Source organism: Embiotoca jacksoni, unplaced genomic scaffold, assembly GCF_022577435.1.
Source record: "Embiotoca jacksoni isolate LCO1_2020_lvr unplaced genomic scaffold, fEmbJac1.0.p SCAF_22, whole genome shotgun sequence".
NCBI lineage: Eukaryota > Metazoa > Chordata > Actinopteri > Embiotocidae > Embiotoca > Embiotoca jacksoni.
The window spans coordinates 1,516,141-1,660,319 of NW_027185363.1; the positions used below are offsets into that span (position 1 = coordinate 1,516,141).

General features: G+C 41.7%; 7 protein-coding genes and 1 pseudogene across 11 annotated transcripts; 1 reads left to right on the forward strand and 7 right to left on the reverse strand.

Moving 5' to 3' along the window:
• Positions 1-5,337: 5,337 nt before the first annotated feature.
• LOC138202829 (RNA-binding protein MEX3B) lies at positions 5,338-10,614 on the reverse strand. Its single transcript, XM_069157117.1, has 4 exons — positions 9,817-10,614; positions 8,533-9,138; positions 6,739-6,980; positions 5,338-6,626 (listed from the first exon to the last, which is right to left on the reverse strand). Exons 2-4 carry the CDS (start codon positions 9,074-9,076, stop codon positions 5,382-5,384), a joined length of 2,031 nt encoding a protein of 676 aa, XP_069013218.1. The 5' UTR covers positions 9,077-9,138; positions 9,817-10,614; the 3' UTR covers positions 5,338-5,381.
• Positions 10,615-12,437: 1,823 nt separating this feature from the next.
• On the reverse strand, positions 12,438-19,991 carry mbd3a (methyl-CpG binding domain protein 3a). 2 transcript variants are annotated; one of them, XM_069157119.1, is made up of 8 exons: positions 19,903-19,991; positions 18,155-18,420; positions 16,652-16,811; positions 14,846-14,983; positions 14,391-14,481; positions 14,113-14,290; positions 13,136-13,291; positions 12,438-13,006 (listed from the first exon to the last, which is right to left on the reverse strand). In XM_069157119.1, exons 2-7 carry the CDS (start codon positions 18,166-18,168, stop codon positions 13,141-13,143), a joined length of 732 nt encoding a protein of 243 aa, XP_069013220.1. In that variant the 5' UTR covers positions 18,169-18,420; positions 19,903-19,991; the 3' UTR covers positions 12,438-13,006; positions 13,136-13,140. The 2 variants fall into 2 exon arrangements, with proteins under 2 accessions (XP_069013220.1, XP_069013219.1); XM_069157118.1 differs by lacking the exons at positions 18,155-18,420; positions 19,903-19,991 and adding an exon at positions 17,541-17,947.
• Positions 19,992-20,022: 31 nt separating this feature from the next.
• On the reverse strand, positions 20,023-23,153 carry uqcr11 (ubiquinol-cytochrome c reductase, complex III subunit XI). Its single transcript, XM_069157120.1, has 3 exons — positions 23,033-23,153; positions 22,078-22,208; positions 20,023-20,381 (listed from the first exon to the last, which is right to left on the reverse strand). The coding sequence occupies exons 1-2, from the start codon at positions 23,080-23,082 to the stop codon at positions 22,088-22,090; spliced, it is 171 nt and encodes a 56-aa protein (XP_069013221.1). The 5' UTR covers positions 23,083-23,153; the 3' UTR covers positions 20,023-20,381; positions 22,078-22,087.
• A 1,363-nt stretch (positions 23,154-24,516) lies between these two features.
• Positions 24,517-52,882, reverse strand: tcf3a (transcription factor 3a). Of its 3 annotated transcripts, none has more exons than XM_069157122.1 (20): positions 52,319-52,882; positions 48,727-48,823; positions 48,241-48,313; positions 41,151-41,224; positions 39,943-40,030; positions 39,224-39,264; positions 38,878-39,013; positions 38,389-38,438; positions 36,920-37,019; positions 36,385-36,521; positions 36,112-36,262; positions 34,351-34,409; positions 34,117-34,195; positions 31,564-31,640; positions 31,283-31,456; positions 31,017-31,128; positions 30,755-30,887; positions 27,800-28,041; positions 27,205-27,351; positions 24,517-27,089 (listed from the first exon to the last, which is right to left on the reverse strand). In XM_069157122.1, the coding sequence occupies exons 2-19, from the start codon at positions 48,778-48,780 to the stop codon at positions 27,212-27,214; spliced, it is 1,920 nt and encodes a 639-aa protein (XP_069013223.1). In that variant the 5' UTR covers positions 48,781-48,823; positions 52,319-52,882; the 3' UTR covers positions 24,517-27,089; positions 27,205-27,211. The 3 variants fall into 3 exon arrangements, with proteins under 3 accessions (XP_069013223.1, XP_069013225.1, XP_069013224.1); XM_069157124.1 differs by having other exon boundaries at positions 39,955-40,030; positions 52,319-52,881; XM_069157123.1 differs by lacking the exon at positions 27,800-28,041 and adding an exon at positions 29,472-29,710 and having other exon boundaries at positions 52,319-52,875.
• Positions 52,883-56,424: 3,542 nt separating this feature from the next.
• On the reverse strand, positions 56,425-62,430 carry map2k2b (mitogen-activated protein kinase kinase 2b). The gene is made up of 11 exons (XM_069157126.1): positions 61,483-62,430; positions 61,167-61,377; positions 60,859-61,005; positions 59,981-60,058; positions 59,617-59,668; positions 59,243-59,367; positions 58,622-58,835; positions 58,329-58,381; positions 58,174-58,235; positions 58,016-58,061; positions 56,425-57,749 (listed from the first exon to the last, which is right to left on the reverse strand). Exons 1-11 carry the CDS (start codon positions 61,569-61,571, stop codon positions 57,639-57,641), a joined length of 1,188 nt encoding a protein of 395 aa, XP_069013227.1. The 5' UTR covers positions 61,572-62,430; the 3' UTR covers positions 56,425-57,638.
• A 1,740-nt stretch (positions 62,431-64,170) lies between these two features.
• On the reverse strand, positions 64,171-68,176 carry LOC138203233 (organic cation/carnitine transporter 2-like; annotated as a pseudogene).
• An 11,224-nt stretch (positions 68,177-79,400) lies between these two features.
• onecut3b (one cut homeobox 3b) lies at positions 79,401-89,756 on the forward strand. Its single transcript, XM_069158016.1, has 2 exons — positions 79,401-80,481; positions 89,398-89,756. The coding sequence occupies exons 1-2, from the start codon at positions 79,401-79,403 to the stop codon at positions 89,754-89,756; spliced, it is 1,440 nt and encodes a 479-aa protein (XP_069014117.1).
• A 6,974-nt stretch (positions 89,757-96,730) lies between these two features.
• On the reverse strand, positions 96,731-133,340 carry LOC138202835 (leucine-rich repeat and immunoglobulin-like domain-containing nogo receptor-interacting protein 3). 2 transcript variants are annotated; one of them, XM_069157128.1, is made up of 5 exons: positions 132,788-133,340; positions 132,600-132,637; positions 106,531-107,140; positions 104,663-105,406; positions 96,731-104,466 (listed from the first exon to the last, which is right to left on the reverse strand). In XM_069157128.1, exons 3-5 carry the CDS (start codon positions 107,083-107,085, stop codon positions 103,897-103,899), a joined length of 1,869 nt encoding a protein of 622 aa, XP_069013229.1. In that variant the 5' UTR covers positions 107,086-107,140; positions 132,600-132,637; positions 132,788-133,340; the 3' UTR covers positions 96,731-103,896. The 2 variants fall into 2 exon arrangements, with proteins under 2 accessions (XP_069013229.1, XP_069013228.1); XM_069157127.1 differs by lacking the exon at positions 132,600-132,637.
• Positions 133,341-144,179: the final 10,839 nt, after the last annotated feature.

The window sequence follows — 144,179 nt, forward strand, 5'->3', positions numbered from 1 at the left end:
TGGCACCAACCTTCAGCTGGAACAACTGGCTTCCGCCTCAGTGAGCACTCCAAGTCTGTTCTCTGTGACCTCTGACCTCTCTGTTGAAGGAAGTGGGGGGGGGGGGGGATCACACAGGACCACATTACACAAGCTGAACCAGATGTTGCGGCTTTTTGTTCCACAGTTGAGTTTTAACGTGATTTAGATGACGACACAAGTTCGCTCTGCTCGGTGAACACTATTGTTGGAGGGATCCTCGTTTCGCAATGACGGAAAGTAACCCAAGTTTTTTTGTTTTTTTTTAATGCTGGCTATATTTTCAACAATGTCTTACTCTAAGACATTACATTACATCCGCCTGACTGTGCAAAGCCTCCCTTTTCTGCTCTTGGCAAATTTGGTACCCTCGTCCCTCCAGTGTCGTCCCGTCTTGTGCAGCAATTACTAACACCAGTAGACTATCAGCAACCACAATACAGGCATTACACTTGTACTAGATCGTATGCAATAAAAGTCGAGAATAATGACCATTTAGAAAACGTAATCCAGATTTGTAATTCTGATTAAATTTGTGAATACAATTATTGAAGCTGAGCAATTCCAATTCGAAGGACTCGACTCCAGTTTCTAGTAAAAAAAAAAAAAAAAAAAAAAAAAGAAATCATGCTTTTGGCTACTTGCCTGGTTTGCTGTGTCGGCATTTCTATTTAAAGGACCTGAATACTTCCACCGCAGCACTTTTGATCTTGTTTGTAACAGATGTATATTTTCATAAATGTTTTTATTAGCCGATAAATCATTTGGTCCTTTTACATAATGTTTCCAAAAACCCACATTAACGCCTCCGAATAGCTTTTACAAATTAAACCTAAAAATCCCCAAAAACCTCCAAATATCTACTTTACTGGGATGTCAAACAGAAAATGTTAATATTTGAGAAGGTGGAACATTTAAAACTGTACTAGTTTTGCTTGACAAATAATAATCCAAATACGTTAATTCTCTTCGCGTCAATCAGTTTCAGCTCCAGTAATAAAATGTCAGAATCTTGATCTCTCTCGATCCATACCGACGACCTCAATTTATTTAGTCAATAAGCCAGAGACATTTAATTTACAAAGTTGATCTTTGATTGACAACCTAAAGCATTTCTTCTACATCTCTTAAAAAAAAAAAAAAAAAAAAATCCATTTAAATAGTAGATGCGGGCTCCTCGCAAAGTTTGATCAATTCCACGACTGAATAGCTTCGTCTTTGGATCTCAGATTTAAAAAAAAAAAACCCAAACAAACATGCCTGAACTGCAGACTGCACATCCCGCCGTGGTTCACGGTTTGGTTTGCAAGTGCGTCTCTTCTGCCCTCATGTGGTGGAAGACGCAGCTGCTCCAGTCTGCTGCACGTTTCCACCAATGAACCACACAAGACGCCGCTTCTTATTTTACAGTAAAAAAATGAAACCAAAAAACAAGACTTTATTAAAGAAGCATAAAAAATAAAACTCTTGATACATTTCTCATAACCGTCAAGTCAGCTCAAATTATACGATTATACAATTCTTCCGGCTCACGGTTAAAAGGTCCATAAACTTTCAAATAAAATATATTTCAATTTTAAAATTTCTTCAATAATTTTCTCATTTTGTTATAAATTGCCTATATGTAGTACACAGGAAATAAGGAAAATAAAAAATGGAAAATAAAAATAAATTTGAAGTAATAAAAAGGGTCACATTATTGTCTGGGATATTTAGGTAAGCAAATAAAATTGTAAAAAATAAAACGTGTAAAAAGTTTTTTTTTTTTTTTTTTTTTTTTTTTATCTTAAAAATTATTAGCTAATGCCGGGTGGCTCGAAGACATGCAGATGGTTAACTTACAAATAATGATACATGTTCTTTAGAAACTACACTTATCTTCAATTAAGTCATTTTGCTTTTGAAAACAAGATCCCAATGATTGTATCCAGGGTATATACACACACAGGTTAGGCCTGAAACCTAGTTTGCTGACATTTTACATTTTGGTTCTGCATACAAAGATAATTAAAGCAAAAATAGGAGAGCAGAGGCTTGAGGGGAGTCCTTCACCCCTTACTGGCGTGGCTCTCTTCGCATCCCCCCCTCGAATCACGAGAGGAGAAAAAAAAAAAAAAAAAAAAAAAAAAAAAAAAAAGGTCAGAGGTCACTGGCTAGCATGCCTCGGGAAACCCTGTTTTCAAACCTTTAGGAAGGAAATGGGGGAGGGGAGACTAACACAAAAAAAAAAATCAGCAGTCCATCTGAAAAAAAATTGGTACCTTTTAAACAATTAAACTACTGTACATGAACCCTAACACCTCTCAATGGCCAGAGACATCCCGGCGCGACACCGGGATTTACATTACACCCATCTGGCAAATACAAAACATTGATTTTCTTTTAACACGTCGGGACTCGGGACAGTTTAAAGAAGGGCTTTAAGATTGGGCCTCGGCGGACCCGCACGGCCGTCGGCGCAGACGTGTTCGTTCGGACACATTTGAAGCGCTGCGACGGTTCAAGCGGTGCGCGAGAAGAAGCGCCGGGACGACGCCGGCGGGACGACGGCAATAACAACGAGGTTGCCGGGTCTGCAGTGCACTGGAGAAGTTAAGTCTGAGAACTAAATGCCCCCTCCCCCCCTCCACCTCCACCTCCCTATTAACTGCTGTTCATCTTTGTGTGTGAGAGACGGGAGTTGCAACCAAAGCACCGCGGGCTAGTCTTCACAAAGACTACCAGTTCAGCTCCTGGGCAGGTTGTTGTTGTTGTTTTCTTGTCCCCTCTACAAGTGTGGACGCACGAGTCGGCGCGCTGCTGCGCTCAACCAGGACAGCCGCCTTTAAATCGGACGCCTCGGTGGGGAGCTGCTGCCCTCGAAAGCAGCAAACAAAACAGTCCAAAAAAAAAACGGCAAATGAGTCGAACGTCGCACTGGCTGGAGCACCAGAGCACAGCAGCAACCGCCCGGCCGTTCACCCCCCCCCCCCCCCACCCCCGCCCCCGCCCCTTGGTATTAAAAGCCCGCGACCCGTCCTGATCCGCGACCCGCGGCGCCCTACGCACCGACAGGATCGTGTGTGATGACCGCAGGGACCGGTAGAAAAAAAAAAAAAAAGAAGCAAAACATTCTGCAGCTGCTGGGATTTGAACACAAAGCGTGTCTGGAAGCCCTGGATGACCGAAGCTACTAGCTGCCGTAAAGGATAAGTTGATTCTTCCTACTGTGAGAGCCGGAAAATGAGATCCATCGTGTGTCTGTGCGGTCGGAGGAAGCCCTTGAGAATTAGGTGCGGTCGTTGGTTGTTGTTTTTTTGTGTGTTTGTTTTTGTTTTAAATCCGGTTGTCATGGCTTTGTCTCATTCAATGAGCTGATTCTACGCGTGTTCAAAAAAAAAAAAAAAAAAAAAAAAGGGGCCGCGAACGGCAACCGTCACGCCGACCGGCGCCCGAATCGTACGTACGGTGTTAACAAACACCCGAGAGGCAGTTTACTGCAAACTCACGCCGGACGACGACAAAAGACGCGAAACTGGATGTTACCGCCTCATTGGAGTTACTCGATGTTATGAAACACGGGACGAGTCTCAAACAGCCCCCCCCCCCCCCGCCACGGTGCACTACGTTTGGCCAGGAGTGCGGCGCTGTGCGGGAACAACAGTGTGTCATCCGAGAGCGCCATACAGCTTCGCTGTGAGTAAGGGGCGGAAGACCGAAACCTAAAACAGTAAGAGCCGTTTATGTGTTGTTGTTGTTTTTTTTTAGAGGGGCTGGAGAGGGAGTGGGGGAGGGGGGGGGGGGGGGTTTACAGTGCATGAAAAAAACAAAACAAAAAAATTGAATCGAGCCCCTTGTTATTGTTTCATGTGGGAGGAGCAGCCGTCTCTCCTTGTTGGACAACATTCTCGTGTGACATCAGAAAAGCCCTGTCTTATTCCTGGAGTTCAAAACGTGTCCGTTAGCCACACAACTGACAGTCAAGAGTCAAACAAAAAAAACAAAACAAAAAAAAAACAAAAAACTGGTAGAAAACACGAAGTACGCGGATCGTGGCATAACGGACACGGGACACCTAGTGTGGAGGGATCAGAGGGAGCTGGAGGAGGCGGGGCACATACCACACCTTCTCACGGTGAGGACACACGGGACGATGTGAAGAACAGGATGAGTGGGCATTATTCTCACACACAGGGGGGAGAGAGAGGGAGAGAGAGAGAGAGGGAGAGAGAGAGAGAGAGAGGGAGAGAGAGAGGGAGAGAGAGAGAGGGAGAGGGAGAGAGAGAGGGAGAGGGAGAGAGAGAGGGAGAGGGAGAGAGAGATGTAAAGGGGATTGTCAGGCAGCCTAAACACAAGAGTCCTGACCTCTGACACGTTCCTTCAGTATCACTGATGGTACGTTTCTCACTTATTAAAAAAAAAAAAAAAGGATAATTAATGTGAATCGATGCAACAGCCGCCTTTGAAATGTGGCGCAGAACTGAGTCGTCTGTCAATGGCATTCAGTTGGCTTGCTTACTGAAGGCTACATTTTGTGTGGCATCGATAGACAGGAAGTCATCCTTAAAGGAGGTCCCTCGGGTGTGTTGTTCTGCTAAGTGCCGAACAACATGTGGACCTTTGAATAAAAAAAAATAAAAAAAAAAAATTAAATTAAATTTAAAAAAAAATAAAAATAAAAAATACGTTCCAAAGCTTGCAGGAAAAGAGAAACCGTGTCGCAGACGACAGCGTGAGTGAGAGGCGGAGGAGGAGGAGAAAGCGATTTGTTGGAACAGGTTGCGTCCTGTCGGGAACATTAAAATTAGAGGAGTAGAAAAGTGCAGGCCTCGTTGACAGCTTCATCGAAAAATATCTGTTAAGTACAAAAGTGTCAAAAGGAAAGGCTGTGAGACAGAGAGAGAGAGACAGAGAGAGAGAGACAGAGAGAGACAGAGAGAGAGAGAGAGAGAGAGAAGGCAGAAATCTGAAGAAGCCAGAATGAAAGAAATGTGGAGACGACCGGCAGCCAGCTGTGCCAGCTGCTCCGGGTCAAAATGAAGGCCTGAAGAGAGATAAGACACTAGTTTCCTTCCATAAGTTCACCACCGAGAGACTGTCTGAGCCCCAACTGTCTGCAGACCAGCTTCAAATTAACTTCACTCTGAAAATAAGTCATTGTCATTATTATTATTATTATTATTATTATTCGTCAGCAATAAATCAACATCCTTGTAGTATCATCATCTCTATTAATGCATTTATTATGGTCCATCATGTGTGTGTGAAGGTTATTAGTGTGAATCCTTCCATTGTCTCTGCACAGCTGGTGCCCTTCCTGCCCCCCCTCCCTCCCCCCCTCCCATCCCATACTCTCCCCCTCCCGTCCCTCCTTGTCGAGGGCATTAGGAGAAGATGCGGATGCACTGTGTGGTGGGAGTGTGGCAGACGGGGCACTCCGGCTCAGCCGACTGGCAGATTTGCCCGGCGCACTCCATGCAGAACAGGTTGTGGCCACAAGGCACCAGGGCCGCTGTCACCTCGCTCTCGAAACACACAAAGCAGTCCCTGTTGACGCCGGGGCTGACGCCGACCAGACCTGCGACCACGGGGCCGGAGCTGCCTTTCAGCCGGCTCAGCATCCCGGAGCTGAGGCCGCCCACGCCGCCGCCGCCGCCGCCCTCGGAGTCAGTGGGCGAGCCGCCGGGCAGGGAGGAGGCCGAGCAGGAGGAGTAGCCGGTCGACGAGCCGCCGGAGCTCGAGCTGGACGCTCCGGAGAAGGAGCCGCCGGCGCTGCCCGACTGCAGCCAGGAGAGAGTGCTGAGGGGGTCGCTCTGGGCACGGCGGGCCAGCGGGTGATCCAGAGGGCCCACGCCGGTGTCCTGAGGCAGAGTTGGAGACAATCGTGGAGTGATGGCGCCGCCGCTGAGGCCGCTGCTGTTGCGGCGTAGAGGCTGCTGCTGCTGCTGGGAGGAGGAGGAGGAGGAGCCAGATGCCTTATTGCCTGTTCCACCGTTGACAAAAGGTGCCCAGATGTTGGAAGCACTGAACTCGAAGCCCAGTTCATCTGAGGATGGCAGTCCGGGGGTGGAGTCGCCCCCAAAAGTGAATCCCCCTCCAGCACTGCTGGAGCCTGTGCTAAACGGGCTAGTGGGGCTGCCCCCCTCGTTGGCCTTTCGGGCGGAGCTGAAGTTGTCTGCGCTGCTCATCCCGCCATTGTGCGTGTGATAGGCGACTGAGGAGGACACCTTCCGGCTGGAGGAGTGGTGCATGGCCATGGGAATGGGAGGAGGGGGCGGGGAGGGCGGAGGAGGAGGGGGGGCTGAATGGTGGCCCGTAGCCCGAGACCAAAGAGATGCCCCCAGCCCTCCGCTCAAGGAGGCGAGGCCTTCTAGACTGACATCAGTGCCGTTGGTGTGGAAGTCATTGTCTCCCTGCAGGTCTACAAAGGTTCCAGTTCGCAGGGTGATGTGGGTCTCAATCTCCTCTCTCGCTCGGTCCACGTTCTCCGGCATCCCAGTCACCTCAAACACCGGGTCTTTCTCTCGACTGGGCGTCACGATGTAGGTGTGGGTCTGCTGCTGGATGCGCTTGATTGTTGCTCCCTTCGGTCCAACAACTAAGCCGACTACTCTGTAGGGAACTCGCACCTGGGTCAATGACAAGACAAGATACTTTACTGTAAAGAGACAATAACAGTGAAACGCAAACGGCCAAAAAGTCCTTCGCTTCCGGGGAGAATGCGACAATAACACACCGTACCTGTATGGTGGTCTGTCCGGGTAGGTGTGGCGGTCCGGGCAGAGATCCTCCTCCCCCGGGCCCTCCAGCTTTGCAGCGGGACGCCCGGATCATAGAGAAATGCTCGGCCGCAGATACGATTTCCCGCTTGGCCATCTCCACGTCCTCCCTGCGTCCCGTCACAATGAACACGGGCTCCTCGCCTCGGACTGGAGTCTTTATGTAAGTGTTTGTTTTGGCACGCAAGGCCTTAATCTTACAACCTGGAAAGATCCAAAAGCACACAAACGTCAGTTTTACACACCTAGAAAACAGCCACACATGCAAGTGTAACTATTGTTATATGCACAGACAAGTAATGTCTGACGCAATAATCCCGCAATACACTTGATTTTTAGATTTACGGGCAGTTTGTTGCGTTTCTAACACTGCTCTCATTGATATTAATGGTTTCGCCAAAATATTAGAAACAACAGTCGAACAGCACCACAAACTGCAGCCTGCATGGTTAACTATAAACAAACTCTTTACAACCACCATGGAGGTGGGATTTGTTGCAGAACACTAGTTGTGCCTAAATAAATGCCAACTTAAACATACAAACAAGCAGGCATTTTTAAAATATGCCTAATGATTTATAATGCTTGGTTCGATCACATTAAGCTGACCGAATCTGCAAAAACACTCCGGGAGGTCAGCAGCACACGTTGTTTACTAATGGCTTGTATTTTTTTATTAAATTATTTTTAGTCAATCGCAACTGCTAATTCTGTCAAAACAGCAGATCGGTGGAAGGGCTGGCAGCAGGGATACGGGACGTTCATGAAACCCATGTGGGCCCAAACATGAGATGAATGGCTGCTGCACTGCTGGTGTCATCTCATGTTGCTCCAGCAGCATCCACACTGTGCTCTTGTCTCTTTAAATGCGGACGCGTCACTCCCGGCGACCAATAGGACGCGCGGAGCGTGATGTCATTCTGGGAAGCAGAAAGCATGGCTTTTTCAAACAAAGAGAACAATGCCATAACGCCACCGCGACTGCCGACGGGAAGAACAAACCTACAACGGGAGTCCGTCTCAAGTGTGGGACACGTGCTGATTTATATTAAAAAATAATAATAATAATATTTTTTTTTTTAAAAACAACGAGAAAGAAAAATGACTGTGCGTGAAGCGGAGCGGCTCGTCAGCGAGCAGCGGCATCGGCAGACGGAGCTGGGTGCAGGGCGTAACACCGCCCAGTCCCCTGTTTGTGCGCCTGCTTCAGCCTAAAAATCGTCGTATTGGCGCCAATAATAAACGCTCGCAAACACGTATACGAGTTAAACGTGGGGATTCGTGTGCTCCGAGGGTCTGCGGTGTGTAAAATCAGCACATTTGGCCGTATTTCCTTTGTCTGCTGCGGGCTCCTAGACATGTCCAGACTCCCGACAATCTGCCGCTTTGTCTGACCCTGTCCCACCCCTCCCCCTTCCTCCTACTCATAACCCCCTCCGCCCCCCCACCAATTCACTCTCTGTCAAGGCATTGTCTAAATACTGATAAAACAGCCACGTAAATAATACCACGCGTGTCATTATAAACGTTGGGGGGGAAGGGGGGGGGGGGGGGTAATCCGCATTATGCTGCTATTTAAAAAAAAAAAAAAAAAAAAGAGCCAAACAAGCGAGCAGAGCAGCTCACAGGTAAAAGTTCAGAGACCCTCCTCTCACCAGGCAGTCACCCAAACAAAGAGCCTGCGGGGCTGCACGCTGCCTCCCAACACAAGCTCCCCGCAAACATAAACACACAATTAAACACCGCGCTCTCTTACCTTGTCTGCCCACTATCTCGGCCACATGTTCAGAGCTGGGGACAGGCACGCATTCAGTCATGTTGACACTTCTTTTCCTGCTGCAGAGGACGGAGCTTTGTTCCCCGTGAAGCATGGAGTGCGAACCGGCCATGTGGTACCCGCCCGAGCCGTAGTACTCCGGGGACGGAGAGCAGGACGTCGGCGAGTCCCGGGACCCGCTGGGATGCTCCAGCATCTGTAGATCCACGTAGCCCCCTCCGCCCACGCCGTTGCAGCAGCTCTCGGTGCCCGGACCCTGGGTCCCATCCAGGGTGTCGACCAGACCGCCGCCGCCGCCGCCTCCGTGACCGCCGCCGCCGCCGCCTCCGTTACCGCCGCCCCCACAGTCCACCTTCTCCAGGGCCATGAGTGACAGCTGGTCCAGGGCGAAGCGGAGCGCCTCTTGGTGGTCCTCCTCCCGGGTCTCCTGGTCTGTCTCTCGGGGCAGACCGACCCCGTTGTGCTGGCTGCTGATCACCACGTCGTGGTCCATAATCTCGGGGTGGAATAAAGGGCTAGGCATAGTCTCTCCGTGGATCTCACATCAGACCACGGATGCCTGTTTGTTTGGAGGGAGCTCACCCTCTAACACACACAACAACAACAACAACAACAAAAAAACACACAAAAAAAAAAAAAAAAAAAAAAAAGGGGGAAAACAACACAAAATCAGGTGTTTGTTTTTCATGAAAACACACAAAAGCAGCGTGGAGAGGAGCTCCTGATCACTCATCGATACCAGCATGCATTAATAGTCCCGAGTTGAGCGCCTCGCTTTGTCTGTTGTTGCTCCTCGTCTGACAACTGAAAGCATCCACAGGGTTGTTCAGGATAAATAAAGCATGTCCGCCTGAACACCGCTGGATTAAAAAAAAAAAAAAAGTACTTTCCCATGAAGACACCAACCTTTGCGGTAATAACGTCAGCCCCCCCCCCCCAAAAAAATAATAAAAAAAATAAATAAAAAATCCCGGGTGAAATGATCGAATTAAAAAAAAAAAAAACAGCAGATAAAAAATTAGAGAATAAAAAAAAAAAAAAAAAAAAATGTTGTTAGCTTTCAAGCGGCGGGCTAACACCGCTAGCTCCAGAGAGTCGGCTCTCAGTCACGTTGTCGACCCCCTTTGTTTGGGAGCACCGCGGCTAGCTGCTAGCTGCTAGCTCTGTTCTGACAGTCGAACTTGTGCTCAACATTCAAAGGCTGCCGTGTTGTTTTTTAAAAAAAACACCACGAAACGAGTGCGGAAAACCGCGTTAACTTACTTTTCCTCAGGCTTTGTCGACGAGGTCCTGTCTTCGCTTTTGTCGCCCGGTTCTTGAAGGGGTGGGAGGGGGGGTGGGAAGAGCCGCCAGGAGCAAGGAGGAGGGAGGAGGAGGAGGAGGGAGGGAGGAGGAGATCGGCGGTGCCTTGTGTGTGTGCCGTGCGGCGCTAGGAGCTAGCGGGTCGGCTAACTAGCGAGCTAAATGGGGGGGCGTAGGAGAGGAGGAGGAGGAAAAAAAAAAAAAAAAAAAAAAAAAACGGTTTTAAAAAAAACGAAAAGAGGGCTTTGTTGTCGCTTCTCTTTCTGGAGAGTCAAAGCATGTCCACAGGAAGGGTCCCCCCCCTCCTCGGTGTCTTCGCTCTGTCGTATCGGTCAGGGGAGTCCGCGGCTGAAACCCAACGTTGAGCGGCTCCCTTCGGTTCAAAAACACACACACGGCTTCTTCTTCTTCTTCTTCTTCTTCTTCTTCTTCTTCTTCTTCTTCTTCGGCTGTGAGCTGCTGCCTGACCCCGGTCGGTCCGCCGCCTTTGTCTCGCCAGGCGCACGCCGCTCCGTCTCCCGCACACGGCGCTGACGTCACCCGCGACACAACAATGGGTTCAAAGGCCACATGCAGCAGCGATGGGGGAGAGAGAGAGAGAGAGAGAGAGAGAGAGCATCAACACACAGTCACCGATGCCGCTACCGTCTCAGCCATTGTGTCTGCCGGTCTGTAAAGGGCGCTGCATTTCTTTGATGCAGTTTTTTTTTTTTTGCATCCTGACTATTAATGCACTGATGCATGTTCAAAAAAAAAAAAAAAAAAAAAAAAATGTGGTCATGGCTGGGCGTGTTCATCATGGCTACCAATGAGGTGTAGGGGGGGGGGTGGTCCATCAACAGCACTGAAGGATGCTCACGCTCTCTCTGTCTGTGTGGCTGCATTTGTTTGTTTTCTAGGTTAATAAAAATGAACACTAAAAGAAGTCAGATTGGGTGCAGCGAGAGGTCTTTTTCAAAAAAAAAAAATGATATACTTTAAAATAGTCAAGATATCTCCTTATATCGTATGATAGAAATCATTTAAAGAAGAGGTTTATATTTTTTCATATTTATCTCAAAACAATGCTTCTGATATGGGCGATATGGAAAAACATCAAACATCATGGTATTTTTGACCAAATATCTCTATAAATACTGCGATGATAATGTAAAGAAGACTATTGGTCCTTTTTACAAAATATTTACATAATTCGATTTATTTATTTTTTAATAATCATCAGTAGTGTGGATGCAATTACTAAGTGCTAAAGGCAAATAAAAGAACAGCTAGACCAACCTAGTAAGTTCAGAAAATGACATCGGTTTACTGAAATACAGCATTTAAGACCAGGAAAAATAGCAATAATGTCATAAGATAATATTAACGACATCCAAAATATAAGATATCTAGTCTCATATTATTATACAATAAAATATAAAATATTCATTGGCAAGTATTTTAAATGCCTGTAAATGTTCCTTATATCCACACCGGCCGTGAATAAATCCCTCCCTAAAATGATTCATTGTCGTGCCAAATTCCTCCTTTGTTTCCTCAGACAGTGCATCCTGGCAGATTTTCAGTGGAGGGACCATGATTGTTGGACAAAGTCTCATATGAGCTTCAGCTGAAGGAGGATTATGTATTTTGACTTCCTTATTCTAACCAGAAAGAGGTCATCACAGCTAATGTGTGGACAACAGCAACAATCACAGACTATTAACTCTTTCAGTGTACACAGTTGAAACTAGAATTACTGCCTTGTTGTTGTCTTCCTCCACCAACGAGTCACATTGCAGTTCACATCCATGTCTGTTCCTGACTTATATGTAGTGAAGACTGAAGAAGTTTGTCCAATAAATCTGATAGAAAAGAGAATAGATAAGAGTCATGACAGCAGACAATGACTCAAATATGGATGTCGCTGCAAAGAAGCAACACATTCTAAAACATGGATGTTTCTCACACACATTCAAGAGCACAGATCTTTACAATCCCGACAGTTTGAAGGTGGACACCCAAGATCAGTTTCCCCAAGTCAGCATTTGACCACGTGAAATGTGGTCACACTCTCACCTTCCGTTCCCGAGTTATGGTGTTGAACAAATGTCCAGAAAACAGTTTTTCGCAGGACATTATGCCAAATCAGTCACAGTGAAGTTGACCTTTGAACTTTTGGATATAAAATGTCATCGGTCATTTTATCCTTTTAGAAATCTGTGTGAGTATTTTTTCACGAGGTCACGGGCACCTTTACTATCCTTGTGTCCAAGTGAACGTTTGTGCCACATGTAATGAAATTCCCTCAAGGCGTTCCTGAGATAAAGTTCACAAACAGGCCGGATGGACAACGCAAAAACAGTAAAAGATTAATCCTTTCAGAAAAAAAAAAAGACCTTCACTTCACTAGTAATCATATAAGAGCTTCATTTATTTGTCAGTGGCCATGAACAAAAATCTTGCAATGAGGTCCAGTACATCAGTGTTTGTTTTTGTATTTTCTGAGGGTACGCACCTTTTCCGTTACTGTCCAAACCTAAATGTAGTCGGCAAATCAATACTGACGTGTCTTTTGTCAACACAAATACCATGACGTCCACTTGAAAAACATGTAAACCGAGTTTATTGAGAATAAAAAATACAACTATGAACCGTAAAACCTTTAATTGTGGAGTTATTCACAGCCACAGGAGAGCTGTGTGCATTTTCCTATGCTCCCAGACATTACACACACTACCTACAGTGTCAGTGAAATATAAAGCAGTATGTAGAACAGTTAATAACAAACACTCGAAAATAAACATTGTAACACACACACACACACACACACACGTCATTCACATACATATGGTTTGAGTTTTTCGACACTGAGCTTAAACAGCTGTTCACTAAATGTAACACTGCAGTGTACAGAGCACCGTCTGCAGCTGCCGTACGTTAGTAGAGGTAAAACTGAAACTCAAAGCACCCTTTCAGGATTACACTGTTGCATGTACAAAAAAAAAAAAAAAAAAAAAAAAATGAAGACAACAGTCTTTGTTTATGTTAACAAAATCTGCAGAATGTCTGCATTTAAAGTCTGTTTCCATTTAAGTGTATACAAATCTTCATAGAGCCATTTCTTTGAATATTGAAAAGACTTTACCAGCAAACTTCATGTCAAACAAGCCTGTGGGAGAGAAGAGAAAGAGACACGTTACTTCTTCAGGAAAGTACTGCAGTTTATAATGGTATAAGAAATCAAAGTCTTGCAATAGAAATTGGGCGATACTAGAATCATGACTGTGTTTCGGTGTACCTTGGCTATAATTCCTCCTTGTCCTCCTGCTCAACCTTCCCCTCTACTTTGTCGGCAGCAGCGTCTGCAGCGGTGTCGTCTATATGAGCCAGCATATCAGCCATCAGGGCTTCCTCGAGCCGCCTCCTCACATTCTGCACCAGGTCCTCCTGCTTCCTGGGGAGCAACGACACAGACAAATGCTTAAACTAATGGTGTGACGACTTTCATGGCTCAAAAGTTCAAAATGATTTAGTTTCATCATCCTCACACAGAGAAATTGATAGAACATGAAATCACAGATCTTCTAATGGCCAGAGCACCAAGTGACGATCAGTCCAGTGAATCCTGTGTGCTTCCAACTTACATTGCAGACACAGATTTCACAATTAACACACGTGATGCCGGAGTCCATCAATGCCTTTTTGTGAAATGGTTGTTGAGCACAATGGATTTAGTGCATTTTTATGATATATATACAAAAGGGCAACAAAAATGTTGTAAGACTGTTCCTGTTGCGCTAACGGGGGAGCATCACCGTGAGGTGCACGGAGCCGGGGGAAGCTATAACTTCCTGAGTAAGTACAACCCCGTTATCAAAAAAAGTTGGGACGCTGTGTAAAATGTAAATAAAAAACCGAATGCAATCATTTTCAAATCACATAACCCATATTTAATTGCAAATACAACATATCAAATGTTGAAACTGAGAAATGTTATTGTTTTGTGAAAAATGTATGCTCATTTTTAATTTGATGCCAGCAACACCTCTCAAAAAAGTTGGGACAGGGTTATGTCGCTTGATGAACATCGCCACCTTAGCAACATGCGTTTTTGTGACCACTGGTCCGGACGCATCGGCGATTTCACCATGGACATGAGCAGAGAGCAAAATATTGGCTTTAAAACGAAGCCACCAGCAATGTGTTCATGCTATTGGCAATATCCTACAGTGAGGAAACCATTGCCGTGTCGGGTGTGATGTGTGAACATCTTACCGGATGTCATCATCAGTCACCACGAAGGCTTTGCAGAGCGGCTGTGCCGTGTTGAGCCAGACTCCAGGGTTCTTCTCCACGGCGGCAGTGAGCTGTCCAGTGATGGGGGCGGGGCTGGTGTGCAGGGCGCTGGCGATGGCAGAGAGCAGCGTTTTGTCTGAACACGCAGGCCCGACACCTGCCGAGAGAAAAAAAACGGATCGGCACGGGTCAACCTCGTGGGAAACGACGACTTAAAACCTTTGCACGGCGGGCGTGCTTTTTAAGGTTACACTCACCCTGTAGGCCTTTGGGAAGATCCATCGTCTTCACCAGCTCCTCTGCAATATCAAACGCATTCAAGCCGCTCAACTTCCTCTCCCAGAACAGCTAACGATTGAAGCAAAACAAAGAAGAGGAAGATATTTGTTAAGTTTTTGGGCACAATTTCTCCAAACTGAACATTGCGATATACAGTACACTGTGTGTGTGTGTGTGTGCGTGTGTGTGTGTGTGTGTGTGTGCGTGCGTGCGTGCGTGAGTGAGTGAGTGAGTGAGTCTGTCTGTCTGTCTGTCTGTCTGTCTGTCTGTCTGTGAACCGAGTAAATTAACATGACTGCCGAACACGAGGTTTGATGTTGATCAGTTGGGTGGAAATTATTTAAAAGATAAATACTTCACCGATGAAGCTAAAAAAAAAAAAAAAGAAAAAAGAAGAGACAAACTAAAATGTCTTCTCTGCCCTCTGACTTACTTGTTTTGGTTGGTCCACGGCCTTCTGAGGGTCTGTCTTCACTTTGTTGTTGGGATGATTTGTTATCTTGGTCACTGGCTGTTTGAAGATGGATGCTGTCTGTCGAACTGGTAGTGTGGTGTTTAAATCAGGCTTGGCCTTTAGGAGACAACATCGTGAGAAATGGGACAAAATCAGAACCAGCTTTCACCCGTTTTCTACCGTAAAACTTCCTAGAATGAGACATTTGTGAGAAGTCACTGTACAGGGCTACACAGAAGTTGTACTATTGCTTGATGATTGATCGCGTTTAAAAGTACAGAACAGGAGCTACTGTTGCATCCGTTGTTTAATGCTCTGGAGAGTGAGGGGAACTACATCAAATAATGAATGGGAAGATTATGATGATCCAATAATAGTTATGAAGATAAAATATCTCCTTAAGTGTAACAGCAGAGAGAAAGGGCTGTAATGATGTCGATTCTACAAAGCACTGATTAACACTTGTCATACAGTCAACGGTCAACCATAACAATATGTCTGTGGGGGAGGTTTACCATTGAGGGAGGCAGCAATACAGTCGATATTAAACTCTCAAGTATCTTCGGGGTTCAAAATATTACTCCCTATCTGCTAAAGAGTAAATTACATTTAGTGTCCAAATCCTAACTAGAACGTGTTGTTTACACAACAAATGCTGCCACGGCGATTCATCAGTCGCACTGTAAATCCACTATTAAAACATTGTCCTGATAGTTTAACTACTTTTCGCCAAAAGGCACTTGGGAGACTCAGACTATGTGAAACAAGGCTGCACAGCGCGACGAGACATAACTTTGCTTTTGGCTAAATTAATTACACAAATTGCTGCAGTTTTGGTTCCACATAGCAGTTTGGATGAGTCCTTAAATGGCAAAGTCTAATCAGAACGTGATTAATTCTGAACTTTTGGCAGATTAGTTTATCTGACCGTGAGAAGATTTAGAGAGAAGACACCTTTCCAAATTCACAGCGCCGATGGGACGCCTGTCGAAAAGACTCGAGACCGAAATCAGTTTTTAATTTAACATTAAAGACTCTCGCTCTATCGAGCACTGTCGAAAAGCAGTGTTTCCCAATGCTTTCCACAGCAGCGCAGCGCTGCATCTGGATGACGAACACGCAACATAACAATCACACTAGACCGTGGACGCTTTCTCCACTTGGAGCAGCTGACTGGAGCCGGTGGTGAAAGATGACGTTTTACTCGAGTCAACGACAGCTACAATACTGAAGGTGTGATAAAAACCTTTGTCAGAAAAAAAAAAAAGCCGGTAAGTATTTGATCAAACTGCCGATTAAAAAAAGCATAACCTTGTAGAAGCTTCAGCTTTGTCCGCAGTGTCCCATCCACTGCCGATTTGTTTCACTCGGTGAGCTGGTGCAACATAATCCAATTGTGAATTGTTATGAACAAGCTTAAAAAAAAATTTTTTTTTAAAAAAGGCGGTAGTCCGTCTTGTCTGAGTTTACCATGCATCTTGAAATTTGGCAGATCCTCGCAAACTTCGCTGCTGTTGTGTTTCTATGCGTTTTTACTACAAAATCGTTTTTTTTACTCTGAAAATAATCATTTAAAGATAATAGTCCAACTTTATACAAAAATGAATCGTTTTTAGTCAAATAACTTCGTATTGTCTCAGGGGACTTTCTGGTATCAAAAGCTGGTGGTCAAAGTGGTTTTACATTACTCCCACTGCTTGCGTGTGCAAAGAACAGGTTTTAGGAGATATTTTTTTTTACCTTTAAGCAAAACTGCGGTTGTTCATACTTCACAAACTCTCTCACCCTTATATGGTGGTTGGTGTCGTAGAGATGCTTGTGCCTGCTGCGCTGCACTTTGGTCAGCAGTGACCGTCCAGCCCGGGAGTCCCTGCCGACAATCCCATCTGCGTGAGCGTTGCTACGGAATATCTGGGGCTTGTTGAGAATACTCTTGATGGGGAGACTAGAGCGGGAAAACAGAAAAACAATGAACACCACAATATCCTTTCCAACAGCCGAGACGTTAAAGCACTTGCAGACACACACACACACACGGCTTCTTTAGATGTTCTTCATTTGAACTTTTCCAACCCAAAACGAACCAAGAGCAAAAGAGTACAAAAGTAAATGCATTCATATCATTTTATAAACACAGGTTCACAGGTATTCTTCTGGATAAACTTTCTAACGGGAGGCTGGTCTATGTTTCAGGGTGGGAGTTTTCCGATTCATCGAACTGCCTATGAGTCTTATTTAAAACGAGGATGTCCTGCCCCAGCAGGTGTAATGACAAGAAGACGGGAGATGTTAACCAAACACATCTGTACACACAACCTTGAAAAGGCTCTGCTGCAGTAAAACAGCTGTGAGGGATATTTGTGTTATTTGTGTAGGATGAGCTTTATGGTTGATTTTCGGGCTGCAACTAATATCTATTAATCTCTTGATTATTTTTTTTTGGGGGGGGGGGGTTAATCGATTCGTTTTTTTAATCTGTTAAATGTAAGAAAACGGTGACAATTGTTGATCATCGTTTTCCAAAGCCTAAATTGCAGCGTTGAATGTCTCGTCTCGTCCCGACCGACAGTCAACAAAACAATATGCAGCGTAACATCACGGAGGACGGAAAAGAAAGAAGAAAATACCCACATTTAACTCCAAAAAAAAAAAACAAAGATGCACGCGTCATCACCTGAATAGCTGGCATTTCATTTTCTGTCAAATCAATCGGGAGGATTAATCGACTAATCGGTAAAGCCCGTCTAATTTACCAGGGAGCTTTTTTTTTTTTTTTTTTTGCAAACTGTTCAACAAGACCTGGCCGCTCTGCACCAGAAACACTTGGAAGGAAGTCGCCGGCGGATAAATGAGCCGCGCCAGCAAGACTTTGCACGCCCGGTGGTCGACGTTGAAGTTGCGAGCAGCTCGCCTCGCCGCGCCGTGCCTCGGTGCGCCGCCGCCGGCCTGGCCCTGCGCACCGCAACTCAAGCGTGTGTAAACAATGAAACTTAGCGAGCTAATCAAGCTAGCAGCGTCCGGGACGTCAACGTCCCACCGACGAGCGTGTAAAAACTACAAGTGTTCACGGCGCGAGTGTCCAAACGTGGTCGACTCAAAGGGCTCGTAAAGGATTTACGTTTTCGCTGGAGTAGCAGCAGTGTAAATGGAAAAAGGAAGGAAGAAAAAAAAAAAAAAAAAAAAAATCAAGACGTGTTCATTTTGAGTGTTTTCTGAACTGCACATATGCATGCGCGCATTTCCTCAACATTACAACAACTACTTCGACCGCACGTGTAAAAGTCTCACCTTTTTCTTTCCATGGTCCCGGTTGTCTCGAGTCGCTTCGCCCGTCAATCTGGCTTTTTAAAGACAAGAAAGCCAGCTACCTGATTGTTGTTGCAGTCATGAATTTACAGAGTCGGGTTAGCTGTCGATGTTTCGCTGTCTGTCTCACGTCAAGGACCTTTACAACTTTGCGGATCGCTCCGCCGGCCGAGGAACATAATGAGCTCCGCGCATCCGTCCGCCGCACCTCTGGAAACTAGTGCGAAGCTGCCGCTGCGTGCGCGTGTCTGTGTGGGGAAAGTACGGAGCCAAAAATCGGGGGGGGGGGGGGGGACAACGTTTTGTTCATTGGAAAAAGAAAAGTACTTGATTTCAAGATTAGATTTTTAACTTTTGAAAACATACACCACAAGTGTAAGAAACGTTTTTTTTTTTTCCAACTTTAATATAATTTTAATTCAATTCAAAAATTATTTTGAATAAATAATTTATTTTAAATTTTCCATTTCTTGTATATTATGACATTTGAGCTCATATTTTTTTCAGTTGCAGATTTGATGTTTTCAAATGATTTTAGTTTCAGACTTTTTGCCCCAATTCGGCTCCATAGAAAAGAAGCTAAAGTAATGTCTGTTTACATTTCAGAAAAATATTTTTTTTACATGCTGCCTATAAACTCTCGTAAAAACAAGTATGGTAATCACAGCATACAAGTGGAGCAGTACGAGTGTATTACAGGAGCTTGTGCCACATGAACCGACATTAAAATGTTGCTTTAAGTTTAGTAGATAAGCAATTTAGTAGATCCTCAAAGCCCCTTTCTGCATAATAAATACTTCTCTGATAATCATACATTTTGCAGCTGATATTCACGGACTTTTTTTATATAATGTTGTTTCAGGACTGTTTCGATTAATTGAGTCGCTTTACATAAGTGCATTATTGTTTTTACTTAAAGCGATTTTCCTATAGCTGCACTAAGTATGAGGTTTGTGTTAATCCTACTTCATGGCAACATTTAGTTTATATATTAAGATGAAATATACAATCCAAATAAGAAGCCCCCATGATCTAAAACAAAAACTCAGGGTTGTAACAATAATCTCTCCCAAACTACCAGGCTATTATCTTAATACCAACAATAACTGAGTTTAGATCATTTTTTATTATTCTGTAATAAGGCACTGCTGGTGTGGCGTGTGCGTGGTGTCTTGTATTTCATCTCGGCATCGATATTAACAGGTTAAATGGCGACTATGAAAGGGAAACTCAATGACTGACAGCAGCAGCATCTGGAGACATGCCGCTGGGGTGGAGACACAAACACACATGCAAGTGAGCCACAACTGTGCACGCCACGCAGTCTGTGTCCAAGGCCTAACACAAGACTAAAACTGCCTCTTTGTTCGATTGTGGTACATTTCAACAAATCAGATGTAAAAAAAATAATAATTTTAAGCCACGAAGGCAGTTTGGGGTCCGATTCACAGCCGGGGAATAATCTTGAACCGGGAAACCGTCCAGGAAATCTGTTTCCAGATTGGCTGGTCTAGACGTGAGACCTGCTGATGTTGGGGGGTGAAAATATTGTGACCAATCAAAAAACTTTGAGACTCTGATTTAAAAAAAGAAAAAGAACTTCAGCATGGAGTCAAAATCTGACCTGCGGAGGAGGCAACACTTGAAAGATTCAATGCAGTCGGCCATTGTTATTGTGCTTGAAGTGTTGCCATAAACGCATAAACACAGACATATGGCGATGTACTGACGTGATTCTTCTGACCGAGGAAAAGCAAACTGGTTCTCAGCAACAGGAACCAGACCTTGGTTTGAGCTGAAAGACAATATTTAAACCACTGCAAGAAAAATAATTGCACACAACCATAACACAGGATAAATCACACATACTTTACTTCTCTTCAAAACAGAACCAAGAATCAAATTTGACCCACAGAACACAGATGATTCAAATAAATACACGTCCTCAAACCGAGAAGGAAAAGGAAACATTGGATCATCTGTTTTCTTTTTCATCCATTCCGGTTTTCACTGTCGGATGAACGTTGAAATGTCAAACTCCAGTGCATTTCAGTGGATGTTAGTGGTGAACAGTTCAATGTTGACTGAGCTGCTGGATTAGGATGATGGGCTCCTGTGGCATGACATACAGTTGGACCACAGCGCGAGGATACCGGCCGCAGCAGTTCATGTCCATTATGCAGGTCTTCGTGTACAAAACAGCAGCGACCTGACAGGGGAAAGAAAAAGTTGTCATGTTGTACAGAAAGATCAAGATCAGAGCTGGATGGTTAGTGTATTCAGTGGTGGCATGTTCAGAAGAATTAAACATTTCACTTACTCTTTTGGGGTCTAAAAGCGCACAGAAAAATTAAATCAACATCCAACACTGTTCATGGCCTTGCTCAAATATATGTGGATTATACAAAAGTCTAAACATTTGATATTTCCAGTGGTTAAATTATTCAGACCGCCTCATTACAAGCTGCTACATGTGGTTTTAAAACACGCTATGCTTCTTCATTCTGGTCTCCTGACACATCTAATATCTCCGGCTTACTGTCCCTGGATTTCCTTGTCCCTGCTAATTGGAAGTGTTCCCCGAGTGTGTCGCCACCAAAGACACAGTATTAGTCAGGTGATGAGATAAACTCGACATTCAGGCAAACATACTTTATTTCGCTGTCAGACCAGAGAATCTTCCGATCATCACCATTTTAAAGTGACTGAGCATAATGAGCTCCTTCAGATGTTCAGTACTGTTTTCAATGCCCAGATCAATCAGTGTTTGCACACCACTGGGTAAAAACCTAATGTGAATGAGCGGGAATGATCTACTCAACAACACTGTGTCCAAAGGTCTTTGTACATTTAGTTACCATCTTGGTATCATTACAACAAGCAAATACGGGAAAACAAAACTTGCAACAAACCTACACATGACCCACTTACAGTTCAAATGTGAGGAAAAAAAAAAAACTTCAACATACAGCGTTTGTTAAAATAGAAAAGCTTGATGTTGCACAACAAACTATACTGCCCATGTTCATTGAATTAAAGGAATGTGTCACAATGCTAAAATGTCTGTTTGATAGTTGTTTTTTTTTTAATATGAATGTAGTTTTCTATTAGATGAACGGTTATGCTACACTGACATACTTGTTAGTAGGTTTCTAATTCTGAAACGGGCCGAAGCTTCACCCACTGGTGCCCGTCGACTCTAAGAGGAGGTCTGCGCCCGTTTCCAATATTTAGACAGCCTGTGTGAGAGTGCTGCTCTTTGGTGTAATTTTGCAGTGTTGCCATGCTGGTAAGCAATAAAAAAAAAAAAAAACGACCTATGCCCAAGAAATATTGAATCTATGGTGACAGCGTGAACAGCAAAACCAACAACTGGTCTACACATCCATTTGCAGGTAGAAAGCCGTGTGCCTTTTTAAAAATCACATCAGCCCTGTGAATGTGTCAGAGGGGACATGTCAGGAATAATCAATGAATTAGAAAGCTTGATTTAACCAACCCGGAGTATGAGAGCAAAGGGTTGCCCTGACATATGGTCCTGCATCAACAATGTCATAAACATCTCTGAAACACTCTGTGATCAGCAGGTTGTGTGTCTGTACTTACAGATATACATGAGTACAAAGCATCTTACGTTAAGAAACCACAGCATACCAGAAATGCGAGTCAATTCAAATAACTTGAAGGCCAATGTAGATGTAAAGACGGGAGCCGAGTCGTCCCATATTACATTTGTACAACAGATTGTTGTCTCAAGCTTGTTTCTGGTCTCTCACTTAAAAAAACAACAACAACAACAACAACAAAAAAGACACTAAAATAAGCCGAAACAAGAAAAACGTGTTCATGCCGTGCGCAGCTGTACGGTTATGGTGTTGCGTGGCTTTGCCTTTCATCCGACTAACCTGACTGCGATTATTCGTCCTTCTTGAATTTGCCGTTGATGTAGGGAACATAATCCAAAATCACTCTCCAGTCTGTGACGTAGACCAGAGCTACGCCTCCCGTTGTGCCCCATATGGCCATGGTGGGGATCCTGTGGAGCGAAGAAAACAGTCAAGATCTGTCCATTTGTCTTTCATTTATTGTCTGGATGAATCTGGCCCGAGACATTTACAACCTAAATCAAGCAACTGTACGATAACTCAAAGCTGACCAGGGGAGATGTTTTCTTGCTGTTCTGTCAGCAGGATATTTACTAGTTTAAATAATCAAGCAGCTAACTTTAAGTACCTGTGGACCAGTGCAAGAGAGAAGTGCTAAACCAACTTCAGTTATGCATGGGAAATATTAGCACTGTAAAACTGTGATTGTGGAGGTTTTTTTTTTTTGGTATCTTGTGTGAAACCATGAAGGTTTTTTTTTTTTTTTTTGCAGATTCGTTTTACAACTTCCAAACGTGAAGGGTCGTTTTGTCGTTTTCCATTCATCATCAGTTAAAATGGTCAAACCTTTCATTGACATTACAGCTCTTGTTGCCTGAATTACAGCTGGAATAATGATTCTTCACGTCTTATCGATCGTGAAGACAAAATCCTGTCAGTGAGACGAGTTACTCAGCTGGTTGTTTTACATCTATTCAAACTGTGATTTCAGTAGGAAATTCACAGTTTTGCTTCGAGACCAGGAGGAAAATAAGAGTTACTAAAGGGAAGGATTAACACACACACACTTTAGTACATAAAAACCGTCTTCAGTCCAGAGTTCATCTGACAGGCAGCATGTCCCCACAGCAATGACCTCGGCTCGGCTAACAGCTAACGTGAGCTAAGGACACATCACTGATCTTTCAACCAAAAAGTCTGATTTCTTTCCATTTTCAACCAAAAAATACGACACAGAAAAAAAAAAACGTCTTACCATGATTTTGCAATAGCCACATACTTCTGACCGATCACTTTGCTGATCATTTTGGTGAAGATGTGTCCTCCTGACGTCTCTTTTAAAGACAGAACAACTTCCGAGTTTCGTTTGCGGACTACACCTATTGCGCATGTGCACAGAGTACTTCCGGTTACTCTAAAAATATGAACCCATCACAACAATAAAAAAAAATAAAAAATTGAAACAAAGATCAGGGAGGGACTCGCAGCATTATTGCAGGAGGAGGTGTTGGAGCTTCTTTTTTTTTTTTTTTTTTCCCCAAAAAAGAAAACGGTGCCAGGAAGCCATTTCAAAAATGATGCACGAGTCGCATAAATGATTGATGTTGATGAGTTTAAGCATTTAAACAAACAAGAAAACAGAAAACCAACTGTTGGTTTAAATCCTTGCACTATTGTTTAGTTAGTTTTAATTTAATTATTCTATTCAATTTTATTGTATATACTGTGCATTTTTATATTTAATATTTTTACTGTTGTTTTATTGCTTTCCTGTACCTATAATGCTGCTGTAGCGAAAAAAAATTTTTTCCCGTTGTGGGTTTAATAAAGTAACTATCTATCTATCTAATTTAAATGTCAAAGATACATTTTTACAAGGTTTTTCATCCAGCGCTTACTGCCATTATAGGAACCATGCCAATCTTTTTTATTGACGGGTCTTTATTTAAATTGCACATACCAATTTGTGCACAGCAAATTGGAGGCCAGACATTATTCATTTGTTCCTGGGAGTTGTTTTAACAAAAGTGTTTTTTTTTAAGTGCTACCTTATGGACATAAGGAGGCGACAATGCGGCTTACGTCTGCCCCCTAGTGGACTAATCAAGCTGTAGTTAATATACTGCTGGCCTGTCTTTGAAATCACCTCTTCGTGCTTGATCTGTGCAAGTTGTGTGAGCTCAAAAATATGAAGTTCCCTCAACTCAAACATTGTCTCCCAGTCGTCACTGTATGCATGTTTGAGCTTCGCTGTTCAGAACGACTCATGCGCAGCAATTTGATGCTAAAATTAAGTTTTACTAATTATTTTTGCTGAAATTGAGACGTTTCTGACTACACATAAAATCTGAAGCAGGATTTTCTTGACTTCACAACTTGATTTAAAGCCCTCCCTGGTTCAATAAAAAAAAAAAAACGTAAGTCTACACAATGCTGCGTGGAAACTAAAAGCCTGCATTGCACAAACACTGAGAATGTCAAGAGACTTCTTATATCCAGTAAAGTTTTGAAATTTAAAACAGTTGCATATTCTTAGATCCTTTATTTTAAAGGAGGGAGGTGGTGTTGATTTTAAGAGTTTCTAAGAATGTAATTAATTTATTTTACTCGGAACCCATATCATACACATTATTATTCAGAATATGTTAGCACATCTTCGAGCATGGCTGCAGGACAGATCAAGTGGATCCTGATTTATCCTGTAAAAATTTAAAAAAAAAAATAATTATGGTTTAAAAAAAGACAATAAAAAGGCTAGTTTTGTTATTAAAAATGGCACATTTATTGCTACATTACTGTTATATACACAACAGTTCTCAATATCTACTTTATATATAAAAAATAGGAAACTGGAGGCACTTTGAGGACATAGCCTACATAGATGTTGTCCCCAAACATGTAGCAGGTCGTCTGTTGTGGAGGACAGAAAGGGCCAGTTAAACAAGATCAGGTGCATGTTTTGATACTAGGTTACTGCAGACATATCATGAAGGTACAAGTCTTCAGTAGAGATTTTTCAGATCACAAAGAGACCATATTTTTTCTGGGGAAAAGTGAGAGTAACTGACAAAGAAAACTATATTAGGGGCTTGTCCATGGGGCAAATGACAAATACTGTTACATATCAGTATCAGCTTACAAAGACAAAGCTGATAAGGACATATCATACAGCTGTACATACATATCAATGCACATGCCAGTCTAGGACAAAATTATATTTAACAAACATAAAAGATGAAAAATTTTAAGTACAGTTTTCAGCATCAAAGTTGTAGACCAGGTTATTAGTCAACTTACATCTCATGACACACACACACACACACTGAAGCGGCCGGCGTAACACAGTGTAATTCTTCATTTAGATGTTCTGAGATGCTGACAGATGTCACTGAAATATACATGGTTTTATACATCTGTATAATAATAATAATAAAAAAAAAAAAGGTACAACCTATAAACCCATGAATGCAACATCGTCCACCATGTAGCAGAGAAGTATTCAGGCACTGGTGAGTAACCATTATCAAAATTCCCAAAGTCAGGAAAATGACCAAAGCCACCCTTATTGATTTGTTTGATGCTTCATATCATAATGAAACAGCGAGTTGTGTTGCAGATTGTGCAGACCGCCCCTTCTGCTCCTTCCTCAAACTAATCAACAAGCCCATCGGGGAGCTGGACACCAGGGAAGGAGAGGTGGGGGGGGGGTGCTCTAAAGAAAAAAGATTTAATTTTAAGATGAACGGTCACAAACACCAGAACAATGCAATCACAAGTGGCCTGACAGGTTTGAGTTGGATTAAAAAAAAAAAAAGAAGACCAATATCACAACATATGATGTTACAGCCAGTTAATTTTGTCATTTCTAACATTTTGAAGCACCTGGCACCAAATAAAACACCTCACTTTGTTCCTGGAATCTAAATTGTGTCGTCTTACACTGTAAACAAAAAGAAAAAAGCATTCCAAATGATAAAAACGAAACTCTTACAACTATGTTACAAAGTACAAAATAAAATAATAAGAATAAAAAAAAAATAAACCAATGATTAATCAATTCTACAAAAGGAAGATCCTTATAACGGGCGCCGCAGTTGTTCAAAAGGGGTGGGGGAGTGGGGAGGGGAAGGGAGGGGGGGGGGGGTAATCAATAAAAACACCAAACGTTCAACACAGAGCAACCAAAACAAGTCAGTCAATGGCAACAGAGCACAATTCTCTAAGGTAGCAGTAACACTCATGATCCCTTTCAATACTCAGTTAATTCTGTCTTCTAGCGAAATGAGATTGACCACAAAACAAATTGTTTTGAGACTTACGATTAGTAAGTTCACCTTGCTGTAACAGCATCTTTATGCATGACTCGATGTGGGCAGGCTGACGCTCAGCGACTGACTTCAACAATGGTGAAGGACGCTCGAGTCCAACGGCAGCCTCACAGAGGGAGGGTTGGGATGTCGGTGTGCACATTTGATTCAACATCACACTTGTGTTTGTGTCCGTGTTGGGTCTCTCTCCGGCAGTCTTTCCATTCCACTTGCATGGCAGTGACAACAACAGATGTACAGGACTGGGAAGAGGTACGACTCTGGGATCCACGATTCAAATGAAGCTAAATTAAACCACTGCGTGTGTGTGAGTCAGTGACTGTGGCATCAATTCAGCCGTTACAATAAATTTAAGAAATACAGCCTGAATTACCAGCATATCAAAAAAAAAAAAGAAAGAAAAAGAGTCAGCTCTCTGCTTGTTCAGTCAGTGGCTGGATGTCTTCGAGCCTACCTCTGTAATTCAGTCACCACAAGAGAGGATGATCATGATTCTCATCTGACCAAACACTATTCAGGCATGATTAAAACATGGATTTGTTCACTAAAGATTTAAATCCTCCCTCTTTGCTTGTGAAAAACGTAAGACCTCCTTATCTGATGGGAATGCCAATTATTATCCAACGATACAAATACGAACTTTGCTCACACGAGCAGTTGATCCAAAAGTGTTATTTGATCCAAACAAGTTTTGCTCCCAACATGTAAAGCAATTTTACCAAAGTCTTACAAAAACATGATCGTAAGAGTCTCCAAACCAGCGTCCTCAGTTCAAGGTACTGTCACGTCAAGATCAATGAAACTTCTCTTTTTGTATCAGTGTGCTTGTTATACTTGTATCCATCGTCAGGAATGTGGCCACCTGCTTTGTCAGTAATGAGGTGTGTGCGTGTGTGTTTTCCAAAAGTTGATGAACACACACTGAGATGCATGACAATGATAGATTAAGGCCACGTGTTCGAAGGGCTGTACAATCAACAGGAACTGGAGGAGAAAGGAGAAAAATAATAAACATTTTCCAACAAAATATGATTCAAATGTTGATCGTTTAAATCCTCCAGCAATCCCAAATACCCCTGCAGAGATTCTGTACACTGACCTGAGAATTACATATGGCCCACAGGGTTGTGTCCATCACCTCCGAGACCAGGGTGACCCCCACCGAGCTGCATCTGGGGGTCCACGCCGGACACTTTCTCCTCCTCTCTCCTCTTGAGGCAGGCAGCCTTTGGGTTCAAATTACGCTCTTCGAAAAAGAAATGACACACGCATTCATTAAAAACGCCAACAAGCAAAAACTTTTCCGGCTTTTAGACCTAAAGAAATCCTTATCCCGAGTTATGAACATATACGATGTTGAAAAGAGGAACGGAACGGAACGGAACGGAACAGAACAAAACAAACAAACAAACTAACAAACAAACGGGGAAAAGCAAGACAGGAGAATGAAAAGCAGGGTGAGAACTGCAGGTGTTTGGCAGAGAAGCAGGGATGCACTTCCTCAAATGTTCCCCCCTTCTTCTCCTTTCTTTACTCTTACAGGCAAAAGAGCCAAAATGGATGCAACACAGTCAAATCGGAGAAAAAAAAACGTAAAGAAGAGATTTTCCTGTGGTGAGATACTTAATTCGAGCTGTGGTAAGAGATGGCTGGTTGTCTATGTGGGTCGCACCGTCTTGAATTGGCTGACCTACCTCGCACCTCCTTCTCCAGGCCCTGTATGATCTGGACTGCCTGCTGCAGGATGATCAGCTTGGTCTGGGCCTTGTCGCTCTGCAGGTGGACCTGACACATCCTGCCCAGCTCTCTGAAGGCCTCGTTTATGTCGCGAACGCGCACTCTCTCCCTAGCGTTGTTCGCTTGACGGCGCTCACGCTCCCTCTGCTCCTTCTCCTCGGCAGTCAGGTTCTCGTCGGTCACCGAGACAAGGCTGCAGCTAGGAGGAGAGGCGGGGGTTGGAGGGGCTGGTTAACAAACCCAAATCACAACCCTCACTGAACCTAAGATCACTAAAAATGCAGTTTAAACCTATCATGTGCATTTAAACGAGCATTTGTCCCTTTAGGTGTCCTTGTTCTACTTTAGGGAAATATTTGATCTTCTATTTTATCATAACTTCAAGCTCTTTGCCTGACGAGAGACCAGTGGAATTGCTACTGAAGATCTCAGTGAAGCGGGGCTGTGTCGCAGGAGAGTGAGCGCACGAGTGGAAATTTAAAATTGTAAATAAGTTACTGTAATATGGACGTATTCGCGTTCAGTCAAATTTGAAATGATGCGAATTGAGGAAGCTCGACGTTGAGGGATTTCAAGCCAAGACTCGATCAAGATACGAGAGTTGACGCGAGCTAAAAAGTTTGTCATTAAGTCTAACTTTCCAACAAAACTTTTTATTTGGTCATTTGGGTCCAGGATGGAAGTTGAAGGGATAATGATGACTGTCCAGCAGAATGAGAGAAGTTATGACAAGTGAGACAGAAAGGGAGAGAGAGGAAGCAACACCCTCTGCCAAATGCGGTACATAGAAAGAGGCACAGAGAAAAAGCTAACGGGAAAGAGTGAAGGCATCATGTTAAATACATCAGCAGTACGAGATGTATTTATCTGAATGTGAGGAAGAGGAGGTCGCTGTTGCCATCTGTAAAAGGAAAATGAAAGAGGACAGTGGAGTGAACGGCAAAATGGAAAGGTTCTCTTGAATACAGGGCAGCGAAATTAAAGGGTTGATGATTGAAAGGCTGGAACATGCAGCACAAAGACACCACAACAAAGGAGAAGACAGCCCTGCTTTCATGCTATAAAGATACTATGAGCACAAGGTTATGAAACAGACTTCAAAATGCTGAAATAATTTATCGGAAATCAAAATGACTTCGTAGTTACATAATAGCATAATGAGGCAACGGTGAAAAAAAGCAAATGAGTAAACAAAAAGGTGTTAATCCAGTTCAAAGGTGAGGCAGACAGACATGTAAGCATTTTCACAGTGGAAACAGGCATCCAGCTGTCAGCGAGGCAACACATAGTGCATTAGAACAAACAGCAGTCCTGTATGTGTTGCCAGAGAACGAAAACGTTTCAAGATGAACTGGACAATGGGCATGTCTTAAAAACAGTCACACAGCTTTTCCTAATCCCATGTCCTTACTTTTTTTTGCACTCATATTATGCAGTTGTACTTTTCTTTAACTCTGTTGGTAGCGTAAAACAAACTACAACAATTAATTAACCAAGTGATCCAGATGGATTTATTATCAGAATAGCAGGACATGACAGAGGCAGGAGAGTGAAGCTGTGTGGAAGTTTTTTTTTTGTTGTAACGAGGCCCTTCCCCTCCACTTCCTTCCTCCCTGGACACCCACTGACCTCTGACTTGCTGCTCCAGGTTGAGTATAACGTTTACGGCCTGTTGCAGTACGATCAATTTGGTTTGTTGTTTCTCATTGCTCATATGGAGCTGACACATGCGGCCCAGCTCCTTAAAAGCCTCATTGATGTCCCGCACACGAAGCCGCTCGCGGGTGTTGTTTGCCATCCTCCGCACTTTCTCCCGCTCAGCCTTAATCTCCACTGGTAGATCTTCATCGTCATCCTCATCATCCAGACTAGTGATGAGGAAGGAAGGAAACAAAAGTATGGGTACAATTCACTTGTTGCACTAGTTAATAGTCAATATTCCAGAGCAATTTTGAGCGAATTACAAACACTGCTGCAAACTACTTTTTTAACCAAACGGTGTCAGAAACGATCAGGGAACCGACACAGGAACCAACAGCAGCTGAAAGTGTCTCCTGTTACTGATGACCCCCGGTGATTAGGTACATTAACGTGATTAGGGATTAAAAAGTAAAAGCTTTCCATGAGATGTAGTTGTTTTTTTTTGAACGGCAGCATAGTCCAAATGTGTAATTAAAATGGTTTAAGGTGATATGGTTACTTTGTTATGTCACTTCTTCATCTTTTACTTTCATTAGGTAAATGACAGCTACAATCAACGATCAGTTGTTTAACAATCCAATAAAAGGAGATTTAGAAATTCAGCAAATGCACTTATTGGTTTTCTGTTCATGCAGAGAGCGTGTGTGAGGGAAGTATTTCAAACATTTAATCAGGTTTTTCAAATATTTGATAAGAAAATGAGGCAATACTCATGGACTGTAATGGACGATATCTCAAATCTGCTGGTTCAGTATATATCTAAATAATTATAAAATCACAAAAGTGTCATGTTAATAAAATAAGATTCAAATGAAATAACAATTGCTGCATTTATTGTGAAAATGTTTTCACTTAAATTTACTTTAAGTTTTAGAAATATGACTCAAAAGTTAAAGCCAAATACATTCCTTATCAAACAAAACTTTGAGGCACAAATGACTGAAGTTTAACGGACATTGTTGGAGCTATGACAACAATTGGTTTGTAAATAAACATCTGAAGCAGTTTTTAGATTTATTCCTGATCAGCGACATCTATTATGTTTAAAGACAGAGAGAATGTACTGACTGCATTCAGGACCTGCAAAGAGATGACGGATCCTCTGGAGGAAAAACTGACTAACTACTTCCTGACAACTATGACAGTCAAGAATTACATGCAATCAAATCTCATGCATTAATAAATGAAAGGTTGAAAAGAATTTTGGACACCTTGTGTGAAGGCTGGCCTTCATGTCTTTTTTCTCATCCTCTGACTTGTCTGTGAGGGAGCAGTTCTCGTCGTCCTCCTTCTCCTCTCGTTTGATTGGAGCACCACTGGAACGACTGACGTTACCAGGACGGCCTACACACAGAGTTCAGACACAAACCTTCTGAGAACTGACATTTTATAAATCACAAAAAGAACCTGAAAGTATTACCAGACAGTCAAGTATTGTCATTCTTTTTGACAGAATAAATAAACAAGTCAAACCTGTAAAACCTTCAGGCTGAGAGCCTGCTTGGCCAGATGCAGGGCCGTGGTGACCATGCAAAAGTCCTCCACTAGAGGGCAGACCAACAGAGTCCTCGTGGTGACTGGACACCTTTGAGATAACAATTTATCTCAGTACAGACAAAACAGCAGCAAAATGGGTATACCACTGACTCTCACTGTTTACTTTTACTTGAATTTAAAACATCAAGCTTCCTTCTGTCATTTCTGCGTAACTTTTCTATTCCACTATTCATAATTCTCACCAGCCCTGGCAGGCGACTGGCCAGTCCAAGAGCTGCACTGCTGAAGGCGGCTGGTAACCCTAAGCCAGACGAGAGCAGACTGTGCATTTCAGCGAGTCCCGGACCCCCCTGGCCGCTGGCGTGGCGCTGAAGAACATTGATGGCTTCGTCCAGACGGTCCTCCATTTTACTCGGCTACAGGGAATGAAGAAGAACGGCATGCAAGACGAGGTGATGTATAAATGTTTGTAGCACCATGACCTCCAACATAAAAGCAGAAAAGGAGCGAGAAACTGACTCACCATAGACTGAATGCCTCCCTGAAAGTTAGGTGAAGGTGTGGCCTGGCCAGAGGACCGAGTCCATTGGGATGCAGAGCCTTGAGAAAAACAACATCACAGGATTTATTCAGAAAAATCTGCCCTAAAATTTGCAGTACTTCATAACATGTAGGTGAAACCAAAAACATAAACAAAAGTAAAAACAGCTGGTGAGGTTTGAGAAAAAGTGATAGTTTAATTTCCTACATCATAGTAAGAGAGGACATGGTAACAAGACACAAGGTGGTCATCCTGCATTAGTAAGGTCTCCAAGACAGACATTTTTCAACAAACAGATTTTGCCAGATGTGATGTCCAAGCTCTTCGGCAGAAGCAAAAACAAACGGGCAACGCTTAGGACTGGTCACGCCATAGTCAGCAATGGAAACGGTGCAGCAGACAAAAGGCTCATCAAGCTGAATTCCTTTGGAAATGAAAAGATATGCAGCACAGCCATCAGCTCAGAACTGGCAGAAAGCAGTGGGACCTCTGGTACACCCACCCACAGTCTGGAGATGTCTGGTCTGAAGTGGTCTTTACAGAAGACAGAAATCCAAAAAAAAACATTTCCCAGATCTGGAAACAATGCCAAGCGAACAGCAGGTGTTCTGGACGGATAAGTCAAAAATTGAAATATTTAGCTCTAACAGAAGGCAGTTTGTTTGCCAAAGGGCTGACGAGTGATAGAAGGATAAGTGTCTGCAGGCGGAAGTGAAGCATGGAGGACGTTCCTTGCAGGTTTAGGCTGCATTTCTGTAAATAGAGCTCTGGATTTGGTCTGAGTTTTCCCAGATTCTTTGTACAGCATGAAAATGACTCGACATGAGAGTCATAAAGAACTATCTTCAGTGACAAGAAGAACATGGAGATGGTGAGGCCTGATCTCAACATCATAGAGACGGTCTGGGATTACATGAAGAGAAAGAGTAACTATAGCGAGTTCTCCAAGATGCTTCAACAACCTACCCTTCAATCACAGGAATAAACTGTGGAAGGAACTGCTTAGTGGTCATGAATGAATATACCATTTTGGTTTAGTTTTCTTTTTAAATGTGTACAACACTTTGTATTATGTAAATGTTTGCGCAATATTATATATTAGAATATAATACTATATGAAATAGGTTTTGATTGATTTGACATTTTTAACATGTGGAACTAATGTAATGTGATGTGGACCAATGCCAAAGATGTAGACAGGGCAGCCATGAAACTGTATGTCCAAAGTATGAATCTACATCCTCACCAAGTTATTACTTTAGGCTGCAGAAGTATTTGATGTATGAAATGTGTAATGAGCTCACACATGGACTCCATGCAGAGATAAATAGGGAAGTGACCCCACCCTCTTTTTATTTTTACTGTATTTTCCCTTCCTCTCTCATAAGTTATATTTGGCTGGTGCGTGTTCCCGTGTGTGCCTAAGTGAAGTTTAAGCAGTGGATGTACTTGTATCACTATATTTACATTATGTCCAGAGAAAAGTATCACTGTTAAAATATTTTCAAAACAGCTGGAAGGTTTTAAGAAAGTGAAACAAATTTCTATAAAAACGTGGCTAGAAAACCCATTCAAGAACTCTTTAAATAACCTTAACCCCAATAGGTGAGAAATGTCTGACAACTGACTTACTGCCAATTCAGATGACCTAAATGTCAAGATAGACTTGCATGTTAAACTTATCTCCTTCCCATGTTTGTACAGTACCAGCACAATAAAAAGATTCTAACTCATTGACAGAGGTAAAAAAAAAAAAAAAAAAAAAAAAACACAAAAAAACCCACAAAAAAACCCCCCATCTTTCTATCATAGAAACCTTTTTTCTATGATTGATGAAGTGAGATTACACCTGCCACGGTTTCTAACTGAAGTAGGTATTTGAGCTTATTCCACATTAACTTAAATGCAACACAGTGTTTGGTTACAGAAATAACGTATTAAATAATATACTTAACTGATAACATTTATGCAGTTCATGATGGAATTTACTGTAACGGAAAAACTGTATCTACCCGTGTCCCTATACAAACCTAACCATACCTGTGTTCTCATCACTATATCTAACAAGCACATCTTTGTTCCTCTTACATGTGTGGACGCTGACTGTATCCTCCTCAGCCTGTTATCGGACCAGCTCAAGGCCGGCCTGAGCAAGGTGCTGTCTCCTCCCTAGCTCTATAATAACAAGACACACACTGCACTCTGTCAGACTCCCACAGATTCTCTGCACTCTGTATTGTCTGAACCGTTCTGCAGAAAGCTGTGACTAAATAACGCAAGACTCGTCATTTCCAGATTTCCACCACATTACAAGAGATTTAAGATCTAGTTTTACTTCCGCTTTTAACCCAATAGATGGAGCTACATTGTCACTCCAAACCATTCAGGCTTATTCGGAATAACCACAATACAATTTTAAGAGAGTTCATCATCTCCTTACAGGAACATGCAGGACCCTGGGTTGAACAAAGATAAGTACACAACAACCAGCTGACCTGGAGACCTCAGGGAAAATTACTAAATTTACTCACTCACCTGATACAGCCTGAGGAGAGCCAGAGGGAGTAGACGGGGACGGAGGGAAAGCGTTACAGGTTGGGTCTGAGGGATAGATCTGGACACAGAATTTTTGTTTTTTAATATAATGAAATGCAACCTATTCACTTACATTTATTATGCTACAAAAAGAATATCATATACAAAATTGACAGCCTTGTGTAAAAGAGTTAAAAGAATATTTGCCCTGAAATATGTTTTATCACTACTTACCGATGCCAGGGCTTTTCCAATCTCATCACCTGAACTTCCAGGGTTCAAGCTCCGATTGGCTTGACGAATGGAACACAAACAATTTCAGTTTGAATTACAGTTCAATAACAGCTCAGCTAGGCGACAATATTGCAATGAAAAATAAGCACCACATTTGACATAGGACCTGTTTCCCTTTGGCTGTTTCAATCCAGACATATACGATCAAGTGGCCAGTAAAAGTCCAAGTGGAAACACAAGCAAGAAGCATTGAGTCCTGATCTGCTCAGACCACATTCGGAGGTGGCCGGCACGCATTTGTTAATGGAAACACAATCCATCCTGAGGACGCATTGTAAGACCGCCTACTCAGCTGACATACTCTTAATATATCAATAGAAATAAAAGCAGCTCCACTTTCCTGTGTTGGTATCTGACCCAGTGCTCCGCTGTGTTACTGTAATGGTAATTCTCCATAGCATTATCCGTGTGATACATATATTCCCCAGATGATGTCATATACTCTTTATGTGACACAAATGTTTTCTTTGTTCTCTATTGCATATGGTTTGACACACAGTGACCTCGACCCTGATACCGAATGTTCTCTCAGACGGTAGGGAGTACAACCGAAATGACACAGGAGGATTCTTCCCATGCAGGGGAGTCCTCAGAGATAGCAGAACTTCCCTCATAAAAAGCTCTTGTTGTCTGTACTCGGAGTCTCACTCTCATGCTCACTACCTGCAGACTGCTCATGTATTCTGCATGACCGTGATACCTCTTTGCAAAGATTAAAAGACGACAAAGGCATTTGGCGTCAGAACCTTTATTTCATTTTCTCACTAAGAATTAGATAAAGAGAAAATCCACGACAGTTACCGTCACGTCACAGCAGGTTCGTTAGTTTTGGATTTTTTTTCTTCTCCATTCAGTCTTTCACCTGATCTGATCTCTGCCTGCTTCTCTTATTTTTATTTAATGTCCTGTGTTATTCTGCTGAGCAGCTGAATTGTAGCCGACTGCCAGCAGGAGAAATTTACTGCAAACCTACGTCATGAAGCAGCTGATTAGTGAATTAAAACAAACATGACGCGTGTTTCTCCAAAACCTCCTCTGGGTTTATAATTTTTTCTTTTAGTTAATATCGTGTTATTTCCGACACACATCATCCATAGCAGTGGGAGAGACGGAGCGGAGAAACGGTGTGGATCAATAATTAATTGATAATTAATTAATCTAAGGAGCAGAACGTTTCAGGCTGTGAATACTTACAAACTTCAGTGTTCAGACATTTACAAATGTGAAATATGTCACAGTCCTATATTTGTAACAGACAGCGCATTAAATGGCCTACCTGTAGTTTAAATTCCTCTTCTCATGTATCTGTTTGTCTTGTAGTTTATCTCCTGTAATTTCCGACCCACATCAGACCCACAGCTGTTGAGGCCCCGCCCCCTTTGATCCACAGCAGCAGAGATGCGTTGGAACAATGAATTAATCTGACCTGAATCATTGGGGATCTGATGTGCGGTTTCCTGTTCTTGTGGTTATTTACTTGTATGTTTTTGTGACGTAGCCTACGCGGTCATTTGCATAAATAGCGGTGGAAGTGAGATCCGGCCTCAAGTTGTCACTCAGGACGCATGTTGATGCAAGGTGGAAACACTCGGCCTAAAGCTGGCCACTATTTGATCCGCTCACGGCCAGGCCAGATGTTGGCATTGAAATAGCCAAATGGAAACAGGGCCAAAGACAAGAACACACATTAAAAGGATTTACCCATAATGGTTTCTGTGCCAGTGATGGGGGGGGTGTGGCTGGGGACTCCAAAGCTGCTGGAGCCAGAGTGGAAGCCAGCAGGATGAGCCCCGTTCACTTCACTGCCATGCAGGGGGTAGTTTTGGGGAGAGAGAGGCAGTGGCATCCGTTTCTGATAGGCAAAAATATCATCGATTTGAAAAGACACCCAGACAGAAGCCCTCCATTAACATTAGTCAAACATTGTTGTTGTTGATATCACCAGCAAATCTTAAGTGTCAGGGCAGAACTCACCAGTCTGTCTTGGGGGTTGATGGCAGTGAAGGGACCATGCTGGCTCAGATGGGGGGAGTTGCCTAGCGTGGCAGAATAACCAGGCTGAACCATCGACCCGGCAGAGCCCCATGGATCGGAGGGCGGGTGGAGGCCTTCTGTCAGGGGGCATCCAGCGGAGGAGGGGGGAGCAAGAAGGGCGAGGGATAACCAGCCACAGGAGATGAAAAGACAATGAAGGCCACATATGAGACATGTCACATTACTGTGATGTCTTCATTCAACCGTGATGCACCATTCAACACCCAGCCACCACTGGGTGTTCACTATCATACAACTACAGCATCTATGCTTCATCTGGACTTCCACAAGAAATAACAGACAACTAATCTCCCAGCTGTGCAGTATGTAAAGGAACTTTCCAGGAAATTACCGTTTCTACAGGCGTGTGATTTACTCTTAAATAGACATAGATTAAACAAAAGTCAGAGTGAACTTTTCAGCCTAACACAATGAGCAAGAGGAGAGTTTGAAGGAAAATCTCGTTTCAGCCGACCTTGCATGTAGAATGGTGGTGGGTACACGTTTCCTGGTTTGGATGCTGGGTAGCAAGCATTGTCCCGGTTAAAGTCCTCTCCTGAGGTTGATGCATAAACCTGCACAAAAAAAAGGAGCGAAGCTTCCACTCAGTGCTTTAAAACGTACTCTGCCAAAACTCCATAACTGTATACTAGCTTCACAGTGTATCTTCCTTGCTGCACGGATGATACACAGTATCTTTACATGGCATTTGTCTTTTAAGATGCTCAAAGAAAGTTTTTCCTTTAAACATAGCGCCTGGACATGACTGTACAAAGTTTTAAAAAACACCAAACAAAAAAAACAAAAAAATATATGCAATAAATACCTGATTAAACACAGCTCATAATAGTATGGTTCCATTCCAGGTTAGAATTTCTTCTACCATCAGGTTTTACTACTTAATTCAATAAACAGACGACAGCGATATTTCTGCAGGCTTCAGTACAGAGCAGTATGCAGTGTCAGTGCTTAAGCTGGGCCCTATCTACCATTATACAGAGTTTTTTTTTTTTTATATTTAACTTGTTAAAAATAACATGCTGAGAAGGGTTTACACAAACACATAAGTCCATCTTTTTAACAGAGTAAGATGAGACCACATAATGGAAGCTGTGGTTGGATTTGGTGCAAGTTATAATGAGTATAAAGGAGCCAATGCTCTGAACCACCACATCTTTCTCAATGAAGACTATTCTAGATGAAAATCAAGTATCAAACTGTGTCAGAAAAACTCAAATCCAAATGGACTGAAGTTTTCTTCTGTAATTTGATTAAACAGAGAAAAAGGAGAGGAAAGAGAAGGGAGAGGAGAAGAGGGAACGGAGAGATGCACTCCTAATTACTGAACCATCTGCCGAATCCTGGATGGCAGCCAACTCCACTGGCAGCTGGGATAGAGGGATGGGGGAGGGAGCGGGAGAAAGGGGAGGGCTGTGGTGGTGAAGGTGGGGGGGGGGGGGGGGGGGAGGCGCTGTTGGGTGGGGTGGTGGGGGGTAGGGAAAATGAGGAAATAGGGTGCCCAGAGAGCGAGAGTGGGAGGGAAAAAAACCGAGGAGGAGCAAGAACCATCAAACCCCAGTATGAATTCTCTTCAGTGATCTAACTAGTATACTTGGCAGAGGGAAAGAAATGTGGCCATAAAGTAAAGGGCCCACAAATACAACACACTATAAATACATACTGCAAATGAGTGACTGGGTGAATGAGTGGCTTATTCCCTCTGTTCCTTTTTTTACTTTGGTGGTGCAGATGCACAGCTGTAAGAGCTGGAAGTCCTGGACTGCAGCTATTACACTGCTCGGCAAGCCAAGAAAAAGAGAGGCTTCAGATGCCAAATGGAATGTGAAAAGGGGCGTACAACACGAAAACATGGGCTCCCATGGAATGAATGCAGGGGCTGAGATATAAAGCACGACCGGAGCGTTTCTGGATGTTAGTACTCACAGAGGATGGCAGGCCAGGGGGCACCTTCCTGATCTTTTTGGGCTGTGATTCTGCAGGGAGCGAGACAGAGGAAAATCATATAGGCCTGCTTACACGGAAAAAAAAAAAAAAAAAAATACTTATTGCAAAAGTGACTAAACAATCAGCAATGAAGGTGTTCGCTTATACAGCCTCCTTTCTTCAGAAGACCTGCTGAACCAATCTATCCATCTGTCTTTGTAACTACTCATTAATGCCTAATCAAAAGCTAATCAGGCTGATGTTATTCAATTACTTTACACACTGAGGACTCTGTGATTTCACTTTCGGAGTAAGAAGAAGTGAGATTTTTCAGACACTTTTTAAAACCTCAGCAGGAGGAGTAACGATACATGCACACACCTAAATATAACCTAGAAGAAACAAAGCTTTTTCTAAAATAAAATCTGTGACGACATTTACCTTAAGAGTGTTCAACGCTGTACCTGAAACAATCCTCTGCAATCTTACCTATAGGGTCCTGTGAGGGTCTCCTGCGAGGGTTGCTCCCCTCATAGGAGGAATAAAACTGGGAGTTGGACTTGATGGCAGACGGTGAGAGGGCATCAGGTCTGGGCATGGGTATCTCACTGGGCATAAAGCCCGGCTAAAAAAGGGTAAAAAAAAAGAAAAGAAGAAAAAAGCACAAGCTAATGTAGCAAAGGACTTAAAGGAAATTAAGTAATATAAGGGTTGTTTGATTTTTTTTTTTTTTTTTTTAAAGGGGGGGGGGGGGGGGGCACAATTTCTGAAAAGAAGCATGACAAGAAAGGAGATGACACTGCAGCAGAACACTTGATTTTTGAGATAAATTTACCTGTGTTCCAAATGACGAGTAAGGTCCTCGTTCTGCCTTCCCTGTTATGAGAAAGGAATATAAAATCAGGTTATGATTGTGAAAATTGGGCTTTTATGACAATATTAAATCACAATCTGGCCATTCCCCCCTTCCTCCATTTGAGTACCTCCCATCTGCTTTGTGAGGGGAGATGATGATGTGTGGAATTTATGGCCGTGGACAGCAAAAATACAACAAATTGGCCCATTATGAATGGTTCAGAGGGAATTGTGCCCAACCTCTGACCCTTCCCCTGACAGTTAAACAGAGGAGAGCTATGGGCCACTGTAGTCCCAAGGGGAAGCCTTGTTTGTGCATGGGTGCCCTTTAGCCCCCCCCCCCCCCCCCCCACCATCACCCCCCCCCCCTCCTCCTCCTCCTCCCACGCTGAACACACAAACTGCAACACACAAACAAACCCCTCCTCCACATCCTCCCTGATTACCCTGCTCCGTTCATCCATAAATATGGTTTGCCCTAAACTGGTACATTAGTGTCTAACCTGTGAAAGGCTGCCATCTGAAACAAACAACTCATTGTTGTGATTCAGTCACACTGTCCATTGATACGTGTTCGAGTCAGCGTGTTTGCCCATCATTAGGTCACATCATTAGGAACACTGGCCCCAAAATTTCCCTGATTCTCTTTGGCTTATAAAAAAAGACGATGTGAAAGTTGTGGTTTCTCTGCTTCAACACCTTGATTCTTACCAACAACCCCTGATCCAAATATGGGGGCAGAGGCCATGCCCTCTTGTTCCCCGTAAATGCCTTCTTCTCCATAACCCTGAGAGACAGAAAGAAAAGGCATTAAATATATATATATATATATATATATATATATATATATATATATAAAAAACTAACAAATAGAAACACCAACGCCACTATATAAGAAAATAAACTCTGGTGTGTTCATGCGAGTCGGTCAATGTGAAGGGCTCCGAGGCCTTGTGTTACACCTGGTTTTAAGTCTGACACGCTCTCTTTTGGGGGGGAAAAAAAAAAAACGGCAGCTACAGACTTAATCTAGTATCACTACTGGCTTAATATAGAAATCTATAAATCATATATACAAATATTTATCACACTGCATTTGGTTCTAATGGTAAATAAGTGTAAAAGTATGTGTGAAAATTACATTTAAAGTACGATATGCTCGTCAGAGTGGCCCATTGATTCGTTTCCATCAACTGTTTTTATGAGCATTCTCAATTTGCCGGAAATATGACACAAAAGGCAACTAAGTGCAATGGAAGTAGATAGTAAAGCATGTGATTTTGTTGTCACTTAATCATTTGCTCCACCGATAAAAAAAAAAAAGAAGAAATGGTGGCATTTTAATATTTCCATCAAATTTTCCACTTGTTTTATGATGTCTGAGATTTTACTGGTGCCCTTTTGTTATCTCATTGTGGCCTCTTCTTCTGCAGTAGCTTACTGGCACATGACCCACCAACTCTTTATATTAATTTGCACAACTCTTACTATTTGCATCCACAGTAGTGGATGAGAATGTGTGGCAATTCAACTTTTATTTTGAATATTTCCTGAAAATTTGGTGGAAATTGGTCCTTCATTTCAGTAGAAAGTTAGCCAATGAATTGCCAAATCTCAACGTTAGCTTAGATCAGCATAGTTTTGCTGCAGACTGTAAGATGTCTTTGACTACTGGGGCTGCAAATAACAATTACTTTCAATGTCAATTACGTTACATTAATTTAGGCTGCTCCAGTAACTGTAAACCTATTTAATATGCGTAGGAATCTGACCCCTTTATCATGTTAGATGTTTGTGTCTGTGTTTGTGTGTGAAAGCGGTATAAAGCGTGTAATCACCCAAACTTTGAGGTTTGGAGTAACATTTATATGGGAAGGTCCAATGTAGTAAGTGAGAATAAACCATACCCTTCCCTGGTTGAAAGATGAACTGTTCTGTTCTCCTGGTCCCCAGGGACTGGACCCACTCCTCTCATCTATACCTGCAGACAGAGAACTTGGTTAGGCCTATTAACCACTCAATGGTAAAACACATTCTTAACAGAAGTATGGGCCTTGGCTTTGCAAGAAGTGTCTAACTTGAGAGAACGATGACCTGCTTTGATACAGGTTTTTCAGGGAGCTCAAAGTAACCTCGACTGAAAAGCTTCACTTCACAGCTCACACAGAGACAGCATAGTGACAGTGCTGTCACATAGCATGGATATGAGCTGTAGGAAGTTTGAATAATTAACACCCAGTATGAGGCTCCCAGAATCATCCTCGACATTCTTCTTTCTCCCACTCCACTCCTTTACATTTTCCATGGCAACAGTCATTCATAGCCCATCCATTCTCTCACATTTGGGCTACACCTTCGCCTTAACACAAGACTCGAGGTCTCGATCTCACATTGCTGACACGCGTTATCCCTGGTCAGAGCACGGCAGCGCTCAGAGAGGTGAATGTGTTTAAAAAGGAGAGATTTTAAGGATTGGTGAAGCAGAAATTCCTGCCCGTCCCCTTTTTCTCAATCTCCTCTGGTACTGCAACACGGCATCTCTGGGGGAAAGCTGAAGCTTAATTGCGAACTAATTTGCATAATTGTGCATATTAATGAAGCTGAGCTCTATGAATATTCATATTTTTGTTTTGTTGTCTAATTAAAAAGCGAAGGGGGGAGCGTGTGGGGTGGGAGGTGGAGGGGGTGAGGCGGGCTAGAATCATGACAGGATCAGCAGTAGAACAGAATGATGGGTCCACAGCACAGAGCTGCTAGATTGCCGTGACAACTGTGATCTATACGCGCGACACCAGCAGAATAAGAGATGAAGGAGACAATGTCTTGTCCCCTCTCTATGGCTGACTGTCAGTCTCCATGTCAATCAAAGATGATAAACAAAATGCTTGCAACATTTGTTTCTGTTGTAAGTCATCAGCAGACAAGAAAAGGCTCCAATTCCTTGTTTTGTATTCATGACTGAATGACACTTTTGTGAATAAGACGTATGTTTTTTGACATGGGAACTAACCAGACACAAAATGTTCATTACATTCTGAAGGATAATTAGTAGAATACTTATATTACATTCAAAATATAAATAAGCCTGTTAAAGCGTCAGTTTTGTATGATGAAATTCAAGGCAACAGACAAAGTGGACAATCAATTTCTGGGGCTATCACAATAACTGGGCATGTTTAATTTGCCACACACACCTACATCATTAGCATGTATTCAGAACCATGCAGCATATCAGAATATCTTGCTAATTAGCAAGACATGAACACATGGTATATTCCCCTTTTTGCGAGGATTGCAAGTAGAAAGGCAGAAGAAAGAGAAACGTGAACTACCGTGATCCATTCCATAAACAGTGGAGTATACTTTTCACATGCCCTCTTCTATAAGAATACACTTTCCAGGCACTCAGTGGGGGTGAACAGGTGTTCTGCATGATTTTGGGAGAACATTTTGTGGAATCAATGATGGATGTGGAAAACAATATGTACGTTGTAAATATTCACTCCTTAAGGAATGGTATTATTTTTAAGGTACCTGGGAAGCAGATGACGAAATAAGAGGCTAAGCGGACTAATTTGATTAACTGCAAATTAACTCACATATTCTTTTTAATTAACTGATCTGATAATGAGCAGATTAACAAAACTGAGTGAAAATTTCCACAGGAATTCAGAATTGCTGCCAATTACAGTGACAGCCCCATTTAATAAAGTTCAATGGAGGGATTATATAGCGGCTCATTATTCTGATCTTTTTATAGGGGTAAAACAATAGTAAGAAAAGACATGCATACATATGCATATGCATATGAAGAGGGGCTGGGCATTATATCCAATAAGTTTGAGTTTTGAAGGATGTGGAAAAGGCCTCAATCGAAAAATGAAGTTGAGGGCTTCTTCTGCTGTCAATCAAATGCTAGCGCCAGCAGTTCTATGTGATTACGACAGTAAGGCTGTTGCCGTTTCTTTGCACGAGAGACGGGCAGACGAAGCTAGTGACGAGGACGAAATAACACCAATGAAAGGTGATTACCTCAGTGATATGGACACGGTTTGGTTTTGCAAAGTCCAATGTTGAAGAGTCCTACGTGCTGTATAAAGTTAGTAATAGTCTATTCGAACAAAACGCAGCAGCAAGACAAATCTGTTCCAGCACCTGATACAGAAACATTCAGTTGAGTAGCAGAAATGAGCGTCTCTTCGAGATTCTGATGCTAGCTACCGTCCCAAAGCTAAAACGCAGCCACTTTTAGCGGTCATATTTTCCAGTGTCACCCCATGTGAGAAGACAAGACACCAGTGGAAGAAAATAAAATAAGCGTTGGCATTTCATATCGAGGAAGACATGGAACCTATTTACACAGTAAAAAAAAAAAAAGCCTGTGTTTGTTATACACAACAATACCGAATATGACTCATAGAGCCTTAAATCTTCTGCAGATGTAGCATTGTCCCTTTGAAACAAGATAAGGTGGAAACAATGTTCATTTACAATTAGTCTATTGTTCGACAGGCTTTTGTAAAAAAGAGAGCTTACTGGAGACCTTTCTTGCTCGACAAAAATTTGAAACGTAGCCTGTTAATTTGTTGTAACATATTCACTGTAAATATATTTCTGTAGATAAATTCTTAAGACAAATAATGCATATTGACATCCTTGCAAATTCTCCCTTTTTGTTATTGTTCATTTGTTGATATTGCACACGTGGCATATTGTTTCAATAACTCACATTATTTTTCCGTTTTGTCTTCTGTTCAAGTAGACAGAAAAAAAAATCGATTCAAATCGTGACGCTGAAAAAAACAAAACGCGAGAACATGAACACGAGTTTTGGATCACCTCGGCATACTCAATAATGATCCTTTGCATATGCTACAGTGCTATAATGCAGGTTGTATGCTATATACCACCACACTGATACACACTGTTGAAATTAAGAAAATTCTTTGGTTTCCATTAGGAAATCATTAAAACCTTCAGTGGTTCAAACATCACCAATGTGTCGTTAGTTTTGGTAACTTTCAAGACATCTTTTATGCCATCGTTCCACAAAACTCCTAAAAATCCACTGAGCAGTAGCTCAATTGAAACGGGTGATTGACTGCGAGGTCTTCATATACGTGTCCCACACCAGGTTGCCTGGTTTTCTCCTCCGATTTCCAACATCTTTGTTTTCATGAGTTTTGCTTGTGTGATGGAGAAATGTGTCCTTACCCTACTTGTAAAGTTATAATCATCCTTAAATCTGTAACCAAGCACAGAGTGTGACCCTTTCTACAGTATATGAGCAAACATTTGTCTGAAAACTGAGTTTGGATGTTTGTTACACCTCTTCCTCACCATCTCCAGCAGGGTTTCTTTATTTCTAACTAATTACGTTCTTCATAATGTGTAACTTTTTCTCCAGATTACTGCTTTATCTTATTCAGACCCATTGTTCTTTCTGCCTTCTTGTCCAATGTGCAGTTCACAATGTAATGTTACATGCGGAAAGAATTACAATCGTGTCTAAATAACATTTTTACACAGCTTTAAGAGACGGCCATGACTTTAATCACAATTAATTGTGTAACTGTGAATCACAAAATACCTTTTTTAATGGAACAAATGCTCATTGATTCTACAAGGAGTGCCAACATCATCAGGAAACCATGAGTACTGCAATATTCATACAGACTATCAGAACTAGAGAGAGAAAATTAAAAGATGGGTGAGTAACATCAGACAAATTCTCTGGAGAACCCCAATGCACTTCTCCTCCCAGCATGCAGCATGCAACGCCCCTTTAAGCATGGCTAGTCTATAATTACACAGGAAGAAATACTGGAAACAGACAGCCAGCCTGAGTCATAAGCTTCATGAACGAAAGCCGGGCACATGCATTGACTAAACTTGCAGACATGTCTTCGTTTTTACAGGAACACTGCCCCAGGCACCTATAACCGAGTGTGCCATTTGTCCACACAACTTCTTCCTTCCCTTGGCAAAGTGAGTCACACAGACACAAAGCATGATGTCAGATAAAATCTCAAGAGAGTGAACACTGTTAATGAAATACTGAACAATGTACAATAACACAGGCCTGGCTGTTTTAACCTGTGAGTCACCAGAGACTTATCAAACACAAAACAATGTGCTCACGAACATGCACGGCTCCATTTCAATGTCTTCTGGCGTGAGGGGAAATTACATACATTTTAACAGGAAGATGTGCCAATAATTCCAGTTTTAAACAGCAAACTTGCCTGTAATTTGAACACCTTCTAGTATCTTAGATTCACTAGCACATCTGTTTGAAAAATGGAACATTTCATGCAAATTTTGTATCTACTCTCCTTCTGCATTTCTGCCCATACCCATGCTTAAAAATACATTTTAGGATTTTCGGTTTCCAGTGACCAAAAAATGAAAGTGCACTGAAAAATAACTGACAGAAAGGGATTGAATAGACATAAGACCAGAGCAGAGATATTATCGTGACTGAAGCCTCTAAAAAGGGAGGTTCCCCACAGTCACGCATGCTAAACCTCCACATACCCAAAACCTCGACCATACTCGGAAAAAAAAAAAGGTATCGAACTGACTAACGAAAACACGTAGCAGCTGCTCCAAAAAAAAGGAGACACTGGACCAAATTCACATGACAGCATATCTTTAAGTAACCAGAAAAACAGAGACGATTTTATGACCACCTTTACTACATACAGGCAGACACTAATGGCAATGCAAATTCCTCTGGAATTATTCTTTTCGCCATGTATACTACCTGTATATCTAGCAGCACTGCTTCGACCTATTTTACTTTCAAAGCATCAGAGGAAAACAGTATGGCTTTGTGCTAGATGGAATATTTAACATTTTGGGTAATAAACTTCTTTCACGCAGTGAATTGAGAAGATCTGTAAACATAAAGAAGTGTGAAAAGGACAAAGAAGGGAGTTATGTGCCATTTCTTGAGATAGACTAAGGGACTAAGGCAGTGTTTCTGCCTACAGCACGGATTGACAAACCGTGTTGGTATCACAGGTTTTAAAATAGGTCTCTGTAGCTGCGCTGACGGTAGATAACCTGACAACTTCAAGACTTCAGGAAGTCACTGCGTCACACTGATGTTTACCGATCCACCAACCTGTCAAGTTGCAGTTCACATCCATGTCTGTCCAGACTCATAATGTATGTAGGGAAGACTGAAGGAATTTCTCCAATAAAGCTGATTCTGATAAAACGGTAAATTGTACCCATGACAGTAGACGATGCTTTAAATTTGGATGTTGCTGCAAAGCAGCTACAAATGCTAAAATGTGGATGCCTCACATATTTCATAAACCCGACTGCACAGAAGACCTATACAATCCCAGCAGCTTCAAGATGGACACCGAAGATGTGTGCCACTAATTCAGTGTCCAACCACGTGTGAAAAATGGTCGCAATCTCCCATTCTGATCCTGAGTTATGGTGTTGAATAATGGCCAGTCAGTTAAATTAAACTTGACCATTGGGATATAAAAATGTTATCACTTCATCATTTTATCTTAATAGATATTTATCTAAAATGTGGTATAACTAGTGTATGAATTCCATTTCCATTTTTTATTTGTTACAAAATAAACAAATAAGATTAAAGTTGTTCATGAGTAAGCTTTCAATGTGTTGGTAGGCATATTTTAGAACTTTGAAAAGCCGTTTTTTGCTTTTTCCAGCCTTGATGCTGAGGTAAGTTATTTGCCTTCCAGGTCTAACTTCAACATTAGTACACAGAATGAAAGTGGTACAAATGTTGTCATACCCCTATGAAAATAAAATAAATAACCAGATGTCCCAGGTATGCTTAATTACTCCTTTAAAGTAATACTCCACCCAAAATACACAAATCTCACACATTTATTCACTCCGAGTCTGAAAAGTGTCTATTAAAATTGTAATGACTTTATACACAGAGAATATACTGAGCGTATGCGTAAAAGTGGATCTCGATGCGTATGTTTTTCCTGCTGTAAAACTAAATATGATGACTAAAAATCACAGAATATATTCTGGGCAGCGGAAGAACGATGTCATGAGCGGCCGTTGGATTGATAACATCTACGTGTCTCTTTTGTAAGCACACACCTTGCCACGACAAAAGAACATTTAAGTCGCCCTCAAGTGAATAGATGAAATAGAGCTCCCTATACCCCAGCCAGACACTCAATACCTTGTCTTTCATCTTATCCTTGAGTATCCCGTTTTGTTCCTATTGCCATCTGAAATACTTACTGCACTTCTAGAAATACCAGGGCGGCAAAGAACGGTTCATGTAGGGCAAACGGATTTGGTACAGTAGGCAATAGACAAATAGAGTTTGGTACATGGCAGCATAACAAAAGGACCAGAGACGTGACAAAATAAAGGAAACCGTCTGATCTTGAGTGTCTCTGAGACTGTTTGCTCATAGTAAGCTACATGCACGTCAACTGTAAGGGTTGATGATGAGGATGGATAATAGCTCTAGGTGAAAATGAGTTATGTAGAGTAGAAAAGTAGGGTGCGAGATTGCAGGACAAGGGAATTCACTTTTTCCACAGAGTAAGCAGAGGAGATTAATTGGGCTGTTCCCACCAACCCCCACCCTCTGCCTTTGTCCTTAAAGTGATTGAATGGCAACAGCTGAGAAGGTGAGGGAAGGGACACCTGCAAGGCGAGGATGAGAAAGTGTAGGGGAGATGACGCTTGATCTGCAGAACATGAAATAGGCTGGCAATCTTCCTGAGATTCTTTCCAATAATCTGTGATCTGAAACCCAATTCATGGGAAAAAGAGGACAACAGGAAGCCTGTTCTGTTATATTCAAAAGAACTAGTGAGTCAAGGTGGGTTAGTGAGACTAACTCACTTAACTGTTAAGAGATGTACTACAAAATAATAAGGTCACTATTACACACTAGGTTAAGGAGAGAAAAGAATAGAAAGAAAATCTTTCAGAAAAAGTGTAAAAAGGTTTTTGTTTTTTTTGTCTTACCTGAACCGCCAAACTGACTGCTGGCAAGAGTCGTCGGCCGGTTCTTACCATTTGAAACTGGAGGCTCAAACATCTGAAATGAGAGGAACCAAACTGTAAACAAACCACTGAAAGTCAATCTAAGACTTTGCTGGGGTGTGCCCTTCTCATCTGTGCAAGGTTGGTTTGATGGTAATTCAAACTATTCTATCCTGTTTAACCAACAGCGACACTGCAACTACATGAAGCAATCTACTGTAGACATATCAGCTTTGACTGAGTGAATACTAAAATTAAAGCGACACAACAAAAATCTCATAAAAAGGTGGCTGATGTTCACGCTGCAGTCCTTCAAACCCTGATTGACCATGGATGCCATTCAGTCATACTTCAAATTACTTGACAACTGCTAAGGATTTATGATGAAAATGTAAAATAATGTTTCATTCCGTGAGCTGTTTAAGATGCATACTCGACAAATGCAAGCAATCTTCAGAGAAATCTTACCGCGCTAAAATCCAGCAAGTCGTTGAGCTCCTTGTCTGTTTCCACTGCAGCCATTCTCTGCTGCTGTTCACTTGGCCCTTTCAGTCTCAGCAAGCGACTACAAGCAGAGGTAAAGAGAGGGTGAGTTTATTTTGTGGGCTGTAAGATGTAGATTATTCTGACCAGCAAAGGTACGCCGCATGTTTCAATATCTCCACTCCAATAATGTGACAATACTTTGAATGAGACTATTGGTGATATTGTCCAAGTATGACAACATAGCTTATGTTAATATAATGTCCAAGCAGACAGAGGTATTTACTGGTAATATAACGACTTAGTTTGTAGGATATTTTATCATTAAACCCTCACGAAAATTCATTTTGAATTGCACAAAGTATTTTCACCACATTGTTCATCATTTCTATTGGTTAGGATCACATTTTATTCACTAAACTCCAGAGATACAAGGACACAACATCAGAGACATCTTTGTGTGAGACAATAAATTGCTGTCACAAGAAATAGGAATGAGGTGAAAAAATTATGCAAAGAAAGTCTGAGAGTGTAATTAAAACCTCGTTATTTTAACCAACAAATGTTTCAATAAACACAATCCCAAACAATATCTCCACCTGTACCACAAAGTCCATGTAATAACGATGTTTCAGGTAGATGACTCAAAAGCATTCACTCTGTTCAGTACGACAGCGAATTAAATGACATGGTGTAAACGCATACATAACCGACGACAAAACTAAGTCAACTCTTCAGAATGCGTTACGCTAACAGAGGCGATACAGGCAAGTGATACAGTTAAAACGTATTAGCTTATAGTATGTATACATCCTAGGATTGAATTAGCATTCAAAAGGCACATCCTTGCCTGAAACCAGCAGAGTATTGACCAAGTAATGAAAAATCCAACCAGTTCCAAGAGTTTCCTTGGTAGCCCATTTCTAACATGGGTTAGTGTGTCTAAATATCTTCAGTCGGGGCAAGTAGTCTTCGGGTTCTTAAAAAATATCTATTGCTTAGCAATTGGTAGATTTTTAGCAAGTTCAAACAAAATGAGACAAAACAAAACAAACAAAAAAAAAAAATCACACAGAGCTTAATGCAATGTAAGATTTACCATCTCTCAAAAGATGGTTCAATAAATATGAGAGTTTGTTTCCACAGAAAGCGCCTCTGACTAGATCACTGAAGATTCCCCTTTTTATACCTTAAATCCACCCCTTATTGTGCGGGGCTTCATTTCCCTCTATTTTATATTTAATTCATTTCCAAGGGTTTCTTGCTATTGTTTACAGACAATCAAGGTCACTCTGGCCCTTCATGAGACACCTGCATTCACTAGAGTTCTCCACAGAGCAGAGGAGAAGACGCTAGTATTTTCTTGGACCTTTCACTGAGCAGATATGAAGGTTCTTTAAACCACTTTTCAGAAACTTCAGGTTACCAAAATGTCCTAAGTGTGGAGACGTAAGATCACAGTGTATATCTTAATCTACCATTACTCTCAGGACTTAAAGAGAAATAGGATAGGATGAAATAATAAATGGTTTATGGCCCCACTATGACTGTATCTAAACATTGATCACACCTTTGAAATGATTACTGATATAGAATTATATACCACAGAGTGACTATGGCTAAGCCACAGACTAGACGGCACTCGCCGTTAGTCGGGCCCTGGGCCCATGCTGCTCCCTCCACCTCAAAACCCAACTTGGTCCAACAGCTCTATTCGCTGGAATTTACAGAGTGATAACACGACATGCTGGACTTTCAATTAGGCCGTTCATGACCAACCTATACCAAGGCAAATGCCTTCCATATGTGGAAAACATCCTGAAAAGTATAAAAGTCTATATGAAGTGGGCAAACCAGCAGTAGAAACACTTTGTAACTAGAGCTAAAACAAAACGAAATAACCACAGTAATTACCAGCTGGGAGAAATCGTGTAAACTGAATATCTTTGGGTTGTGGACTGTTGGTTGGGACAAACCCGGACATTTTAAGGCTGCACCCCGGGCTTTGGGAAACACTGGTCGACATTTTTCCACCATGTTCTGGCATTTTAAAGCCCAAACTGTTAATTGATCAATAGAAAAAAATAATGAACAGATGAATTGATACTGACAAAAATTGATATCTGCAGCCCTGTTGTCAAATGCATAACAGTAGTGCTACTTTTGCTACTGATACAGTCAAAATATTGCGAGTAATCCGGCTACTGTGTTTATAATCAAGTAAAACCACGACAAAGCCACCATCAAAAATCAGTAACATAACTGGTGAAACAACAACAATAACAAGACTATCCCCATTTGAGGACATGAAAGGATGCAAACACTAGATCAAGACTAACCTCAAAGACCATGTAAATAATGGTACAACAGCTGGCAGTGACACAACTGACCAGCAAAAACAGATGTGTAAATATTTAAGAACAAGAAGATGGGAGCACATAATCCAGAAATGTCTGTCTTTTAGTCAACTGAGGTCAAAATGGGGGATAAAGTGTGCTTGGCCCCTCCTAACAAATGGAAGTTGCTTGTCTTGAGCACCCCCACCTTAGGCCTGGCGCATTTGGAGAAAAGTTTTACGGCACAAATAGCCATACAACAACTCCTTAGCAATCGTTAAATAAAGACCACACGGTTACCAGCAGGCAAGCTGTGTTTTAGTGGCTCATCAGCGGGTTAAAAAAAATAAATAAAAAATAAATAAATCCTGCGAGACGTTTTAAAAGGATTTAAAAAAAAAAAAAAAAAAAAAAAAAAAAAAAACCTGTTGCCTGCCCTCACACGTCGAGCAGCAGAAAAAGAGATAAACACAAAAGACTCGGGCTTGCAAAGTTTCAGCTAAGTGGTCGAAAAGGAAACGGCGAAATAAATGATAACGATATGTCCGAAAAAGACGAGTGTTTACCATCGTGTGGGGGAAATAAGGCTTTTAGCTCCAGTCGTGTTGCTCGGCACTGTGGTTCACGGTTAGCACGTAGAGGGGGCGAAATAACATACTTTTAACGAGGATATTGTTATAATTGCACATTTTTTTGGGGGGGGGGGAGGATGTTTTTAATTTATTATACAGTGGATTCGGGCTATATTAGAAAACTCCACAATCCTGATACGAGGTGTAAAACGATCGTTGATGTGTTTTTTTTTTTTTTTTTTTTTTTTTTCTTTTTTTTTTTTTTTCAGCCCCAACTCGGGACTATTTTAAATAAACTTAACGTCGGTCTATGTAAACCGTCTGGACGTTTTTTGTGTCCGCGAAGCCGACATACTAACACTACGGACAGCTAAATCCCGGGAGAGCGAACTCAATCTGGTAATATGCTAATGTGCTGTAACGTTATAGCCCATTGAAGTGAACAAAGAAGTCTTTTCCATCACACACAAGCTACTAATGCTCAGTAATAACACCGCAAGCTCGCTCAGGCCGAGCGGACGACCAAATCCAAGACCCCCGCTTTTCCCGGCTGTAGCACTCGGCACAACTTGAACGATGCGCTTAAAATTTGATTATTACTCCTGTAAACAACGTGACAAACAACTTCAATTTGACTTGATTTATGCTCGTTGCGGGCGTCCACTTTACCTGGATTCAATAATGTGTCATCCAACGGGGAGAAATGAACGGCTGGAGTAGAGAGAAAAACAAAGTTAGGGATAGGATCCTTCCCCCCGTGGTCCGGACTGTCGGCTTGATGAAGATGAGGAAAAGACAAATGAAGCGCTCCTCTGCCGCCTCGTCTCGTAGTAGTCTTCGTCACGAAGCTGCGAACCCGTCTCTCACGCGAAACATAACTCTTGTGTTACTCTGTGTCGTTATTGTTAGCAAAACTGTGACCATTTCATTTTCCAAGTAGACATTTTAACAGCCTCCACATTGTCGGTTCCAATAGAATATCCCTCCGCAGCGCAGCCCTACGGGAGGACATGGACGCTGAGACCTCAGCGGTGTCCAATTTCAACTAAAACGAAGAAACCAAACGAAGCCGGTTTCGACAGCCTTTGCATTGGTGCAGCGATGATCGCAAATACAGCAAAATGTCACCGTTTTACAGCTGTGAACGAAACACAAAATGGTCTGAACGTCGATTTGCGGGGATCTATGTCGACTGGCGGATGGGGACAGCGGCAAGCCCAACAGACCAGAGCAGCAGAAGATGGAGCGATAATGTCGGAGGGAGGACCAATTGGATACGCCGAATTTTGATTGGCATGTGGGACGTCCAATTATGTTTCAACATCAACCTTTAGGGCCGTCTCAGTTCGCCCATGGGTTTTCCTGCATTTTAATTTTGTTCTCAAACAGTGCCTGAGCAATAAAAAATGTTCCCGAGTGTCAAGAGAGAAGGGAGTCCTGCTCAGTAATGCAAACACGGATAAGATTGTAAGAAAGTTTGTCTTAATTGGCCATGTTGTTTAAATACATGGCGAAAGACAGCAGAATATGGAGTGACCTTGCTATGAATAAATTACACTAATCACAGTGCGTAAGTAGTATAATAATAATTGTAATATTGTAATATTGTATTGTAAATACCATAACGTATTTGCAATGCAATTTTGTTATTGGCGAAAAACATTTGGCGTTTATGTTTTCAGTTTGTTTGTTTGCCTGTTTGCCAGCAGGAATGCAGATCAACAACCAGCCCATTTTTTTTGCGAAAACGTGGTTGAAGGGTGTAGTATAGGCCGAGGAAGAACCCTCTCAATTTTGGAGCAGATCAAACTCACAGGATGTCATACATCTTAAAATCCATAGGTGGTAGTGAAGTTCAATAGTGACAAAACATAGCCCATTCTGAAAATGCGATGGACCCCCCCTCTCCACATTCATGGTTACCAGTAATCCTTTGGGATTCACATGTACTTACTCAAACTTAAAACAGCAAGGAGTCATTAACAGAGCAGTAGCTTAATGGAGGAGAACTGGAACTCATACAATTGTAACATCAGTTGTAATAATAAATAAATGCACAGCTCAGATGTGTAGCTTCAGCTGGGCACAATTGGACTTTCACATCATTTGAATATAACTGGAAATATATCCAGACATTATGGTGCAGTTGCAGATTTGCATATCATAAAAGAGTGGACTATTGGTCTTGGGGGAGGTCTGTGCTCTCTGAATGCACCTCTAGTTTGAAATGCAAAAAAAAAAAAAAAAAAAAAAAAAACCCCAAAGAAATAATTATGGTCAAATATATGTATGATAATGTTTGCTGTCAATATTAGCAATAGCATGTTTTGGGAATTCCCTGATACCTATAATATTACAATTTTGCAATATATTATGTATTCACAATATGTCCAACAGTTTTAGCTTAGTGTTTGGAGAGGAGAGAAAAACCTGCACTTACAAAATTCAGGGTGCAAAAGTGGCAGAAAAAAGTAATGGCGGGCATACTTACTTTTGTCAAACAGAAATCAAAATTTTACAGCACATGTCAGTGTTTAGCTTTCAATAATGGCCTATCTGGTGTATTTCAAGAGAAGTACTTTGGTGGTTGTGTAAACAAGGCTGAAGTTAATGTCAGCATTTGTTTTAAGACTTTCTAGATAAAACCTCAACTGCTGTGGGGAAAAACATACCTAAGTAACATCTGTGCTGGCCTTCACAAAAAAACTCAGCTACTTTGTGGTTCACATACACATGCATTGCACACATGCAGCTCAAGCACACACCTGTCTGTGATTAACTGTGACTGTTTATGAAGTTAGAACTATATTATCATCAAAAGCTTTGCCTCTTTATAATTATAATTGTGACATACAAAAATTATATTTAAACTTGCTGGAATCTCTCTTTTTTTCTCTGACTTTTATAGTCAAAGCATACACATTTACAACAGAACTGTTTACTCAGCCTTAGGAACAGGCAAGACAGATGCACTTTAACGTGTTGGCTATGACGGTACAACTCAGCTCTACATTTTTGCAGCAGGGTAAGGAACATCCAGTCAGCGTGAGCACATCAACCTCATTATGACAAAACTAGTTTCATGTCACAGATTCAGTGTGAAGCTCCTCCAGCACACCTGGGGAAAGGTGGCACATGTATTCACATTGAAGCGATCATATCACTGCTCTACACAAAACATCAAACATTGTTTGGTTTGTTGCCTTTTAAAAAGTAGGACAAACCGGATTGAGGCAAAAACAATATCGAGGTTGTGTGGTAAGGTGCACAACAGAAAAAAAAGAAGAGGCTATATTTAGAGTGGAACTTCATTTTCCTAACCCCAATGTGTGTACCCTCCTGTCCACCCACTCTTTCCTGGGCTCCCTCTTCTTCTAGACACAAGCTCTAAAGCTTTGTAAATGGGTTACCCCCATGCAGCCACCCACGCATCAGGTACAGTATAAAAAGCTGGGGCATCCTGTTATGACTTCTGGTTTCCTGTTTCCTGTTAAAAAAAAAAAATACAGCCCCCTCTCTCTGTCTGTGTCACACAAACACACTCATGTTCTCCACCACTTGTCACACTAAAACAGAGCAGGGCTGGGATCAGCTGCTAACACCCCATTCCAAATATATTAGCTTCAGTGTTTGTACTTGCAATCCTGGCCGAAGTATTTGGGAATGTATTCAATAAAAATATCACACTGCCAATTAGATTCTGTAAATGAAATGGTGTCATGTTTTCCTCTTTTTTAGATCATTCCCAAGACTTCCGCCCATATTTTAATGTGTTTTTTTCTTTTGACTGGGCATCACAGACTGATATTGTAATGATCAGCTGCAGCATTGTGAGGAGGTCATTATGCTATATGGTGACAAGAGCAGCTGTTTCACCCCATTCTTCACATTTAATTTGTTTTTATTTCATGTATACACGTTCTCATTTCACATGCCAGAGAGGAAGACGTACAAGTGTCATGGGACCACTGAAACAGCAATAACAGCAGTGTGTGCTCGTGTGTGAACCGTGGGTCCCCGTTTGCAAAAAATACAAAGATAACACACAACATGCTGCCGCTGCACATCTCCCGCCAAGCTACCTGAGCATCTCTTTCTCAACGGGGGTCAGTCACATCACTCTTAATGAGCAGAAATCTTTCCACCTTCCCGCGGCGGCTCTAGCCTGCCGTGGTGAATGCTCAGTGGCGGTGTGTATGGTTAATTGTCTCGGCACAAACTCCCACTCGATCATGTTGAGGTGTCGGATGGTGCCGAAACAGAATTTGAACACCCTTGTTCAACGCGTTTTTCAAATATGGCTCATTAATCAGTTTCTGACCTTTTTCTTATTTGATGTGAATCGATAAAGCAGCAATGTTCAGTGTTTTTGTAATAATTAATGTGTCATCTTCTGTTCAATAGGGCCTTCACGTTGTATAAACTGCTCACTCACTCTTTTCCCCATTTTTCTAGGAAAAATGAGAAAAGCACAATATCCTTTTGCTCTTTTTCCTAATTTTCAGTTCATCATCCCCTCCCCCTTTCTTGCAGATTGGAATTCATTAGCAATCAAAGAGCCACTGACAAACGCCCAATCTTAATTACCCTCTCATTTGCATATTTGCATATTAATGACTGCAGACTTTGCTGTTTTTCTGCTGCAATAGTCCCCCCTCCCCTCAACACTGCTCAGACTAAACCAGCCCACATACTGCAACACTATGTCGTTCTCTGAGCTCAAGGTTTCGCTCTTCAAGCCTGAACTTGACTGACAATATAATCACTCCAGTCAGTCACGTCAAACAGATTTTTATTACTGTACTTGTCATTTGAAAGGAAGACTAATGTCATTTAACAAAGCTTCAGTTTATTATCCTGCTCTTGCTTTCTTTGAATATTATATATCTGGTAACTTGGTTGCAGCAGTGTCCACACAGTACACCACTTAGCCAAGGTAAACATTTACATCAGCATTTGGTAGCATACTTTAAGAGAGTAATTGTACCAGAGGTCCTCAGTGTTGTGTAACTAGTATGCTGCCCTCTTCTGGTGAACAGAAGTGAGACTGTCGAATGAAGCCGTAATGCTCACGTTACAATACATACCATTTATTGACCATTACGATTTTATAGACAAAGCCTTTGATTATTTTACCATAAAAAGATCGATATTGTTAAAATGTTGGTGACAAGAAGAAGTACACATAAAAAGAGACAACCCTAAAATACAGAGGGACCAAACAGTCTATTTGGGTTTGTAACTCTTTTTAAATTATTTTTTGGCTTTGACATGAGGGTCATGCTATAATGTTTTTAACATTGTGCTTCACCTCAAGACTTCTAAAAATTTTTTAGAAATCAGCTGTCAAGAAATGCAAAAAAAACGTGGACACGATTATCTCCTCCTAACAAAGACACACATAACCCAACCGTTTCAGTAAAATAAACCCCTTACGTTTCTTAGTGTGTTTGCATAACAGGTATACAATCAAATTCATATATGTATTAATCTGACACACGTTCTGTAAGCCTCTGAGCACTTCAGAGAAAACTGAAAAGCAGAATTGGGGGAAAAAAAAGACATTTTCATTTTCTTTTAAGGGATGTCTTTCCAGTTTTATACAGTATATTCATGATCACTGCAGGATGGTGGGTGAAAATAATTAAGAAAGTACTCGAATTTAGACAGCTACACAAGGAAACATAGTGCAGCAGTGGCCAAGAGTTACCTTGTCCAAAATACTGAACTTAACACAAATTAGTAGTGATTTACATGTAGTATATGTTGTACACACAGCCAACAAACATTTGTGTGTGTAGATAGAATCTTTCCTAGAATGTGATTTGTCAGTTAAAATATTAACAGAGCTGAATTTAAGATGGAGCCTTTGAAGCTCCACCTGCGGGAGGATGTGGCAGACAAGGTGTATACAGTATATCTGGGAGATAGTTTCAGGCAGCATTTTCTCCATGATTCTACATATTGTGTGCATGAGTAGATTGTGTGTTCAGTCTGCAGCACATGTGGGAGTGCTGGGTTGGTTCAGCTCCATGGTTTTACAAAGCCAGCCAGCAAAGTCTACCTCCTCCACCTCAGACCGCTTGATGAACATATGATTCTAGAACAAAACACAATCACATATAAACAAATCATTCAAAACGTACTAATAGAATTAAACAGTTTGCGACTCCAACTTCTCAGTTTCCTTGACCAAAATGTCACAGAGTTTAACTCCAGTGCTGGTTTGATCGAGGTGTTTGTAAAAACTATCTTTTGTGTTCTTGACCTGTCACATATTTTACATATCCCCAGTGCTGATGGGCCTGAAGAAAAAGTGAAACCTCAATCTCAAATTCAAGTTTAAGTCAAACTGAGGAAACTTACCATCAACATTTTCAAGTCAGCTCTGTCTGCTGGATTTTTGATGAGACTGTGGACAGATTACATGTTTATGATTACTTCTGATAGCTAAAACAATGGTAAAAGAACATGTGGACGCAAGGACAACTGAGGAATATTTTCAGGCTAAAATGTTGTCTTACCACTTTGTCACAAAGTCCTGAAAATCACAGGTGAATACGCCATGGGGTAGTTTAGGTGGGGGCTGAAATACAGAAGGAAGCTCAATGAAAATGTCAAAGGCAAAACATTCATAATTTGTAAAATGACAGTCAATAATAACTTTTTTCATTCTTACCTCATTGACTATATAGTCCAGCAGTTCAAAGATGGCCATTACAGGACCATGACCTGGAAGAGGAGCCATGTTTAACTCAGTTTAATATCACATACAACAACAAGTAAGAAATCAGTCAGAGAAAGTTTCAATCAAAAGTACTAAAAGCTCCTTTGTGGCATCCAACAAAACCAAGTGGGCAACTCACTGACATCAGGACGAATGATTTATCCATCTAAAGCGGTCAGCAAGCAGATTTGCTTCTTGGAGTTATAAATATCTACCTAAAATACTTATGTGTTTGTGTTGCTCACCGCCGACAGGTCTACCCGGTGGTCTGGGTCTAGGTGATGTGCTGTGTCTCTCTCCCGCTGCATCATCCAATATGGGTCGTCCAAACATGGCCTCCAGTTCTTTGGCATCTGGAGGGGGGATGGGGAAGCGCCCGATTGACATCTCTACAAGGGACAAGCCCATACTCCACACGTCTGACTGCACAGAATAGTGGGTTCCCTGCAATCTCTCAGGCTACAGAGGAAACATAAACAACACACAAAAAAAAGTAATTCAGCGCATACTAAAGAATTGTTGCTAACTGTTCAAACATTGAATGGTGTAAAATAAATGGCTGAAGTATGAGTGAAAGTCAAAAAGTGATAGACTGCTCCTCTTGTGCCCCCTAACAGGAGCAGTCTCAGGACTTTTTGATTGCCCCTCGTATTTTGCTGGAGTTAAACTGGTGTCACTGGATTGCCATTATCTTAAATTAGGTCAAAAATATGAACCTCACACATAAACAATGATGGATGAGAACATTTTTTTGAAAAGTCACAAGGCAACAAATAAGTGAATTTAGGAAAACCGGCAACATATTAATGTGGACGAAGTGAACTGAATTAACAATTTCAAGGCTATTTCAGGGAGGATCAACATACCGACATGTAGGATCTTGTCCCAACAAATGAATTGGCCATAGAGTCTATGAGCTGCCCGCTCACGCCAAAGTCACACAACTTGATCTCACCACGTGAATTCACCAGTATGTTTGAGGGCTTCACATCTGAAGGTAAAAAGGATATGTCATGTAAACTTGACCTAAATGGACATCCATAATGAATACTGTCAAAAGGGACTGCCTTTACCCAAAGTGTGTACTGTGTTTGATATCTTTGGTGTGTGACCAACATAAATAAGTGGATACAAAGATTTTAGCAGAATACAATTTGCCTTGTTACTGTACATCACAACCTTAAAACTTAATCATTTTAAATTCAAGTATGAATCATCAACTCAATAAAAATATTGATACCTCTGTGCATGATTTGGTGTTTTTCTCTTAGATAGGCAAGACCTCTCAAAACCTGTTTCAAAAGAGGGGAGAATTAACACAAGTCAATAATCTTAAATAACCTTAATGTGAAAACAACAGTCACCACAAACAAGCATGAAATGCATCCAGACACATGGCGTGTGTGTTTGTGCATACTGCATGCATGGTTTACTTTGATCACAATATAGTACACTGAAACAGTGATTATGTCATAATTAAAAAACTTGAATTTTGTGTGAAAAAGTATTTGATCTAAAAACAATTTAGACTAATCAGTGTTTCATTAATGCCAACTATCTCATATAATTCTATACGACACTAATGTAGATAACCACATACTTACAGCAATGCTGACTTTGCCCAGAATCTCCTCAGGGATCCGGTTTGCTTCTTTCAGCACCTGGTCCAGAGACCCACCATCCTGCATTACAGGGAAAACAGAGTGGTTGTAAACAGCATGTTTGTTCACGATGATACAGCAAAAGTAACAAAAGACCGGCACCACTTGCAACCGCATCGTCACTATCGGGATTAACAACATGCTACCATTAATTAATTAATGCATGAACTGTCAATCCCAGATGCTTCAACTAAGTACAGTTTGATGATCACTTTGAGAACAGACAGGGCAGAAACTGAAAGTCATCTTACTAATGAGTCTGCCCTGTTTGTGACACGAGACATTATATCTCCTCAACGAGCACAAACGGAGGACACATCAGTGTGTAGAATCTCTAGATCGACTAAGACATAACCAGAAACCGCAAAGCATCCTGAGTCAGGGCAGGGCCACATAGACTGTTACATCTATTCATGTCAGTTTACAAAGCTGTCGTGACTCTCAGTGGTTAATATAGCCAGCTATCACATAAATCACTTTCAAATTTAAACACACATTGAAATTCCTCAATTTCCCCAGTGTAGACATGTTACACAGCCTGCATCCCTTACGAACCCACTAATAACAAGTAACCACTGAATACACAAAACATTTTGCACCAATGTAATTCATTTACTGAGAAAAGGCGCAAATGCAAAGATCAATCTTAGGATTCTTAGATCTAAAGATTAATCTGAAAAACATTGGTAAAATCAAACCCTGTTTTGTACATGACCTTAAGCATGGTTATATAGGATAAGGGAGCAAAAAGAGATTATTTATTTGTGGGGATCAATATGGCAATAAACACTTTCTACCGCCACCCTCTCAGATTCTCTCACCATGTGTTCCATGCAGATGCTGATCTCTCCATCGTTGTAAAAGGCTCCATAGAAACCCACAATGTAGGGAGAGTTACACTCATGCAGTACCTGAAGCTCTCTGATGATCTGGTTTCTGATTGCAGGTTTAATTTCTAGGTGAATAAGCTGAGCAGAAAAGAAAGTTGTTTTATTAAATGCGTATCATGGTGTCAAGTACAGGATGAACTACTAACGTATTTAGTATAACTTTTTTGTACAAGAAGAGGAATCATATATATATATATATTTTTTTATCTCATAAGTATAATAGTGTACTCGTGGCTCACTTTTCTGGCCATGATTATGCCTGAAGGTTTGTGGCACTCCTTGTTGACTACTCCTCCATTGCCTGCACCGAGCTCACAGATACGCTGGAAGTCATCCTCTTTCAACTCGCCAACCTTCGCCTTCTGGGTGAGGAAAGCCTCTAATCTTTTCTTCTGCTGTTCATCCAGGTCCAGCTCCTCCAGTATTTTCTTAAGTGCTTCTAAATTGGCCCTAAGAAAACAAATAAAGACTTAGAATAATCCATCTTTCTGGTTTATAACATTATCAAACTGTATTTTATATAAGGATATTAACTTGACCAGTAGGATAACTTACTCAGATGCAACATCTGTGTTGGTTGAGGTGGATAATCCATCGCCAGAGGGTGTAATGTTTAAGGGCACTGGTCTCTTTTTAGGAGCCATGTTTATTTGTGTGTAAACTTTGAGCTGGGACTAACTTGACACTTTTCTCCAGTCTAGAAATGATGATATACTAAAGTTAACCCTCCAATTAAAGGTGGAAATGGCTCAAGTTATTTGTGATTAGCACATCTAATTATTCTTTTTTTTTTTTCTTTTTTTTTTAAAGATGCCAACAGAACAAACTTAATGAACGATGAACTTTGTGTTTCCTCTCAGGTGAGCCAGCTGTTATTTGGTGAGACAGGTAGCCTGAGTAATTACGACCCAACCCGAGTATCACGTTCAACGCGGGATTCAATCCTAACTCTGCTTAAATAGGCAACATCTGATTCACAAGGCAAAGAAGAAAACATCAAATCACGAACACAAACGTGGCAGAACAACGCTAACCTTAGCTGACGAGCTCACGTTAGCTAATTAGACGTCACGATAGCTGGTTAGCACGACCATTAGCATTGTGGTCACTGCACCGACGAGAACGAAGCAAACACCCAATTCATCTGCGCTTGACTAGTTCCCCTCGTTTCCCCTTGGGGATTAATAAAGTACCTACCTACCTGCCTACAACGTGACGGCAAACAATATTTTCAAAACCAGAGCCATAACTAGCGGCACCCACGTTAGCTAGCACGCTAACTCCATCTGCTAGCTGTTGCTGTTACCGTGACAGTAAACACGTTTAACGCTGACAGCGAAGGACTGTTTCACTTCACAAACACTTCCAGGGCAGTTTCCCTACAGCCAGAAGCACCGGTTTAAGGTGATGTTTGTCCCTGCCTCTTCTTTCAGCTGGCAGGTGTGAAGTGGCCGCAGACACACACCGGGTCCAGGTGACGAGATGGGGGCGTGGCCGAGTCAGAAGCCCAGCACCACGCGCTCGCGTCAATCTCGCGATATTCCAGATAGTGACAAGTTTTGCTCCAGTAATCATATGGTCGTATGCCAACGAAATTTTGTAGACATATTATATTATATTATATTATATGATATTATGTTATGTTATATTATATTATGTTATGTTATATTATATTATATTATATTATGTTATATTATGTTATGTTATGTTATGTTATATTATATTATATTATATTATATTATGTTATGTTATGTTATATTATGTTATATTATATTATATTATATTATATTATGTTATATTATGTTATATTATATTATATTATGTTATGTTATGTTATGTTATATTATATTATATTATATTATGTTATATTATATTATATTATATTATGTTATATTACATTATATTATGTTATGTTATATTATATTATATTATGTTATATTATATTATATTATATTATATTATATTATATTATAGTATATTATATTATGTTATATTATAATAATGACAAGGATTATTTTTTTAATTTCGAATCTTTATTTTTTACAGTTAATTTCCATTTTCCCAATAAATTCTACAGAAGAAGACATTATTGTAACTCAGTTGTTAGTTTATCACATACACTTAGCTAAAACTAATGCAGTCTAATCCAACAGTGCTGCAGTAAATCCCACTCTTATTCCAACCTTTATAAGGCTGTAATGATCCATTTTAGCTGAACCAGTTTTAATGAGAGACCCTGGACGTTGCCTGGTTTTCTTGGCTGATAATATAGCCACGGAGTCACGCAAAACGAGGCTTTTAATTCGGAAATCCCTGAAAGCATATCGCTCTGCTTCTCTCGATTACAGGTATAAAATGATCATTATCTTCCATCAACAGTGCCTACACTGAGTTGAATCTAATCAAAATGACATTAGATGGATAAAACCATAATATTTTAGATTAAAACATATTGGTTTACAATAGCTCATTATTTAAGCCATTTTAAATGTCATAATTGATATGTGAAATGTAATTGCAGATGCAACTTTATAAATATTATTATATACTAGTATTATATACTCCACATTGGCATGTGTGGCAATTTATTTTTATACAAGAAAGAGCAGCAGTGCATGAAAAAAAGTGACAAACAAACAAATTAACATAAATAAATTTAAAAAAACATTCAACAGACTATAGTGGCTGGGGACAGTTTAAATTATATTACATTGTGCATTTTAAACAATACAAAAGTAATGCAGACACATCATAAAGCACTGCAATACTGTACATTTTTAAAGATGTTTTTGTGTGGCCACTCAACTCTTGTCGTGTGGTTTCCTTTCAGCAGGTGGCACTCTTGCTCGCTTCTTTACAGCCTTCAAAGTCAGTCAGGGCTGTAGCAGTTTCCTTTGCGCAGCAGCAGTTTAAAGGTATAAAGAGAAATGGAGACAGAAGAAACTGAGATATAAGAAATGTTAAAAGCCACTTCATCCCAAACAAAAGAGATAAATCTGTCATTCATTTAGCTCTATTTTGTTTTTTTAATAAATAGTTTTTTTTTGCAACTTTGTGTTTACAGATTACTTATACTTGTTTGAAATATTCACCATGTCTGACAAAATACAGCTCCAAACCTGCTGTTTTTGCAATAACTAGTTTGTGAAAAATTCTATTTAGGTCACAAGATTGCATAGTCCCAGTTTCAGAGATGTGCTAATCCAGTAACCTTAATTTTAGTTAATCATTATGCACATACACTCACAATACGACATACTGTCTTATGGCCTTGGCCTGACTGATATGGTCAGGAAGTTAGCTGTTTCTTGTGTCTGGCAGCAACATGCTAATAACAGCAGCCACGATGCTGACTGTACCAAAAACAACAAAAGGGAGGATCTTGCTGTAAACACCTGAAAACAGAATAAATTTAGATTAAAATTATCCTCATTAATTGCTTCATTGGAACACTAATGTTATGAGCTCCACCTTTGCTTTTACCTGATATGATAATTCTAAATGTTTGCTGTGCATAATGAATCACATTCTTTTAGAAACAATAAAATCTCTGACGCAAGTAATGCTGTCAAATTTAGTTTATCAGGTTAGCGAAGTTTACTCTGAAACCAAAAGGATCTGTAAAGTACAGAGAAGACTCAACACACATCAGGGAAATGAAAAAATAATAAAGAAGCCTTTTCTTTTGTGTAAAAAAAAAATCGGACACCAGTTTCCCTAGTGTTGTTACCTATTAACAAAAAAAATCCAATCAGTTTAGACTTTTGCTTGAACATATCTATATTCCAAATGTAACCAGGACACTGCGGTGCCCTAAATGTTGTGAGCAAAATCCTGAAATCAGTCATGAAATCTACAAAAAGGAGGGATCAGCTCCACAGTGATTACGTATAATTATTGTACACATGGTCATTTCTGAATTCATAAAGTGTACGGCTTCAATTATAATTTGAAACAGTACTACACTGATTTTACACATTAGGTTCAGCTTACTCATCAGGGTTTAAATTATCCTGACAATATCATAAATTCATACTGTAAACATACATACTGTAGAAACATCTTACAGAAATCTTATGATTGCAACTGGTTACTATCTACAGTTTTGATGCCCCCCCTGTCTCAAAGTGCTTTGATTTAAATGCTGTACATAAATAAATATGTAAGGACACAGAGTAAACACACTTGCCCATGTAACTCATATAAGGACAGGGGATGCTGCCTGTTCGTGCAGCTGTGGATGTTGTTTCTAAGCCCATGTTCCTGGCCAAGGTGGGAATCAGCTCAGTGAAAAACACGTAGATGCAGTAAGCACCAGACACACCCATCTTTCCCACCAAGAAAAAACAACAACATCTGATTATTAGACAAGGTAATTTTAGAAAAGCAAAAGGTCTCCATGTCATTTCAGAGATTCCTGACTCAATCAGTACGGTACACAGACCTTCAGGAACCAGCTGGATGATCACTAGCATGATACCACAGAACATCAGTGTGGAGAACAGAAGAGTGGGTCGAGGAACTCGATTAACCAGGAGCCAAGTGGTTACATATACCACAATGTTATTGCTGCAGACAGGAAGCAGCTGAGGTAGAGATTTCTATTTAGGTTGCTCGTATTGAGAGAGACCATAGAATACCATGGCAACAGACATCCTGCAAAACAAATTCTAAACCAAGACTGGAGGAAGATGAAACACTTTGCACGCTTGCATTACATTGCATAAATAAGACATTGATCTCGAAGGTATTTTTTTAAACTTTGGTAAATGGTTCACATTGTTCACATAATGCAATGTAATATTTAAAGGCCTCCTTTTAATATTTATTCATCTTTTTAAATTGAGTTTGGCAAACAAATTAATGTTTTTATTCATCAAATATTAATGTATGTGTTCAGAAAAGTTATGAACAACGAAAATGAGAAACATTACCATATGATAACACCAAAATCTTTTATGTTCCTCATGTTACAGGTGCGTATCAAGTCCATGTAAGTGTATGTCTGCTCTTCTTCGCCTTTATTTTGCTGAATTAGACATGAAAAAAAACAGAAGAGTACAGTGCATCTGCTTCGCCACACCACTTAGACAGTTGTTTTCAGATTACATGTTGGAGAAGTACCGCCTGATTGCCACAGATGGACCATACTTTATACTGGAGAACTATAGTTTTCAAAGCAGCACGAGGAGTAAAAAAGTGACAAAGTACCGTGAGCTCCAAGCACTCTCTGGCCCTGAATATGACCACGGGGGCAGGGACTCTGTTCAGTTTGGCAGCTTTGTGTATGACAAGCTCAGCTTCCTTTACCCGACCTTTCTACAAAAGCCAACGTGGTGACTCAGGAATCACCCTGAACACACGCACAGACAGAAGTTCATTAAAAATGTACACTTAACAACACAGCTATTTTACACTAGTAAAGGTTGATCTTAGGCAGTCATTAAAAAAATATGAAAATCCTCAATTAAATGTATTTGTGCCCTGGTAACACATGGACAATAATAATTTTGTACGATTAAACATCACATAACTTCCCATACCATATAGGGCATGCACAGGATTGGAATCAGTGTCTGGTCTGGATCTGAAACTGAAAACAAAAACCTCACCAGACAGTGACAAGGGGAGGCATAAATGACTGATGGCTTTTGTATCGAGTTCTGTCAGTCTAACAATTTTGTTTATCTCAGCTGAGTGAAAGCACAGGCTATCTAACACAAATATCACCCAAATGTTGTCTAAGCTGACTGACAACAGCCGTATCACTTTCAAATTGATCAGGAGTGAACTTTGGTTTTGAGAAGCTACTTTCATGCATTTAAAAAAAAAAAAAGAAATGGTGAGGCTGGACCATCATTTTGAGAAATTCTTGGTTGTAAAATACATAAAAGAAATAAATAGTAAAAAAAAAAATTCTCTGAAAAACAATGAATGGATTTAAGAGCAGAATAGTTTTCAGTAAAGAGATGCAAAGATGAATGACTGTATGCATTGTTCTTTTTGCATTTTTTATTTTATTTTTTCTGTACATTCATATCTGGTACTGAATTGGTGAATAATATTTTTTGTGTGTGTTGGATAAGTGTGCTGTTTACGTTGTTTTATGACAGAATAGAATAAAATTGATGAATGCAAAATTTTGCCGGAGAATTAAACAAGGTTACAAATCAGTTAAGATCGCTGCCATCTGGTACTTAGTTATATATTAAGTATCATATTAGTTTTATATTAAAAGATACAACCCAAATAAAAACTGAAGAAAATTCATTTATATAGGGGAAGGTGCACTTATATATATATATATATATATATATATATATATATATATATAAAAAAATAACATGAGCACTTTATTCGAAACACTACTTATACTGGATATATTAGATATGAGATTCTGGTCCATGTTGACATCATTTCTTCACATCATTTCTACAGATTTATCAGCTGCACGTTCATGCTGCGAATCCCCCGTTCCACCACATCTCAAACGTGTTCTATGTAATTGTGAGCTGTTTTCTGTGAAGCCACAGAAGGACATATGTCATATGTAACCAGTTTGAAATTAAAGTTGAAATTATCCTCCTGCAAGCAGCCTTTAGAAGATTGTACTAAACTGTGACCATAAAAAGATGGTCAGCAGCAATACTCAGACATGATGTGACATTCAAATGATGATTGTTTGGTATTAAGGGGTCCAAAGTGTGACAAGAAAACATTCCCCACACCCAGTACACCAGCAGCAGCCGCAGGGCAAAATAGGTCCATGGATTCATGCTATTTTGAGCATACAATGTGCAGCCTCAGCAGTAATCCAGATTCATCAGACCAGGCTAGATTTTTCCAGTCGTCAACTGTCCACTGTTGGTGAGTTTGTGCCCACTGGAGCTTCAGATTTCTGCCCTGGGCTGGCAGGAGTGGAACTCAACGTGGTCCTCCGTTGTTGTTTCACACCTGCCTCAAGGTTGGACATGTTTATTCTGCACCGCTGTTCTGCTCACCACAGTTTTAAAGTGTTCCTAATAAAGTGCTCGGTGAGTGTATAAACAATAATACAATGCAGTAAACATTGGTCAGACTTACCACCATGTTGGAATAAACAGAAAGCCTGGGATTGCAGCAGCATCCTACAGCTGCGTATGAAGTAGGCAAAGAGCGTAAGGCGTAACCGATGCCGAAACCTAGACTGTCCCAGCAGTGTGTAGCTCACCACTGAAAGCCAGAGGAAATCCTGTTTCCCAGTGGCCATCTTCTCTTGCTGCTGGACGTATTGAAGAAGTTTTAATTAAAGTTTGACAGTGATCGGTGTTGAGTACTGTTGTTAGATTTACACTCCCTAGTTTTTATATCGTTTTTGGATTTTTCAGCTTCATTGCCCAGTTTGAAACATTTGTTAGAAAAGTAATCAAATGAAATGAAAGTGATGCTCATTATACCAAGCATTTGTTCCTGTAGCCTGCGCTCATTTTCTCCCTAACTATACTTGTGTACAGTATTTTACAATTACACTGCACAAATTTTACATATGCTATATACACATTATACTTTGTTGTCTCACAGCTGGATATTCAGAATGAATATCATCTTATCTTTTGTTGTTTTGCCAAAATATTTTATCAGTTTCCTCAAAAACTTGCTGAGATGTGCAAATGATAGGATCCAACATGGAAACAAACAACAAGGGAGGTTTGTTTCAGGCTACATACTGCTTAAGTCATCCTGATAACTTTCAGGCAGCAAACACATACTAGCAAAGAAAGAAAAAACACTTCAGGAAGGATTTGCAGTCACACTGTTGCTGAAACTTCAACACCTGAAGACACTCCATGCAAAATGTTCTTGTTTAATTTCCTGGCTACCCTAAGATACTACACTTGATGGCCACCTAAATATACCTTTGCCTCTTTAAACCGTACTCTTTCACATCTCAGACTGTGTGGGAAATTATATATTGATATGTCACTTGTCTGAGTAATTCTATTTTATAAAAAGTTTTAATTAATCCTCTCCTAAAATACCAACTTTAAGATGTCTTGTTTTTCCTTTTGGACAACTTTAGAATTTATTTCACTCTGCTCATTAAATAACATTTTTATTACTTGGTAAAGTACATCAATTGTTCCTTCACATAATCATAAAGCCAAGACTAACCATGATGACCTCTGAAAATCTATTATGAAAAAACAACTTTATTGTGCGCAAGTTATACTTATTTTTGAATACAGTGTCATATTTTTATAACTCATATACATTTCCTTTTACCACCACCTCCTGTTTTTTTTTTTTATAATTACATCGATTAATTTTATGTTTTATTACTGTTACAGCAGGATCTGAGAGGTGCCCACTAATGAAGGATCCCACCAGTGCTCCCACTAAAAATAAGAAGGGGACTTTTCATGCATTGTCACACACAATATCCCACTGCAATTACTAGGAGAGAAAACAATTATTCGGGTTCCTTTCAGAGAAATTTGACATTAAAGTTAAATCTAGATTAATCTAACCCAAAGAGGAAACAGCGTTATTCAGTAATCGTATCCCTTAAACCTGGATTAAAAGAACTGTGGACAGACAGCTGATATAGGAGAGACGCATTTCATAAGGCTAAACGCCACTTTATGATGCATATGAGCCTCAGACACAATAGTAGCGGTGTATCTCAGTGCTGAAGACCCAGCCATCCACACTGCTGTGTCGTTGCTTGGTCCTGCTGTCTCCGTCCAGTCTCCTCTCATCTCTGTCGTTGCGCGTAGAGTTGATTGGTGCTTTGCAGTAATGCTCGAATGTGTCTGAAACAAAAAACACGATTATAAGAATTTGGAAGAGGCTGTATTTGCCTAGAAAAGACATGATTTCAGAGAAGTCTTTGAGTTTTTCACTTGTCATGACAACAAAGAGTGATGTGCGACTGAATTCACACCACAGGTGCGTTAAAATATCTTCTGTGTGCGAAACAGCAGCATAGATAAACAAATTGTCAAGCTTGCAAAACTGGTTTCAGAAATGCCTCCACATGTTCTCACAGCAACCTGCACCTGCAAAGCTCTGTTGTTCTGTCTGTGACTCGCTTTTGAAGTTTATCACCACAGTTTATGGGCCTATAATCTGCAATTTCAAGGATTTCCTCTTTTGGCACACTAAGGATATTAAAGCACGAGCCCTGTTTCAAGATTAGGTCAGTGGGTTGTCTCCAAAGATAGGTGTCAGGACTTAACACACAATAAAATAAATATCATCCCTGCAGCCAAGATATTTTTTTTTACCAAGAAGGAGGACAGCTCATCTTGAATCAGTGGTGGAATAAGTATTCAGAAGCTAAACCTGAGCAAAGTGCAATGGCACGATGTAATATTCAAAATGCTGTTTATGTAAAAGTACCAAATGTACTTAAAGTATCAACGGTAAAAATACGTATTCTGTCAAAAGAATGCCTCTGTTGTTATATATAGCATTATTAGATATGATAATACAATATATATGGGTCAATGTATAACAGGCATTTTACTGTTATAAGGGAAGTCCAGAGTTTCCAAACTAAAAGCTAGGCGCCTTTTAAAGGCTGTCAAGGTAAATTTTCATGGTTTGAGAGGACTAATTGCGGAGAAAATTTGTTCTGCAACGCACATTTCATTCATTTAAAAAAAAAAAAAAAAAAAAAAATTCAGTAATACCGGCATCTGTGTGAAATACTTGATACTTTGGCCTCAAACATGTATTAAAATATAACCACTGGGGTAGTTCTATCAACTTAAAGACATCAGAAATGTGACAAAGGGCCCAAAGGAAGGACTGTGTTATTGTTAGAGGTAACAATCTAAAAAGAATGAAAATCAGTTTACTCCCAAACATTGTACTGCGTTTCATAAGCTTTTTTTTTTTAAATTTATATTTACAGTCTACATCTGTGAAGTAACCAGGAACTAAAGCAGTTGAGTAATAAGAAAAATATTTACAGTTGAGTGTAATCTGGAAATACTCAAGACAAGAACAAAAAAGTGTTCTTAAGTAAAGTAGTTGAGTACTCATAGTCACACAACAGATAAAACAATATGACATGAACAGACTGAATTTTTTTTGAATGCAACCTCAACAAGTCAAGTATCCCATTACTGCTCAGTGCAGCGGCAGTGACCCCTCCCCACCTGAACGCCACACCGTGCCATTCTTCGGCCAGTGCTGTTGCCATGGCAACGGCTCTCTGGCCAGTGCATGGAGATGCCCTCTGACCCCTGGAGAGGCAACCTTTGGCCTGAGGGTCATCATATAGAGTCAGGGGGTCAACTCTTGCTAGAAGACAGTAAAAGCACTTCACTGATTGGCTATCATTTGCCCTTTCCATACCCTCATCTGTGTAATTGGCATATTGACCAACTGGCCCTTTGCACATTGTTAGCAGCACTTTATTCAGTTTACACAGAGCAGTGTGGAGTGTAAACACTGCTGTTTGTGATAATTATGTGTCTGGTAATTATTGTAAAGGTGTGTTTGAGTCTGTAAACATCATTTACCTCCACCTCTGATGCTTTCTGAAGAATAGTGGTGAAGACAGAGGATGTAAATCGACTGATGGAGGACTTTTGGGATTGTGCGGACAAGTGCAGAACTTTGGAACCACTGACAGGCAAGTAAGCTGCAGGGTAACGATGGAGAAACCCCTCCATCCATGAGGAGCAGCTCGGCTTGGCTTCATCCCTCTTCTCCTCTCCCTCCTGATGATCTATGCCTCCCAGGCCCATCACTTGTCAATATCTCCACATTAATTTGAGAGACACTGTGTGGGGGCAGGGCTCTCTGGGGGTGGGTGGGGGGTGGGGGTGGGTGGGGGGGGTGGCGGCACACAGGAGACAAGGACATGAGAAGGAGAGAGGCAGGCGGAGGAGGTGAAACAAGAGGAAAATGAGGAAATGGAAGCAGGATGAAGGATGGGAGAGCAGCATGCAGCTGAGAAACAAAGGCCTGGACAAAGAGGCCGTGTTTTACCCATCTTTCTTAAACCCGGATTACCTCAAATATCAAAAGCCTTCTCCATTTGTCCAAATGAGGCCTGCAGTCAGCAGAACCCGTAATGATAATGGCTGTTTGAGAACTGAGCCCCAATACGAGGAGAATCCATCATTGTCTGCCATCAAACCTCCGAAAGAGAAACTGTAGTACAACAGTGATTCATGGCAGGAAAAGAGCTGCGTGTTTATTTCGATGCACACTTAACATGACTCCACTCTGGATGCTTTGAACCCCACCTGCTGTCATGAAAACACTTCCGGTATATTGGAGCTGACAGTAAAAGTAATGGCTTGTTCGATAACCATCCACTCCTTTGCGATCATCCTTTCGGTATTTCCGAGGCCCGGGTGACCTCTCACCTCTGACCCCCATCACGGGCGGCCCGCATCACATCAGGGACCGATAAACCTTGTAACATCATGACCCATTTCTTGGTGACACACACAGACACACACACACACACACACACACACACACACACACACACACACACACACACACACACACACACAAAGACACCTGCACAGAAATATATTGACACGATCCCATTTCAAATGCGTTCATTAGCTCAGCCCGAACAGCTTTTCTTTATAATAATTTTATCACGGTATTCATTTTTCAGTCTGTAAATACTGGCTGTGAGGAGGCCTGAGGGACTGTTTGTCAAGGCCTCTCTTTATTTTCACAGGATCTTGTATCATTTTGCTCTTCAGTGCCCCAAAAACAGAGAATATACACTGATGACACACTTCGTTCGAGGTCATTTTAAAATCTAATTCATAAATTAAAGTATGAAAAAGCAGCTTTGTTTCTTCTTCTGCTTTTGTTTGCACTCAAATTTGTCACCTATTTCTAATAGACTTATTGCAGAGCATTTTAAAAGGCTCCAGGGTGAGTATCGAGTGCGGCTTGCTCCAGTGAATATTTCAGCCTAGAGGAATTCTTTGAAGTAATGGTCTGCTAAGTAACTTCTCTGCATTGAGCTCAATAGTTCCTCCAGACTACTTACAGAAATGATTTTTCTTTTCTATGCAGCCGTGATTGAAAAATGGTCCGTTTGCTCATTTTAAACAAAGAAATATCTGCAACATTTGGAAAATGCAAAAGTGTACGCAGTTTGCGTGCAGCAGGAAGGATTTCCACATTTTCCAGCTCTCCTGCGGTGTAATGGGTTATTTGTCATCTGCAAAGTAAAGGATTTTTAAAAGTCAAGCCAGGACCGACTCCCTCCCTATCCTTTCTCTCACCCTCCCTCTCTTTCCCACTACCCCCCTGACACTTGCAATGGGCGATCGATAGGTTATTGATCAACTCTCTCTATCGCCAACCCACCAGACTAATCACCTTAACACCAGCCCAACTCTCTCTCTCTCTCTCTCTCTTTTCCCCCCTCTCCTCGGCTTCTTCCCTGTTGCTGTGTTTCCGTCTCTTGCTCTGTGTCACACTCATTCGAACAGTAAACCGTGCTTTTTCCACATTTGGATCATCAAAGTCAGCTTCATGAGTGTTTCCCTCCCTGTAAAGTAAACCCACCGAACCTTAAGACTGTGTCAATATTAAATTCACATCCGTGTATCTTCTTTTTGTTGCCAAATATAATCTATGTGGTGGATAAAACGAGAATATTTACCACTGTGGCAAGTGCTTTTCATCCATCTCTCACTTCTCTCACACCTCCTCTCCTCGCTCCCTGCTTCCATCTCTCCCTGTCTGTCTTTGTTCGAGGGAAAAATCGATGGCGCGTATGAAACCAGCATATTTCTCTGCCTCCTGCTGGAGGAGACCTAAGGGCAAAAGACATGGAGAAGGTGGTTCACAGTAAATGTCTAACATTTATACTTGCCTTTTATTTTGGCTGGAGCCAAATTCTACAACGTGGGAACGTGTTCAGTTGGCGAGCAGCGTTGACACTTTTGTAAAAAAAAAAAAACCATTTGATATTTTTATTGAAGGATTAAAGAAACTGAGATGAAAGGATGGTGTTCTCATCGAGGGTGGTTTTGTATTTTATGATCGACTTTCCCAGGCAAAAACCAAAATCACGAAATGAAATTAATATTTCATTAATATTAATAACTTTTTCAGACACTGCAGAACCTCTGAAGTCTATTTAATTCATAATTCACTCATTTGTCTCTCAAAGTATTACAATCTCTCCATCCTTAGACCCTTGATTGGAATGAGGAAGACTTCAACACATATACAACAAATAACCCATTTCTCTTTTGTTTCCTGGATCTCATTTCCAAATTTCACAATTGAAAAATTCAGTGACACATTTGCACTAGCAGGAGGAAATCGTTCTGCTCTTTTGTGTTCAGGGGAAAATCAAAGTCCGCAGAGGTCAGGACTGTTCTATTTTTTTTTTTCATTTTGGAGCCAGGAGTTTTTCGATCTGGGATGAGCAAATGAAGTCCGATGAGTCCCTTTTGGGTACAGGCGGCATGAGGTTTTTCCAGTGGCGCTGGTTGCCAAATAATCTGTTGCTTTGCCTCTGTATGATGAAGATAAGACTTTCCCTTTTAAGCCTCTAACTGCACTGAGTGATGCGATGAAGAGCCGATAATCCCTGGAGGAGAATCAAGGTGACCTATGACCTTTGGATATATTATATTTGAAGATGATGTTGCTCCCAATATATTTAGTGGTTGAAATGTCACGTGGACTATCCTGGAATCTGTGATCCATTATCTACATCATGAGAAGATTTCACTGTTGACAATAAAGGGATATTTGTAACAATTCCCTTCTCATTTGTGAAAACATATATTCTCAGAGCTTTTGTTTTTACTTCCAGACAACTAAAAACTGCTGAAACAACACGGCTGTGCAATACTTAGACAAACACCAGGCGTGCATACACACCTCACAGGAGAATTGATTGACTATTCTGTCTCAATACATCTCTCCTTCTGTTACTTAGCAACCGGTGCCTGAGAGGATACGGATGCTGGAGAAGTTGTACTCCTGTGCATTTTCAGTTGATAAAGACATATAATTAAAGCAAATGTCACCATTACCATGTTGTGAAATGCTGAATTTTTTTTTCACAGGAGTATAAGACAACACATGGTCTCTTGATCCTGTTATGTTAAACTGAGAGTAAATTCTTGATTTAAAACACTAGCTGGAGAGTTAAGATCCCACTTTTGTATTTTAGTTTTGTGTAGATTGAGTGAGGAGATGAAGTTGCCGAGTTGTTTTAATCATGAGGGTTTTCCTCAGTTGTTAACTACACCATAACAAGTAAAATTAAATCCCTGTTGTGCTGGTAAAGCTAACAAAAATACACATATGTATGTCTTATCTGCATTTATATTGTTCCATAACCACAGAAACAACTGAGATGAAAGGATGTTGACATGGTATTGTTTCTGTTTTTCCTCATTTTACATCATCTTGAAAATGTTGAAGATAGACTGCATAGATTTCCACTTTTTAGACTGTATTGTACCTTCACACACAGATAAATTATATTTATTTAACTACTACTGCGACAGCAGCATGGTTTAGAAAATATGCAGACTACAGCAATGTAAATGCTCAATACAAAACCCAGCTGCTACTTAATAAATCTATTACATATTTTGTATTAGGCAAAACAGTGGAGATTAAAAGGCTTTTTGTACTGATGAACTGCTTTTAGGATGACTTTCAATAGACTGAATAATCAATACTAAAACACAAACTGTCTCATGTGTACAGCATATGAGACAACCTCTGAGCCTATAAATGCAGGACGTCGTAATAAAAAAGGTAAACTGCATCATTTCCCATATAAATGGAAATAATGTGACATGGACTGACACAGTATTTGCACCTGGTTTTAATAGAATTTATAACAAATACCACATTATTTTTGTTTACCATGAAGCTCTCCAGAATAAAATCATGTAACATGAATAAAGTGACAAATTATGTGTAAAGAAAAGGCCAAAAACTCTTTGATTTTGTTACCATACTGTAGGTTCTGCACTATTTCTAAAACAGGAAAAATTGTGTATATACATATAAATATATAGCCTATATAAATAAAAACAAAGCCTATATAAAACATGAAAACTGGCAGTAAATATAATCTGTAAGCAGATAACGTGACTTTTTGTTTGTTAAACCACCACTTCATTACTAGAGCCAGCTACTGTTTGCACATGAATAAGGTGCAGTATGCCCTAAAAATTCCTGCAGTGTACTTCAGCACATCTGGCGACCAAGAGGAGACATTTTGACTGTTTCATTCTTCTTCTGTCTTTTTTTTCTGCAAAAGGCTTTATGTCAATATAGGAGGCTATTTTGCTGTAGCTCAGGAGTCTCTCTAGGTCGCTGGCCTATGATAAACATGTTGTTTTTTACCTGCGTGACTATGAATTGTGGAAAATTAATCCACACAATTTTTTTGAATGATGGGTATGGGAAAGTTGCACATATAATTAAAATGTCAATCTAAATACATGATTGTAGGCTTCAGTTATATAACATTATGAAACTCATCTCAGGTCAAATTTACATTCAGACATCATTGATGTTAAAGGAAACATTACATGTACATTAGTACAAAACTAAATGGTTTATGCATCATGTTGACTACTGAGTTAACAGGCGGGAAACGATATTTTACATGCGCAGTGAAATGTATTAATCCCGCTGCAAAAATAAACACGATCAAGTGGTAGCCTACTTCGTTACTGCGCATCCTGACAATTGATATGAAACAATTAAGGAATTTCTCTTTTTTCGATCAAATAAATGAGGGTAACGCTCGTTTTTTTTTTTTTTTTTTTTTTTTTTTTTTGCTTGATTGGTTTTTATAATCGAAATAACCTCTTCTCCAAGAACCACGTCAATAAGGTAAATTACGGGGTAGGACGGATATCATTATTAACCTTATTGAAAGGAGGAGGGCGCGTGGCCTTTTGCTCGACAGATAATAAAACAAGTCAACTGACATTTATTTTTTTTCTCGACTTATTTCTGGTGTCTTGTGCTACAGGTCAAAGCCTATAGCCACTGAAACGATTTCACACAAAAGCCTTAGGACACAGCACCGAGCGAGACTAAAGTGATCGATGATCAATATATCGAACACTGAGATCAATATCCGAACTTTAGGAGAAGCAGCTTATCCGTGGAGCTTTATGATATCCAGAAATAACCGCTTGCGTGGACGGACTTTTCGTTTTGGTTGATGGACTCGCAAAAATTACTGTTGACCTCAGGCATTCAAAAATTATTAAATAATCAAAATCAAGCGAATGAAAGTTAAAAAAAAAAAAAAAGCGAAATAAGCTTTTGACTTTATCATTTTGTGTGGGAAGAGTGGAGGCCCGTAGCTCAGAGGGCAAAATACATCTAGGCTACTTAAAAAAGTGTGTGTGTGTGTGTGTGTGTGTGTGTGTGTGTGTGTGTGTGTGTGTGTGTGTGTGTGTGTGTGTGTGAGAGAGAGACAAACCTTGCTTCCTTAATTTCTAAAAGATAGCCTACGTGTTAAAAAAAGACATCTTAAATAGTAACCTAGGCTATATTTATAATAAAGTTAATTTTCAAAATAAAATAAATCGAAAAAAACTTACGGCTTTTACAGCAAAGTTGAACAGCCAAAATAAAAGAATAGGTTATAAAGCTTATAGGCTATATATTGGGCCTTATGTTAAGTTGTAAAATATCCTTTAAAAAAAGACTGTATTTAGTTTTATTTGGTTCCTAACATGACTATAAAGTCAGAGTACAATTTTCCTTTTTTATTCTGTTTTATGTTCTGTAATAAACTAACTGCAATACGAATAGAAATAACTGAAAATATATTTCTTTCTTTTCGATTTATGATTTCTTAATTGGCCCTGTCCTGAGAGCAATACAAAAAACCATTAAAAAATAAATAAAAAGGCAAACACTATAGTCTCATTACAAACTGGCAAAATAGTTTTAAAGTTTCTCAGATGGCTAACACACACACACACACACACACACACACACACACACACACACACACACACACACACACACACACACACACACACACAAAACTGGCAGCATCTGCATATCGGCCTTGGTAGACTGAAGCGGATGGTATAAGCATCAATCAACGGACACCGAGCCCGGATCTGCTCTTCGAACTGTCCGAGGGCCCATGTGTTTCTTTTACTTTGTGAGCAGAGCTTTTATGAACAGCTAATAATGAATATCTATCTGCAAACAAATGTAGTTTAATGTATAAATGCCAAATAAACTTAATAAAAGGGGCACACTATTATTATTATTATTATTAGGCCTACATTGTTATTATTACAGTTCTTGAACATCCTACAGCTTTATGTTTTAGTGATCAAAAATATTGATTTAATGTAAAATTACATGGGACTCAACTACCCACATGTCTGTGGCCGATATTTTTTTTTTCCGGACTATATTTGTTTGTTTGTTGTCACACATTGATCTAAATTCTAATTAATTTAAACCTGACTTCCTCTGACTGTTAAGTCTGCAACACCATTTTAAAATAAATGTACGACATGGAACTATGAGAGTATATCATATTGCGCATATTGTTTTCTGGAGATGAAATCACACTCTGGATTTACTTCGCACAAACCAAATTAGCGGTCTGTTCTCTCATTGGTCTGCAGCGTTGGGATCCTAACTTTGTGACCTCCTTCACCCCCTCTCAACCCCCCTAACCGGCATGCGCCACGTCATTAATCTCTGTCAATCAATACTTCGATCAGGTTTATCACTAAGCGCATAAATGCAAAACCATACAGTCCGTGGGAAAACAAAGTTTATCTGTAAGGAACTCCTGTGTCTGTAAACAGATACGGACTGTATTTTACACACATTACGCGTTATATCACCTGTCTCTCTCTGCCTCACGTGCACAGGTACAGGCTGGGCACGCGCGTGCACAAACAGGCCACCAAAGTCATGTTCGGCAGTATAAATATTTAGCCTACACCTTCTCAAAACTAAATACACGCAGATCAAGTTAAAGCATTGATAACTAATACAACATCATATAAACCGCGTGCACCACGTTTTGATCCCGGTGAGGAAGGCTGTTAAGGAAACCCGGCTCGTGCCCGCCCACAATTTAAATACACATAGGCGCGCTCCCATCCCTCTGACACGCGGATCAACCTGCTCTTCGTGGAAGCGCTGTTGGACCAGAGATGAGATATAGCCCTGAAGAGCTCCCGACCACATGAATGCATAAAGCGCCACGACGCCGTGGAGTCGCTCGCTGCTGCACCTGCTTCGGAACAACAGAACTTTTCTACACCACACCGGATTGATTGGGGAATTTTAATCAATGGATTGGCGTTCAAACGGGTTGGTCATTTTATTGCTCCGGGAGGGCTAAGGGGTAAGGAAAAAGCGCGTGTCCCTGAGTGAGAGAGGGACAAGAGGGAAAGAAGGGGAGCTAAGGGGAGAGGGTGGGAGGGTGGGACAACGGAACACATATCTTTTCAGTTATGGAGCTCACCATGGAGAACCTCCACAGCGTCTCCTCGCACACCCAGGTGGGGGACCTCATGAGTTCTCCGCACGCTCGGCCGTCGCCGTCCCCCAGCTCCACTCCCCGGAATCTGGTCTCGCACGCGCCCGGCTCGCGGTCAGCGATGGTGTCCGGCATGGCCTCGCTTCTGGAGGGGTCTGGCGGGGACTACCGGACAGACCCGTCCGCTTTGTCCGGACACCTCCATCCGTCCATCAGCATGTGCGAGACCGGTATGAGCCTTAGTAACACTTACACCACTCTGACCCCCCTGCAGCATCTACCTCCGATATCCACCGTCGCGGATAAGTTTCACCACCCGCACTCACACCACCATGCTGCCGCCCATCAACGACTCTCCGCCGGGAACGTCAGCGGAAGCTTCACGCTGATGCGGGACGACCACCGGGGGCTTTCCTCCATGGGCAATCTGTACAGTCACTACCCCAAAGAGATGTCTGTGTCCGGTATGGGCCACGGCTCGCTCTCCCCGCTGTCCAGCGGGCTGAGCTCTCTGCACAACTCCCAGCAGCCGCTCTCAGCCTACGGTCCCAGCGCGCACCTCTCTACCGACGCCAAGATGCTCTCTCCGGTGTCAGGGTTCGAGTCCCACGCATCCATGCTGTCCCGAAGTGACCAAGAGCACCTGGCCAGGAGTTTAGGAGGGCATGGCCACGGCATGATCTCCAACCTCAATGGCATGCACCACCACCCGCACAGTCACCTTCACTCCCAGGCAAACGGCGCGGTGATGCTGGGGGACCGGGAGAGGCACGGTCACGGGGCCAGCCAGGGAGTATCAGGGTCAGGCATGCAGGCGGAGGAAATCAACACAAAGGAGGTGGCTCAGAGGATAACGGCCGAGTTAAAGCGGTACTCCATCCCACAGGCCATATTCGCACAGAGGATCTTAAGCCGGTCGCAAGGCACTCTCTCAGACCTGCTACGGAACCCCAAACCCTGGAGTAAGCTCAAGTCGGGCCGGGAGACCTTCAGGAGGATGTGGAAGTGGCTGCAGGAGCCAGAGTTTCAGCGGATGTCGGCTCTCCGGCTGGCCGGTAAGATATAGCCACTTTAGTGTTATTTTTTTCACATGAAAAAAATTGTCTTGTGTAACAGCCCAGTCACCTTCCACCATTATTTCCAAAATTATTACCAGACATCCAAAACTTGCGCAGGCCTAAAATATGCAGCACCACGGACAGTTCAAGAGCGCGCAGAGGCACAGCAGCTTCATCAATCAAATTAACTGTATCCTTATTTCTGAGTCCTAAAGCAAATAAAGAGTATACAAACAAATATATGTTTTGTTCATTCAGATAGAAATAAGAAATATTAATGACCGCTTCATGCACATTTACGCAGGCTGTGCAAAACTAATTTGTAGGTCTACATTTTTGACCGACACATCGCAAATCGCAATTGATTCACAATAAACCTCATAATAGTTTCCTCCCACGACGCCTGTTTCTCTGCGTGTGTGTGTCCAACACAGCAGTGGTGGAGGCGGTGGGGCTACTGGGCCAACTAGTTGCGCGGGAAAAGCGGGGTGACCCCAGGCTGCCTGATCAATACACCAGTTCCCACTCTCCCTTTTAAATGTGGCACACAGATCAATACTCGTATTGGAGCTGAAAGACGCAATAACCGCACGGTCTCGCTGGCTTTTCATTTAGTACTGTGTAGTAAAAGCTCTAAATTTAGAACATGTACAGGTATGATCGTTCAGACTCATTTCTGGTGTGAGCTTTTTACCTGGGAAGACGCGTTTTCACGGTGCAGTCAGTGGAATCAGGTGAGCAAAATGTGATCATTAATTTCAGTATTTCAAACTTAAAAAGATTGATTATATAGGCTACTCTCGCCAGGAGACTCTTCTCATAATTACAGAAAAAAAAAATTCTATTTAATATAGAACTATTGCATATTTATTTTCCAATCCTACTGGTGCATCCCAAGATCTATTCCAAGGCAACCTTGAGCTGCACGAACTGTTCTGATGAAATATTGATTGCAACTGGGATGGGGATCAGTAACATGGACCAGTGCAAACAAGGAAATATATAAAGAATATAGAGTTTTTGTAGCTGGATAACACAAACGCTGATAAAATTGATAGACATTTCCCATTAAAAGTGCAATTTCTTCACGTGATCATGCAACTGTTCGTGTCCATAACTCGGATCAGTAAATGTCCAAACCAACAGCTTATGTATTACAGTACAAATTAAACATATTTATTTACTGGTTTCAGGGTGGATGGCATTATTCAGAACATATGAACAACATAGATTTATCAAAAATAATAGTGTCTTTAAGATAGATAGATAGATAGATAGATAGATAGATAGATAGATAGATAGATAGATAGATAGATAGATAGATAGATAGATAGATAGATAGATAGATGAGGATTAGTAGCTGAGGCTGTGAGTGTCATTAATAGTGTTGCTCTGTCCTTTCAGTGTTTGCCTGGCTTTGCACATAGGAGATCAATAAGGCCGTTTCCCCTTCCCAACCCCCTTCTCTCCCACTCCCTGGTGCTCTCCCTCTCTGTTTCTCTCCCTGTCTCTCTCCCTCTCTGCGGCACATGACAATAATATCACAAATGTTTCACTGGTTAACCTGGCAACAGGCAGGTTGATTGGCTTCAGGAGAACAAAACAAACAAAAAAAAAAACAACAAAAAAAAAAATACGTTGACTGGAGGAGAAGAGAAACAACATGAGGAGTTTCATAAAGTCAAACAATGCATAGAGAGATTTTCCATCCTCCCTGCTCTCTCTTACCAGACCCATCTTTTAATGCCCATCAAACTTACTTGTGCCATGAAAGATTAATATCAGCTTGCAGTTTCTCATATTTTCTGAGGAATCCAAATGGACCAAATTGGAATGAACAAAACTTCAGTCAACTCGGCTTAAGTGCAAAAGCGAGAAAAGCAAAACTGACATGTGGAAAAAGAGCTGCAGGAGCTGAGAGATGCCATTGATTGAGTGAGGGAGGGCAGGCAGGTTTAGGCTTTGTGTGAACAGCCAGATAGAGGCAGGGTAGTGAAAGGATCAATACTGACCTTAATAATTGATAAGTATAAGGGAGACGGAGGCGAGATGGGAAGAAAGAGCGAGGCAGAGAGAGGTAGTGTAAGCGCTTGTAACAGCATCTTCTAGGTAAGGAAAGTCAAATCTGTGGTCAACGGTTGAGGACCACACACCGGTCTTCCTGCCTAAACACCATGGCAGAGGGGGTGTAAGTGGTTTTGAAAAACGTTGTTTACACCCCAAACATGCTGTGAAATATCAATAGCAGAGATCTGACACCAACAAGAAGGATGTAAACTTCCAGTGCTGGAAACTCAGATCAGAACGAGGCCAGAGAAGAAGCCCGTCTGCCGATTTGTAACAAAGAAACTGCAATATTTCAAGTGAAATCAGGCAAAGGAAGTTTGATATTTTAACGCAACCATGAAAGATCAGAGCTTAAGAGACTCTTCCAGTAGACAAAGGGCGTCAGAGCATCCAGCTGCCTATCGAGATGTAGTAATGAGTGCTTTCTGCTCATGTCAGCGAATCCTCAAAGCAATCCAAGGTTGTGATGTCATTTGATTTTAAAGGTTGCTATGCTTTATGGGGTTTGTAATGCGTCTTTATGGAGGCCTGCAAGCACACTTCACCGAGTGCGTGTGCGTACATGCATGCGCGCGTGTCTGTGCGAGTGCTTCCACATGCACATGTGTGTGTGACTGGGTTATAGAGTGTGTTTGCACTATACATTGTTCAGGCTTATCTGACTCGCTCTGAATCGGTATTGATTTCCTCTCTTCTGCTCTCTTCGGCTCTCTCATATTCTCCCTCGCTCTCCTTCCCGTCTTGCCTCCCTCTTCTTTCTCTTTTGGCTCCATACCAGCATCGGCAAAGCAGATCCTTTGCCTTCCAACCTTAATTCATCTCTTCTCTGTGGTCATCTCTCTCGGTAACAGAAATAACTCATTTTGCATACTGGCACACTGCTGTGAAATATTTTGACACTTAGTGTGAATGAGACTGAATGTGACGGGACTTTGGAAAACCTATAAAAGCATGACAACATAGCATAGGATGAAATAGCTCCACACAGCTTCATGCAAACTTTAAAACAACCTGCAGCTGAAGATCAGATGTTTGTGGCATGCACAGAAAACTATGTAAAAATAAAATTGTGCACCTATTGTTTCACAATTGATGGCTGTAAAGAGGGAAAGAGGGAGGACTATATCACGTCCCTCTATTTTGCCTGCTTTTGATAATAAACTGCCTTAAGGTATTATGATCAAAATGAGAATTAGATCTTTTTGCCAACTACGTTTTCACAAACAAGAAGTTTATCTTGCTGTAGTGGTGCATAATAAACAAAAACTAAAAAGTAAGAAAAAAACATGAATAAATATTAATATGGCAATGTAAACGGACAAACGGTAATGCTGTTGATTTGATCCATCTCTTAATTTAAGTTCTTAATTTGTAATTTGCTGCCCAGCCCTGCATTGATTTGATAAAGCGAGCGTGGCTCACAGTCTGTAGAAGGCCTGGTGGTGCTGAAAGGACAGTTCCTCTTGATCTCACACAGCATCAGTTTGGTGTTAAACACCAATAAAACCTTTAAAGACACAATTTGTCAGGCTTGAATTACAACTTTTTGGCTTCAACCGTTCAACTTTAACTTCATTACACTCTGGGGGAAATTTAAATAAACTTGTTCCAAGAATAGACTCTAGTCTGTAGGTCTGCTGTGTGTGAGAGACTTTACCTGTGAGATGTGCTGAAGCTAAACCTTATTTCAGCCAGAATTTATCACATAATTTCCTATTTAGATGATAAATGGCCAGCCTGAAAAACTGACACAGACTTCATTGATATGAAATTAATAATTATAATTAATTAATTATCAGCTTAATGATGAATATTAAGAAAATAATTTATATTAAAAATATTTTTTACTTATAATGGCATTAAAAAATATTAAAAAATATATTGGTAATAGACCTTGTTTGAGGCTTCAGTAAAACACATTCCCTCAAATCAAAAACTCTGAATTAAAATTTCAAAATTTCTTACTTTCAAACAACAATCATCACAAAGAGAAATGTAGATATTAGATTTTTATAAAACTTCTAAATGTTTCTGAGCATTCCAGGAAAATGTCTCACTTTGAATTGTGGCTTGATTTTAGTTTTGTTTGCATCGAGTTTTGTTTTACTCTCTATACTTTCACCGCATTTCGGGTCACAAAATCAGCCACAAATGTTTGAATGAAGCCTGTGCTCTCGGGAGAGAAATTTTGCATTTAATGGTGAGCTGTTAGTAACACACAAAAAAAAGTCCAGTTTGTTAAGGAAAAACGGAGCGCAATTTAAAAAGAAAAAACATTTAAATGTAGCGCAAGGCTTGCAGACGGTTTATAGACTATAACTCAATATGTGATAGGCTGAAAAGCTGCCCATCACTCCTCTCAACAGGACAACACGGGCTTTACATTGAAAAATAAACGACAGCTTTCAAATAACCCAACGCTAATCAGTGGATAGTATTTTAAGGATGAGGGGACGGTTTGGTTTCACTGCTGCTGTGCTGTGTGTTGTTACGGGTGGGGTTAATGGTGACGGGAGGCGTTCGGGCGTTTTACTTCCCAGCAATGAATAGGCCTATAATATGATCAATATAATCAATAACAGTACATCTGAGAGGTGTGACAGAGAGTGATTGACACCAAACTGTTTCTCGCCTGCAGTAGTCCGTCCAGGGCGGGAGAGGGCCCGTCTCACCGCACACAAAGCCCGATCTCATCCATCCGTCCAGGCGTCGACTAGCAGCAGCACGGTGCGGTTAGTTCACCGTCTGCCCCTCATGCCCCATCTGCCCACACATACACACACACATGCACACACACACACGCACACACACACACACACACACACACGCACGCACACACATTTAATTGATACATTTGTGTAAATTATAAATCAGATTAAAGTTACACTGTAGAAGTAAAGGAAAGAAATACACTTCTGCATTTTCATTTCATCAAATCAGAGGATAAAGATAGATGGCCTCACATCCATCTGTTGGCTTTCATCTCTGTTTAATCTCACCTTCAGGACGTGCAGCTGACATCTGAGAAGCTCATGTTTCCTTCTGCACATTCAACATTTCAAAACACACCAGACAGAGTGTCTTCCGAAAAAAATCCTATTCATATCAGCAGTAACTCAGCCAGTAACACAACTCCAATCAAATGTTTTCATTGAAGACTCACTGCCAGTGGAAAATTTAAAGTCTCCTCCACTTAAAAATGTGTTTGACCACTAAGACCTTCACCGTGCAGAATGATGATGTATGTGCAGAGCTTTGAAACTCTGGTTCCACACTCATCTGCTGAAGAAGGAAGGTTTCCTTTTGCTCACAGCATCTGGAATTAAAGCCAGTGTATTAACTTAAGCAATTGACGAGACATTTTGGAATCTTTTGGAATCAACAACAGAATAAGTAGATATAATTTTAACAATTTTTAAACAGGTAATTAAACTTTTTTTTAAAAAGAAAAACATTTTAGACTGCTATTACACAAAGAGTATTTTTACATGTCTTGAAACATGTCTGGAGGAGGCATTTAACAGAACGAGCACCACTGAATATAGATTCCTGTTCTACAATCTATTTTTGACTGTTTTTGCTTCATGTAGATTCATAATAGTCTCTTATGTCTAAAATAACAGACAAAAATCAACAAGCATGTACCTATTGCCGTTTACATCTTCATATGGAGTACTACATGCATCCACACACACATGGAAAGGGAAAGCAGAAACAACAGCAGCCACTTAAGTGATAAAGACGAGCTGCTCTTAAATGAGGCACAAGTGCAACTTCACATGCTGAACCACCAGCGAGTTAATCTTTGGATCAGTGAGAGGTTGAGATTAAACAAAGTGGCAGTTGCCTGATACCTTTGGCATCTTTGACACCAGGACATATGAAAGAGGCGACGTGAGCGAGTGCCACTCGAGACTGCCGAGCGCCATCCGCTTGTCTCTTCAGAAAAGCCCATTTGGTAATGAGGCAACTAAAGATAGCAGAACGGTTTGGTTCTTGTCTCGAGAGAGGTGGCTTTAACGAGCAGCTCCCTCTCCTCCTTCCCTGTGGTTCTATCCATTGCTGTGGCAGGGGACGTTCAGGGTGCCAGAGGCTTCTCATTTGAAATTGACTTATTGATTATCTGAAATATGGAGTGACCAGGCCCGGGCCTAGTGCTAACTCCTTAGTTTCACTCTTAGTTTGATGGTGGGCTATGTTTATTCTCACCGCGGCGCTCCGCGCTGCAGTCGAGCTGATGGAGGAGAACCAGAGTGGTGTTGGCATTGTAAAATGGCCGGTAGCACAAGTTGTTCGAAAACAGGCATTACATATTAAATTATCACTATATTAGCACTAGCATTCAGTCATTACATTAGGGAGTATTGAGTTTGGTTTGAGACAGCACTTAGAGAGCCTCGGGGAGATTCTGGCATGGCTGGGCCTGAACCAATTGAATAAACGTTCCATGAAATGGTTCTGAAGTGCAGATCAATCAATATGGGGGCTATCAATCTGAGGGCAAATTAAAACAATTGAGAAAAACAACAAGAGGAAAACAGTTGAGGAAGTTGAGAAGGGATGGAGTGATGGATCTGTGGAGGCTCTGGTCTATAGGGACAAACATATAACCTACATTCTGCTGAGGAAAAATAGCTTTGTAATTATGCTTTGCTTGCAGTAACAAAGCATGAACAATGGACACACACACACATGCTCTCACACACACACACAAACGGCCATGCATACACATGTGCACATTCATATTGATCTCCACCTCACAGTCAAATCTGTTTACTGCTGTTGTCTAAACCTGCTGTAAAGTCATCAATCATTTGCATACACCACCACCTCGCAGCCTGTTTTATCCTCTGTCTCCCTCCTTTACTTCCTCTCATCCGCTCCTCTTTTCACTCGTGCTCACACAGTCATCCAGGACTGGGTTAAATATCACTCCTGTTTCAAAAGCACCAGACTCAATGTCGTACAAGCGCGCAGACTTTAAAAAAATATATATATAAATGCTAAATAGTGGGTAACTTATTTGAGTCATTCTTTTTGTCCTCTTCCAGATCTCCCAGATTGGATGACTGCCACTCTTTTCCGCCACTTCTCCTTTGTTCTTCCACAGATAAACAATTTCTTCTCATCTGTCTGTCACAAAGCGCGTTCGCGAGCTATACTCCCCCAGCGCAAGTTGGTGCACGCGCGCACACGTCTCTGTCTTTCTCTCTCTCTCTCTCTCTCTCTCACTCACACACACACACACACACACACACACACACACACACACGCACGCACACACACACACACACCTCGCTCTCACGGATCGATGGGGATCGATCGGGTGGGGAAGGGAGCCCTGATTACTGGACCACGTGTTCGGGAGAAAACCGCGGAAAATCGATCATTGCAGCTTTTTAGGGCAGCAGAACAGAACAGACTCCCTCCAGTCTCCACAGCTAGAGCCGAGCCTATACTGACGGTGCATCCAGGCACGGCAGACCGCGTCTTTGTCAGCATTTCACATCACGCTCCTCCAGTTTCAGCAAGACACACAGACCCTGGAGTCAAGACACTTTATCCGCCTTTACCTCTTTTTTTTTTCCTTAGGAGATTTGTTATCAAGAGTCACAAGGATTTAAAACTAAACAGAATTGTTCAAAATAAATCATCAGAAACGCAAAAACTAAACCGTACAAATGTGTTTTACTGACGTTGTGTGCCATCGCACTTTAGCTCATTCATAAATATTGCAAAAGCCCATTTTGTAGTTAATTTCACCACACTTCAAATCAACGTATAGGCTCTTAAAACTTGCTTAAAATCCGTCACAATTGAACAATTGGTCTCCTATTGTTTGTTTTTTCACGTCTTCATGTTCTACTCCAGCACCATATAGGGACCAGTCAAATGTCATTTGTGTAGCGTTCAAGGACAGTTCGACATCTGGTTACTCAGCTGTTCCAAAATAGGATGTTCCATAAGGAAGCTTTAGGTTATTATAAAAATAAACAAGCATAGGCCAATATATTAGTTATGGAAAATCAAAAAGTTTTTCTTCTGTACATAAAATTCAGAGACAACTGTTAGCAAGTTTCAGAGCCACTTAACCCATGAAATAAATTGAAAACAAAGTATTTCTGGGAGGCACGACATCTGCCTACATACTTGAAGAGTGTTTGCTAAATAACAACATTTCGAGGGCCTGGAACCTGCAAATCACGCTATTAATGGCCATTTAAAAATGCCAAAGGTGGCTTCTAATGCACTGGGATAGGCGAGATTTAATTTAGGCTAACATCTTCTTTCTCACTTTTGACTTTCAGAATCTGAAAGGCAGGACAACATTTTAATTTGGCAGCCTCTGTGGACTCTCTGACTAATTGGTTTCCTTGCTACCTTTACGCTTTTCCGTTCTATCTTTTGTGCCCCGTAACTCTCCTGTTACATGTGTGCACGGTGCTTTGTAATCTGTTCTTCAAATGATGCTTTTCCTCCATTATTATACAGTCATGGCACAGGTCTAATTCAGACTGAATTTGAAAAATAAATACACATTTTCAAATTAAACAGGGTTTACATAATACCAATATATGAACACAGACACCTGCTATTGGAACATTTTAAAAGTTTTTTGCTTTTACCGATTTGCCCTTTTCCCGTTTTTTTGTTTTGTTTGGCATTTCCCTTTATGTCATCACATGCCGTCATCCTTCCTAAATAATGGAGCCATATGTCGATTTAGGTGTATCTAATACTGTATTTTGTGTTCAGTTTACAGGGTCACAAAATATATTGATGATAGTAAAATGTATCTGTGTTGTCATGTCCTTCCCCTTCCTCCCTCTATCCTTTCCCCTCCAGCATGCAAACGTAAGGAGGAGGACCGTGGACGAGAGCGCAACCAGGTGCCAAAGAAGCAGCGACTGGTCTTCACCGACCTGCAGCGTCGCACCTTGGTAGCCATCTTCCGAGAGAACCGCCGCCCCTCCAAGGAGATGCAGATCACCATCTCTCAGCAGCTGGGCCTGGAGCTCTCCACCGTATCCAACTTCTTCATGAACTCACGCCGCCGCTGTCCGGACCGCTGGGACACAGAGGAACACAGTCACGGGGTGCACGGCCACGGCCACGTGCACACGCCCCACGGAAACATCATCAACAACGGCGTCTCGCCGATCCAACCCGGCACCTCCTCTGCGACCACGTTCTCCAAGGCCTGACGGCTACAGCGCCGATGGTTGAGCGGATGCATGGAGGATGGAGAGGGGAGATGGTTTGTCTCTACAACAGTGGGCTCGAACTCCAATTCTTCAGAGCTTCGGGGGTGTGTAACTTCAAACCACTCATCTGATTCACCTGCTCAAAGTGCTGAGGACTTGCGCAGATGAATCAGATCTTCTCGATGCTCCGTGTGTTTTCTTTTAATCTGAATGTCATTCTAAGGGGCCTCGTGGCCCTTCCAATTAAGGATTTAGTAGCTTTAAGAGTTTCCCTCAAACAACCACACGTGGCTCTGAGTAATCCACCAGAAAACCAAAGACAATCTACACTAAACCACACTGTGGGTCTGTGTTGAAGCATTGACGAGAAGATTTTGCTTCAGGGAAGCCGGTAGCTTTAAGACAAGAGACCTTGAGAAGTCTTCTCAAATCAGCCAGAAATCAGGCAGCAGGAGTATCCGCTGGGCTGTGATCAACGACTCCTCATTTCAGTAGTAACACACGTAGAGGCTGATTGAGAGGTGCGTTTATGTGTCAAGTGTCTGTGAAACGCTCTCCTAGGGTCCTTTGACCCACTAACCACACATCGCCTCGCATCTCTGCATGCATGCGTGTGTCGTGCGTGTGCATGTGCGTAAAAGTTCACAGGCTGTATTACGTGCCACAGGGGTGTCATGCCGCTGCAGTCATTCAGCACGCTCCACGTCAGAGTAACAGCGCCACTTGCTGTCCGTTTAAACCCGAACACGTACTGAGCATGTTGGTGTGATTGCAGCTCATATCTCCAAAAAGGCCTACAGCAACATGTAAATTTGTATGAGGACACAGAATACCAAAGTAAAAGTGTAGCTCCACAAACACCAAACAAACTGAGACAAAATGATAAAACACAATCATTTACACACTCTGATAAATATTTGAATGTTTGTCTCTTAAGACTCATCGTATGGCTACAAGGGCCGTAGGCTGAGTAGCTACTCGAGAGGTTATTTTCAGGTTACAAAAGGAGAACAATCAAACAGGGACGACACTCCACGCGTCAAAAGTGTCGTCCCCGAGTATTAGGGAGTGAGGGGAGGTGTGTGTTGGGAGGGTGTCTGCTCTGTTCTAGTGGCCAAACACGAGGTCAAATATCACAATATAGGATCCTGAGTGCCAATGATGTTTGCCTCTTTATGATAATCAGAGAACAGACGCAGCCCGCTCCGTTGCCATTCGCCCCGCTGTGTCCGGTCTGTGTCATTACAACCGTCAAGCTGCGAGCACTATTCGGGCAGGTTGCCTATTCCATACCTCAGAAACACATTTATGCGATCAACATGAAAACACAATGAAAATGACTGTAAATAATCTTTAATTTCATCTCTTTCTCTCGGTCTTATCTAGTCTCTATTGATCTAGTCTCTTGCTACTCCCCAGTATGTCTTTCATTCCCTCCCCCCCTTTTTAACTACTGATGCGGGTAATAATAGTACCATCGACACATGGTTTCTCTCTCATGACTATTGTGCTATGTTGTGCTGAAACTATATGTGAAGAAGCACCTTGTTGACAAAATTTAAAAAAAATTAAAGATATAAAAAAAAGAAAAAGAAAGGACAATTCAACATGATTAGACCGACACTATGCACAGACAAGGAAGAGATACCACAAGTGACAAACTGTGCATATTTGTGAATACCTGTCTGATGGAATAGATGGACTGTCTGGACGTGAAGGACCGCCTCCTTGATCTCTAAACTTTGACCTCTTTGAACTGGACTGTCGCTGCATTTCTTTGCTGATGGTGTTCCTTGGTTACCATGAGAACAGCCTCATTTCTTTTTATCATCTTTTTTATGTCTTTTTAAAAAAAACAAAAAAACATTGTGGGCAAAGCCACTTGTTGTGTAGCATCTTCTAGCGGGAGATAATCATATTAAAGAGGAGACGCAGACAAGAGGAAGAAAGGAGCAGCACGAGAGGCAGGAGCATCAGAGGCCCGTCATAAGACTGGAAGGAAACATTTTAAGTGACATTCCTCCATAAACTGGGCTGTTATGTAGTGCACTATAACAGATTTCCTGTTGGCAGTGTCATTTAGGAATTCTTCTGGAGTCGAGAGGGGAAAAAACGTTGTGGGTTTTCAGTGAAGACGTTCAAAATTCAGACCCAAAGCTGAGCATTAAGTGATGGAAACATTTGTGGGTGCGGCTACCTCACAGAATTAAGTGGACTGTGACACGGCCATCAATACCAAAGATACTCCGAGCCTGCTGTGTTCACACTGGACCTGGGACACACACACACACACACACGCACACGCACACGCACACGCAAGACTCGCAGACAGATGCAGAAGTTCATGCACACACCCCCACAGAGCAGTCGTGCTGCATGACAAACAAAAAGCAGGTGTTTGTTATGTGGAAAGAGTTGAGTGCCTTTTTCCTTCAACCAGGGTTTGGACTGCTCTGATCTCTCTCTCACACACACACGCACGTGCACGTGTGCACACACACACACACACACACACACACACACACACACACGTTTAAAGTGAAGGGGGGCACACACTGGGTGAAGGGGGTGCACCACTGGAAGGGTCTTCATGACATTAAAAAAGCCACTTTTGTTCTGATTCAAAGAGCACTTTTTTCACACAACGAGGGGGAAAGATTGTTTACCGCCACCATTTTATTGTTTATTTTATTTATTTATTAATTTTTTTTTACATGCTGGTGAGACTCGGTAATCTCCCGAGTCCTCTCCACGATACACACACGCACACACACTCCAGCCAGAGATATTTTTGTGTAATTTGTAATCCGAGTGAAGGTGTGTGTGTGTATTCGACTGTTTACAAAGCCCTCTTTTTCTGCTCTCTCTCATTGGTTGGCATCTAAAATTTATCAAGCAACCAATGAGGAATCAGTAGAGAAACTCCCAAACCTTCCATCTCCTGAGGACACATGACGCCCGCTGGTGACCCCCACCCATCCAAACCCTCTTTACTGGTCCCCTCTGTCCAGGGTAGCATTACGAGGCAGGCATGTGTAGACAATTCATCTTGATATACCTCAAATCTTTATTGTAAAGGTTAATGTAGTGAAACAATAATGACAATGTTTAGCAATGATAGTGAAATTAAAGTCACAGCAAAATGATTGTTCTGTTTTTTGTTTTTTTTGAAGGAGCGCGTGAACTGTAACCTCTTTTATGGTTTGACATCTTTTGAGTTTATTTATTGTTTGATTTGCACTGTCCTTTTTGGAGAAAAAGACTGAAAGGAGGTGTAAGAAATGGGACATTGGGGATAAATAAAGAAGAGAGGACATAATGTGTGGTGAATACAGAAGAAGAAATCAGATTAAAAATGCTTATGAAAACAATTTAAGGAGGAGTGATTGAGCTCAAGCTCAAGATCAAAAACAACACATCAAGGACCCAATATTTTCTGTTCTGCATCACTTTTTGGCTTCTTTTGTGTTTGACGACTGTCTCCTATGTGTGTTTAAGTGAATCCCATATTAAAAAAAAAGAGAACCAACCAAAGCACCTCTATCATGAGGGGTGGAATGAGCGATTCTTTTATGCATGGTTACTATATAAGTGTATATAAACTGCAGGATGAACTGTATCTCTACAGACGGTGGAGGGGGAGAAAAGGGGAAAACAAACAACTGGGTTTTGGTTTCCAAGTAGTCTTTCTATTCTTTTTAGCTCTGTCTTTTATGTGCTGTTTGTGTATTTGTAGAAAATACGTGTATTTGTATGTGTTTCAGGTTCATCACTGCGTCTTTCCCTTCTTGTGCACTATAGTCCCCACACTTCCATCTCTGTATCTCTTTGTTTTATCACGCAGGTGTGAGTGTGAGTTTGCTAGCGAGTCTCTCAGTTTTGGTTCTGTATTTCAGCTCGTCCGGATTTAATCTAAATTTGATCGACATGGGTGTGCTTTAGGAGCCAGCTGAAGCTTAAACAAACAGACAGCCGGGCAGCTGAAATACGGCTCCTTCCAGGGAATCAAAATGGCGTCATTTGCTTTTTCCTTCAGACAGAACTCAGAGCTCTGGAAGCCCCAGTGTCGATGTTCTCTCCCTCTTCCCTTTCCAATCAATCAATCAATCAGAACCAAGTGTCTTTGTGATGGTAGAGACAATCAATTTCAAATAAAACAGAGACAAAAAAAAAAGGAGGGAGAGAGAAAGAGAGTGATGGAGGAGGGCAGAGAAACTGACTGGACAGGAGAAATGGGAGGAAAGGGAGGAGAACAGCTCTCAGTGTATGTGTGCGTGATCACCTTTGACCTCTGCAGAGTGACCTTTACGGTGGGGGCCGAGGCGTTCAGGACCCTTCCCCGGCTACGAGGGAGGGGGTAGTGGGCATCTGACTTGTTAAGTGGACATCTAATCGAAGATGTTGATCAAATGCCTGCACACATGCACAGCATGCGCACACAGGCACACATGTGGCCATCCCGCCGAGAGCCTTTCTTCTGATCTTGATCTCAGCAATGCAGTGAATCTGTCGGTCATGTTGGTTTGCCTTCAGCCTGTGGAGGAAGAATCAAGTAATAACTGGAACAAATGATACACCAAGTAAAAACCAGTATGGGTAAATTGTGTGTTTTGACTAAAACAAATAAAGAAGCAAGCAATTGGCCGACTGGCTTTTCATTTTCTATGTGGTGGTTTCTCACTGTGGTGCTCTGTTGCCATCTGGTGGAATGAAAGTAAAACTACGTGGACCCCCTCGCCCCTATACGTTTGTGTACTTGTGGTCTGGGCGGCTTTCGATTAAAGTAAATCTTAAAATTCCCATCAAGACCAATGCCAGGATTTTAGAAATGCCAAAGTCCTGTCAATGCAGACCCCACCACGCTCTGAAAAGCTCAAACAAACCAAAAAGCAAGTCTCAAATTTTCATTTGGATTTCTCAAATTAGATTTATTCAGTGAACTCAAACATAATTTCAGTAAATTTATTTTCCCAACATGAAGGTTTAAATGCTGCCTTATAGCCCTGCAGACTGCCAGGAATAAAAACTATGAAAATATTGGAAGCTGCTTTTTTAAAAATGTCCAAAAAATCAGAACAAGCATTTAAACGTAGAGTGCAACCTGCCACCCCAAAGTAAAATGTCTAAAATATTTAGATTATTTGGAGTTGCCATGTTTCATATGTCAATGCAGTTGCCATTTCCTTGAATTGTATTTTCCAAACCATGTTTCAAAGCTTTCTCCAAACAGTAAGGAACAAACTTCTGTTGTGAAAGTGCATATTTTTATGTATTTATTTATTGGTCAAAAAGTAGTCAATTTAAATTGGTACATAGCATCTACACACTTAAATCAGACTATGAAGGTCTCAATAGTTTCTCAGATTGTAGAAATTGCATACAATAATGCACTTCCATCCTCATAGCAACAGTTTATGGATAGTGCAGGGTCTCTCTAACATTATAACACTTTAGCAGCACTCAAGCATTTTTTTTTTTATCACAGCATGGAAGCCACTAGCTTCATCATAAGCTTTGTTTTATCAGTGTTTGGTGATTATTATTTGTATGGCAGACAGTGCATTTTTAAATACATGTTTTATTGATAATAGTTCAAAATTATGTGACAATGCATAGTTTATGTAATAAACTCGATATTAAACTCGATAATAATCCCCCACAGACATCACAGCGCTTAAGACATCCAGATTCAGGTAAAAACCCTGTTATGACCCCTCTGGATGAAGCATAGGCCATTAAAATTAGTTTTCGGTGTTTGGTCTGCAAGAACTTGTCTCACCTGAACTAAACTTAATTAAAAAAAAAAAATAAGTAAAACATTTATTTACTGATGTCCCAATTCATGACAGAAATCTTGTTTGCTAACCAGAATAAAAAAAAAAAAGGCAGAACCACCTATGTGATTGTCTATTCATCCGGTCTGAATCAACAACTACTCACGAAGCGGTTGTTCCTCGTTTTTCTTTGTGATGAAAAGGCATTATAACATAATGTCTCAAGGATGAACAGATAGTCAATGAATAGTTCTCTGCATCAAACAAAACAGTGTAAATATACTGTCCTCAAACCTCGGCGACCAATGCATTAGATCAGTTATGTGTGCACACAATATAAAAGACCATGGAACAGTCTAACTCTACGCATACCTCTGTGCGTGGGCCACCGTGCTCCGCTCCTCCACAGCCGGTTCTGGTATTGGCACCGTAAGCTCCTGCGTCCTATCCATGATGTTTTGACAGGTACTGAAGGAGTTAGATTTTTTTATTACTTCAAGCTTCTGAGGTGTTTAACCCAGGAGTGACCCTGCTACGTTACGCGGAGTAAATCATCTGCCAGCTGTTCCTTCGTTTGCAAAATTGCTTTTTGTTGTATCCACAGTTCATAAATGTTTCTAGCGATAAAGCAACACAACACAAACTTTAGCGCCACGGCGTTCAGAAAATGTTTGTTCTTCCGGGGTCAAACACCTGACAACAACAGTGACCTTCCTACCTGGTATACCTGAGCTTCAGACATGAGAACAGCGACGTCCAGTGGACACACAGTGAATAACAATGATGCATCGTTTTTGGCTCATTATTTGGCAATTTCATTGTTTATATTGTACATTTGGTTTGTGGGTCATTTCTTATTTTAAAATGTATTTGTTTATTAGAAAACACTAAAGTCCAACATCTGTGCCTGTCCCCACTGATGATTTGGCAGCTGAGTGGGAGAAGTCTCTGCAGCCATGCTCTTAAATCCTGAGAAGCTTATAATACTTCATGCTTGTATGTGTGTGTGTGTGTGTGTGTGTGTGTGTGTGTGTGTGTGTGTGTGTGTGTGTGTGTGTATGTGTGTGTGTGTGTGTGTGTGTGTGTGTGTAAAGTTTGGGTCACTCATTTAGTGTGCAGCTTGTGTGTGTGGATTATTGTCTCTTAAAGACATTGCTTAAACGCCACACAAACATAAAAAAGAAGAGACACAGGATTCAGTTGACAGAGTCACATCATGCTTTTATGACGAAAAAGGAGTTCATTTACAAGACAGACAGTATATAAAACATACATTGAAATAAAAAAAGAACTCATGTGTTTTATAGACAAGTACATTATTGTCTTATCCTTCCCTTTGAGACCAAGCAGCCATGGGACTGAGCAAAACATGGGTGATCCTTGGAGAAAAGAAGCAGCAGTTAAATTCTATGTTACTATACCTACACTATTTACAGTTAAACAGTCATTTTCCTCTGTCAGACATGGCAAGGAGGTCTACAGATTTGATGACATGATATGGCTAATATAGATCTAATATGCACAGTTTCTGTTCTTCACATCCAAGGATCAACACGTCACAGCACAAAATATACATGTTAAAAACTCAGGTGCAGTTGGATGTTCATGTAGCCAGAGAGTATTAGAGTCCAAATTTGGTATTTAGTGTGTAACAGTCTCTTATACATTAATGATTGATCTTTTGACACCATTCAATCAGACAAGTTGAACTACTTTACCTTACATCAGCTCTGCATTTAATTGGAGTGCTCAGCACCCATTCCTAGGTTTCAGCAACGACCGTGTCAAAGAGGAACAAATGTGCATTAGTGCGAAAACTAAAAGGGATCAATGAAGAATATTCTGAAATGCTTAACGAGGTCGGTGCCAGGTTGACAGAGAGAGCGACAGAAAGAGGTAGACAGGCAGAGAAACAGAGGGACAGACATTAAAAGAGTAGATAGAATAAGTTCATGAAATCTGAGAAATACACTTGATGTTTTTTCTGTATTTTTTTTGTACGAGAGGGCTCCAACAAATGCAGAGATATACCAATGAAAGTCTCCTCTGAGGAGTGGGAGAGGTGAGAGAGCGTCGTACTGGCTGAGACCTGGAGAAAATAAATCAGAATCTGGCACCATCTCGTTCTTAAAAGAGGAAAATTGAAATTGTTTTGAAAGGTAATGTGGAAACCTAGGAATGAGTGCCAGCCAGGTATATAAGAGCTCTGTACGCCTCCTCCTACTCCAGAGGGATTTAGGTAGAGTGACAAGGTTCAAGATAGATCAATAAAAGTACGCCATTAATAATCCTATCCCCATACAGAATTGATCAGTCCCACCATCCTGCTTGGAATATCAATTGCTTTATCTACAGCTTATACATCTGAGCAGATCATCTGTTTGTGTATAGATATGTGTAAAAGTACAATCATCCCGAGTAAACAAATGCTTCTCTTGAAAGATGCACACCTTTTTTTTTTTTTTTTTTTTTTTTTAAATGCAGGTGATTCTTTGCCGCTGGTTTTAATTAGTACCAGATTTTAATAGTCTAACAGGAGTTTGTTTCAACCAGTCCCATGGCCAGCAACAATGCCCCCCCTGGCTCTCCATACATGTGTAGGTGAGAGTTTTGCAAGACCAATCACTGTATACAAAAGGCATGCATAGATTTAACCTGCTAGACCACAAGAAATAAAGTTTTTTTTTTCTCTAAAGAGTAACCAATCATTTACTGGTCAGCACTCAGTCATATACAGAGAAAGAATAATGCTGTGATATTTTTGTGGTTTATTGTTTGTAATGTTTTGGTGACGGGGCCATCAGAAAGTGTTATCAGGTGTCTAATTTACAGACTGAGTCCCAGGAAGGTCAGAGCTGTTGCTTTTGATCAGATGGAGGCGTCTGCTGATAAATCTGCTGCTGTCGGAGAGCAAACAACACCCCACACACATCCAGTGCTGAGGGGAGGTCACGCTATGGCTATAAGAAAATCAGTGAAGCACTGATTTATGAAGCTAACAGTCAATTTGCTCTCTTCATTGTATTACTATAAGAGATCCAGAGCTGTTGGCTTATTTTACCATCTCATACAATACTCAAGAGTATGGTCCCATTTGTTGCTGTTACTCACTTTGACCAGTGGGGATCAGTATTGTCACATAGAAGGAGGAGGGGAGGTGGTGTACTTGCAATTGTCTGGTCAAGGTTAAGATGAAGCAGTTGTCTGTCCAACAATCTTTCAGCAAAGCTCTGGAACATGCCCAATTATACCCGGATAGCAGCCACTAGTGGCTGTTTGTCTCATCACCCAAATGGAGAAAATCAAACATATAAGTAATATTTATGTTTGACAGATTTATAAAAAAGCTAAAAAACATGATGAAATCAGACTCTTGTATTTGTATGACACTCCGTTCTGAGAGGTCTGTTATGAAAATGTGACTAATAAGCCAAGTAATCACCCAATCAGCAAAGCTCACTTCTCTGTCATCCCATTTACCGCCTGTCTCAGCTCTGATAATTCAGCTCAAGTCTAATCCAATCAAAACAGCAGCTGTAGAACGTGGAGCATTTAGAGCTAATATGGAATCAAAAATGACAGGAAACAAAGGCTGCAGGAAAGCAGTCTTAAAGGTGAGACTAAAATTGGTCTTTCTTGGCCATAAGACAAAGAAAACAGCTAAGATTATTGGAAGCGAAGCCTTCTTTAATTCAGAAATAGAACGGAAACACTGTTATACACCAAAAAAAATAAATAATAATAATTCAGGCTTGGCTGTTAATGACGCCATGATTATGGTATCTAAGGGTTTTTCTTATTTTGGTCTGCGTCTTTGAAGAGTTCCCCAGTGAAAGGTAAACTAACAGTGAGGCTGCTGCTGCTGCTGTAAATGGGGTGTCTCGACTATGCTACCCCAACCCCAGGCAAGGACAAACCAGAGGAGGGAGCAGGGGGATTGCTCAGCCTACTTTCTCAAGAATCAGAGGAGATCAATCGAGCTCGCCTCAGCTGGTATCTACAAACACAGAGAGTCTGTCAGCCAGAGTGAAGCAAACAATGGTTTGGCTGCAAAGCTGTGTACTCGCAACTTGATTTTGAGAAGAGCTCCTGAAAAAATAGTTTGTCAAAGGTTCAGTTATATTGATTACAATGTTTAACATACTCCTCAAAACCTTTTAATTAGCTTCTGCAAGGTCATTTAAGATGGAGGGCACAAGTTGTTTTTTTTCCAAACACCATTTAGCTTAAAGCAAAATGAGCTCCTTCAGCTCTCAAGGACTTGTGTGGCTTGAATAAATACAAGTGCTTATTTCCAACTCTGACCAAGTTTGAAATGTCAATGAATGGACTGCCTCCTTGTCAGGATGACTCGCTGGATCTCAGTAGGCAAAAAGTGAGTGTAGGCTTTTAGTCACTGTTTTGCAACAACCCAACGCCTTTTCTACATTTGTATGTTAAAGTTTGACAAGATATCATCCAGAGAAAATACATACAGTACAGTCCATGGGTTTTTATATCCAGAGAAAGATCCCAGAGCGGCTCTGCGCATAGCGGGAAAGTTCCGGACGTTTTTCTTTTCTTTTCAGGAATGGGTAGGACGTGAAATGGGAACCAGTGTTTTTTTTCTTTTTTTTCTGGGAACCTGGGTCACCCCTTTCATCTATTGTCTCCGCTGATCCGGTTACTGCTCCGTCTTCGATGGCATCTCGAGGAGCAACAAATCATAGCACGACAACACTGACTCATTAACCACACAGAATACGTGTCTACTACCACACAACCATAGTCCAGCCTAATACTGTGAACAGGAACAACAAGGGTTGGAAATGCTAAGAAGACAGGGGACAGGGAGGAGGACGGTAAAGAGGGACGAAGGAGAAGAAGGTAGTAAAATGAAACCCACCCTCATCTACCCTTACATTTGGGATTGATGTTTACACAACAACATCGACAATCACTGCAGACATTCTCACTGTCTTCTAAACCTAGTTTCCACTGAGAAATACCGGGGAATGGAAACACAAAAGGGTTGGTGCGGGGAGGGGAGATATCCATTTAGGCAGCATCCTGTTCTCAACACCCTAAGAGCCAAAATGGCTGCAGACACTGTTAAAGGCCATGTCAAAAACCAGGCCAATTTGTTCATCTATTCTCATTCGGCCTCATGAATTTTTAACAGCTGCTCAGTTATTCATCCTGACACAGAAGCTGTAGTTTCATCATGTCTTACAAGGGACAAAAATGGAGTTTGCATGATTTATCCTGCAAAAGTTTTTAAAGTTCGAGGTTTTCTCTTACCTGGGGCAAATTATCTCCAAACCATGAGCTTTTTATAATAAATGACAGAAGTGTGCTTTAGATTAGTAGCTCCAAACTTTTTTGAAGCAATTTGACAAGTTGCTCATGCTCACATTCTTTCGAACCTAACCAACATTAACTATTATATAGTATTATGTTATTGTCATACAGTTTTTTGTTTTGGCAGGATATGATTTGAAATCTTAAAATTTAAATTATATTTACCTTCTCTTTAACATATAGGGCCTATGTCATCAGCAGTGCTAGCTATTTGTAAATCCATCACTATTTAAAGTCCTTCAGTGTTTCTTCGTAACCACCAGCTCAGAAATTAGCTCGTAAAGCCTTTACAGTAACTTGTAAACCTGCTGATGGGAAGCAAAGTGTATGTACGTTTCCAGGCCCCTATGTTCCCCAGTCTAAACCTAACCTTTACCTTGACTCCCCAATAGCCCGTATTAAACAAAAACACAGCAGGGGAACATTACTTATCAGGTTCCTATTATGTACTATATAGAACCTGGGAACATAGACCCTCAGAACGTAAAACCCTATGAACATAGGACCCTAGGAACCCTTAGAATATAGACCTGTGGGAACATAAGACTCTAGGAGCATAGATCCTTATGGAACTTAAGCCCTTTGGAACATTTGACCCTGGAAACATTAGCCCTTGAGAACATAGGACGCTGGGTCCAAACGAATGACATCTGTCAGCTTACAATCGAAAGCAATCAACCATGTCACCATTTTCATTTGGTATATTTGACTTCTTTTTTTCTTCTTTTTTTTATTGTGCACACCAGCTATGAACCCCTGCTTTAGATCTTGTCTCGTTTCTTCATCAAGATATTGCTCTGCCTGGTCACAGATGTGAGGTGTTGAAAACAGAACAGTCCCGCATGGAGGACAGGGAACTTCAAAACGGTAAACAGCCAAAAGGTCAAAGAGAACAACAACTGAGGAAATTAAAATGAAGGACAAACAAGAAGCAACAGAACACTTCAAACACTTTTTTTTTGTTTCTAAAACCACAGTACAACTCTCCACTATACGATGCACATGGCGTGGGTAGGGTTAACACGATTTCATTTACATTTGAATCTTCAGTCTCCAGCCAGGGACCCCTCCCAAAGGAGGACCCAGTGGGGGTGTATAGGGGGTAAGGGTGAGGAGGGGGGATGCACTGGGCTAGGGAGGCAGAGACATTCGCACACCGGCCGTCTCAGAGACAGAGAGAGAGCAGTCAGCGTCACACTATGTGATTGCTCTGGTGCTTTATCATTTTATATGTTTATTCATGTAGAACTGTGACTGTTGTTCCTATCAGTCCAAATAACCTTGATGTGGTTTTATCTCCTCTCTCCGTGTGTGTGTGTGTTATGAGGTGAAACTTTATGCAAGCCCAGTGACAGCAGATGGTCTTGTGATCATCAGGACAGCTTGTAAGATGGCAGTGGCAATAATTATGTAACTGATTCATGCACACACTAACTGTATATATATAAAAAAAAAAAAACCTACACAGACTATGGCTTTGTTTATTCACTCACAAATTTTCATCAGTTCTCTCTTGGAGAATGAATTTTAGCTTTATGGCTCTACATACAGTATTGCTGGAATGTTATATTTCAACAGAGTAAATATGTGTAACCATTCTCACTCTGTCGACTAGTTATTTCACTTCTCCTGAGAAAAGGTGCTATACATGTGCTGCTGCGGGTTCATGTGTTTGTATATGTGCTTATGTGCACACCTCCTAGTGGGACTGCGTGTCCTCTGTCTGCCTCTAAGTATGTCCCGACTCTCCGGGCTGCTCCCCCCTGGGCAGCACCAGTGAGGTCAGGCGGCCACCGACACAGCAGAGGGCAGGGGCGAGGGGCGAGGGGCGGAGGCCGGCGGGTCCACCCTCTCCTGTTGATGAAAGGGCGTGAGTGAGGCTTGTGATGTAGAGGAGAGGAAGTAGAGGTCACAGTGACTGTTGTCTTCCCTCCCCTTCTACCCCGACCTGCAACCCACCTGTGGCCGCCAGCCCAGTCCCCCTTGCTCTCTCTTGTGTCGGTTGCTATGGTTACCGTGGCGGCCTGTGCCCAAATGGGCTTGACTTCCTAACCAAACCCTACAGGCCACAGGCAGCCACGGCAGTTCTGGGCCAGTGCACTCGTCCCAAACTCACACAGCTAACGTTGTCGCAAAATCTCACAGAAGAAAAGGCCGAATCGTGTTTTTTTTTTGTCTGTTTGTCATTTATGTGATCCAACCCCATTGATTCCTACCTGATCATACTCTACATCCATTAAGCTTTTGTTCATTAACACAAACAACATATGATGATGTTAATGAAGTGTTTGGCCCTACATAATCTTCACCATTCAGCTGCGGTCAGAATAGATAATGGTGCCTATTTTATGCTCTATAGAAAAACATATTCAGCTCTCTTTTAAAATTATGTGTTTTATTCAGTGGTGTGAATTTACAATACTTAACTCTCAACTGCAACTCTACATGCACGAGATGTAACAATGCAGACTTTAGAGAAACATAGCTACAAATTCTTTAAATTGATGGTAGCCTGGTCTCTCTGTATTATATTTCTTTTCAAATCCCTGACTGCACAAAATGCAGTAAGGGGGAAATTTAAATGAGAAAGGAAAACCGTTTTCATTTTCTCGCTGATGTAACCGATGAGACAGGACTACCAGTGTTCCACAGCTCAGTGATCATGCCAATTTACAACTTATCTCCTATAATTCTTAACTTTATTCTTGTCAAGCACGAACGACAAGGAGCTCTTTCAACACTGCTGTTCCTTACAGTATCGTTCAAGCATGTTTTAACCACAAACTGAATAAAACCACTGAGAGGCAGAGATCAGGGTCATTTTGTTTTCATTCACAAATCAAACCAAATTGAGTCTTGGCTCCAGTTTTGACGTGTGCACTCAATTTTGAGTAGAGCCATAGACATGAACTGATATTGCACTTTTGTACTTCTTTGCGAGTCAGAGGCTGTGTGTGTTTGCGTGTGTCAAACACGTTTATGGAACGTGCTCATGCCTCCCCCGAAGGACCCCTGGCTGCGTTGTTTCATATCATTTTCATGTTGAACTTCCTGGTCCCTCCTGAAGAGCCTCCAGTTACGGGTTCAGATTTCCGGAAAGAGTACTCCACTGTGAAGTTGTTCTTGCGTTGGCCACGTCCTCGGCTCCACACGAACAACAGCAGGAAACAGAAGAGGACAACCCCCAGGAAAGTGATGCAACCCATTGCCGTGGAGACCAAGATGGTGGTCAGGTCCAAGGTGAACTTGAGGAAAACACGTGTGCTGTTCAGATTTGTGTCGTTGAAGAACTCGCCGCCGTACAGTGAGCGGTTGAGAAAGAAGGCTGAGGCGGCGTCTAGCGGCTGGCCACGCACTGTGAGCGTGGCGAAGTAGGTGTCGTTGCCTCCGGCGTTACTGGCGATGCAGATATATGTTCCGCTGTCAGTAAGCTGGGCGTACCGGATCTCCAGGGTGCCACTAGGGAGAACAGTAATGCGCCCTGAACTCTTTGCTGTGATCCGTCTGCGCTGTGGAGAAATCCAGACAATCGCAGGGGCAGGTTCTCCTTCAGCTCGACACAGAAAACTCACTGGCTGGCCTTCACGAGCGATCACCTGGGGGAGGAGGAGGAGAGGAGTGCAGGGATGAATAAATGGAGGAGATTAAAAAAAAAAACACAGCAGAACATAAACACGGCAAAATCTGGCAATATCACACTTTTTATAATTGTATAAAGTAGTAAAGCAACTTTAATAATCAAATCATTGAAATGCTTTGAGTATTAAAACTAGATGTGATCATCTTCATTACCTGCTGCAGTTTACGGTTGCGTATCTTAGGTTTCTGGCATGTAAAGTGGTCGAAGAGTGCAGAATCGGTGAAGGTGTTGAGGCTGACCCCTTGCACCTCCACCGGCCCTGCACACACCGGCACTCTGCCGTCGAAGTTGAGGGTCTTGCGTCTTTGCAGGATCCACAACAGACGGCAGTCACACATCAGGGGGTTCCCGTCCACTCTGAGGGTCTCCAGACTGTTGACAGAGTGGAAGGAGCCCTCTTCCAGAGTCTGCAGGTCGTTGGAGGAGAAGTTGAGGACCCGGATCTGTCGGAGGCCTCCAAAGGCATGGGGCTCCACTGTCATCAACCCTGTGCTTACCATGATGAGCTCCTTTAGCCTCAGCAAGTCCTTGAAGGCCCAAGGCTCGAGTGTGGTGATGGGATTGTAGGACAGGTTAAGGTGGGTGAGGTGCACCAGGTTTTTGAAGGAGGCGGAGGGGACAGAGGTGATGTTGGTGTTGGTGATGGAGAGCCAGTGGAGGTCCAGGCCCTGAAAGCTAAGAGGGGAGATGTACTCTAAATACGGCCAGTGATCGATATCCAGACCCCGCAAGTTGGAGAGCTTGCGGAAGTTCTGGTCCTCCAGGGCAGTGATGCTGAGGTGGCGAAGGCGAAGAGTGACAAGACTGCGGAGGTAGGACAGCGTCTGGCCAGAGATGGATGTCAGGTTGCAGCGCTCTATTGTCAGATCCTCCAGCCCCAGCAGCCCTGAGAATGCCTGGAGATCAGGATGACGACAAACAAAATGAAGACATAAGGTGTATTTACACCCAACAAGTGACAAAAAAAAAAGAAAGGTCCATTAGCATGATATATGTAGTATGTAGTTTTTATTTCTGTTGGGAAATTCTAGGAGTTTGAAGGGCTGAGTGCCAAGAAAAGTGTTCACAAACTCCTTTAATAACTAAAAGATATTTTTTTTCCCCCGAATACACGCTCACAAAATACTAAGGATTAATATAAGTGTGTGTTTATTAATGAAGTTTCAGTTTTATTTTCCTTATTCACAATAAACACATAATCCTTCCTTTGTTAAAGAATACTTAAGCTTTTAAAAACAAGGATACAGCCAATGGCTTGTTAGTTAGTTACCACAGAGACTGGAAACAAGCCTGGCTCTGTTGTCATGGCAGCCAGCTGGAACTCAAGAAAATCCCTGCACTCAACCAGGAAATCCTCCACATAACTAAAACCACAACCTGTCATATACACTGCAGGTTTTGTACAGATTAAACAATATTATGACATGTTAGTTGTGAGTAGTGAGCTCCAGAGGTGCTGACAGGTGGATTTAGTTACATTTAGACAGAACCATCTATGTTATTTTCTTGTTCTCAGTCAAAGTTATCCCTCTGGGGTCTCTGTTTTCATTGTTAAATGTATAAACTCCATTTGATATTGTTAAAAACACAACTTGAGATTTTACCTTCTATGAATTTTTCAACACAATCAAACTATGTAAGTGTGTTTGGTTTCCTCAAACGTATAATCCAAGGCATCAGGTAACAAATACAATTTTAAGCTTTTCCGGAAGTGCACAACCAGAGAGACCTCAGAGGGTTGAGTTACCAGGCTGCTGGCTGTACCTTCATATTGAGTGTTACCCTATTTATTTCTGAGTCAAATAAGTCTTTCTGCAGCCACTATGGCTGGCAAATAGCAGCTTGGCATAACTGTTAATGTAAAAACATGGAATAAACAGCTTTCCACTGCTATTAACATGGAGATGTTATCTTCTGGAATACAATTTCCGAGCAAGATTATTAAAATAGCGTCTGTTCTTCCATCCAAAATCACATTAGTAGCCTGCAACAGCCCACAGATAGATACCATAGAGCTTACCTTGTGTGATATATAAACCAGGTCGTTGTCTCCCACCTCGAGTTGTTTCAGACTCCTCAGATCCTGGAAGGTGTAGTCCAGTAAAATCACCATCTTGTTCTCACTCAGATCCAGGCTGGTCAGATTTCCCAGCTTGGCAAAGGCCCCCATGGGCACTAACTTCAGTTGGTTCCCCCTTAACTTCAGCACTTTAAGACTGTGGAGGGTGGAGAAGGCATTGGGCTCTAATGTTGCGATGAGGTTCTCACTGAGGTCCACTTCTTCCAGCCGGGGGTACGGTGCCAGGTCACCCGCCTGCACCCAGCGGAGCCGGTTCTTGCTGAGGTCCAGGAGCTGTGTCTCTGTGGGGATGCCCTCTGGGATGTTGGTGAGGCGCCGCCGCTGGCATGACACTGACCTCAGCTGAGCTGAGCACTCGCACCGTGGCGGACAGGCCTGAGTGCTTCCTGGCAGCGTCAAGGTTATCATGGCCACTAGCAAAGTAGCCAGGAACCATCGCCACACCCTCGGCCATGGCACTAAGGCACGCCCACCAGGGCCAGGAGAGCCAATCATGGCCCTGGTTCTCTGACTCCTCGCCTGTTGCAGGCAGGGTCAGTGCACCTGACCCCTGTAAGACAAGACAGAGGGAAGACAGGCATGGAAGAGCAGAGAGGAGAAAAATAGAGAAAAAGATACATGATGATGAAGAAGATGCGAAGGAGATCGATGGAGCTCATCACCTATCATCTCTCAAGCTGATAAAATTTACATCCACCCAGCTATAAATTATCTGTATCTCTTGCTGGTTAAGTAATATTGTGGTAAAAGCTAGACATTTGAGACGCATTATGACACGACATGGAAATACAACTGGTGAGATCCCATCACAGGAACACGGACAGCTTTAAGATATTTAACATCATTTGTCTTTTCACTAATTCATCCATGGTTTCAGCTGGAGAACTGGGACACTGAGAGCCATGTGAGGGAGCTTCTTGCTGCAGCTAAAATCGTGCATCTTGCATCTCCTCTGCTCTCCTTGCAACACTGAGACCGTCTGCTCTATTTTGACAAAAACAATGAATTTATTATCACCGTGCATAAACACAGACCTAGCTCCTCAGCAGTCTCATTATGCCTGCAAGCCACGCACGTTGCCCCTTTGAACTGTGAGGAGAAATAGGTGTTTGAATTACTTATAGCCAAGTACTATGTGTTTGATCAGGTATGTGTTGATGCATGTGTGCGTAGGCTTGGCATTTTAATGCGTATAAATTAAAAATCGTTTTGGTCCTCCTTGTGCAAAGGATGAGATGAATCACTTGTGCTTTAACATTCCTTCAGGCAACTGGTCATCTCTCCCACACACTGTTTTCAACATGGAGACAGTCAAAGAGCACCTGGCACTAGATCTGGAACACAACTTCGTGACCATTTGGTTAGCAGAAAGTGAAATGAATACTTTCATATTTGTGGTTAAATAAGTGAAAGAAAAAAGTTTTTTTTGCTTTCAAACACAAACTGCTCATCAGAAACCTGAGATGTTAAACTCTTAACTATTTTCTTGTTTGCTTTTCAGATCAACTGGAAATGAGAGAGAATATATTATCATCACCAGGGAGTATCATGTTAAAATGCACTCTGAAGCTGGCAGTGGAGTCGGGCAGAGCCAAACACATTAATAATATATGGGTTGGTTTGTCTTTAATGGGCAGTGTTCAGAGGACAACTCAGTTAAAAGAGCCAAAAGTCGCCAGTCTCTGTCTTTGCTGTGGGCTTCACCTCAAGTCTCTTTCTAGCAAGTTGGATTTAGCAAACAGCCTCTTCGCCTAATCATATCTGACTGTTTGAATGCGTTGGCATCAATAGGATCAAATAGGATGAGATGGGATTTAAGCTAAATTTAAATGATGTCTGACAAATTTTTGCACACATGCCCATACTTTCACACACGATCACACACACCCAAACTGCAACAAAACCCCCAGAGAAGCTGTCTCATCTACTGAGCCTCAGGGTGGATAAGTCCCTCAATTTTTCGACAGGCCTGGAAAACACTCAGTGGAAAACACTGTGTTTGCAGATCCCATATCTGAAGGATCTGGTTGAAATCTGGCACGATATTTCCTTTCGCTGGGAGGCAGGCATGGAGAGGCTGCTGTGCAGACTGCTGCACAAACTGACCCACTTCTCAGTAACAACTCAGTCTCGCACTGTCAACCAGCAACAACTCACCATGACCACAATAACAGAGCAGCAAACCTCAACGTCTCAGTGGAATAGAGCCCAAGAGATGAACAGAGAGATCCGAAAAACTAACACGAGCGTACAGATGTTCTGGAATAATGAGCCCTTTAGAAAACAAAATTAAACCACATTAGCATCTGGGTCCCTACATCTTCTGGATAGCTTTTGTGCCAGTGACATGATTATATCCCCTCATCTTGCACCCTTCACACTGTTAAATGTTTAGGATTGCATCAGCATCAGCATCATTGATTGGATAGTTGGTCCCCCACTTTGGTCCAGACTGAAATATCTCAACAACTATGAAATGGATTGCCACAAAATATGGTACAGACATTAATGGGCTCCAGAGAATGAAAACTACAAACTTTTTTGATCCCCTGACTTTTCCCTTATTGCCACCAGATTCTGAGTAAGATGTGGTGAAAACTATTGGACACCATAAAATTTGGAGCATTTATTCAAGGTGCCTTAATGATAAAATGTAATGATTTTGGTGATCCTCTATTTTTTTTTCTGGCACCAGGAGCAGGACAAATGTCTTCACTTATCCAGTGAAACATTTCTATTTCTAACTATTAGGAAAATTTGCATTCATGGTGGCCAGATGATGAATCCTACTAGCTTTGGTGATCATTTCCCTTTTCATTCCAAAACCATGGATGAAATTTTAATTTATGATATCTTGAAAATTATTGGACTTATTGTCACGAAATCTGGTACAGACATTCAAGTCTCCTGAGGATGTTTGTGATGTTTTGTAAAAATGCTGACAGTTGCATTTAGCTCAAAGCCCAGCTGTGCTGCAAATGGTCAATAGCATGACTGTAAACTCTTAGTCTTGTTATATTCTGTGTGTATACAGTGCCTGTGTGTGTTAGTGCACATCTGCCCAGCTCTTAGGCAGTGTGATGGATGCAACCTGTCTCAACACACCCCTGAGAGTCATCCTACGGGTCAGTGGTGGAGCCACAGCATGAATCAGTGAGCTGACATCGTTGAGGCAGACAAGATCCTCACTGCTTGACTCAAGGACAGGCAGGAATCCTTAAAACTCTCTCTTTCCCTCTCTCTTTCACACACAGACACGCACGCACGCACGCACACACACACACACACACACACACACACACACACACACACACACACACACACACACACACACACACACACACACACACACACACACACACTTCATCAAACACATAGACCCAAAGGAGTGTGCGCATCATCCAGTGAGCAGGGGAATAAACACACACCTTTACTCTCACTCCTATGCCAAATAAAGAGGAAAGTTTATTTTACTTTCAGATATTGTTATGGCAGGTTGTTTAATCAGCAGCCTGTGTCCTCCTGTGGATCTGACTGCCTCCATATCCTTCTTCAAAATTAAAGAGCACAGGGTCAGTCTTACATCTCTTTCCTCCACTTGGACAGCGAACACACACAACACCACATCAGCACTACAAACTGTAAATTATCATCTGCCAGATGTTAAGGCAACAGCAGGGGCATATCCCACAACTATCCAGACAGTGTGGGATGCGTAGTCAGCCACAGGCCAGCTGTCTGGGGAGAAAAAGTAAGAAGAATGGAAGGAAAATCAGCTCAGAAGCTAAAAATTACTACATTTTAGAAAGCTGACCTAATGAACAGATGCTGTGGAACAACATTCCTGCCCAGTCATACGTTCATCACCAGACTGCACAGGCACAACACTGATGACTACGGCCAGATGTTTCAAAAACCGGTTGTATCACCTGCTTTATACAGTCTGGTAGTTTGATTAAAAACACCATGCACCATTCCCAAATAACTGTAGGGAGGAAATGTGGCCGTGGTCATTGTCTGGTGTTTAATTTGTGTGGCAGTGTGGCAGTGTGCCTAACAGTAAATAGGTCATGCATGTTGACTGGTAGCCTTCGTAAGCCTTTATATTTGGCCAGCAGAGCGTGGATCTCCTCAGCCTATCCCTTCTTTAGTGTCTCCTGTTCCGCTTTCTCTGGCCTTCCCTCCCCCTCTCTCTCTCTCACATATACACACACACACTCAATAAAAACCTTGAAGAAAAAATAAATAAATCACAGTTTAGCATCTGTAGGAGCAGTCAAGCAGTCAGCAGGTTATTAGAGAAAGCTTTCACATTTTATTGTCGCAAACAAACCGAGGTGCAAACTTGACAAGTTTTTACTTCCCAGAGGTAAGCTGACAGTTTGTACTTTCCATTGCTAAGTAGCTATAAGTCCAATATTAAGTCTGTGCTTAGTCACTCCATCTTAAACCCAAGTGAAGTGTGGAATACAGCTTAACAGCTCTCTGGCAGCTGCACTGAGTGGAGGAAAGAAAAGTGAACGGTCAGCTGGGGCAAAGACACGCTACAAATCTGGAAAATCTTTGTTTGGCCAAATGACTGTAATATACAATAAATATCAACTAGTGCACGTCAACAAAAGTGAGTATTTGAAATCGGATCAAGTTTTCTTGTTTTGCACTTCATGAAAGTTAAAATCCCAAAAGGACTCACGATTCCCACTGTAATCTGGGGACAGAAAAAGCAAAAACAACACCCAAACTTTAAACCCTTGATGCTAACAAAGGAAAACTGCCATCAAAGTATAATTAGGAAGAAAAAAAATGGAAGAAGCCCAGGGAAGAGGCTCAGAGAGCAGGATCCCCACAGTGATGAGCCGCACCAACGCCTGCAGTGGGAACGCACAAATAAAATATAGATACAAAGCAGAACAAAGGAACACAGAGAAGAGACAGAGAACCCAAAACAGAAAAATAAACACTGGATCAATGGTCCCAAAGGTTCAGCCATTTGTCTACATCATGGCCATCATCACAGCGACACCCAGTGACAGACAACACCAACACGATGATAAACCAAAGCTCCAGATGCTCAGTAGAAAACAGAACATTTTTCAAGGTGACATCAGTTCAGTGGGCTGCAGTACGCAGTGTGAAGGACACTGCAGTTGTTTGCAAAAAGTGATGATACTCAAGACGATGCTTGGTGCCATGAAATCCTTCTGTAGCTGCATCCTCTTCCTTCTCTAAGAACTCTGAGTCACTGAGGCAGCGAGTGTGGACTGATTGAGACTGACATGCTGCCCACTTTGACCTTCAGCTGATTAGATCCTAAAACACAAACCATTGACTTGACTGCTGCAGTAATGTTTCACTGGACAGCACATGGCTAATGTGGCTTTGTGGGTTATGCTAACTGTGCCCTAGCCGCCTCTTCAAGGAAAAAGCCACGTTGTTTACAAGAGTGTGGCTGATATTCAGTGTGGTTATACCGTCTTCAAAGGAAACTTCAAAAGCTAAATACAGTAGTGGGTTATTCCATGAACTATCCTGAGGATGACTGTGCGGTATTTTGAAGGATAAAGGAACGAGGCAGAAGCAAGATGGAGAAAGGCAACTAGACTTTTCTAATGGGCAGTGTGTGTCAGGAAACTGGTGCAGGTCTTGTGGTCACTGCTCTTCACAGAAAACTGGGGAGGAAACCTTTATTCTGCAAAGACTTTACAAATCTAAAATGGACCAAAACAGTGTTTTTCTCCCCACGTGTGGAAAATGCTGGTTTAGTGTTGTTGTGTGCACGCGGAAAATTTAGCTTTGAAGATATGTTGCACAACTAACATCAACACTCAGTTTACCTTCCATTACTGTTTGTGTCGCTGTCTGATGCATTTGTTATATGTCACATTGGAGGCCGTTGTGTCACATGATATACTTCACAGTCATGCCTCTGATTTGGGAGAGCCAGCATGTTATCAAAAATCAAACATGCTGGCGGCATTTTTCTGCCTTTGTTCGGTTCAGTTTGAAAATATTCAGTCATAATGACAAGTCTTTTTATGGCAATATTGCAGGATCTCTGTTTAAAACAGGCTACTGACTCTCAGCGGTTTCACTTCTCACCACGGTACAGGAATATAAAAGTCAGCCTGTCGGGGAGTTTTTATTAACTTTTTAGACCAAGCAGATTGGAGAATTTGTAGTTTTTCACTTTTCACTTTTTTACTACCAAATTTATCTTTTGAGCACCTCTAATTGTAATACACACACACTCACACACGTTCACACTCAGTCACTGCATGTATGTACATTGAGTAGAAGGGCAGCTCAGCTGAGGATGCAAGGTAGCATATCTACAGTACATAGTCAGTCTCAGTCCTCTCACACTTCTGACAACATGAAGCAACACAGGGAGGAGTGTACAGCACACACATGCACACACTCATCATCACTCCTCTGCTGATGACTGTCTCCTCGTACAGGGGATGATATTTCACGAAACAAAGGACTCTGACTCACACAGCATCCTACTGTCTCCCCTGTAACAGGTGATCCCCAAAATACTTCACAGATCTCTGTGATTCTCTTAGATGATGTATGTCTGCATCTTTCCTGAGAAACACAGCCAAGCAACGTGGCACCAATACAGAGTTAGTTTGCAAAAAGTGGCACAAACTACGGAAACCAAACTCTGGCCTCAGTTGTTCAACTGCATCAAAGTCAGCCAAAATCACACTGAAACTGAACCACAGCGGAGGACGCACAGTATATCAAGAACAATGCCTGACAGCCACAGAACAACAACACAGCAAACAAAGATATAACAGGCGAAGATAAAACTCCACAAGACAATAAATAAACAAATAAAAGTATATGTGCTGTTTTTTTTATTAAGGAGAGAATCTCCTCATATCCTCACATGACTTATTTAACAAACACCGCACCCCAAAAACTATTTGCTTTCATGACACTTAAAATCATTTTTATGTTGGAGCAACTGCTTTTTGATTAATAATATAATACACATGCGCACACACACACACACACACACACACACACACACACACACACACACACACACACACACACAATGCCTCTGAATTCAGACAGGAGCTGTCTGGGTTGGTGTGTGGGCCGAAGGTAGACAACACTAAATGGATTAGAAGGGAGATGAGCCCAAAAGGTCATTTCATCCACATCTGTGTGTGTGTGTGTGTGTGTGTGTGTGTGTGTGTGTGTGTGTGTGTGTGTGTGTGTCTGTCATGTTTTCACTTTGAACTTCACCAACACTGAGACCTCAGTGACGGGTGCCGGGCACAGCATGGAGTCAGACAGGCAAATCCCATGACACGGATAGCTTTAGTGTGTATCAGTTTCACTCCGTATTGCAGAAGGTACTCAAAGTGATTAGTAACACTCAGCTGATCCATAAACTACACTGACATGATGACGACTATTCAAGGTATAGCCACAGAAATACATTCAACAAAAATATAAAGGCAACACTTTTGTTGAAGTACATAATCTTAGACTTCTTCTGTGCCCAAAAAAGGTTTATCTCCCTCAAATCTGAGTTTTTACAATCATTATTACAATTTTCCACCATATAAGTAAATCATTTCATGTGTTAGCCTGATGTTAATAAACACTCCTCTCGTGAGTGTCTGCTTGAGATTGTAGGATAACTCAAGATTCTAAGCAACTGGAGGGAAACTTTATTTTGAACTCCACGTTGATAATAAACATTGTAATAAAAATACAACTAATTGAAAGCGGTTGGGAATTAGAAATGTTATCATGTTTTTAGATCCAGAAAACTCCAGCTCCCCTGTTTAATTGTTTGTGATGAAAGTCCGGTCTTGCCCGGACCAATATGGTGGACGTGTTGACGTATCGCAGAAACGTGTGGAAGTGTCCAATGCGGCGTCTTTGTATATATGTCTATTGTCTTGATGTCGTAAAATATCAAAGGCAATGTCCTTGAGTTGTACTGCAGTATATATTCAGCACAATGTCAGCAGTTCATTAGCAGTACATTTATGAAAGGAAAACTTTAATTCCACCTGTTATTTCATTGTATTTGTTTAATATTTCTTGTGTGTTTTATGTCTACTAAATGTCTCTATTATGACTTTAGACCTCTATGTTTGTTACCTTAAAGAGGATGGTAAAACCAAGTTTGTGGATGCATTAACTATGTACTGTAAGTTAAACATTGTCATTCTTATTTACTTTCTCATTCAGCGATTTGTAAAAGCTGACATTTGATTTTATATTTAATGTATTTATTTTGTCTTTGTTTTTGATCCTTTCATGTTTACAAAAAAACCATTCAAACACCCATTCATCCCTCCTTTGTTAATCCTGAACCACCAACATAAACTGTTGGAACGGCTTTGGGATTCAGTGTTTAAATGTGCACACCACATTAGATGTTCAGTGAACCAACAACACCATCTTCACTAAAGTTATTTCATTCACGTTGTTGTTGTTTTTCAAATTTCTTTCCACTCAAGTTTTTTTTTTTATATGCGATTTAAAAATGTGCATAAAAACAGGCAGATTGAAACTTGCCTCAGCATAGGGCTGGTTTGAAGTGTTTCCGCAGGTCTGACTCGTACCCTCAGTTGATCAAAATGTTCCTGTTGTACTTTAGCAGATAGATGCTGCATTGAATGTGTCACTGAGAACATGCACATTGTAAAACGTACAATATTTTTGCTTCACTTCTTTGATGTGTTTTGCTACTTTGCTCCTGGCTTGATTTTGCTTCCACTCAATACAGGCATTCGTTAATTTTCTCTTTGTTATAATGAGCAACTGTGCAGTGCAGTCCAGATCATCAAATCCATGACAAACATCAATGAGATGTGTGTGTGTGTGTGTGTGTTTGTATGTGCGTGAGAAGTAGAGGGTGTGTTTCCTCCTTCTCTTTCTGGGCTTAATCTGACAGCTGAAGACATTCCTGTTTGACAGTTGTGATAAATATACACAAAGGGATGGTGGGATTAAAGGGAAAAACAAAAACAAAAACAAAGCACTGCAGCATCCAGCGACTTACTTCAAACGCTGTTTGTTCTCTTCAAAAGTAGAACAAACTTCTCCGAATTCATCTACAAACCTGTTGTGCCCCATCTGTTGCCTTTCTCTAACAGTCTTTCATATTCGACCTTCACGGAACGATGAAACAATAAATTAAAATTGATAAACAGACATTTATGACATATAATACATTTTTCATCCCATCTGCCAAAATCAAACTACAATACTGCATTTTTAAAAGTTTATTAAAAGCTCAACGTTCTCTGCAGATATTCCAAATATTAACTTCAATCTGAATTTGTTGTAAAACAAAACAAACATGTTTTATGGGAAAAATGTATATCCTAACATACACTAACATAAGCCATCAGAATGACATTGTCATCATCACCATCTTATTTTATTGTACCTGAAGTACACTGGGACAAAATGTTGTGTTCTCCACATTACATGTATTCAACTTGTATATAATCATACATACGTTTTGATGAATTTAGCAAGGATACCACGGCACTGTCTTTCCCTCTTGTCGACTAATCCAATAAAAAGATAAATTTTTTGCATTGCATTGAGTGGCATTTCCCTTCATTGTAATTAATCCTTCATCCATCCATCCCTTACCTACCTGCTTTACCCTGAGCAGGGTCATGGGGGGCTGGAGCCTACTCCAGCTGACTTTGGGCGAGGGTGGGACACCCTGTCCAGTCAATCTCAAGGCCAACAAAGAAACAGACAATTCACCCTGACATTCACAACGGACAATTTAGAATCACCAATTAACCTAACTTTCATATCTTTGGATGGTGGGAGGAAGCCGTACTATACCAGAAAAAAACAACGCAGGAATAGAGAGAACATATAATCTCCACACAGAAAGGTCCCAGCCGAGGTTCACACCCAAGACCTTCTTGCTGTGAGGTGACAGTGTTAACCACTGCACCACTGTGCCGCCATGCCTAACCTTTTTTTAAAACAAATATTTTAAAGGTTTTTTCATTGGAAATGGGCTGGGTGCTTGGAACCACAAACAAACCATGGAGACATAAGGTAACAATTTAAAATTTAAGTGGATTTCTATTGTCTGAGACCAGAAGACTTTTTAAAATCCATTGCAGTGGATACTGGAACTGAAGAGGTTAGTTGTTGTTTTGGGCATCAGATAACATCAGAAATGTAATACATTGCAAACAAACAGCATTTCAGTGAGGACTCACTTTTGGCGAACATGCTTCTTTCTGTTCTAGTCAAAGGCCGGGCTCGTTTAATTAGCTGTAGCTATTCTGATGATTCTCACACCCTGCGGTGTTTTGACCTGCTTTTCTCTGGCTCCAACCTGAGCACATGGTTACACATACTGAGAGCACAGACACATGAAAAAACACGCGCAGCATGCTTAGACACATACACACACCCACAGGCAGATACATACAGTATAGTGTTGTAAACAAACAACAAAGGGCAGCCTGGAAGTCTGTCTTATTAGATTGGTAACCTTGCTAGCGACCATATGGTCTCTGCTCAGGTGTTTCGTCCTTACATTTTTAGATTCACTTCACGTATTCACTATTTCTACCACACAATATCACAATTTCCTACCAACTCCTAATAAAGTCAGGTGATCTGTAGGTTCAGGGGTCACAGCGTTATCATAAATATTGAGTGCAGTGGCCGTTTCTGTGTCGTTGGTTGACATGAGTAGCATTCCAGAGCTAAAAGGGGAGCAGACAAAAGTCACCCCACACATTATCACTAAATTTAGGTCTGTTTAAATGCCAATTCACTTGTCACAGGCAGCTAACTAAAAATATACACTGAAATCATTGAAAACAAACTTTATTGTCTATCACAAGCTGATGGAAATTGGATTTGACTCACAAGTAAGTTGAGTGCAAGAATGAAAGATTTTCCTTGCCTACTTGTTTTAACCTCATTCATCTGCACATTAGGCTGTTATGGCGATATCACTAAGTGTGTTCCTGTAGTCCAAGATGGGATGTTGCCTCATTAGTGAGCAGGTTGGAGCAGATATGGAGCAAGTTTCTTCATGCTGAAAGATGTACAAAACTACCTTTTTCTTCTCGGAGCAAGGTGGCTGTGATATGTTGAAACAGTGCGTGTGTTGGTCTGAGTGATACGGTGCCGAATGTGAACTCTAATGTTTTTACAGCGACGATGAAGAGCTTTCTCTACAGATCAGAGGCTTGGACACACGCCAGCTGGTAGGCAGATAGAAGACTTACAAGTCATTAAGTCTGGTACGTGCACCGCTGATGCTCCATAGAGCTGCACAAATTGTGCCTGTGCACCCGCGAATAAGCCTCTGTTTACATGGCTTTTTATAAGTGTATTGAGGAAAACCATTTAGTGTGGCAATCGTTTACCCTGAGGTGTAATTAACCAGCAAGCGCAGCAATTATTACACTATTAGAAAAGTGCAAGTTTGAGAAAAAAGGCTTGAGAATAGCAGGCAGATAGAATCATTTAATCAAACTCGACCTGTCTCTGAAAAGATACACACATACAGACACCAATCATTTTGAGTGACACGAACTATGACAAGTGCCTGTGCAGCCTTGAATTAGTCTTGCCCTTTGGGGATCTGTGGCCTTATTACTGGTGTGGATTGAAATGACTCATTAATTATTTCACACATGCTTCCAAAAAGTTTGGTGACAACCATCAGCTTTATTTGACGGTATTTCCTCATGTTTTATCAATGCTGACTCCGAATATTTATGTCTCATTTTTACATGTCAGTGCAGTAGTTTGTTAGTCACTGCGACAAATGAAATCTCATGTTGTTGACAAAGAGGACAAACCTCTTCTTCATGCAAACAAGAGACTCTGTCATCACCGCTCTGATTACTGGACCGAAGATGGGATATGAAAGGAGTTCATTTCTGGTGTCATTTCCTTCCTAAAGGCTAATGAGTTTCCAGATAACAAAATGGTGGGGCGATCCCGAGGGTTGGTCATTGGGAAGTGAAATCACGTTTTCTTCTCGGCGCTACCGGATCAGCCGCAGATTGTGATGATAGCTGGTCGACTTGTGTGAAGGAAAACATTTCCCTGGAGACATCTCACCTGAAAGGCAACAGACCCTTTTTTTACCTTGTACAGCGCAGTGTGTTTGTGTACATATTGTTGAGTGCGTATGGGGTGTGGGAGTGTGTTGTTGTATCCCTACGGTGTTCGCAAAACAGAAATTAATTCAATTCTCCAGCTTGTTAGATAGGTGAAAGCCAGATGGGGAATTTAAAACTAAGATAGCCAACGCCTCCTCGATATACCACCGCAAACAAGACGGGAGCAGCAAGGAGTGTGGTGAAAACTAATTGAAGGGAGAACATTGAAATAGATGTACAGTTGCATAATATGAGTGCAGTGTGAGTGAAAGATATATTTGGGTGTCAGGGGAGCAGATGATGGACATGAAGGACAGGAAAGAATTGAACGTGATAGATGAAAGTGGAGGAAAAGAGCAGGTGGGAGGGAGGTAAGCTCTGTCTCCCTCTGTCACTAATGATGGAGGAAGGTCAAAGCTATTTGACAGTTTAGAGAATCTAATGATGCAAATTAGGTCTGAAGCTCAGCCAAATGCCACACGAAATCATGATGTTGCTCGATAACACACAGTATGCTCGGATGAAGCCTGAAACAAACTATTTTAAACATTTTAAAACTCAAGGCGGTGATGGCAAGTGAAACGACCACTTCAAGTCCACAGAAGAAATGCACAGCTAAACACAGCCTGACTGCCTCCCTGCTACGTGGTACAAATATACAACTGTGTGTGTGGCAAGTAAACAGTGAGAAAAAGGAACAAGTTGGAAGGAGAAAGAAGGGGGAGGGGAGGAGTGTGACAGCTTTCCTTCCACAGTCTTTGAAGAGCAGCATGGTGCTGGATTTACACAGGCAGAATTTATGATGAATATGTACATAGCTTTGACCTGAATGCATAAACTGATTTGCTAATTCATGTTAAATCTCACTCAGACAATAAAAGCTCAGAAGAAACATAAAATAATTCAACAACTTGCCATTAAACGAGACCCCAATATCTGAAAATGACCTTCCACTCTCTGCCAAGGTAAATAAACCATGTGCCCAAGAAGGATGATCATGTACAGTGGGAATGTGCAGTGTAGGCACAGGGATGGGGAGAGCATTGCATGTGCATATATAGCAGGGATGTAGACAGCAGAGTAATTGCACTGCTTCATGGATAATAGTGACCCTGTTAGCCCGAAAGCTTATTGGCTGCCCATTTCTCTGATTCTGCCCGTGCGACCAATGGGAGCTGTCGCCAGCGTTTCAGATGTGGGGATGAAGAGGCAGAAAGAAGGAGGGGAGAGAAAGATGGTGAAATGGAGGTGAAGGTTAGAAAAAAAATGGGGATGGTTGATGTGAGGGGGGGGGGGGGAAATGGAGAATGACAAGGATGGAGATGTGGGATGAAAGAAAGCAGGGGATGTGGAGGAGAGAGCTGAATCCTCTGTACTGAGGAAACAAAGGCGACAATCCCTGAGCACTGATAAAGCTGTTTGGTTTGTGACTGTACAACACCAACAGAGCGTGTATGTGTGTGTGTGTGTGTGTGTGTGTGTGTGTGTGTGTGTGTGTGTGTGTGTGTGTGTGTGTGTGTGTTATGTGTGTGTATGTGTGTGTGTGTGTGTATGTTTGCACTGAGCAGCTTTATGTTTGTAAAAAGATGGTGCCTCACAGAACATTAGGTGATCATCACACTTCCTGGATCCTCTTCTCACCAGAGATCCCACAGGAGGATACACACACACACACACACACACACACACACAAATGTCTTTATATACACATCTGGCTGTAAGCTTTGTAAACAATGCAGAGCAAGGTGGCGAAAAGAAAACAGATTATTGTCAGGAGGAGGAGAGGGAGAAGAAGGAGGAGGGGGAGGAGAGGGATGAGGAGGATGAGGAGGAGGACCACAGGGGAGGAAGTTTGGAAAGATCATAAAAGTGGTTGAACAAATAAGGGATGTTGGAGGAGTGAGAAGAAGGTGAAATGATGGAAAGACACATAGGATGGGAAAATAGATAAGAGAAGGGGATTTAAGGGAGGACGAGTCAGAGGAAGAGAGCGGTAGAACAAGTGCTGGGCAATCAGTGGGTTGTCGAGTTTGAGGAGAGCTCGGGGTTGGCTTGTTGATTGACAGCAGCCTATCTGAACTCACAGCGCTGTGACAGCTTGTATTTGCCCATCCATGTCTGCACCTATGCACACACAGGCAGAGACACACACACACACACACACACACACACACACACACACACACACACACACGCACACGCACACGCACATATACTACTATTCCTCATAATATCTTTGCACTCAGCAGGATGAATTGCTTTGATCTGGGATCTTATAAACAGAAATAGTTTCAAGCTAAATAGGCTAAAATAAAGACAAAGATGAGTGTCGTGGTCACATGGTTGTCAGTTGGCATATTGATCGAATGCTGCACATCAACATGGGGGGGAGGGGTTATATGGTCTTATATAATATGAGCCAGTCAGAACCAGATGCCTGAGGAAAAAGAAATGCAAAAAGTGACAAAATCCCGTCAATACTGGGTCCATAAACAACTGTTCGGAAGCTTTCTATAATATCACATGATCTTCCTCAGTGTGTGGAGTTGAACAGTTATAGTGAAATAGTATATAATCAAATTTCAGATTTTTTTTTTAAAGCATTCTAAGTCCTTCTTGTCTATATTGGGGACATGAAAATCATCCTTGACCTTGGAAACAAATTGCAAAAGGGAAGAATGAACTGGAAGATCATTTGATAATCTAAAAACTCTGAATCCATCCATCCATCCATCCATCCATCCATCCATCCATCCATCCATCCATCCATCCATCTATCCATCGCTATCTGTAATCATCTGGCTCATTTGTTGCTTGTCTAACAACCTGTTTTTATTGCAGCGCTGCTGCCAAGTTCTCACATCACAGAAATTTCTTTGATGACTACAACATTATCAAAACTGATAGAAAAAGTGGCCAAAAACTACAAAAAAGACCCAGGTTGCAGGGAGTTTCCTTTAAAACACACAGTACCATAGAGATGATGTTGTTGGGACCACGATCACATTACTGATAACTGATAGTGGCATATATCCTCTGGTACATTCTCTGCTCTGGAAGACTTGGCTAACGCTGGAGGAATGTCATTATCCAGCACTAAAAACAGATAAGAGAAACCCTTTACTGCTGATTAATCAAATGATTTCTCTCCCAAAAGCAGCAATGAAGTGAATGATAACAGACCCACTTTCCTGAGAGAATATTAGAGCCATCAGGGTCCTTGAGCTCCTAAAAGAAGCTGTAGGACTGTGGCACTGAAGACACACATAGATGATTGGAGCTCTCCCCAGGGAGCATCCAGTTAAAATTCAAGGACTCTCTCTGTCTCTCATTTTTGCTCCCTCTAATGCTCTTCTTGCTCCCTCTCTCCCTCTTAGCGAGGTCATGGCTGAAAAGTTTCAATGATGCCCCAGGAGACTGAGAATAATCATCCAAGTGTGCATCTGCATCTATGTGTGTGTGTGTATCCGAGCGCAAGATCGACCTTATGTGCATTCAAGGCCATGTGTCTGTGCTTTGGTCCATGTGTGGATCATGTATGGATGTATAGGGGCTCGACTGCTCGATGGCCTCTGTCCCATTCTCACCGGGTCATCAGGTCTCTACAGTCACTGCACCATTTGGTAACCCAAATAGGCTGTCTGATATGGAGCGAACTACATTTTAGCCTCTCAGCTGTGACTGCCTCTTTATAAAGTACTATCATAAAAGTCAAACTGAGAGCTAGTTGGACTAATTTCAAGGCATTCAATAACTGTCATCCTAAAAGCCAAAGATCATGCGTGTCAAACTGTGAGGCAGCAAGTGCTCCATAAATGAGATCAATGGCTGTCTCTGAGGGAGAAAGCTGCTGAAACAAACTGTATACTGCATGTTATGCCATCAAAGCTTATTCAGCAGATATCTGCAAAACAGCATTCATAACCTTCATTTTAATACTCACAAGCAACCTTCAGGATTTCTACTGGAAGATGCTCAAAGCCCAACACACAGTGGATAAATACATAAACAACCCAACCACATAAACACAAAGGCTGACTTTATCCAACGTCAATCCCATCCTATCTGCTTAGTATGTAGTCCTTCCCAAGGATGGAGAAGACATTATGGAGAAGAATCTGTTCTATCTTCATGTGATAGCGAGTGAACTGGTGGGAGGAACAAGCGGGAGCAAGAAGGGAAGGAGAAGAAAGAGTGAGTGCTGCAGGAAAGGCGCTGACAGCTCGCCGTTTGAAAATAGCCTGAATAGTGCAGCTTCAAAATAATTCCCTTTTTTTCTCCCTGATCCTAATTTCAACCACAGTGGCTGAATTATTCATTCTAGACCAATGACATGCAGGGACGGGACAAAGAGTCATTGCTCTATTTTGATTCGCATAACAAATTCATGACTAGACGTTTAGAAGGAAGAAGAACATAGGCGCGGGTGGAGGGAGGGGTGGAGACAGCTGAGGGTGCAGGAGAGGTTGTGGGTGTCACAACATGTGAAAAAAAGATGAAACAGGAAGGGGCAGAGGGAGGGAGACAAGACTCTCAAACAAAACACGAAAAAGGACGTGGAGGGTTTGGAGATAAAAATGTTACCACATTGGCCCGAGCATAAGACAACAATGTTTTTTGGAAATTACGCTCAAAAAAGTGGGTGAGAATGTGGGAACCCACCTGCTGAATCTTCTCTCAAATAAAAGAGAATTACAGGTATCACAGATTTAATTGTAAGGAATTAAAAAGACAAAAAACGGCTGGGAAAATGATTACAGTCGGAGAAACTTTAGCAATTTCAAAGTGTGAGTATATGAGGAAATATTGTTTCACCTTCACAGAAAAATTATTTTTCTCAAGATAGCTGGTGGAAAAAGGGCTGTTTTGTCATCAAGCCACTACAGTGGTTTGTGGAAAACAAGGTTCCAGATCATCCACAGAGGAAGAGACAAGCAGACAAAGAAGAGAAGCAACTCGCCACAGGCTTGTGTCCTCTCTAAACCAACCATAGTCACTTTAAAAAGCTGCTGGAACAAACTGAGTCAGGGGACACATGGCACCACACAGTCTGTCACGCAAGAGCATGAACTGATGAAGAACTTTTATCTGTTCCTCCACGTTCACTCTCTTTATATGTGAATGTAAACGTTTGCATTAAGAATGCAGCACCTTTTCTCTCTGTTTTAGGGAAACAGGAAGTTTTCTGTGGATGCGGCCTCTCTTCCCTGGTATTTGCTTTCGAATGCTACAAAATACCCAAAATGCCTTGCTAAAAGGCAAAAAGTCCAGGGAAAATTTAAAGCTGGCGAAAAACACAGTTCAACGCGCAATGGAGCGCACGATTCGAGGCGGTTATGTTGTATAAACGAGAGCAGAAGCCAAGCAAAGTGGAATTTCACTCCTATTCTTTACAGATACAGTATACATTTACACAGTGACTCAACTATTAGTTTCTTCATTATTATAAGTGACATATAAAGGACGAAGCAACACATATGGGCTTGCATCCCCAAGTGACTTCCACATGCCTCCAGTTCTGGAGGGGGATGGGGGTGACGCACATGGGAGCCTGCATCAATGTGAGTGTGCATCTATGTGTGCGTGTATACGCACAATGGTGAACAGTCCCCGGGCTTCTGCAGGCCTGTTTGTGTAGCAGTGGGGCAGAAGTAATGTCTGAATCTGTGCTCCCTCAGAGCGAAATGCATGTGTGTGTGTGTGTGTGTGTGTGTGTGTGTGTGTGTGTGTGTGTGTGTGTGTGTGCTGAATAGGGGGTCAGTGCTGAAGGATAGTACAGAAAATCTGTCCATCTACATTCACCCAAACAGATTACTGCCAGAGCAGTACGGAGGATGTTTTACAATATTTCACAACAAAAATTCACAACCAGACACAATTTACAGAAAACTTTGCATTTGTTCATTTGAGTTCACTTAAATTTTTGTCTCAGGAAATACAAAACATAGTGATACTGCAACTATTGTACTTATCTTTTATAAAGGAATATTTATTTAGATCTTCGAGAAAATGTTTTTTTGGGTGGAAATTTCCTACCAGTGGTCAACTGACATTCTATTCTATTCTATTATTTTTTTTTAATATTTATATTATATTTCTAAATCAAACATTTGCCTCAAGCTGCTACAAAATCTGTCTTTAGATCCTCGATCTAAAGGAAAAACTAAAACTGTCACCACATTTAAAAAACAGCATTTCTATCAGACGCATGTCGTAGCCCTATATAGATTATAAATTCAGATTTAAGACTTTTTTTCCCCCCTTTCAACAAGCCCACACAGTCAAAATTTGCCCGACGAGAACACGAAAAGGGATCCAGACATGACCAGCCAGGCAGAAAATAGGAACAATCAGGAAACGACCAAGAGGAACCAACCTTTGACAGTCTGACAAAGAACAAGGGCTAGGTGGCAGGTATAATTGGGGGAAAAGGAAACAGGGGGACATGGGTGTGGCAGTCAGATGACTGAAAACAGGAGGGAAGTCTAAGGACATCACGTGGTTGGACGGGGTGAAAACAAAACAAGGCAACGATGGGAACTGTGACCCACAAAGTGCTGCAATTTCAGCAGTTTGTCCTGTCTGTATAATTCGTTGTTTTTACATTGTACATTACACAAAGATAGAAGTTATGACATGGAATAACAAACTGAATCACAGAGTAACGTTGGCAGTAGCTCATATCACAGAGGACACTAACTGCAAATATTACCAGCTAACAATGTTGGCCACCAGGTATGTGAAAATAAATAAATATTACTTACTATTTTTAGTGCCTCCTCTTACAAATATCAGAGTGGATCAATACTACACTTTCCTCCAGAAGAACAAACAAGTGAGACAGGAAAATTGTATTGTTTTGATAATTACAAGTGGACTGTAAATATGTGTGTAATGATTTCTTACCAAGTTAACTTGACTTTAATGTTATATGAACACATATGCCCTTTAACGTATCTTGACATCAAAAACATGTCTCTCCTGACTGTTTCTCTCTCAGTATTTCATAGAGAACCTCACTTTTTAATTCTGTTGGCGAGCAGTGAGCAGTGTTCAAGAAATGATACTTGAATCATTAAAATTCAATTTGCAGGGCCGGGGCACCACACTCCATCACAGCTATCAGCTGAGCCCTCCTCTCAACATCGCCGGAAAACGCAGTTTGTATTGTGCCTGGACAAACTGAGGGGTTTAGAGGAGGAATCAATAGCAATACAGCATTCATTAACAGAGTCCTCATGGATCAGAAAGCCGTTCATCCACTGAAAATCACAGATGAAAAAGCAAAAGACAGCGACGGATGGAGGGAGGGAAAAGAAAGAAGAGAGGAGAAAAGTGAAACAAGTGCGACTCATTGACCTTATGTGTGTAAAGAGCACCCTCTACGCACACGCAGATATAAACACACTCCAGAGTGCTCCAGCATCAAAATCCTGCTGTTAGAGTTAATGAATAACGTCCCCCCTGCCCCAAAAGGTCGGGTCTACAGATGGCATTAGATGGCAACACACATGCACGTGCGCACACACACACACACACACACACACACACACACACACACACACACACACACACACACACACACACACGCATACACACACTACAGGCTATCAAGGCCAATCACTTGATCAGCAAGTTTGGGAGTACTGCTCATCTAAAAGTTAAACTAAATTACTTTTTGTTGTCACGCAGCAGATGGGCTACAGAAAAGAGAAAGAGAGAAGAGGTTAAGTCGAGTGAAGAAAGTAGAGCTCCTATGTCTCGTTTGTGGTCATTAATTGAGTTGCATTATTAAAAGGGAAGGTGATACCATTTAACCTGCATTAACATTTAATTAACAATAACAGATATGAGTGCACACACACACACACACACACACACACACACACACACACACACACACACACACACACACACACACACACACACACACACAATCTCATTGACCTGCCTTAACATCTGTGGAGGTGCAGGTGAGCAGAGTCACAAACTTCATGACCCACATCAAAATTTAATGAAGCCTGAGAAACACGAGTCCATAATTCAAGCAGAGCAAGTAATGACAGGTCACACACACACACACACACACACACACACACACACACACGCACACACACACACACACACACACACACACACACACACACACACACACACACACACACACACACTGTGCAATCCAACTCCTCGCAATGCAATAGGTGATGAGAAGAAGAGATTGTTAAAACACTCACATTTTTCATTCAGCCCAACACCACACATGAACATGCAACTTGGTATTAAGGAATATTTTCTTTCTTAAACTCTAATAAACTTCTAACACAAACTGAGACATTTCAAGTTATAAAATGTCCTACTTAAATGCCAACCACAGAAATCTAGTAGGCCAAAATAATCTCAATTTAAAGGCCCACTTATTAGCTTCTTTTTAGAGCAGGCAGAGCTTTAAACTTTATCAGAGCGAAGAATGAACTTCAATGATTACAGGAATACAGAAATGTCCTTGATCTCGCCCATCAGAAAAGAGAAGCCAATACACGGCTTGGGAAATAAATATTCAAACATAATATGAAGACTGAACTATGGGCTGCCTTAAAATCTCTGCTTGGCCAATTCCAGTCAGTGGAAACTACAGTGAACTAAGCACAACAGCAGATGTATTGTAACAGGAAGTAAGTTGTTGCAGAGTGATGATGGGTCGTGAAAACTGGTTCATACAACTCAAAATATTTGTCAGGAGTTTTGGTGTAAACACAGAGTTGTCTAAATACCAGTGAACTACTAGTTTCATGACATGTGTCTGGTTGTGGTCCTTGTTGGTACAAAAACAGCTTGCCTCTTCACTTTTTAATGTTAAGATTGTAAAAAGTGGGGATTTATTTTACCGTTCAACAATTCAACTTGAATGGTGAAATTCCAGTTACGAACTTAACAGAGAATCACAGCGAGCCACAGCACAGCATGGCATGTTCAAGGCTTAGCTTGAAGGTTGATAAACGGCTTGTTTTAATGAGACCATTGTACGAACCAAACTGTGTTTGTTAAAGCCAACACTAAGCCGCTTTATTTCCATGACTTCTTTTACTCTGTTTTTGTAAGAGAAGCCTGATAATAATGGCTGCTGGCAGAGTGTGACATTAACTGCAGTTTATTTTTCTGCTTTCTGATCTGTTGAACAAGAAACCTTGTTAGGGTGGCTTCGAATGAGGTGTCAAGGAAGTGAGAAGCTTTCCTTGGAATGAGAGAAAGCAATAGCGCATCAGTAAACAACCAAATAATGTTTCTTTTATTTGCATTCAACAAAGAGGGCCATTGAAAGCAGTTAAATGAGAATATTTTACTGTCTCTAATCACAATGGCGGTGAACTGGGGTAGTCACATCTTCAAGGACTTTGTACTACACAGAAGGTGAGATTTTTGTAATTAGAAAGATTCAAGCATCACGAATTTGATTTATTTTAAAGGCGCTGAGATTGACTCAAGGGATGGTTGTGACAGACTGAATAATGAAGCAAAACCAAATGCTAATTCATTGTGAGTGCTAGACATGAGATAGCAGGTGACCTTAAAACTTTCCTATCAGACCCAAGCAGCTGAGGGTGGAAGAGACAGACAGGGAAGTGCGGGAGACAGACAGAAACAGTGAGTGGAAGAATGAACAACAGAATCTGAAGGCTTGAGAGTCACATCTGAGAAAATGCAGCAGGGAAAGTAAATTAAAGTAAGCGGAATAGAAAGTGAAAGGGTAGCATGAGGAAAACAGGGGAAGTCTGGGAGAGAATAACTTATCCTGAAGGAGGAAGTGAAAGAGGAAGAAACAGTGGGAAGAAGAGGAGGTTTTGAAGAAGGTCAGGACGTCATGATGCAGTGGAAAAGGAGGCTGGGACTGCAGAGGAGTTGTAGTTCCCACCTGCATGTTGTTTGGCCTGAGGTAGCTTTGTTCATTATTGACTGGGATCATGGCCTTTATTTTACACCGTACATGTGCGACAACACCAGCGGACACACACGCATGCGCACGCGCACACGCACGCGCACACACACACACACACACACACACACACACACACACACACACACACACACACACACACACACACCGTAATATTATACTCTCACCCACTGTGAATGATACTGGAAGCAAGACCATTAATTCCAGTTGAGCGACCTCTGATGCAACACAAGGCTCTGTACTGTAATTCTAAATTTTATTAAAGGCTGGTGTTTTATTGTGTGTGGTTGTCTGATGTTTAACATGGAGGGTGTGTGTGTGTGTGTGTGTGTGTGTGTGTGTGTGTGTGTGTGTGTGTGTGTGTGTGTGTGTGTGTGTGTGTTTGTGGTTAGCTGTGGGTGTTGTGGATGTGAGTCTTTGCCCTTGTCCATGCAATCACCTTCACAATTGAGCAATCTAATAGAAGCAATCCTCCACGCAGGACATCCTTAAGACCCCTGGTGCATTTCAAGGTCGACCATCATCCTCAAACACACACACTCAGTACACACTCAGACACGTGTGCACACATCAAAAGCTCCTTCAACACGCCCACGTACCCCCGGTCGCCATCCCAATCAAATCCTTTGGAGTGAAGACCACTGTATGGATTCATTTCTCCTCTCACACGTGTCCTCCAGCGGAGACATGATGCTCGCACTTTTCTCCCCGAGGCCTTAACCTTCTGTGTCTCTGGATCTGCCGTGTTTCCCAAACACCCCACTGAGGGCTTTAAGCCTGAAGGAGAAATTTCATACAACTAGTATTTTCAAAGCTTTGGCCAGCAGTCGTAGTGGTTATAATACAATAGTACCCACCAATTCAATGTCTTAATATTTGGCTCCAGCTAAATGCACCACTGTGCTCACCAGCAAGTCACTAACTGTCTGTTGGCCATTTGGTGCAGAGCAGGTATTTGTTTTTTTAAAGCTTTCTCATTGAAAACAGAAGCCTGCTGCGGCTAGAAATGAGATGGATGAGAGCAGCGAGAATAGGAAATAATGCAGATGATAATTCTCATTTGAGCAGCTTTATATACAAGTTCATGTTCATCAAATGTTGTGTATCTTAGTCTCAGTCGGGTCTGTTACAAAGTACGAAGGCTTTTCCTTGTATGCCTGAAATGCATACTGTTCCAATAAAAAGGTTAAAACCTTTAAGTGTGTCCTGATCAATGACTGTGTAGGAAGATAGATAACATGACTGCTACTCTGAAGTGAGGCCAAAATATCTCCAAAATGGGCACTGCCATCCTTCACTGATGATTACATTTGCAAACAAAGTATGCACAGAGACCATAGACTGTATATAAAAGTGGATGTGGCTTCTAAGTCTGAAAAATTAGACTGATGCAAAAGTGCCTTAAACTGCAATGCTACCAAAGGCCACTAGGGTTTCGCTCCAAAAAGACTCCATTGACTCAAATTCAACTACCCTCATAAAATGTGAAATCAATAAATTTTTCCCATGAGTCACTTTGGTGTCATTCGCTGAAGTCACTCCTTCTTATCAGTTTGACTGGCGGTCAGTCGGAAAATAATCCCATCATTAGTTCGAAATTAAGCCTCAAAAAGTGACATTTTTGGGGGCTTGTCTGTTTGATTGACAGTCCTGTGGCGCCCAATCAGATTAATCTTCTTAAGCTCACCAAATATGGTTACTTCTGGCATCAACCACTCTTGAGGTTTCATAAAGGCAATTCGCAAACCAATGGCAGACGTCACTGTTGGTTGCTGCTTGACAGAGATGTGAATTTAAGGTCCCAGCTCCCTCACTTCAATACCAAGCTAAGCATAAAACCAAATTATGGGGAAAAAGTAGTTGATATGTGGCTAATTAGCTGGAGTTACTCATCATTTTCATCTAGAAAATGAGAGGCGAACAGCAAGCATCCACAACAGTCCAAGACGATCAAGACTGAGGCAGGAGGTGGGACCTTGATAACCCCCAGTCTCTACTTTGTAGACTGAATGCAAATGATCTCACCAGTGCAAGTTGGAGGTGCCTATTTCCACCATATTATGTCTTTACTTGTACACTGTGTAATGACCTGACTAAACCTTGTGTAGTTGTGGGCTCACACAGTTTTCCTGTATGATGTGAAACTTTTACTAACATTTCAGATTTGCTAATTTTTTCGTTTACCTCCCAATTAAGTGGTTTTCGATAATTGGTTGTGTCATTTACAACTTGTATGACCTTTTAACCGCTCTGCCCCACTTAAGTATAACATTATTATATGGGATAATGGCCAAAACAGTGAAATAACAAACCCAAATAGCTGCAGCAGAAGGTTTTTTTTATGAATAAATAAAACTCTGCTTCCAGTGGCAATCTGTGTCTCTGCCTGTCTCTGTCTCTTTCTTCACCTTCTTCCCCTACAGGTGGGTGAAAACTATCACTTTACTGCCGTGTCCACTCACTGGAAAAAGAAATCCGCAATCAGCACCTGTCAACACTCAGGCCAAACAGTGTCACCCATAATCTCCCATTTTTCTGTCACCTTCCAAACTCTCTATCGCTCAGACTCCTCGCCTTCCACTGGCACCTTAATCTTCTGTTATTTAATTTCATGTCACCTTTCCCATCTTCCTCTTTCTGTTCATTATATTGCTCTTCCTCTTATCTTTCTCCTCAGTGATCCTACATTGTCTTATTTCCAGTCTCAGACTTGTTTTACAGTCTTGGTAGCAGAGAGGACAGTGAAGCTTCAGGTAGCTTACACTGCTGTGCAAGAAGAGTTTTACTGGTGGTGGGAGGGTGTGCTTGTTTTTATATAAATGTGTGTGTGCTTCTATATAAGGTCTCTTGTTGAGGAAGAGAGGTTGTGATTCAGGGGTTTCCAGCTCACTGGCAAGTTTCTCAGACACCGACAGTAAGTTTGTCCATATGCTGGGAGCAATCTCCCTGCCAGCGAGATTTTGTTTTTTTATATTTTGTTTTCAGGAAGACAAGAATGTGAACAGCGATAAAGTTAGAAACCCAAACATGTTAATGAGAAGCAGGAAATAATGAGCTGATTGGATGATTAGAGGTATAATTCTTTTGTGCAAACACTGAAAAGCCTCCAGAGGTATTTGTTAGATTTACATATCTGTCCTTGTTCTATGGGAGCAGCTGTAACATGACGTGTCTTCACTGATGTTGCTTTTTGCACAGGTTCAGGTAAAAAAACAAAGCAAAAAAAAAAGGCCATGAAATCACCACAAATCCTTCACTTTCATTGTTAAGAAGGCAGGTATTCTGTCCGGAGGAGCAGATTCATGTGAAGGTAATTGCTTAGCAAAAGATTGAAACAGGATATAGGATCAGGAGGAAAGGTAGAGAGGTGACAGTCTATAATTGGAAACAGAGAAAGAAGTAAGAGAGAACGGGGGTCAGATGTGAAATAGGGTGCCGCTGTGCTGAAAGACCACATACAAACTTGCTGTCATAGGCCATATGCACTTTGCCACAACATGACACAACACACGGCCACGCATGTCATATTATCACACATGGCATTCTGCAGTGTAGCATGGGTAGGCACAGCTATACGTGTCTCAGACCAGAGTGCACAAACAAGTCCTCACTTCAGTTTTTTTTTCTGCACCCAGCCAAGTTATCCTTTCAGATTTGATTTATTGTGCACAATTTATGATGGCACGCTGTGTGCAGAACACATAACTCATGTACACAGTAATGTAATAATGAGCAATGTTACACGCATAAAAGAGTTCTGTCCAGCGACGTAAAACATGACAACATCAGTGGTAGTCTATTTACATGCATCACTTGGAAAGCTTACAAACCCATTATGAAATACCTCTAGCATGTAATAACATGATGTTAGATGGTGAGAAAGCATGACCATATATACACGTACACAGACTCACACATAACCTCTCATTGTCCTTTCCTTTGCTGCAAGTATCTGAGGGCAAGTAGGGAGACTTGTCAGGGTGGGTAGTCGTCAACCCTGAACATGCACTGTTGTGTTTCAAGTGTGTCTTTGTAAAAACACAGCAATGGTTGAAGATAAAATGTACATGCCTGTGTTAGTGTGTAGTAAAAGTGAACATACCCAGGACTGAAGCGTGGTCCCTGATGCCTCCTCATCTTGTCCAGCTGTGTGCGTATGTAAATCTGGTTTCCTCTGCTCTTGGCCCACAAGTTGCCGCTGACACTGGTCCACACGTGCGAGCCCTCTAATCCTCAGATCTCCTCAGACTGTCTCACTCTCAGACCCTGGCATCAGCAGCTGTACCAAACCTACCACTCATCTCCCTCTTCTCTCTGCTTCTCCCTCCCTCCTTCCAGCCAGCAGGCTCGTGTGTACACACCTCCTTTCACTCCTAGTTGGTTATTGTCCCCCCCCCCCCCCAAAAAAAAGGATCCAGGCCTTCACAGGAGGGGATGCGGCTCACATGAGACTTTCCTCTCCTTCAGTCAGTGCTCCTCAATGGGTCAGGGTGCCCTCCATCTCCCCCCCCGGCATGGATTTGGAATTATGAGAGAAGAGAGGGAGGATGGGGAAGGAGCGTGCTGTTGCTGTTGCTGTAGCTGTTGCCTCTGCCTCCCTCAGTCTGAGCGCCTCTCTCTCGCTTAGCATGCTTTTCATCTCTCGCTCTCTCTCTCAGCTCTCTCACTCTATATCTCTCACCACCCCCACCTCCCTCCTTTTTCTTCAGTCACTGTCTATCTGCTGCTGCTCTAGCTGTTTAGATTCACAATTCAGTGTGCCGCTGAGCGTATGGCTGAGGGAGTCTCTCTAAACAACTAGGCAGGAAAAAAAACGGAGAGAATGAGAGCAGGAATTAGTAAATGGGAAAAGAGGAGAGAGGAAGATATTTGCAAGCATGGAAAAGAGAACAACTACTACTAATGATAATAGTAACTCAAAGGCAAGAAAAGTGCTTTACAAATCTCAATAGACTTGAATTATATTAAGTATTGTGATCAGATCACAGTGGAACAGAGTGTCAAGATCAATATATAAAATTCATAAATAAAATAAAATGTAACCGATAAAAGGACAGAGGTAGGCGTATGTTTTTCTGAGATAAAATCACAGCAGATGTAGCAAAGTGACAAGGTCAACATTTATCGCAGTATTAAAGGTATTTCCAGAATCCTCCTCGACTAGATAGATAAAAATATACTGTCCACTGCACACATGTTTCCAAAGTTGTGTTCCTTCACTAATCCAAACAAAAATGGAAGCTGAAAAGGCAGATGTCCTTGTATATCAGATATATTTGTATACATTAGAGCGATTTTCTGTTATTTTCTGTTTTTATACTGTACATGATTGATATACTATTGCATGTTAATTGAGGACACGTGTGATTTCCAGCTTCCTGAACAAAAAATAACTTTCAGAGTGGAGATTTATAAATAATCTCCTCTGGTTTTTAGCATCGACCTGACAACTACAATTCAGCATATCAAACAGGGCAGGTGACCCTTAAATGAAATAAAATTTGTCATATCCATTTAACTAGCAATATATTTAATTAAATCGTTCCTGTGCAGTAGAATTTTGAGTCTAACATAAAGAAAGGGGATTTAGTGTACAAAAATTACTCTTTGGGAATGCCATTCTCTCAGTGGGTTTGTTCTGTTTAATCACCTCCCCCAATTCGCCCGGAGCGTGCAGAGAGAGGGAGCGAACGAGAGAGAAGGAAAATAGACATTTTTATTGTTCGGTCCTGTTGCCTTGTCAGGGTAGATCAGATCACAGTGAGCTGAGGTTGAAACACACATACACACTGAGAAACACACGCAGAGAGAAACACACTCTTCTAGCCTGACTGACTGCCCCTGAGGTCAGTTAACAGCTCATCGCAGGAAAGGAGAAGTCTGCCCTGCAACCCTGAAGCCAAGGGTCGGGCAAGTCATGATGCCTGGTGGAGGCCAAGTCCAGCAAACACCTACCACTCCAACCTCTGAGCGAATCTGACCTGCCCGCCCACACACACGCCACATCACGTGTTTTTCCACTGCTAAAGCCTGAATATAACAACACGTTTAAGGGTCAGGTCAAGCAAATTTGAATTTTTTTTTTTAATCTTACTTACTTCAAGGTGTATGTACTCATGCAAAGTTTTAACGTTCTCCTCTGCTGCAGTCTTGTTCAGAATAGTCCTCCTTCTTTGCTGCAGTATTACTCACTTCTCTGCTGTATACTCATTATGTTTCAAACATTTATACTAATTCATATAAATGCACCGGTTACACCTCAGTCCTCACACACAAATTTGTTTTGCTAACAGGTACACGGATGCATGGCATGGCAGTCCCTTTGAGAAAGCAAAGGTATTACTAATAACATTTGCAATGTCTATTCTATTGAGGTCTCTCAGTACGACATGACAGTGTGACAGTGAGCCAGCATGCAATACCCGAACTGAACTGAACTGAACTGAAGCAGCTAAATGGAATTAGGCCATCATTAACTGTATTATTTAAACCTTTACTTTTATTGTTGTGACATGTAAGGGGTCTTTTGCACTGCACTGATTGGCTCTAGGCATGTTGCAGCTTTTTTGTCCTTTAAATAAAACCAGTTAGTTAAAGCATCACTTACTAGTAAGAATTTAAAGTGTTTACCAACCACCAACAGCTAGCTCCACAATAGCCCTCGTGACTGCATGCAGCACTTCAGAGGTCCTGTTCTCACAGTGAAGCAGCTTCACACTCTCAAACTCTGACCTAAACCCAGCTAACTTCAGGAAGTGTGCCAGCAGTTATTGTTGGCAATTTTGGGAGACACAATACAAACATAAGATAACTTTGAACTCTTACCAGAGGATGTATTTGTACCGAGCTCATGCATCAGGGGCATGTTTGTCCACTGAACTCATTTAACCATATTGGTGAGATAATAAACAAACAAAACATCTGAAGCGGGGCAGCTTAGACCAACTTTACAGCATTAACTGCACTGATGTAATGTAGTAATTCCTCAGAAGCAGATCTAGACAATCAAATCATTGCTTTTTTTTTTTTTTTTTTTTTTTTAATATTAAAGCAAGGGTAGGTTCTATAAAGATAGTATGAAAGTGTCAAAACACTCAGTCCGCAGAGAAATTCACACAGTCTGTATTCAGCAACTGTGCCATTTGAACTTCTATAAGTTTGTGACATCACACACTCACGCTCATGTTGAATATTCTCTCTCAGCATGGCCCACTGTCCAACCTTTCATGCAGAAGAAAGCATCAAGTCGTCAGTCTGTTAGGGAGCTAACAAGCTACAAGGCCAAAGAAAACCTCTAGCTTTCACGGGCGTGTGTCACTCAGAGAAGACTCAGCCAATCAGAGGAGGTTCACTGATGTCAATGCTCCTTGAAGACATAAAAACACAAAAAAGCTTCAGACAGAAGCTTAAGAGAGGAGATGTTGAACTATATTAAGCTGTTTTTTGGTACTTTGAACCACGGAAAAAAAATTATTCTTTCTCTACCGTACTATATTCAGAGACATACAGTAGGTACAATTAAAAAACTGGGAGCAACACAAATCGATTCCTGTCAGTATGAGGTGTTTTATCAAAGGGGAAATTAACTGATGACATTAAAATCACTGCGCAATGAATAAGAGATACACATCTAACAGTTACTAGTGGCTGTCCATGCGTCTGTTAAAAATTTCTTGAATAAAGAAAAGTTTAAATTTATCAACTGCAGAACTGCTTGAAGAAATGAGGTGGTAATACAATGTCTGCTCCTGAACAGATAAATGGATCGTCTTGTCAATGTCAATGAATATCTTGTGAGAAGCTGTTACAGAATTTGCTGCAACACTTGATAGCTGAGATTGTTTTGTTTCAGAATGATTCTGATATTATTGATGATATAACATTTGGCTCTAAGCACCAGAGGAGCAGGTGGTGTTTTGTATGCTTTATGAACAACCTTTCAACTGTACAAATGGTTAAATGGGGTATCAGAGAAAAAACAAACACCTGCTCCTTGGTAAACCACATTATTCTCTATACAAATTTCAGTTTGTCTCATCTATTAACTCTAATTAATCAGACCATTGCATTTGTTTATTCTCACAAATTGTTCCGAATAAGACAAGCAGTTGGTTGCAGAAATCCAACCTTTCTGTAACCACACCGTCTTCTTTGAAGTCAAGAAATAATTTCCAAAGTTCTCTTAATTATCTTAAACAATGGCCAATACATCCTTGTGGGTGTACAGTGACTATGTACACAATATACCTTCAAAGTGGATGCAGTGTGTCGAGATTTTGGCTGCAAATGTAAGAACTGCGGGTCACACATGGCACCTGAGTGACAGTCTCCATTCTCAAAGCCACACTTTTTGGGGGTACTTTCAGCTGCACTGACATTTAGCACCGAATAGGATGGCATTTGAGTCCTGAGTGTACGTGGGCCGTGGATCAGACATCAATGTATCAGATGGCTTGGATGGAATATAGCAAGAAATAGCTGTTATAAAGCACAACTTTTTAAGAGAGCTGAAACTCAGCTAATGCAAAGGAAGTCCAGAGAATCCAGTTTCATCAATACAGGCCCAAATACAAGCACTGCATATATATGTGATAAATGGAGCCGTTTTGTGTATTTTTCATAATCTACAAACCCAACAGGGTTTTAATCTCACTTGTATGAATGATTTATGTTCACACTTACCTTTTCTTGTGCCCTTATGCTTAGTTACCTCATAATATGTAAATGAAATCCATAGTATGAGCAATTTCTCCACGAAGAAACAGGAAATTTGATTAAAACATGAATACATTACCATTGTCTTCCCCCCCCCCAGCCTTTATGCTCCCTATCAGCAGCTGTGTCATGCAACTAATCACAGCCTTGTTCATTACTGTTTTGTTTGGCAACTTCTCTGCATTTCAGTCTGTTTAAAAGGCAGACAGTCAAAGGCCGAAGGAATTACATCTGTGACTGTGCTTGCACTCACAAAAATACCACGTACTTCTCATATGACCTGAGTTATTTCCCATCAAGTAACTATACTGGGATGTCACAGTCCCAAACTCAAAAACACAGCGCTGTTATTCAATTCCTTAAAAAACTTCAGAGGGTTTCATGTTTAAAAATTAAAAGAGAGAGAAAAAGGAAATACACAAATTTAGTATTAACATGACTTGAACTTTGAAGAAACTCTAAAATGACTGAAGATTTGCCTAAATTACAGTAATATTTACATTCGTGCTACAACTGAGGGTGTGTGTCGGTCTGCTTTATGGACATGAGCCAGAGTTTGTTGGCTAACACAGTGGGCAGACAGAGCACAGGATTTGTAAAAAATTTGGAACTTCCCCCTGTGGCGGCATCATCGATGGAAAGCATGTGCAAATAAAGCACCTCCAAAGTCTGGCAGGCACTTCTTTAATTATCAACAGACTAATGGTCTCATGGCTGCATGTGATGGACATTATCGCTTCACAGTGGTGGACGTGGGGGGCCTATGGTCGTTAAAGTGACAGAGGCATATTACAGGAGAGCAGTTTCACCAGGAGTTTAATTCCATCTGTGTGTCCTTGTAGTATTCTATTGATGAATTATAAAGGTGTGCAAAAGCAAATGTCCCGGCTTAGCCTCAAAATAGATATGCATTTTATGCATATTGTATTCCAAGTGCAAGTTCAGTGGGCGCGCCTGCAGTGCGTTTAGTCTACATAATCACAAATTTTAGCCTGCACTCAGACATCCATGGAGGGGTTTGTGCAAACTGTGTCAGACATGGGCAAATGACAAAATTCACGTCATGTCACATCATATAAACACGAGCATGAGTCGGCCTTTAGATTTTTCCCGATAACAGGAGGTAGATGATGAGAACCCTGTTGTTTCATTTGTACCAAAAAAAAGCTATTTTAATCTTCCGTAGCAACAAGTTGAATTATCGTTTACAATTGTGATGTAAATTGTAATTATAATGTAACATGCCATTTTTTCAGCTCATTTCCCCCAAAATGTCGTCACATGATTTTCAAAATATTCTAATAAGAAAATTTTAGATCAGAAAACGTTATCCAGATTGGGATTTTGAATTAGTGTTGACATACAGCTTCAATTCAGTTTTTACTATCTGCTAAAGGAAGTTGTCATTTGCCATTTTTCAATATCTTTCCATGCAGTTATAATATCTAGTGTGGGTGATCTGTTGGTTAGACTGTTGGCATAAGTTTAACACAGATGCATTGTATCATAATTAGTCTACAAATTGAAAAACAATTATTCTATACTTACAACAGGGTCAAATACATTTGGTGTTAATTGAGACTTGTGGTTATTGGTCGTTTAATGAGCAATGTATCTTTTTGTGTGGCTCAGAAACACTTTATCTGTGTTCAACAATAATAAACTGACCGCCCTGTGGTTCAGCCTGTGTCTCAGAGAGAGCAGTTTACTCACCGCACTCTCTACCTGAGCCGGCCATGACATGTAAGGTAATAACTTTGTTTTCAATGCAACCCCAAACCAAAATGAATTTACAAAAAAGAAATAACTTTCTGTCCTCTCTTGTTCACCCTCTCACTCTCTCAATCTATTTCTTTCTCGTCTCCTCACTGCTCTTATTTGACTGGGAGAGAAAGATTGTTGATGACACATTCACTGGCATCAATATTAGGGGAGAGGAAGAGCAGGAGTTAGCAGTGATTCTAACTGGGTTGGCAATGCAACATTGTTATCTGCTCCTCTGTGTGTGTGTGTGTGTGTGTGTGTGTGTGTGTGTGTGTGTGTGTGTGTGTGTGTGTGTGTGTGTGTGTGTGTTACTGAGAGTCTTATCAGTGGAAACAGACCTGGACGTGAGCAGGGTGGCGAGCAGGAGGAGGATGTGGAAGGGGTGGGGGGGTAAGAGGAGGTAGAAGTGTAGGAAGGCAACAGTGAAATTGAAGGATAAGAAAATAGATAGGAGACTGGAGGCAGGTGGAGACGGGGAGATGGACGATAGACATGTGGAAGATATCAAAACGGGATAATGTGTTGTGAATGAGGACAGCGTGAGATAAAAGACAAATAAGGAGAAGAGCGGCAGCGAGAGAAGAAGCAAATGGGATGTGATCCTGGTGGAAAGTAGGAGTAAAGGAAGGAACTGATGGAATAAGAGAATAGAAGTTGGTTGGGGGAAAAGTTGCCTAAAAGGTGATAAGGAAGACTGGGCAGGTGAGAGGAGCCAAGCTTCAGAAATTAGGTTTTTGATGGACTGATAGTCTGTGTAGGTGCCTCAGGGGTGGCCAGAAGCCCTCATCTCTCACTCTTGGTTCTTATCCAGAGTATTGTCTTGTGACTTGAGATTGGCCAGAAGCCCATAATAAACATGCAGAATGTGTTTTGACAGCGGGTATGACAACAATGGCTGCAGCTTAAAAATTACATGATCAAAGATTCTGAAGCCATGTCTGTAAATGCTCCCAAATTGCTGCAGCGTGCTCAAAACACACTCTGTCATTTTATCTGAGTGTCTGAATTCTGAGTATGAAATGTGTTGCAATTAAATTCTCACCAAGGATTTTGTCTCTTTGGCATGAACAGGGCAGCACTTAAACCTGCCATAACTGATTGTTTTGGTCACTTGGCAGCTGTGTATTGATATATTATCGCCCTAATAAAGTTGCTTTGGCAAGTTAACAAACCTATTTACACATCCAGCTGACTCACAGCAACATTAGATTTCATTTAGAGCCGTCTTTCTGGCCACCTGATGAATGCACTCTCTATTGGTCTCATACCAACTCCTAAGGAGATAAAGCATCTGGCTCTTTAGCACCTGGTTGCTAACTTGGTCTATGATTTTGGAGCAGCGCATTTACAGTCAGGTTATAGAGCTCTTTTGCTGGAAACAGCTCCCTGCTGTGTCTAAAGTATACTATAGTGCTCTATAACACAAAGACTAGTGAGGATTCCTTGTAACTCCAAATGTGTTATGAGGTGGCGTTTGTAAACGGAGCCAAACGCAAACACATAGCAGGTAGCTTGAAAACAGGACACTTTATTTTCCCCCTACCTTTTGGAAAATAAAACTGAATGTGCATAAACACAGGTATAGTCCAGAATGCCTGGAAGCCAAATATTGTCTCCCTCCTGACTCGGGATCCTCCCTGAGTCGGGGCGGGTACTCTAACTAGTCCGGAAGGGGAAAGTCAACGAGCCCCGTGTGGGCAGGTGAGGGTGTCAAAAGGTGACAGTCTGGTGGCAGAGGAGGTGTGACTATTGTGGGCGTACTCTGCTCATGGGAGTAGGGAGCTCCATAATGAAGGGTTGGATGCAGTGACACACCGGAGGATGGCCACTAGCTCCTGATTCATACGCTCAGTCTGACCATTGGACTGTGGGTGGAAGCTGGAGGAGAGGCTAGCCATGGCAGAACGCCTTCCAGACCTGCGAGGTGAATTGGGGGCCACGGTCGATGTCCGCTGGTATGCCATGGAGTCGGAAAACATGGAGGACCAGGAGGTCTGCGGTCTCACGAGCAGAGAGTAGTTTAGGCAAGAGAATGAAGTGAGCGGCCTTCGAGAACTGGTCCACAATGGTCAGGATCATGGTGTTGTTGTCAGACGGGGAAAACCCGGTGATGAAGTCCAAAGCAATGTGGAACAATGGGTGATGAGGAACCGGTAGAGGTTGCAGGAGTCCAGCAGGGGGCCTGTGAGATGCCTTGCTTTGAGCGCAGGTGGGGCAGGCAATAACGTAGGTGTGAGCATCATTCTCCAAGGAGGGCCACCAAAAGGACCGACGCAGCCAGATGATGGTGCGTCGAATGCCCGGGTGGCAGGAGATCCAGGAGTCATGGGTCCACTGCAGCACCTGGCAGCAGATTGGGGGGGGACACGAACAGGCGGTTAGGAGGTCCGCCTCTGGGGTCAGCCTGGGTGCGCAGGGTATCCCGCACCGTGGATTCCACTTCCCAAGTGAGGGCCCCTAGCACACAGGAGGGCGGGACAGGGCTAGTTTGACTGCCAACAGCTCCCGGTTTCCCACATCGCAGTTCCGTTCTGCTGGTGAGGGTTGGCGAGAGAAGAAAGCACAGGGACGGAGCTTTGAGTCTGAACCAGAGCGTTGGGACAGCACCGCTCCCACACCCGTGTCCGAGGCATCCACCTCCATAATGAACTGACGGCTGTCGTTGGGTTGGATGAGGATGGCTGCCAAGGCGAAATGTTCCTTAAGGGAACGGAACGCCTGGTCGGCTTCTAGAGTCCATGTGAAAACTATCTTGGAAGAGGTGAGTTTGGCGACAGGGGCAATCATCTTGCTGTGGTCTTGGGTGAATCTGCAGTAGAAGTTGGCAAACCCCAAAAACTGCTGGAGCTCTTTATGGTTCGATGCAACTGGCCACTCAGTCACCGCCTTGACCTTCTCCGGATCCGTTCTAACCTGACCCCTCTCAGTGATGAACCCCAGGAATTGAACTGATGAGACGTGAAATTCGCACTTTTCGGCTTTCACGAAGAATTGGTTCTCCAGGAGGCGTTGCAATACTTGGCGGACATGATGACAGTGTTCCTGAAGGCCAGACGAGTAGATAAAGGATGTCATCGAGGTTGACAAAGACAAAGCGGTTGAGGAAGTTGCGGAGGATGTCGTTGACTATGGCCTGGAACACCGCAGGAGCATTGGTCAATCCGAAGGGCATTACTAGGTACTCAAAATGTCTCAGAGGAGTATTAAATGTGGTCTTCCATTCGTCCCCCTCACAAATCCGGACGAGATGGTAGGCATTACGGAGGTCCAATTTGGTAAATATGGTGGCTCCTGCCAGTGGTTCGAAGGCAGAGCTGATGAGAGGCAGAGGATATTTGTTCTTTACGGTGATCTGGTTTAATCCTCTGTAGTCATTGCAGGGGCAGAGACTCTCATCCTTCTTTGCCATGAAGAAGAAGCCCGCTCCCAGAGGCGAAGACAAGGGACAAATTATTTCGGCGGTGAGCCAGTCCGAGATATACCTCTCCATCGATTCACGTTCCCCGTGAGGGCAGGTGAGAGTGTCCACGCAATTCTCACCGGGGCCGGGGCAAGCGAGTCCAAGCTACAGTGCGCGTCCCCGCGGGCAGCATGGGTTCCGGTGACAGCGCAGCGGTGGCAGGGAGGCAGACAGGTGATCTCTGAAGACCGACGCTGAGCAGGGGGCTGGATACCTAGTGATCTCCGTGGACTGACGCAGGACAGCAGGCAGGTTCGACTGTGGGGTTTCCCGTGGACTGACACAGGACAGCGGGCAGGTTTGACTGTGTGGCTTCCGGTGGACCGACACAGGAAGCCTTCTTCGTGCAGATGATCTCTGTGGATCGACACTGGATGGCAGGTACGTACCACAGGGTATCAGGCAGACCTGCACACTGGTAGGACTGCAGCAGACAGAAGACATGCAGGGGGTCAGAACCAGGATTGCAGAAACAAGCAAACGGACTTACTGAAACTGCAGCGTGGTACCAGGTGAGATGATTGGACGTACTGATGCAGGTGAAGTGTAGGACCGGGGTTCATATACTTGCCAAGTGGTGATTACTGAAATGAGAACCAGCTGTGCCAGCTGAATGAGGTGTAGTAGTGAGAGGTGACTGGAGGCGGGCAGTGGAATGATTCCACACCCTGCAGACACAGACCAAAACATTGAACATATGACAGACATAAACAAACAGGGGAGAAGACTGGAAACATGAGGAAAAGGGGAATCGGGGGGACAGGCGGAGATCCTGACACAAAATAATTGTATCTTTATTATCTATTATTATTATCGTTACAAAAAATTATTATATGAAGATCCTTACAGAAAAACCACATGAATTTCACATGTGCAAAAACTCATGCGACCACATGAGATGTGTGACAGAGTGAAACGTGTATTTAGCCCATGGGAAACATGGGACCAACCAGTGGGAAAAACATTTTCATTGTGTAATTTGTGAAGTCCATGAAGATTTGTGTAAAAAAAACAATTTTCCCTATGTTATCATGTGGTAAACATGTGTCACCACAAAGTTGCATGTTTTTTCTGTAAGGGAAAATAATACAAAATTTGTATCCATAATAAATGATTAAATAGCACAAAATCTGAAAACGAATACATTAGTGATCTGTGACCTCTCACCATTTGTTTCCTGCTTTTAGTTCAGATTTGGCCCATCCTCAGTACTACCTGCTCCTCCTAGCCTGCAGTTAGTCTATTTGACACACCAAACCTTTATACAGCAAGCTGAGATTTTGAAGCCATGAATACCTGCTCATCTGCAACACTGTGGTCTTCGGCTACCCAAAAACATATGTTTCTTGTGTCTCGGTGAAAACATTTTGTATCCCTTGCAGAAATATGTTTCAGCATCCCACAGGCTTTCAGAGAACTTCAGTAAAGGCAAGAATGTGGGTTCACGTGATTGCTGTAAAATATTTCTCTAATTTGCCTCCACGGCAGCCACTCTGTCACACTAACCAGCAGCCACGAGCAGTAAGAACTTGGATGTAAATCTACAGCATGGCAC

Excerpts from the sequence above, each read along its gene's own strand:
- LOC138202829 (XM_069157117.1), bottom strand. The coding sequence starts at position 9,076 with ATGCCTAGCCCTTTATTCCACCCCGAGATTATGGACCACGACGTGGTG. Across the intron at positions 6,981-8,532 it reads CGAGATAGTGGGCAGACAAG|GTTGTAAGATTAAGGCCTTG; the intron begins GTAAGAGAGCGC and ends GGATCTTTCCAG. Across the intron at positions 6,627-6,738 it reads CCGGACAGACCACCATACAG|GTGCGAGTTCCCTACAGAGT; the intron begins GTACGGTGTGTT and ends TCATTGACCCAG.
- mbd3a (XM_069157118.1), bottom strand. The coding sequence starts at position 17,560 with ATGAAATGCCAGCTATTCAG. Across the intron at positions 16,812-17,540 it reads ATGAAATGCCAGCTATTCAG|TCTCCCCATCAAGAGTATTC; the intron begins GTGATGACGCGT and ends TTCCCGCTCTAG. Across the intron at positions 14,984-16,651 it reads ACACCAACCACCATATAAGG|GCCAAGCCTGATTTAAACAC; the intron begins GTGAGAGAGTTT and ends TGTCTCCTAAAG.
- uqcr11 (XM_069157120.1), bottom strand. The coding sequence starts at position 23,082 with ATGATCAGCAAAGTGATCGGTCAGAAGTATGTGGCTATTGCAAAATCA. Across the intron at positions 22,209-23,032 it reads GTGGCTATTGCAAAATCATG|GATCCCCACCATGGCCATAT; the intron begins GTAAGACGTTTT and ends TTCGCTCCACAG.
- tcf3a (XM_069157122.1), bottom strand. The coding sequence starts at position 48,780 with ATGGCTGCAGTGGAAACAGACAAGGAGCTCAACGACTTGCTGGATTTT. Across the intron at positions 41,225-48,240 it reads CAGTCAGTTTGGCGGTTCAG|GTATAGATGAGAGGAGTGGG; the intron begins GTAAGACAAAAA and ends CTCTGTCTGCAG. Across the intron at positions 31,457-31,563 it reads AGGGAGGCATTCAGTCTATG|CCGAGTAAAATGGAGGACCG; the intron begins GTGAGTCAGTTT and ends CATTCCCTGTAG.
- map2k2b (XM_069157126.1), bottom strand. The coding sequence starts at position 61,571 with ATGGCTCCTAAAAAGAGACCAGTGCCCTTAAACATTACACCCTCTGGC. Across the intron at positions 59,368-59,616 it reads ACACCAAATCATGCACAGAG|ATGTGAAGCCCTCAAACATA; the intron begins GTATCAATATTT and ends TTTTACCTTCAG. Across the intron at positions 58,236-58,328 it reads TGGACTATATAGTCAATGAG|CCCCCACCTAAACTACCCCA; the intron begins GTAAGAATGAAA and ends TCTGTATTTCAG.
- onecut3b (XM_069158016.1), top strand. The coding sequence starts at position 79,401 with ATGGAGCTCACCATGGAGAACCTCCACAGCGTCTCCTCGCACACCCAG. Across the intron at positions 80,482-89,397 it reads GTCGGCTCTCCGGCTGGCCG|CATGCAAACGTAAGGAGGAG; the intron begins GTAAGATATAGC and ends TTTCCCCTCCAG.
- LOC138202835 (XM_069157127.1), bottom strand. The coding sequence starts at position 107,085 with ATGATTGGCTCTCCTGGCCCTGGTGGGCGTGCCTTAGTGCCATGGCCG. Across the intron at positions 105,407-106,530 it reads TGGTTTATATATCACACAAG|GCATTCTCAGGGCTGCTGGG; the intron begins GTAAGCTCTATG and ends CCTGATCTCCAG. Across the intron at positions 104,467-104,662 it reads GCAACCGTAAACTGCAGCAG|GTGATCGCTCGTGAAGGCCA; the intron begins GTAATGAAGATG and ends CTCCTCCCCCAG.